General features: G+C 39.8%; 3 protein-coding genes across 3 annotated transcripts; 2 read left to right on the plus strand and 1 right to left on the minus strand.

The window, feature by feature from the left end:
* Positions 1 to 30558: 30558 nt before the first annotated feature.
* srpk2 (SRSF protein kinase 2) lies at positions 30559 to 66424 on the plus strand. The gene is made up of 16 exons (XM_053319888.1): positions 30559 to 30638; positions 43818 to 43969; positions 47658 to 47766; positions 49338 to 49425; positions 49929 to 50016; positions 50214 to 50320; positions 51521 to 51686; positions 53357 to 53382; positions 53976 to 54291; positions 57195 to 58142; positions 58706 to 58806; positions 59415 to 59522; positions 59619 to 59688; positions 62079 to 62171; positions 62515 to 62607; positions 65797 to 66424. Exons 1-16 carry the CDS (start codon positions 30559 to 30561, stop codon positions 65979 to 65981), a joined length of 2730 nt encoding a protein of 909 aa, XP_053175863.1. The 3' UTR covers positions 65982 to 66424.
* A 1884-nt stretch (positions 66425 to 68308) lies between these two features.
* adck2 (aarF domain containing kinase 2) lies at positions 68309 to 73524 on the minus strand. Its single transcript, XM_053319109.1, has 8 exons — positions 72191 to 73524; positions 71929 to 72075; positions 71575 to 71703; positions 71274 to 71369; positions 70889 to 71167; positions 70009 to 70137; positions 69615 to 69668; positions 68309 to 69226 (listed from the first exon to the last, which is right to left on the minus strand). The coding sequence occupies exons 1-8, from the start codon at positions 73073 to 73075 to the stop codon at positions 69086 to 69088; spliced, it is 1860 nt and encodes a 619-aa protein (XP_053175084.1). The 5' UTR covers positions 73076 to 73524; the 3' UTR covers positions 68309 to 69085.
* Positions 73525 to 82422: 8898 nt separating this feature from the next.
* On the plus strand, positions 82423 to 115577 carry si:dkey-82f1.1 (DENN domain-containing protein 2A). Its single transcript, XM_053318674.1, has 20 exons — positions 82423 to 82660; positions 98729 to 98815; positions 101853 to 102893; positions 104335 to 104462; positions 105705 to 105817; positions 105912 to 106109; positions 106393 to 106486; positions 107432 to 107482; positions 107757 to 107944; positions 108386 to 108495; positions 109217 to 109286; positions 109576 to 109653; positions 111016 to 111156; positions 111318 to 111466; positions 113411 to 113588; positions 113710 to 113751; positions 113928 to 114033; positions 114775 to 115059; positions 115234 to 115320; positions 115420 to 115577. Exons 2-20 carry the CDS (start codon positions 98730 to 98732, stop codon positions 115449 to 115451), a joined length of 3177 nt encoding a protein of 1058 aa, XP_053174649.1. The 5' UTR covers positions 82423 to 82660; position 98729; the 3' UTR covers positions 115452 to 115577.
* Positions 115578 to 127994: the final 12417 nt, after the last annotated feature.

Here is a 127994-nt window from a genome sequence, read left to right on the forward strand (position 1 = left end):
TCCTCACTGTTATACAGATGATACACAGTTATATATCTCCATTAAACCCTCTGAATGCAATAAGTTGGCCACATTTAGCTGATGTGGGAGACTGGATCTGACAAACTTTTTGCAGTTAAACTCTGAAAAGATGGAGGTGCTTATCATTGACCCTGAGCAACTCTGTAATCAAGTCCAGCCACTGCTTGGTTCCCTTATCCCAAATATTAAGGGCACTGCTAAGAACCTGTGGGTTATCTTCGACAGTAAGCTTTGAGCAAAATACAAAGAAACTATTTCCAAGATCAGACCAATGTTATCTTTTAGCAATACAGAGAAAATTATTCCAGCTTTTATTTTCTCATGCCTGGACTATTGTAACACTTGTTTATCTGCCTCAGTGCCCGGGCTGCAGCTTAGCTTCAGACTGTACAGAACTCTGCAGTCAGACTTTTGATGAAGACCAAACGCTCTTCTCAAATCACCCCAGTTTGAGCCTCTTTGCACTGGTTACCAGTTTCTTTTAGAATCCCATTTTAAAATCTTGCTCCTGACTTACAAGGCTTCACATGGCGAGGTGCCGGAGTACATCAGTAAAATGTTAACTCCTTACTGTCCAAAAAGGCCTCTTAGATCTGCTGGGCTCCAGAGTCAAGGTTAAGGTTAAAGAGAGATTTTAAAAAAAACATAAAACAGCCCAGTTGTGGTGCTTACACATTTATTTTAATGGTTTTCACCTGTTTACCTTTTTCCAATGATGTATTTGTAAACTTCCTTTTATATAGTCTATTAATATTATTTCTTAATTTATAGTTGATCACATGAAATGTCTTGATTTATACAACATGTATGTGTGGACAGAATCAAAATTCAGTTGACCTTTAGATATTCAACTCAAGTCAAATACATGTCATTTATATCGGCCATTATTGCAAAGTTTGAGGGATTTATAAATATGTACAATAACATCTTAAACCCTCAATTTGGAAAAGGGAAAAAAACTTTTGAAAAAGTAAAAATTGAGAAACCCATGCACAGATGAAGCAAAGTGGCAATAAAAAAATGCATGGTGATATTTCCTCAAATTATTCAAATTTGGGACAAAATCTATTTATTTTGTATTGGAGCCTGTAGCAGTGGCTTTTATATGAATTATGTCCTGTAAGTAGTCAGATCATATTTAAATCATCTTAACTAACTATTATTTACAGCCTAAACCAACCTGTGATTTGATATTTATTCCAAATATTTAAATTCAAATACATTTATAAAGTTAATACAACAGTATCTTTGGTATTTACTGTGCAAATTGTGCTGTCACCTCCCACCTGCCTCTTTCTTTTTTGGTAAGAATTGTTTAACTAATGGAAACAAAAACATGTCAGCTTTGAGAGTATTCGTAGATTAGTGACAGGACATTTGCCTCTGCACTTTCAGATTTATTTTTCTCAGTCTATCGTCTCTCTCCTGATTAAGTTTGGGCTGTCACTTAGAATAAATGGACCATCGTGCCCTTTGTTGTGCATGTTGCCATAGAAACACCTCCTGAATGACTCTAGTAAACCAGTAGCAGTAATAACAGAGCGAGCCTCAGTCACCATGATTACAGGCACAACAATGAAGCAGTAGTTTGGAGGCATTGCAGAGTAGTGTTAGCACTTATGTAAGAAGTGCAAAAAACAAAGTTACTTTTAAAATGGCTAATGATACAGATACATATAAAAAAAATGCAAGAGAAAGTAGAAGTAAATTGCAGTGATGTTTTTATTAATAGCCTTTTCATTGACCTTTGACCTTTTGTAGGTTACCTATTCGTGCGAATGGGTCTTCAAGGCTAAAGTTGACCTCATGGTGCAGCCTTAATTCAAAATCAAACGTTTGATCTGCCTAGTGGAGATGAAATGGATTATGATCATCTTATAAAAACATGCTGAGGTTGTGACATCAAGCAGCACCAGTATAATGCCATTCATTAGTCATAACTTCCCCAGACAGAAGAATGGGCAAAGCTGTGAGTCTAAATGCTAATATTGTTTTTGGAAGTATATCTGCCAGCTTGCAGTGCCTGTCGCTGCACGTTAGACCCTTCTGCATTAAATGAGCTGACTCTAACCTGACTAATGTTCCCACACATTGCAGCATAAACAGCATTGATTTTTGTCAGGGGTTTTGCCCAGACCATAGTCCTTGACTGAAGATGAGAGCAGGCAGTCAGCTGGAGCACTGTGCAGGGCAAGATGGATTTTGTTCAATGGTGCCATGCAGCAAGCTGAAGCTGGAGTCTGTCAAGACTGAAATAGCTTGTTGAACTCTTGTAAATGTATAAAATGGAGGAAAGTATATGGCTTGTCAACATACAAAGTTTTGAATTATTATTATTATTATGAAACTTTTATCTAATCAGGCAAGTAAAACTGAGATTGAGATATTTTTGAGGGAGAATTTCTTCAAAAAAATACCATCTTCCCTCTAATCTTCCGTCTAACCTTTGTATTTTTTAGATTCTGTATTACTGGATAATTGTACCCATTCAGTTCTCCTAAAAGCATTCCGATTCAGCAATCTAATTAAGGAATAAACTCTCTTTAGCTAAACTGTGATGAGAAGTTGGGGTTAAATAGACAGAGCTTGTTTTGGGGGGTCACAAGCCAAAAAGCTTTGGGACCAGTCAGAGCATTAGAATAGGCCTATAGTAAAAGTTATATGGTATAATATTTATAAAAAAAACACAATACAGAAAAGAACATGAAATAAATAATAGATAAATCATAAAAACAACGTAAAATAGACACCACTTAATTAAAACAAGCACATTTAAGAACATGTTTAATGAGACTGAAAAAAGCATGTTTCTAACCACTTAACACACGCCCCTGTTTTTTATGCTGTTAGCCTAAACGACATGCCCAAGTTGTGAGCAGCACAGATCCCACATAGTTTGAGACTCAGAGATGTGTCTGGTATCATTGGAAAGGAAACACTCTCAGGATTTTTGTAAAAGTGTCTGTGTGATTCTGTGACTTACTGACAAAGAGTGGCAGAGGTTACAATGATGGGGTTGTTTACTCGCCCATAGGTTTGCCTTTACAATGACATGTGTACAGACATTCAGGGACCTCTCAGCGGGATATAGACACAATGAGGCCACAGCCACAGGTCTTGGCTTCATGCAGTCCAAATTTGGAGTCAAAAGACCAAAAGATGAATTTTTCAGAATTATTTTTCAACAGGTATGTCCATGCGTTTTCCTCAGGTCCTTCTTGGAGACTCCAAATGGACACTTGGTTACCAAAGCTGTATAACCACAGTCAAACACCTATAACTTCACATCCCCTTTGCCTACAATCAAAATCTTGGTCTCTAATGAAAGCTGACGCCATATTATTATTATTATTATTATTAATATTATTATTATTATTATTATTATTACATATAACCATATTTTTTTGTTTGGCCATATCTATCTATCTATCTATGTGTTTATTTTGGTATAAGTCATATGTTAAGTCGAAGAAGAACCAACCGTGTACCAAAATGCCGAGTGCGTAATGATATATGGTTCAACTCTTTTACGCACAGGGCGCACGCCGGTTACGCTTGGAGTTTGTTTATGGACAGCCAAACTTAATAGTTTAGTGTCATACACCGTTGGAAACCTCTGACTATTGGCTAAAAGGTTATCACCTTCATTTCACCGAATATTTCCATAGGCTGGAACAGCTGTTAATCAAAGCCATGTCGTCATTGTTGTCGGTCACATGTCCTCATTGGTTTTGGAGACATGTACTGCCTAATCCTAAACACCGATTGGCTTGTGTGTGGTGTCGTCAGAAGCAGAAGAGGCTCACGGTCGTACACATCTAGTCACGTGTACTCTGAGATGGACGTGCAGGTCAGGAAATGACGTAAACGGACCGTATGTGGTTTGTTATTTGTGTTATTACGTTACGTGTTGGACTAAATACATGGACATAATGAGGAAAGTATTTCGGTTTTATGGAAACGGATTTCATATTTCACAAGAATGGATATTTGGCGAGCTGTACAGAAAGTGCTGAGTCATAAGATGATCGTTGTGGATAAAGGGAAGACTTTGAAGGTATGTAGGCATTATAGCTTTTCTTACTTAGCTCAGGGGCTAGCCGAGCTAATCGCTAATACTATTACGGCTGTGAGCAACCATATAAGTCGTGAGTGGTCTTGAATGAATCAGGACAATCTAAGCTTTCCAACGATGTACGGCATGAATATATATGTTTAAGGGTTGTTGTTTAAAACACCCAGAAGAACTTGTGGCTACCTCCTAACATCCGTCCCGTCCCGTAGACGGAACAGCGTGCGTTAAGTGGTTTTAAAATGTAGCAATTGATTTTTAAAGGACAAATACAACACATGGGAATGCATAATGTTTTATATTTAAATATATAGGTGCTATCTTGTGTTTGTTGATAGATTCTCCATATGCTGGTCCATCTCTAGTTTGTTGAGTCATTTTAGTTCATTGTTGTTTCATATAGTGTATTTATAAGAGATGCTTGCAAGCATGTGCCCCATTTTTATTAATTTATTTAACTATATCCTTTTGGTAAAATGTGAGATCAGTCTACCATTGTTATAAATTATCCTTTATTGATTAGCAAGAGGTAAGTGAAAGGTCTAAACCGGCTGTTAATGAATTGAATTGATTCCTAGGGGAATTGCAGGAGACCAGCAGGGATGAGCACCAGCGGCCTTGTCTTAGAGCCCTAGTTTATGGAGTAAGGCATGGTTCATTGATGGCGAGTGTAATCTATTCCATAGATGTGAGGAAGGGCTGGGAGATACGATCTTTGGCAAGCAGTTTTGTATAGCTCATCCAATAATGCTTCCTTCATCAATACTGCAGCCCGGCTGGAGGCACTGAGAGCTGAGCATGTGAGCTGCATGTAGAGAGAAAAATCAGTGAGAGGCATACTGAAAACTGGGGAGGTAAAGAGGTGGAGCGAAAAGATAAAGAGAGAGAGAGAATAAGTGGGAGGGAGGAGGAGAGAACGAGACTGAGAGGTTGGAAAGGAGAGTTTGCATATGTGTGAGAGTGTGTGTCTGGAACAGGAAAGCCATCGATGGAGAGAGTGAGTAAGGAAAGTGGAGAAAGGGAATTAGAGGATGCCACAGGGCAGCTGAAGGCAGGAAATGAGGGTTAGCAAAAACTGCTGCGTTGGACACATGGGGGGAAAGCACATAGGTCGCTGAATGGCAAGCAGCTGATTGTGGAGGCATAGTGAGAGCTCAAACTTCTCATTTACATACAGACTTCTGCATGCCTGTATTTGGTCAGTGTATGTTATTTATTCTCAGCTAGAGTCACAACCATTGAAATGTGCTATTACAGGTCAGACCTGCAGGACAACAATTCATACAGTTTCCTCTCAAGCAGTTTGGCATAGAGCACAGACCCAAGAAAGAGTCACGTTTGTGTTTTTTGAGTCTGTTGCCAAGGCCACAGAGATGTCCACACCTACCGTCTGTCATGTCAGGATTCTGAGGTGAAGCTAATTTAATGTCAGCAAGTAGTGCTTGGTTTTATGGTGACCAGAATTAATCATCCGCTACCCACCAAAGCCCATGTGAATTTCAGATAAATGAAAATTTGGGAGGACTGCAGAAAACCCAGGGTCGATTACACAAGTTGTCACATATTTATACTATGTGTGTGCATTATCGACTTAATGGCAAATATTTTGATAATTAAATTGTCCTATAAATCAATGGCATTCATTCTTTGCTGTTTTTTGTTTATATCATTGTACATTTAGTACGTTTGGGTTTTGGACCGATAAAACAAGACATGTTAACAAATCAGAAGAGAGGAAGGAGATTTTTTTTTTTTTTTTTTTTTTTTTACTGTTTTCTGGCTTTTTTGTTTGATTAAATTAATTTAGAATAATCCAGATAAAATTAAATTAATTGTTAATTGCATAGTGTCCACATAATAATTTTTAAAAATGTTTATTATTTGTCTGTATCCTGAAATGTTATCAATAATAAAGTACATGGTAATTCAATGGGTACTTGGATGGATACTGTCTGCTACACTGTAAGAAGGATAGACTGTCCGTTACAGATAGTTCATTGCTAAACACTGAATTGTAATTTGATATTAGCTGTTTCCTCTGTGGTGTCTGAGTGGGAATGATTTTCTCCCTCATGGCCACAGTGCCAGTATTATTGCTGGCGGTCTGGCTGAGGACTAATTGAATATACAGTAGAAGTAGGCCACTTTAGTAGGTGTTAGCAGGGACTCCTGGAGAGGAGCTCCCAATTTAATTTTCAACGGCCATATTCATTCAACAGCAGGTGTGCAGGTTTTGTGAACTACCAAGTTGCTTCTGGACTTAGCGGGTAAAAGTGAGTGGCTGTTCCTTTTTAGTTCTGACAGCAACACTTATGAAGTCTGCCAGTAATAAACTACTGCTTAAATCTTCTTGTGTAGTGGTTTGTTGTGGGGGTGCACATTGGTGGATTTTTCTGTGGGATTTCAAAGTAGATGTGGTGGAGGTTGAGCTCATTAAGGATTTTCCTTCTGCTTTCCCAGAACGAAAGCCAGGAGTGCACAAGATCTTAGCAAATCTACCAAGTCGAGCAAACTGAATGAGACAGAGCAAGAGTGAATTACAAAGAGGGATTCTCATGTTTAGTATGCATGGTACAAATAAGATTTGCTCAGCAAGGGACAAGAAACAAGGAATTCTTCCTCTGGTGTAAGGCCACTGAAGTGTGGTCCAGTTGTACAGTTACAGGCCAGTGGGTCATCACAGAAGGAGGAAGGGAAGACATTAATAGGGCATGTAATTCTGTGAGGGCAGGAGCTTATCACAGTGGGTTTAGGTTTAACATGGCACAGTCAACCTCCGCTGCCACCTTCTGGACAAACAGGGAGCAACAGTGTTCATGAATGCTCACTTACAGTATAATAGATTATACAGGACATATTTTCAAATTATTTCTGCATTTCCTGTCCTCAAAACATTTTACTTCAACTTTTCTTGGTTTTAAACCTGGCTTCATTTTATACATGCTGCTGATAGAAGTGGTAATGGTAGTGGTTTAGTTGATAGGAGCTGCAGATCATCGGTGTAATCAAGCTATTAATAACCCTAAATCCTTTAATATAAACGTCCATTCAGCCTGTTTGATATTAACTGAGACCAGGCTGGACATGAATGCACAGGCAGCACTAACAGAGGCCTCACCACTTCATTTGAATTTTTCACACTGTGAATAAGATAGCAAAGGATGTGTTGCTGCCAGCATTATTTCCTCTTTAACTGAGCATAAAGAGCTGCCTTTTGGGTGTTTCTCCTCCTCCTTATAAATGCAGTTTTATTTGAAATGCAAAGCCAGTATACCCACGTATTTTATTCCCAAAGCACAGTCCTTTATTTTTTGATGTCTTCTGTGAGCTCTTCATCAGCAGTTCACTGTACATAAGACCCAGTTATAATGGTGGGTAGTTTTAACATCTTTTCTTCTTCTTTTCATTTCATTTAGCTTATGAGGACCACTCAAAAACACAAAACTCATGATCTTGTTTTGTTTCCATTACTGCTTAAAATAGTGAAAGATGTTGCTGTCTCTCACCAGTTTTGCATTTTCTTGTTTGTAATGACACTGTTTAGTTTACAGTTTCAATGATTAGTAGCCTAATCTGTCCAATCAACAGAAAATCAAACAACAAAGCAACTATTTTGATAATTATTGTTTAGAGTTGGTTTTAAGAACATTTTCACAATTCTCTAATTCTAACCTCTCAAATATAGCAGCTAGTTAATTACTATATGATAATACACTAATTATCTCTGGGTTGTGGACTGTTAGGACACAATAAAACATTTTAGTACGTAAATTGCATCCCTAACTTCATTAAACTGTGCTACTGTAGAAAGTGTTATTGTAACTCTAATGTTGCAGATTACGCTCATCTATCTATCTATCCATCTATCCATCTATCTATCTATCTATCTATCTATCTATCTGTCTGTCTATCTGTCTATCTGTCTGTCTGTCTGTCTGTCTATCTATCTATCTATCTATCTATCTATCTATCTACAGTATCTATACCAAACAAACATTTGATTGATAATAATTGGAGGAGGCCTAATTAATAATGAATTAAGTGTCGGCTGGAGTTTAAAATTGTATTATATCCAGCTCCTTGCCTGATGTCCTGAAAGAAGGTTAAAACAGTTGGATTAATAGCCTTTGCACAATGTTAACAACCCTCCTGTAGGATAGGAAAAGTTAAACATGAACCAAAAACCTCATGGAAGGTGCAGATACAGCTTCTCTTAAAATAAACTGTATCAAGTCCACGATGATGAGATGTCAAGATGCTGCTCATGTCATCATGTGGTTTAGTGCATCAGAGCGAAATACACTTAAACATTTCCCCTTTCACTCACCAGTAGTTACTGATAATACAATGAACACAGACGCAGGTACAACAGGCCAGAATCAATACTTATTCCTATCGTGCTGAATTGCTTGTGCTGGCTCTGTAATCACCGCTGCTCACGTCTGCAATCTAGCCACAAGGTATTTGTTTGTCTCGCTATCTGTGCAGCACACTAACCCAGATCTCCTGAGAGTGTGTATGTACTCTGTGTTTAAATGTGTGTCCTTCACAGCTCATGCATCAGCTCCTTTCTATCAAGGCTGCTGCTGCTGTAAACATTGAGTAATTGGTAACACTGAGCAGTCTGGTGTCCTCATTTAGCAGCGTCTCCAAAAATCTGCCTTAGGTATATTCCTGTTACATCTAGAAATATCTGATGTGTGCGCCGCTCACATATTTCAAATGTGGTCTGAATTAAAATAACTTAAACTAGAAACCAATCACTGAATATATAATGTATGTATGTGCAGTAAAATTATTATTCATTAGTGCTCCCAATATCAGGTACACATCAGACCTTTGTAAACCAGCATTAAGCTCCAGTTCAATTCATTTCTGTTAGTATATTAGTGTATGTATGGTCTAGTATTTTTCCAGTTTGCATTTTGTTGTTTGTGCGGCCTTTTTGGTATGAATCTTGTGAAAATCCATTTAGCTTGAACTTGAAGTCTGTAAGTACCAGTCTCAGCTATTTCAGTCATATTACAGCAGTCGGCCTGCTAAGTGAATTATCACATTCATTGTGTTGACATAACTCTCACTGGTGACCGCAGGCCTGCCTCTTCTCTCTCATGCTGCAGGGTTGTTATCACAGTAGCGTGAAGCTGGAAACACAGGGAGCTCATTGTTGCGTGCCCCCTCAGCTTGCGGCCAATACTATTTTCTCTGCTTCTCATGCTTTATGACAGGAGGACAAAAAATAACACCATATTATTTTGTTGTTTATCCATGTTTTTCCTCTATCAATGCTGCTTTTACTTCTCCCCAGCGCCCTATATCCCATTTTGAATGCCCTGTATTTAGAGAAAATTGGCTTGTGTGCATGTTTGAGTTTCATGAATGTAATTCTCAGTGTGTCCAATAGAGGGTAACCATGTTGTAGTTATTAGTCTTGAGGTGAAAGGATTCTTTGTAGGTAGTTCTCTCCCACCTTTTTTCATGATTGAAATGACCAAATGCTTAAGGTCTGACATTATGTTGTGTTTTCCAGGGTGAATACAAGGTGTACTATTTTATGAGAGTCAGTCTAAGTAGAAACAAATGTTTTTGTGTATGCGTGAAAATAGATACTTGGAGGAGAACCATCTGACTTGATGCTTTGTGGTTAGGGTTAGACCTCCTCATAACCAGAGGTCTAAAGATCTCTTGAGTGATGACTGTAGAAGCCAATGAAATATGAGCATCCATGTGAAAAAAATCAAAACAAAGTTGCCTGTTGCACTACTCCTGAAATTTAAGTATTAATATAAGTATTAATATTCACCAAATTACAATATGATGAATAATGACACTTGAGAACCACTTCGCTGCTCACTGTCAATAATACATTGATTTAGATGCTACTGTGTATTTAAATAACAGTTACTGATAAGAGACAGTTTTACAAACAAATCTAAGTGTTCCTAGAAAGGGGGTTACCTCGACAGGACCTTGCAGGTCTTATATTAGAGTTAAATTGTGTAATTTTTGTGAGTAAGAAAATAAGGAACACATTGTAGAATCACTTCTGCAAAATGACAAGCAGACATTAAAATTCCTTGAAAATTTCACCAAATCAGTTTATTTGATTTGTCTCACCTGTTTTATTCTCAGTTCACATACGGTACATTGATCCCACAAACAGCTCAGTTAAGTGTTGGACTTGTCTTGTCCTTCATTAGTCAGGTGAAAGGGTGTTAACAAACATGGAGCCGGACATTTTGCTAGAGAGCTTGGTGTTAAGTGGTGTCCGACCCCTTGTGTGATAGAATCCATTTAAACATGTCCGCCTGGTGAAGCAGCTGCCTCGCACCAGGTCAGAGTGCAGGAAGAGAGGTCAGAGGTCACTCATCCATCAATTAAACACACACCACTTAGCTAATGAGCTCTCACTTGTGTTCACACACACTCACAGAGGACCAGGTGGAGCTATCAGTAAGTCATAATCTCAGTGGTTTTTGGTTCATGTGCTTTGGGTAAAACTGTATACCGCCCCCCCAACCACCCCACACCTCCACTGCAGCCTCACTCTCCTCACCCACTTACTGCACATACTGTACAGACCTACTTTAACTTGCAAAGTGCACACATTCAAACATATTGCTGTTACCCAGGATAATGAGGCACAGAAAGTGCAAGCTGCTTACCTGTGTACGTCTAGATGAATTACGAGCACTCAACGCCCAACAGAAACCGTGCTGTTTATGTGTGTGTGTGTGTGTGTGTGTGTGTTTGTGCCTGTAATTAATAACATTATTAATGGCTGCATTGTGTTTAGGTATGCCACTTTCAGGGCCCACTATTGTGCATGCTGTCTTGTCTTTACCAGGAAACTTAAATAGATTATTGTTCATCTTGTACATCAATAACATATGTGTGTTAATCTGTTGTGGGGATGATTTGGAGCAACTCCTGGATACAGTAGGGAATTCATTAAAAAAGTGATGGTTTGATTCAAATAAATTGACACTAAATTTAAGCAAAACTAAATTCATAATATTTGGTAATCGGGCAATTTACACATGCAAGAAACTGACAATAAATGACATAGAAATAGAAAGAGTATCTGAAATCATATTCCTTGGTGTGATGATTGACAGTAAACTATGTTGGAAACCACACATAAATCACGTTAAAGCAAAAATGTCAAAGTCAATTGCAATATTACGCAAGGTCAAATATCTTTTTAAATCAGATATCACTTTACACTCTGTACTGTTCCTTCATACTCCCGTACATAAGCTACTGTATGGAAGTATGGGGGAACACATACAAAACAAACACAGATCCAGTATTCATCCTGCAAAAAAGAGCCATAAGAATCATAAAGAAAACTTCTTACAGAGAACCAACAAACCCAGTCTTCATTAAACTGAAAGCACTAAAGTTTAAGGATCTGGTTGACTTCAAAACTATTCAAATCATGTATAGAATTAAAATTCAACAACTACCAGACTATATTCAGGGGCTGTTACAATTGAAGGAAGGTAAATACAACCTAAGAGGAATATCTATGTTCAAAAAATAATGAATGAGGACAAATGCTAAATATGATTGCATCACAGCAAAAGGAGTTAATCTGTGGAACAACTGTACTGAAGAAATGAAAACATGCAGAACATTATACAAGTTTAAACAGATATTTAAAAATAACACTTTTGACCAATATAGATAGGATGAACAAAGAGGTGGACTGGGATAATGTGACTTGTGCTATTTGTTTGTTTGTCTGTTTGTTTGTTTTGTTAGTATGTTCTGTATTTTCTTTGTTTTAGCTTGGAAGTGACTGATAGAGTCTAAAAATTAAAAAAATAAATAAATATATGTATATGTATGTATGTATGTATGTATGTGTGTGTGTATATGTCGCCGTAAACCACTGCCTATTTGTCTTGTTTCGCTATTTTAACATGTTCGAAATAATTACAGGGTTGAAAAAATATGTGTGTAGTATCACCAAGGAAACTAGTGTGAGCAGTTAAAGGGGCACTCTAGTATTTTAATTATTGTATTGTATTGTATTGTATTGTATTTTGCCTTTTAGAATATTGAACGCCTTAAGATTAGTTAAGATACCGATGTCACTTGAGTGGCTTTCTCAGACTTTAGAAAGCTCCTCTTTGGCCTCACGGGACATTATGCAACTGTTTTCACAGGCTGAGTGGTCCTCCATGTGACTTCTGAATTTACCATGACATGTCAAAGGTGTAGTCTTAAAAGAGCAGCCTTTAAAGTCCCAATGATGGCAAATTACATATATTCAGTTCAGTTATATCACTTCTGCAGATGTGGAGGAAAAAAACATTTTTTTTGCCAAAACCCAAAATAGAAATGCTTGGACCGGTTCTGAAAATGTTATGATGCAAAGAAGATTTAAATTTTCTTTAGTCTGTGGGTTTTAAGAGCTGGAATGTGCCTTTTGTGTTGTGTCTTTAGTTTTGCTGCCTGTGTGTGTTTGTGTGTGTGTGTCTGTGCGCGCGCGAGTGTGTCTGTGTTTCCAGATTTACATACAGTGTCCGTGGGCGATGTCCTGCAGTTGAATTGTAGAGTCCCTATAGGCTGGTATACTCCATATGGAAGTCTGTAGCAGAGAAAATGAGTTGCCCTAAGGCAGACCTGAGGTTATCAGTATGTCAGTCAATCTGGTGATTGACCACTCATCACAAACACATTGTGTGTCACACAAGCCACTTTGTGTGTGTGTGTGTGTGTGTGTGTGTGTGTGTGTGTGTGTGTGTGTGTGTGTGTATTTCCACATGGGGGCAGTCTTTTCTCTGCAGACAGTGACAACAAGGCTGCTGACACAAAGAGCACAGTCACCGTAGCAACATCTTACTCGACTGCCTTAGTCTAGCACGCGTGCCCACACACACACACACACACACACTATGTGTTGTGTATGCATTTCTCTACTTGTCTGTGTGATCCTGCTTTGCTGTAACTCTTGTCTGTGTCTTAATCTGTGTGTTTGAGTGCACTGTACAGTGTCCAGTCCAGGAGCAGTTTGCAATGGGACGTGTGTGTGTGTGTGTGTGTGTGTGTGTGTGTGTGTTTGCATGCATAAACCCCGTCTTTCTCCCCACCCCAGCATCCACCAGGCATTATGGAGAAGTAGGCCGCTTAAAGATAGCTCCCGGCAGCCTCAATACTGGCTCCCAAAATATATCTGCTCATGAGAGTCATCATCTCTCCCCCTCCCCCCTCTTTCTTATTCTTCTTTTGCTCCTTCTCCTTTTGGAAATAGAGCAAGAATCAGCCTTTGGATTTGCAAATTGATAGTCTGAGTGAATATCCTGAGGTGTGTGTGTTTATGCGTGTGCATTTGTAAGCATGTGTGCATGTTTCCTTCATGTGAATGAGCTATTCCATTTTTTGTGGGTGGGTGGGTGTCAGGCCTTAAGTCCCATTCGGATGGATCTCTCCATTGAAAGGTGACATCAGGACCATACCATTGCAAACATCAAAATTAGGGGGATTCACTGAGCACCTCTGTCACCTACGGCTTCCCCTGTGTGCTGACCTCACTCGAGAAATGCTTACATAAATGTTTCTCAGAAGGACAAGCAAGGAAAATGAATGATGAGGTGCAAAGTACCACATCAAGAGTAGCATGGGAGCTCATTGGTCAGCACTGTTGCCTCATGGCAATTAAGTCTTGGCTTTGAAAACAGAACTGAACTGAACATGATTCTCTTTATCGAATTATCTATGGATTAATATTTATTAGATTCATCTATTAATCATTTAGTCTACAAAATATAAAACAGTGGGGCTGCCACTTACAATCTTTTTCATTGTGGATCAAACGATTTATTGAATTTAGAAAAAATGTGGGGAAAATGCCTCTGAAAATGTCCCAGTACTTGAGTTGATGTCTTTAGATTACTTGGTTCGTTTGATCGTGAGTCGAAAACCCAAAGAGTCTGGTTAACGTTCACATAAGAAAAACAGCAAACACTCATATTTGAGCTACTTGAAGCGGATCATTTTTGGCAGTTTTGTTGATGTATGACTTAAATTAGACTTACACACATGCCTCTCACATGTCCCAGAGCCTGAGGTGTGGGCCTGGAGAGCATATTTTGTCTCAATAACAGTCACAAAGCTGTTGGAGCATACAAATGTTTTGGCACTTCTGTTATATCTATAACTCTGTTAAAAATATAATTAAAAGATTCATTAATAAGTATGATTGTTGACAAGTGATTTTCTCTGTTAATTGTTACATTTTAGCCCCAATGCTTTCTGTGCTTTGCTAAATACACACTATTTTTCCGTTTCTGCTGCTAGGTGTCTGTCAATCAAAACAATGGTGAATAGATTGAGTTTGATGATGTTGTGAAGTAGTGTGTGATCATTGTTAAACAACCAGCTTCTCCTGGTTAGCATTCCTTGAGTGTTCATTAGGGATGCTCCAATCAGCATTTTTGGGGGCCGATCCGATCACAGGAATCATAAATCTGCCGATACCGATCACCGATCACCGATCACAGAATGGATGGGAGAATAATATCGATAATAATCCTCAATGTCCTGTATTTAAAATCTAGCCTTGTGCACCACCTTTTACTGTCCCTGCTGTAAGGCTCCAGATGTCTAAATGTTTTACTTACGGTGAGCTGAGTGACGGGTGTCTTTGGGATTTTTTTTGCCCGGGCTTGTTTCTCATACTCACTGTATTCTGTTGTGTGGCACGTTCTCAAATGTCGGATGAGGTTATTTGTATTAAATTGTCGTTGTTGGTTACCACCTCTTGGAATTTCGGCGTTGCATGTTTTGCAAACAGCGAGTTTCGGAAACTGTGAAAAAATTCCAGACCGGAGAATTCATACTGCCAGCCTCATTCATGAGAGCGGAAAAACAGTCTCATATAGTTTACGTCACGCACAGAAAAACAGTCTCGGGTAAAAAAAAATAAATAAATAAATAAATGTATATGTATGTATATATTTATATGCGATGGGCTTTTCTGATCTACACTTTGTGAGCCCACCGATCAACCTGTTTAGGGTCAACCTGTTTAGGGTCGATATCGGCCGATAACGATCGGCAGCCGATCGATTGGAGCATCCCTAGTGTTCATCATTCAGGAGGTTTTTACTGGGAGCTGAATTATCCTCCTCTCCACAAAAAACAGATCTGGTAATTAAAACCAGTAGAAACAGTGAATAAAGTGGTTTTACGTTAACAATCAGTGTTTGCCTGATACTGTTTGGTGGACACAGGACATCCAGAGGGGCTGTGACATGAGGGGTATAACACCATTGACAGTGACCAAATTAAATTGACTGTTACTTGGATTAAAATTATGCATTTATTTGGATTTGAAAATTGTTTGAAATTTTTAAGATAATCCAAGTACACAAATATATAGCATAGGTCTAGTCGTTGTTAGACATTTAATGCGGCAAAGTTAGATATTTAGATATCTTAATGTGGACATTAGATATTAAAGTGTTTCTTTACAGAAGCCACCACACAAAGGTTGAGCAAATTAACGCCCTGTATGTAAATGTGTCACTGATTGTGTGATGTGATTCGCTGGGGTTTTTTCTTACATTGGTTCCAGTGTTATGCTGCAGTATGTTTCAGCCCCCCTCCCCCACCTTCTGTGACCCCAAATAGTGGGAATGGAAAATGAAAGAATACAAATGCGCCCTCTCATATTGGCTTCCTCTTGCTGTCTGTCGCTGAGATCCAGTGTGTTCTTTACTCCCCACTGGCCCACATCCACAGAGAATGAGGACAATAGTTTGGCTCAGAGAAATGTGTGCCTAATGTAGTCCTTTTATGTGGGAAAGTGGAACTATGGAGGTAGCAGAAAAAATGGATCATTGTGTTCCTGTTTTCTTTCGGTCTCTTTCTCTCAGGCATGTCTTGTGTCTGATAGCTCTCAGATACGGCTGCAGTGTTTATACTATTTCCATGAAAATGTATTTTTCAGAAACATCAACACAGAACCTACAGTAGCTGTTGTATAAATCAGTAGATATATTACCTGACAAGTCAATATTATTGTATATTGACTTATGGGAGATTGTATTGTAATGTATTGAAAATTAGCTGTCAACTATATTGTTGATTATTGAGTATTAATTAATCGTTTTAATCATTTTTCAAGTAATGTACCAAACAATGTTTCCAGCTCCTCAGGATTTAGGATTTGTTGATTTTCTTTGTTATCTATGATAGTAAACACATTATTACTTTAGCTTTGGGGAAATGATGTCTTTATTATTATGTATTTATAATTATGTCTTCTTTATCTAATGGGCAGGTTAATCAATAGTTAAAATAATCACTAATTGCAGCTTTATAGATCTTTTTTTATCTTTATCATGTTGTTGTTGTTAATTAACTGAAATTATTATTTGATCATCAGAATAGTTGCCAGTTCATTTTCTGTTGGTCTTGTAATCGATTAATCAACTACATTGGTGCAGCTCTAATTCCAACCAAATTGTAATTTAAAAGTACTATTGAAAATGCTCTGGAAATCAATTTAGACAGCATTTATAGATAAAATAACCGGGTGAGAATGCCTTTTTTTTTTTTTTTTTTTTTTTTAAATAAGGTGAATTAAAAAAAACGAAACATCAAGGGTCTTAATCACACTGATGCAAAATGTAGTAAAAACCCATATTGCCTTAAAGCCTTCAACCCTTACTTTTGTTACATTTTTACAAATTTTTTTGTTTAGGTTAAAATGCTATTAATAAGGTAATGGCACTCAGGCATAGAAACTCATCATTATTCCATTCTCATAATATTCTGTGAAAACTCTGACCAATCATATCATTCGGTCCGAATGATATGATTGGCCGAGCGACCTGCCTGTTTTCCCCTTCCACACTACGTAATGGCGCACACCCCCACCTGGAAGAGAGCCTGTTGTGGATCCACAGCATTATGATACATCCATGTTCCACAGAGATACCAGTAAACAGACAGTAGTGTCTGACAATGACCGACGAAAGCGGGCCACGACTTCCACCTCCAGCCGCTCCCACGGGGAAAAAGAAAACTATATCAGAAAACTATTGCAGTGCGAGTTCGCGGAGGAGGAGGGGAAGGGGGTGGGACATAGAAGGGAGGAGGGGTTGTTGCTGTTCAAGTCTTTCCAAAGTGCTGTGCGAAATGCAACAAAGGTAAGAGTTGCTTTAAAGCAGCCCTGCTAATCATTAAATTGCAACCTTGCCTGCAATGACCAAAGACACACCTTGAAAGGATAGCTACCTTGGCATCAATAGTACAGCAAGATCTCTACTGGAGAACAAATATCGTTTCACACAATATATCAACAAATCAATACACTTTTGCTGTTTTTTGCTGTCTGTCTATGGAGTTAGATTTGTTTCATAATGTGTGTGTGCAGATCGACAATCTGTGTGTAAATGTGTAATCTGTAAATATAAACACCTTCCACAAATACAAAAAAAAGATTTGTATACTCACAAAAATATTTTGCAAATATAAAACGGATCTGCAAATACACAAACAAATTCCACAAATATAAAAAATACATTAAATTAATTTTGTGAACTCAGTTTTTATTTGTGAATCGAAAAAACATTTGTGGATCTCAGTTCTACGCTTGTGGATTTGCTTTTTACACACACGGAGTTTTGAAACAAACTTTCCGCCGGTCCGAACGAAAATCCACTCGTATCACTCGGACATTTTCGGATAGCAAGTGATCGTCTACTGGTGACGTCATTTCCGCATATCAAAGTAAGAGCACGCAGTCTTTCTATGAGCTTTTTAAAATGTTTATCAGCGATGTGACGTGCATTCATGGTTTCATGTTAATGTCATACAGTGATTATTAGTGTGTGTTTATTTGTTCTATGTATATTATCTAGCACACACTTTCATATACATTTCTGTTTGAGTATGAAAGGCACCAGGATGCTTGTGGGCAACGTTCAGCTCTCTAAAGCGGTGGCTTGGCTGCTTCTTCAGTAAGCAGTTATCAGCCATCTCATCCTTTATATTTTTCATTTATTCTTTCAGATGGGTAAAAGTCACAACGCACTTCACATCTTATTAGTAGTGTACTCTTACTAATGTAGTTTTAATGCCTATGTGTAAGCATTCATGTTGCGGGCTGGGAGAACGAACAGGGTGCAGGATTTTATACATTGCAATTTACAAGATGCATTGTAAATAGACCAGAAGTCATAACAATCCAACCTGTAAAGAGGGCCCCTGTAGACTGCTGGCAGAGACATTATAATAAGATGCTTTTAAGCCTTAGAAGGACTTTGCTGCTGGTGACTGGCATCCAGACATCTCTTCACAACCTTTCAATACTAGTGTAATCAGTAGAAAATTATGGAGTTTAAGATTTAGACATTTTCAGCACAGCATTTAAAAGACTATTTTTATCGTTAAACAATAATAAAATAATAATAATAATATATTTTACATTTGTATTCATTCTGTTTTATGAATAGCTGTCTTTATTTTATATGTATCTATCTGTCTATATTTATTTTTATTATTGTTTAACGATAAAAATTGTCTGAATGTTGCCCACAAGCATCCTGGTGCCTTTCATACTCAAACAGAAATGTATATGAAAGTGTGTGCTAGATAATATACATAGAACAAATAAACACACACTAATAATCACTGTATGACATTAACATGAAACCATGAATGCACGTCACTTATCGCTGATAAACATTTTAAAAAGCTCATAGAAAGACTGCGTGCTCTTACTTTGATATGCGGAAATGACGTCACCAGTAGGCGATCACTTGCTATCCGAAAATAGCCGAGTGATACGAGTGGATTTTCGTTCGGACCGGCGGAAAGTTTGTTTCAAAACTCCGTGTGTGTAAAAAGCAAATCCACAAGCGTAGAACTGAGATCCACAAATGTTTTTTCGATTCACAAATAAAAACTGAGTTCACAAAATTAATTTAATGTATTTTTTATATTTGTGGAATTTGTTTGTGTATTTGCAGATCCGTTTTATATTTGCAAAATATTTTTGTGAGTATACAAATCTTTTTTTTGTATTTGTGGAAGGTGTTTATATTTACAGATTACACATTTACACACAGATTGTCGATCTGCACACACACAACATTATGAAACAAATCTAACTCCATATCTGTCTATCACTATTATTAAGAATTTGACAAATCAGTCATTTAAACAGTCACTGACAAACATTTTAGAGGTGGGATCTGTAGATACTGTACTGTAAACACCTATAATGGTCCTGCTGTGCGTTTCCTATATGACTAGTCAGTACCATTAACCTCAGGATGCCCCTTACAACCCCCGCTGTGCATTTTCACACACACACACACATGCACATACATGTATACACATGCACACCCACACACCAATATTGAGGTCAGATAGACAGAGAGATAGAGACAGACCCCCCATCATGGCACACCCTCTGGCTACCTCTCTATGAGCTGTTCACTCATGTAGAAGCAGACCCATCTGCCTAGAGATGGCGAGAAAACAGAGACGGATAGGGATGGAGGATGAGACACACATACACACACACACACAAAAGCATTCCAAAAAGACAGAGGTGGAAATGGGGTTTAGAGAAAAGGAGGGAGGATGCCAGATAGAACTGAGAAGAGGGGGGGGGGGGATCTGTGCGGCGTTGCCCTGAGATACAGGATGTCGTAATAAGGCAATTGGGAGAGAGAGAGAGAGAGAGAGAAAGAGAAAGAGAGAGAGGAGGGGGGGGACTAATTCACAGAGGGGAAAAAGGGGGTAGGAGAGAGAGCACTTCAAGGAGAAACACATTCATTTTCTTGTTGCTGTGACAAGCTGACACCCCTCTGCCTACGCAGAGAGTGGAACGTTCCACCTCGCTCTGGGCTCTGTTGTTGTGCAGAGCTGCAGAAGGCCTGATAGAGCCAGCTAGACAGAGAAGGAAGGGAGAGATACATAGACAGAGGCAGACACACACTGGATCGACAGGCTTGTGTATTCATTTCATCACCCAGTTCCACCAGCGACACCAGAGAGGAAGGAGACAAAGGGAAGAGGAGGACAAAAAGGAGCGTCAGTGAAGGCAGGGAAAGTGAAAGCGAGAAAGAAAGAGGCAAGGTGAAGGAGGAGAAGGAAGGAAGGAAAGGGAGGGAGGAAGGAGGCTGGGGCATGAGGAGGGGCGCCTGACTGACATTACTGGTCTCGCTATCAGCTCTCTCACACACACACACACACACACACACACACACACACACACACACACACACACACACACACACATACAGAGGCAAACACACACGCGCACATTCAGCTAGATTGTCCACTGCACAGTTGCTGCTCTTTTTATCCTTTGAGGAGCCGTGTCCTCCATCCTTTCTTCTCCTCTGAGAGAGAGGACAGGAGAGACAGAGAAAGAGGAGGAGGGACAAGGAGAAGGAGGAGGAAGAGGGGAGGCAGTAACCCTCTCCTCTCCTTTACTCAGACATACAGCAGAGAGACAGGGAGAGAAGAGTAAAAAAAGGAAAGGGAAAAAAAAGCAGCTTTCTATTTTATTTTGCCGTCTCCCGTGGTCCCTCGGCCAGCGAGCGGCTAACAGGCACCGCTCATGTCCGTGAACTCGGAGAAATCCTCGTCCCCCGAAAGGTAACACCTCCTCCTCCTTCTCTTCATCTGTCGTTTCATCCCCATATGTCTGTGTGCATGTCCTTTCTTTCTGTTTGTCTGATATTTTGCATTGCATCCCCCTGCACAAACCCCCTCCGACCACCAGCCCCCTCTGCACCTCCATGTTTTGTGTCCTCTTGCTTTCTGTTTCTGTTTCTGTCTGTGTATCCTGAGCTGGTTTCTTCTATTGTTGGGTCACAATAATCTCACTGTAGCCAGGAAAAAAAAAATGCAGTGGTTCATTGTTGCGTGGTGCTGTTAGGTTTCAGATGACTGCTGAAACAGAACATCCTTACAGTACGCACATACTGTACTTAAAATCCCATCCTAAAACACAACCTTTGTCAGGCATATACACACTCGAGCTGCTGGTGCGTTTTTTTGAGGCAGCATCTCTTATGACAACAATAACAAGAACACACCAACACACAGCTACTGGCGCTGGAGCACAGAGCTTACACAGCAAGAGTGTCAACACACGTCAACATTAGCACAGCCAGCAGCAGTAGCAGCAGCAGCAACAGCAGCAATGCATCTCGGCTGCAATGCAAGACAACAGCTCGCCACATGACGCACCTCAGTGCATAGCATTACTGCACAATGGCACCTCTGAGCACCCCAAACAACTTCTATACATCACATAGGCACTTAAATCATATTTTACCAGCTGTAAGAGTATTGCATCACACATGTACATATTGAGAAACATTAAATATTGGTATCAAGTGTGAATGGCAAAGTCACAAAGCATTATCAGTTACATGGCACACAGTGGCTGATTGAAAATACACAATCACATCATGTCAGACAAAGACATGCACACACCAACGTTAATTCAGTGACATATTCAGTTCATGACAGAATAATATGTCACAGTACATGCACATGTATGTAGAACAGTCACGGTTAGGCCTTGTCTCACCCTTATTGTGTAAAGATTAACGCCCTCGTTAATAATTTGTACCCATTTATGCCTAATTAGACCCTCCTATGTAGATCTTAAAGATCAAAGGGAACACAGTGATTTGGAGAATCTTTGTTGTTGTACTGTCGTATAGTTTTGGAAGTTCTTCAGTCAATTAAAGAAGTGGACAAAAAAAGGAAAAAAAAGGCAGAGGAAAATCTTTGAGAACAAAGGTTCTGTTGTTGGTAGTTTCCATCTCTGTTTTTAGCAGTGAATCTAAAAGCAAATGGGTCAAAGTCGTGATGTTTGTCCAAACCGCTTACTGCATGCATAAAGACCCATATCCATTCAGATCTAATCGGACCAAGCCCACATTCCTCTTTCAGTGTGGAAATGCGGAAAGAGCTCGATTTGACGGGTGCTAGAGGGTGAGGAGCGGGCAGACTGGATGACTCAGGTAGACACTGATGCTGTGCCAAGTACGATCAGGCAGAGCCGCTGCCATCCACCCAACTTAGCGCCAAGCCCCAGACTGGCACAAACACAGCACAGTATGCACACAGATAGGTAGAAGTAAATGGGCACTAAGAATATCAGGCATTATTAATGGTCATTTGGGCACAGAGGAGAGCGGCGTTACATTGGCAGTTTTGGATGGACTTTAAATGAAGTTTAATTTGGAGGAACAGGCAGTGTACATACTGTAGACATGCTGGATGCTAATGGTCATACTCATTTATATAGAAGCAGACAACATCTTGAGTATCATCTTGCAGTCCTGGTGCAGTCAGGTTTGTGGATTTCAACACTTGGATGGATTTTTCATCCCTCTATTGTTTGGGTCACAGTAGTCTGACTGTAATTAAGAATAATGCAACAGTCCATTGTTGCATGACAGGTAACACCGAGGAGCTCCACTCACACACACTGCTGGTGTTTTCAATGGCTGCACATCTCATATGACAACAACAGTCAGTGCATGCAGCTGTCTGTTTTCCTATCTCAGAACAATCTAACAGATTAGTTATAGTCATGAGGTTGTATCCCAGAATTAATTCATAGATATCAAATCACATCGTCAGCTACAAACCTCAGAATAACCCTAGCTGTTTCTGCCCCGTTGTTCAAAGCTGTGTTTGAATGCCACAGCTGAACAGTGCACCAAGGATCAGAGGGGGATCTGCAGCTTTGTGAGTCTTACACGGACAGCCGGGTTTCCTTTTTGACTGGATATACTGTATGCACAGACCAAACATGGCATTCTGGCTTTTATAAAAAGAAGTGCATGATTAAACAATTTATCTGCATAAGTTGGCAGCTGTAGAAAGAGCTTGATAAGGGGAAGGAATATGTTGGAAAGATCAGACTTGTTAGGCTGCAGGTTCATTGCTTTATGCCATTGCCAACTCGTGTTACTGCAAGATAGTAGCATACAGAATCAATGTCAATGAATGTTATTTATCAAGCTAAAAATTCAAAGTTCAAAGTTGCTGGGTCCAGTTTCTCAAATATGATGATTTGCTGCTTTTCTCAGTTTTATATAATTGTAAATTAAATGATGTATTAAAAAAAAAAAAAAAAAATCAACAAAGGATAGATTAAGTAATGATGTAAATAATCTTTAGTTGCAGCCTTAATACAAATTATTCTTAGGCATTATTTACATAAAGCAGTCTGATTTTGAAGTTGCACCTAGTCTTTAGTTTTATTAGTTTTATTTGTGGTTTATCTTTGGAGTCAAAGTCTATATTGGGCCTCTGCTTTGGGACATCTTAGCAAAATTGTTCTGTCTACAACACCATCTGGCCAGCAGGCACTACACACACACACACACACACACACACACACACACACACATACAGCTTGGGAATGCGTCATTTTTAATGTGCAGGAACATGTTTGTCAACAATGAGGCAGAACGGATTGGGTAACTCATGTGTTAAACCAAATGGATGGAGGGATGCAGTTGGGCCTGAAAAGAGCAAGAGGCGGCACTGTGACAAATTTCTCTTGGAGCATTTGCATTAGGAAGACGATCCCTGTTGTGTAAGTTGGCACTTGAGGCATGCTGGAGATGGGGATGGAGGACAAGGAGTGTGTGTGTGTGTGTGTGTGTGTGTCCATGCGTGCGTGGTGTGTTAGGATATGAGTGTTTTGACATCCTAGTTGCGTGTGAGCCGCTTAAAGCTTCTTTCTATGGGGTGACAGCGCGTCGTTTTAGGTCATAACTGACGCTGCTTGATGGAGGGCTTATGTCCTTTGAGTAGACTTTCTTTGAGGATTAAATGAAGGTTGAATAAATAAACACCCAAAAGTCAAGAGTTTACCGGCTTTGTTGTGAAGCTGTCTTGTAGCTCTTGTCCGTCTTGAGAGGCAGCGGGTAAACCTCGCCGTCTTTGATGTGGATTGTCTCACCATCAGTCAATGTGTGTTCTGTCAAGTAAAGAGTCTGGGTGTGTTTAAATGGGTGTAGTGCTCAGGTGAGCTGCAGAAAATGCCTCATTCACTGCAAACTGTGTGTGTAGTAGATAAGAAACATTAAATGGTTATCTTAACAAAATACGAGGACTGTTCAATGTCTTAAATTAGTATGTAATCCATATATATTTGAATGTATTTGAGCCTCTTTGCAGGTGGGTGTTTCTGCATCAGTACCTTGCGATTATGATTGATTGATTCATGAGTTTTTACTGCTCTCACTGGAACCACTGTTCCTCTCAGGCAGAGGAGGGGAAAAAAGGGACAAAATGGAAGAGAAGAATATACACAGGGGGAAATAAAACTACAGGACAAGTGAGAGGGAAAATGGGAGATAAAATTATAAAATTAGGTATAGTCAAAAAACGAGTGAGAGAGACAGACAGACAGCAAGAGAAATATTAAAGGTAAGAAAGCAAGCTTTCTGGAATTTAAGTATTGTCACCCATGAACTGACTGATCTTTCAGGTTACAGGATAAATCAAAATGTTCATATACAGCCACCTTCTTGCCTCACTTTTTGTCTAGCCAACTCTTCTATGAAAGGAAAACAAATCACCATATAATAGATATAAGTAGGGCTGCAACTACAATCAATTACATTTTTGATTAATCTACTGATTATTGTCTTGATTAAGTGATTAATCATTTGGTCTGTGAAATGTGAAATGACCCCGAGATGACATTTTCTTAGTGTTTTTTCACATGGACTACACAGAGAAAGGCAGGATATCCTCACATTGGAGTAGCTGCAACCAGAGAATTGGCATGTTGCTTGATAAATAACAAGAATGATAAATCGGTTATCAAAATTTCTGAAAACAAGCCTCAACAAAGCTGAAAGAATAAATGAACGGGAAAAATAAAATGCATGAGAGAGGAACAGGGCAGAAAGAACATTGGAGGAGTCTGTGTGAAGTGTTGGAACATGTCCAGTCGGTCGGGCAGATGCAGCCGGCAACATCACATCCAGCTCTGCATGGATGGGGTGGCAGCCATCACATTCGCACTCTATAGAGTTTAGACTGGCCTATATGGCCTCCACCATTTTCTCTGATCTGACCCACATCGTTATAGGCATACACAGGCCACAAAAACTCACACACAGAGGCATGAGCAGTCCCAGCCATGCCGCGACATGACAATAGCTAATGAAGCGTGACAGGGAGCTAGCTAGCAAACTAGCTGGCCTGCCCTGCCTGTCTGGCTTCCTGGCCTCCATTATACCCTACCATCCCACCAGCCCCCCGTTTATGTCTGGAAAAAACAGACATAAACAGGCCTCTATGTTCTCTCCTGCCATCTCTTTTTTTGCTTTTATTTGTCTCCAATATCCATTTGGGGGAGATGGAGAAGGAGACATCATGATGCATATGCCATCATTTCTGTCCCTCAGAGGTCTCTCCCTGATGTAGCAATGGTAAATAAAAAACGTGTGTGTGTGGGGGAATGCGTAGTCGAAACTGGCTTGAAAATTTCAGGCTTTGCAAACAAGTCTAACCTGACTGCATAGCACGACTTTCTGTCTGTCACCACAGAAAAGGACTGTGAATTTCCACTCTCCTCAGTGAAATCCTATGTGGTTAATCAGTAATAGGAATCACTGAGTCAAACATCTAGCCGCCAGGAACAAGACACCTCACGAGTAGGGTGTTGAAGGCGATCGCCATAGCAATACCCCCAAGGAGTGGTCATGTGATCCAGACTCAGGCACCTGATCTGCGGAGAGGTCCTCAGCAGGGTTGTGGTTTCACCACATGTAATATGGGGGGTTAAAGGTCATGTAATGGTGTTGGCGATGGAGACGGATGAAGAATCCATAAATAGTAGGATGGCGTTGTTAATGTGGTGGGATGGAAGTGAAATCACTGTCTAATGACAAAAGAATATCCTCTTTTCAAATAACAAAACGGTCCATATCAATGAAAATTTAATAAAAAAAAGATAATAGTTTTGCATCTGCAGAGCTTCTTCTTTGCAAAACACTCCATTTGCAAAGTTACCTCTCCTTCCTCCTCATGATGACATCAGATTGTTCATGCATTACCTTTGTTGCCTTTGTTGGTGAGGTTGTTCATTTTGTCCACTCTCATATATCAGATCAGATTCAGGCTCGAACATACCAATATATTTGAGAAGTTTCCATTTCGAGTAAAGAACGTGAAAAGGAAGTGAAATCCTTCAACTACTGTTTGTTTATATAGCCCTCTGATCTAGCGAAAGTCTGTCGTTAGGTAGCTTTCAAAAACTGGCCAATCAGAACAGAGTGGGTTCATCAGGAGGGATGCCTTAAAGTGACAGGAGCTAAACGGCCAGTTTCAGACAGAGGCTGAACTGAAGGGCTGCATGAACGGTCAGTATAAGATAAATAAGGAATTTTCTGAACTGTTAATCAGTTGTACCAGAGCAAAAAAAAAAAGCGCCTGGATTTGAGGTCACAAGTCCTTTTCACATTTGTTTGTCTTGAGCAGTCATATAACAGCTCATTCTCCCATTCTCACCTCTACTGCACTCCACTTTGAGTAAATTACCACAAAAAAAAGATGGGAATTTTAAATTAGAGCCACATGACAAGCAGCAAGAATGCCTAACTGTTTTAATGTTTCTCAAATTGCACATTGAGTTGCCATTGTGTATGAAATGCGCTATATAAATAAAACTGCCTGCCTTGCCTTGCCTTGCCTTATCATTTTAACAGGTTTGGTTTACTATTGCTGTCTGTGTGTTTTTGTCCAGTACTGCCTGTCCCTGTTGACTCAGTGTGTTTATGTATACAACATTCCAGGCTTTCCTGTGGTATTCTGGTGACGTCAAATCACTTACTCTCCCTCAATCTTTTCATCTCTTCACTATCTCCTCTCTCTGCCTGTGTTCTCTTTTTATCCACCGTTCTTTTTACGTCTTCCTATCTCTCTCTGTCATCTGGTGTTCCTTTCATTCGGGAGGTTTTCTGTTTCTCTTTTGGGACCGCATCTCATGCATTACTTGTCTTATAGTCGCAACGTTTGTCAGATTCATTGTTGTTGTGCCTGCTGCTGTGAAGTCACAAAAGGTTATAAAGAAATCTTGATGGAGATTATTTGTGCAACACTGACACTGAAACTAACAAACTGAGGAATGGTAGCAATTTATTTTAATCCAACTTAAGTTGTTAAATTGTTTTGTTTTTTTGTTTTGGCTGTGCTCATTTTCCTTTCCCACACACTTTTCTGAATATGGAAGAAGTTTTTCTATTTTCCACTGGCCTTCCTAATATCCATAAAACAGCATTTGTAGTATATTGGTTGTTGCCAGCTGTGCACCTCTGGGTATTAATTGGTTTTAATAAGCAATTCTGCTAATCGCTTATTGAAGAAAATGTCTTTGGAGAAAGATTTAGTTACCCTAAATGTGTCATATTTGTATCTTACTATGTGACGCCTTTAGCTAAAGTTTGGATAGTTAGCATGCAGCTAGAGTAACAACCTTTCTCTCTCATTATTTCACAGCTATCTGCCATCAGCGTATTAGTCTTTCTGGAGTCGACTTTACTGCTATGACACTGTGTCAGTTATACTCAGCAGGAACAGTGAGATGGAGGGAGAGTTGTGGGGGGGGGGGTAGGGGGTAGACAGACAGAGGGAGGAAAATGAGAGATTTTAGGTAGAGAGGAGCGGAGGAGCATGGTGCAAAGATAGCCCTGGGAGAGAGATGGATTCACACAGAGGAATTGAAAAAGATACGATAAAGCCAAAGAAAGAATGTTGGAAAGAGAAAGACCAAGATAGAGACATAGAGAGCAAAGAACAGGAAAGGACAGCAGAAACCTCACGAGACAACAGATGGAGACGGCTGGGGAGCCTCAGACAGACGAAGATAAAAAGCAGAAGGGGCAAGGAGAGAGGATGAGGAGAGGAGAGGAGGGAAAGTGAGGGAAGATGGAAGGAGAAGATAGATTGCTCTCTGCAGACTTGCGCAGTGTGTTGGGTAATGCTAGGTCACTGGGGGACTAATCTCTACTGATGCTGCAGCATTGAAGCAGTGGAATGATAATGACCTGCCCGTGTTTGTGTGTGTGGGGGGAAGCATGTGTTTGTTTGTGCAGCTTTGCATATGGATGTGTGTGAAAAGATAACATGGTTATGTTTGAAGGTACCACTTTTTGTCTCCTTTTGTTCCTTGCTATTGTGACACACATACACACACACACACACACACACACACACACACACACACCAACACACAAACATGTACATACTCACGCACATAACCCCTCTTCAGTGCCTTATGCCCTTTAGGACTGAGTCACCCATCTGCTGCCTAACTGAGAACAGTATTCATCTGTTGTGTCTGAGAACACTGTTCAACTGTTGTGACTCCTTCTGCAACATGGTCATTTTTATCTCTCTTTTTTTTTCTTTCTTTCTTCATCAGTCTGAATCTGTGTGGTTTATTAAGTTCTGGACCCATGAAAGATTTCCAAACGATTTCCAGCATCCCAACTGGCACACTCAGTTTACTCCCTAGGCCTCCAGTTTAACTGCAGAAAACTGGCAGTAGTGGTCGATTACACCACAGTGGTGTTTTCCTGTTGGTGTTGGTGTTGGCACTTGCTTGGTGTTGGGTGTGGCCTATTCCTGAGTCAAATGTGTTATTTTCTAGAAAGCATCTGGATAGGATGCATAGAAGTTTGTTGCTTCATGGTAAAGTCTTCTGACATTTTGTAGACCAAGTAATAACTTAATAGCGAAATATTCAGCAGATAACTCAAGAATAAACAGAACTGTTACTGTCAGTCTTACTGATGATGTCGAAATATCATAGGAATATTTTACAATTACAACAACAGTAGAAATGAGGATATATAGATACAAATATGATAAAATAATAATAATAAAAAACCCTGCCATGTTGGAATATTGTAGTGCATCCATCTGCATAATGATTGAATCTTTCATGCAGTTCTGCTGCCTTTGTGAAATACGTCAGGCATGATCAATAACATGATTGAGTTTTCATTTTTAAGCAAACATAATTGGCATTGGTCAAATACTATAGTTACCATAAAATTAGACATTAAGTTGGCATGTGTATTGATAAAGAAGATAATGGAATGATTGTTTCTCCTCAGACGTTCTAGACAAATATTTGTTTGACTGAAAGCTGAAGATTTTTTTTTTTTCTGGTTTGGTTTGGTTATTGACAATGTCTTAATTTGTAAAACAAAACTAAGAGTCTACAGTCATACTAGTGGCTCTGTGGAGTAGTCACAGAAGGAATGGGAATGCCATTAGTTTTGCAAGTATTTAGATGCATTAAATTATAAGATACATTGTCTTAGAACCAAGAATGACTCAACCAGTTGATTTGATAGATATTTGACACATTTCACAGGATAGGTGAAAATTTAATCAAAGTGTTTGACTGGCAGATAACACCAACTCTGGTGCCATGCTGCTAACATGCCTAAAAGTCTCAGCATGCCAGACTTTGTCAGGGATAGACCTTTAATTAAGTCAGATTAAGTAACACAGTCTACCAACTTTTATCAAGAAAGGGACCAGCATTTAATGTCTTCCAGTAAGAAATATTAGAACAACGATTAGAAAATGGGACACCCGTAGGGCAATGTTCTCATTTCGTGTACGGTCAGCGTTCCTTATTGCATGTCCCACCCCATCTTTCTCTCCCCTCATCATTTCTTGTCATTTCTTTACTATTGGCGATCTAATAAAGGCCTTAAATGTCCCTCAAAAGAGCTATATAAAAAAGACCTATTAGAAAATGTTACAGGTTAAGTTTTGTTAAACTTAGTGTAGCAGAGATTGCCGGTAGAGGGACAATCCATGCACGTCATTATTTTTAATTAGCTCTACCTTTTTCACTTTTCACTTGACATCGCTGATCTTTCTGCCAGCCCATACTGCTGACCCACACCATGAAACTACAGGCCCCAGCTTTACTCTAGACACAGTGGTATGCTAATGACCTGACATTCAGATCGTATTATGTCAGTACTGTTTTGGGAACAGTGATGTCTGGAAGCTTTACTGACACTGAAAGTCTTCATAGAGTATTCAGAGTGTATTTTAGGAGACTAGTGAATGGTCAGGCAGATGGAGAGGTGCTGATGTTGTCTGATCTGTATGTAAGATGTTGTGTGTTTGTGCTCTTTATGCATATGTGTATACTGTAGATATGTCCTTATTTTATACTATGTGTACAGATATGTGTGTGTATTGCGTTAGTGCTTATATGTTTCCATACTTCAAACTCAAGTGGGCATTGAGAAGGATGTTTAGCAGGTGGGTGTCACAGTCCCACGTGACTTCTGCTGGAATTTCAAGGCTGGGTTCGCGTTGTCCCAACACTGCTGTGTCCGTGAGTATACAGTGGAGATCGGGAGCTACTGTATTCTCTTGTTCATCTATCCATCCTTCTTTCCTGCCCGATGGAGTATGTGGCCACTAAGAAGAGATGGGGTCTGGCCTTGTGTGCGCTCCGTCTGCGGCACAGGGCTCTTCGAAACAGGTAGAAGTGGGAAAAGTTAAGAAAGAATGAGGAAAATGCAGTTGTGAAAGGGTGTTTGATTGACAAGACTAATGAGCAATGTTCAGGAGGGTGTGTGTACGTTTTCAGTTTTCAACAGGTGAGGCTAAATATGAAGAAAAACGTGTATCTGTTTGGTCTGAATGTTTTATTTAATGAGGAATGGGTGTGAGATGGTGGCAAAGAAGGACTGGATTGATAAGACTAATGGGATAGATACTGATTTTATCTGTATACTGGCCAATATCCAGGGCTATGGTAATCTTGTTTAAACTTTTTTTTTTCTTACCAGGAAGAAAAGAATATGCAAAATGTTTTAACCGAAACACACAGAAGGGAGAAGATGAGAGAAAAGAAAAGAAGTGAAGTTGTGCAATGAAGTGTAGCTCATTCATATGCTTGTATGCATTGTTATCAGTCAATGAAATTGTACTTTCTATCAAATTTCTTTATTTTATTTAAGTGTAAGGGTACTTTCGCTGCACTTGATATCTTTTATTATCTGGTCAAGAAGAAACAACAGAAAAAGTCGAGATTTCAAAGGTTTAGCTCCAGCAGTGTCCAGATTGTTTAAGTTAAAATTGTAGATGTTTTTCATTACTGTTTACACGTATGACTATGACGGCATCATGATATTATTATTACCTACTTTCATCCGGGCCACAGACATGCTCAGCTCTGTCTTTTGAGTAGACCAAACTCACTTTGTAACTGTGGTTTCAATACAGTCAAGTAATGTTTTTCATTTACATTCCTGCAGCTTTCATTTTATGAGCTGAAGACGGTAATCTGTCATGCCAGAGGACGTGTAATATTGTTGCTATTTCGGAGACGTAGTCTTGATGATGTAGTGATGTGAAACTCACTGAGATAAAACACCTACAGTATATCCCTCCCTCTATCAAGTGGAGACTTTTGCAGTTCAACTGGTCTGTGGGAATGATTTGGGACAATAAAACTCTGGTTCTTGATAAGACCAGGGAAAGATGTCTGTCCACATTAAACCATGTAAAATATGACAAAAGATAAACAAGCTCTCTACTTAGGCTCTTGTTTGGATTAATAAGCCTGTATTGCACATTACTGTTGTATAGGCTTCTCATTAATGATGACATCCACTTTGATTGGCAGTAATTCATAGAAACATTTTGGAGCCTGCTTTCGAAAGCTCATAACGTTATGTTAATTTCCAGGAGGATCATAGTTACCGAGCTGGAGATGAGACATTTGTGGGCTATAGCCGCAGTGCTAATAATGAACTGTTAACAATTACATCATTTCTCGATCTTGCTTGTAATGGACTTTCTACTTTTTTATGCTATAATGCAAGTTAAGCTTTCTATGGCATCTGTATCCTATCTTTAATCATGAGCATGGTCTACTATTATTTCACATTGAGTGTTTTAATGATCCTTCTTAAAACTTTGCTTTTACTCCAACATACCCTCCTCACCCTAGACGAAATAGATCAAATACAAATCTGCAAGAGATAACCAGAATGTTTTCACCATTTTCATCACAAAAGTATAATGAGGTTACAGCATTTTATCTTTGTGTCTTCCAATATTAGTCTTTTTTTTTAACTTGACATAGATTTTGACAGAAACTACAAGGTAACATTATAAGTGATATTGGCACGTATCTGACTGGGTCACTGCACTCTAACATGGAACTTGAACTTTAAAAATGATGTGAAGCATTCTCAGGTATGGTTAATAACATTAATAATGGCTCCTCTCTGCTTGAGTGTCAGTAGTTTTTCCTGCAGTGATGTCTGTCTGGGTTTCATTATTTTGTTGACATTGTTCTCATTTATTTTGAATATCTCTTGGTTTCTCTTGTTTATGAACAACTGTAATGGAGAAATTTTCTTTCAGATTCATAACTTGCCACATTTACTTTGGAAATGATACACATCTAGGTGTGATACTTTCTTCTCATTTTGGTTTGCTCACATCTGATTTGTGTGTCCTAATTAAATTACCTTATGACCAGTTCAAAGTTTGTATTTTTTGGACTGTAATGTGCGGGCTGATTAGTTGGTTGAATTTATGCTTGGAGTCACTAGTTGTTGTAGCTGTTGAATGAGACGATGTATCCATTGAAATTACATTATCATTAATGCAGGTTGATTCACAGTATTACAACCTCGCTTCCTGTTGAGAAACTCCTGATCTGGTCTGTGTGTAGCACCACAGGTGATGAACACGCTCATATCACAAGGTGTATTAAATATCGTTTAACCTTTGATAGGAGCACAGCATGCTTTCACTGTGCTTGCATGTGTATTTATGTGTGTCTACGTTTGAAGTAGCATAATACATACATGCACATGGCTTCTTGTGACATTCTCGCTTCTTGTAAGTCAGTGTGGGCGGATGTAACCTCCACAATACCGGGCTTTGTGGCTGACTGACGTCATTGGAATGTGTAAATACAGAATGCAGTGAATGAGTGCACTATAGAAGAGTGTAAAGTGCACGGCACAATGAAAAATGCAGCAGATGGCCATACCCAGCGGCTCTGTGTGCAAGATATGTGGTTGAATGTTGCCATACTGGACAGAGTAAACCATGAGTGCCAGACTAATGGCTTTTTGTACAAACAGGGCATAAAGGACACACACACAAATACACACACACATATAAGCACAAAAAAACAGAAATACAAACATTAACCTTATGTTTTTGTGTGTAAATGTGTGTTTAGAGATCTGGATATTGTGTTTCCAACATAGAGACATTGTGCTTGTCCTACTGGGTCTGCAGCCATGTCACTTGGTCTCCACTGCCTCAAGGCGTCTGTATGTGTGTATGTGTGTGTGCGTGTGTGTGTGTGTGTATGTACACATGCGCACATATGCCACCCTACCAGCTATGTAGAGCAGTGTTCCTGTTTTCCATTGCAAATTTTATTCGAAGTCAACTGGCTTTATCACACGGGTTTTCCATTAATTCACAGATGGGTGTGTGACGGCTTTACATGCACAGAAGACATATAGATCTTGTTCGTTAGCTTTTGTTGTTTATCCTTTTTGGAGTGTGTTTGCATTTCCATGTGTTTGCGCACCATGCATCATACTGTACATCCACTTCAGAGTTCAGTTGATGCAGCATAGCGTGTGGTCTTGTATCCATGAGATGCCTGTGGGGAATTTCAGTAACAGTCAATTCAGCCTCTATATACTGGTGTGGCCTAAACCCTGCGGCACAAAGCAGAATCTGAGTATTTATGTTGTCAGTGTTTATTTATAGGAAGCCGTTTTGCTTAAATATTGAGAGCTACACAAAACACTGCAACCCCATTTGACGAAATTATAGTTTACATTTTACACATTCATTATCTGAATCTCTTGCTCTGATCTGGCCAAGACATTGGGGGGGGGGGGTGAGGGGGTAGAAGACAGGATGCATAGCTGTTGGTAAAATACTATAGCTTATTGCTATACAATGCATAGATTCATTAAGCTGCACAGTGTACATTTTGTATTTCATCAGAGCTAGTTGTAGCACGGTGGTTATGATGCCACTTTATTGATCTATGTGAAGGAAATTCAATTGTTACAGCAGCTTAGGGAACAGGCCAAGGAAGAGGTGGATGCAGGCAATACAAATCTCAACATGTAGAAGTACTAGAAAATAATAATTAAACTAGCATGCAGGAAAAATAAATAAATATAATTGAGTGCAATTGCAGCTGCCAAAGAGCTGTATAATGCATAAATAAGCTGTATTTTTAGTTAATCTAATAATGATAATACTTTTCTATTGATTTGTGCTCTGAGGAGAGTCCACCATCTCTCTCTCTCGTAGCCCTTTTGATCATAACGTGTAGAATAATCCCACTTCACAAAATGAACTTGGAGCTTCTTAGTCTTTGCTGGAGTTGCAAGTGCGTCTTATCACTCCGTTCGATTCATCTTTTACATTGTTCTTTATCGATGCATCTGTCAGAAGAGTTATTAGAGGACACTTGGTGGTGGCAGTATGGTGACGGCATGATTTCACAGCAGAGACGGATCCTCAACACATTCCAAACATACAGCACATAATATTCCAATAGATTGCTATACAGAGATTGCAGTTCCCACCTAATCATTTACAAATGTAATAGTTTTTTTCTATAAAGGAGTACTAGCGCAGCACAACTAAAACATTATTAAAACATCCTCTTTTTTTTTAGGCCTATACACCTAGACACTTAAATACTTGCTTTTATGTTCATGACATAGACATTTATGTATCATAAACAAATACAAATTTAAATGAATCCAATTAATTCAGTATATTGCCAAGCCTCACTTAGAGTGCTGGGTAATGTATAAAGGGTGTGGGAACGTTCCTGCAAACCTACTTTCACAGTGTTTAAAGCTACAGTGTACAAGCTCTTGAAATTAAGCTAGTGCTAACATGAGACTCAAAAGCATATCCCTCTGCTCCTCTCTGTTGCACTCCACCCAGACTCTCACCTACATCCTCACGAGCACATGCACCCAAAATAACAGATTGGACATGTGTATCAGGTGCGTGCTATGCTTTTGGAGTAAGCTATAGTAACATCTTCCAGTAGCGAGAGTAATGCCATGTTGGGGCCAGGGTACAAGAGGAGTTGTAGACGTATATATGTTCATGTATTGATTTACAAATGTGAGCTCCCACCCATGACTTTGGCTCAGAAGGGTGAGGCTCACTTAAAAGCTTTAGAAGGGAATATCTCTGTACTGCTGCCTGGCTGCTGTGTCAGAGAAGCCTTTGTCAATACTTCTCCAAATTAAGATACGCTTTGGAGCATATTTCAATTAAAAATTAAGGTATTAAGTTAATTTGTTCATCTGCACCTTCATACCCTGTTGGACTTGCCCCATTTTGAGCAATTATTTGGTGACCACACTGTTATCATAGCCATAAAGTGTAGTTTTGCTTCACGTGCTCTGTGGCTGATGTTGTCTCGTCAAATACAATTGTTGATTCACACAGCATACCCTGTTTCAACAAAACTTGGTCTACATTTATTCAAAAATCCACCTCTACAAATGCCTGATCTCAATTCCACAGAATCTTGCAACACACCTTCTTTAACAACACCTGGTGTATTACTATGTAAATATTGACTTTCTGTTTGATTACTTACCTTACTAAGTCTAAGATTATGGCTGCACCCACTTGCACTTTCATAGTGGTATTCGTATGTATGGCAGTTTAGCCTTGTGCCTTATGAAAATGTATTGAACTGACAGCTGGTGGTATGATTCCGGATCCCGGAGAGCCATAATGGCAACAAGAGGTCATGTGGGGGCAGCGCAGCCAGTGACGTCAGGCTGCATCCTGAAAATAGTGGTGAGATTTCAGTTCTCCGCACAGACAGATACTCTGGAGGAGAGGCGAGAATGAGTCAGCTGTCCTGCCAACACGGGCCAAGATGCAGAGACGGAGAGAATGAGAGTCTGACGATGAATCAATCAGAGGTAGAGACACTTGCACTGGAATGGCTAAGCATAGCTGAAGGACACCCGCGGTCTGAAACCCACGCCTTAACACTGAGAGAGGAGGATAATGCTCTTGTTGCTAAGGAATACCTGTTACCTTGGTGATAACAAGACATGTTTAAAGATGAGTCATCAAATTTGAACACGAGAGCGGTCAACTGTTCTATATGGCTTCTCACTGGTCCGTGATGTCTTAGCAACGCTCTGTGATTTTCTCTGTCATTAATAGCAGCATAGGTCACTGATATCAAGTCTATAAAGAAATGCGAATGAAAATATTAGACCTAATCAATCAAAAGCCAGGGAACAATGTAGGCAACTGCAGCTGATAATTTCCATGTCTCAATTGTAGGACTCAAGGAGCAGAAAACATCATTCTTGGAGCACTGGGTGAAAGACTTTCCATAATAATGTATATTTGTGATTTGCATTGCATTTTGATCTAACTCTGTACACATTTCAAACAAAGGGTTAAAAAATGTACGTACTCATAGTTGTTAAAATGTTTGTATTGCTATTTCAGTCAGATATCTTTCCACGGATCTTTCACTTCCCCTTCAAGCTCAGTAGATAGAGTATGTGTCATTAAATGGGGCAAACACAGTGTGTAATTTTTTTTTTTTTTTTCATTGATGCTGTTTTCTGATAGCTTCGCACCTACGTGATGCATGTATAAATATTCTCCTTCAACTCGCAAACACACTGAGACCCATATTCCTCACAAGCAGAGCAGGAATAAACAAGCAGTTGTGGAGTTCTCCTTTTCTAACTGATTCAGTTTCCAATTTGTTGTGGATGGAGCAACTGTCACACTAATTGTAAAAAACCCCCAAAACAACTCAAATAAAAATGTGAATTTACTAAAAAATCTTTAGAACAACAAGTAAAAAAGCAGAAACAGAATTTGTGTGTCCATCCGTGACTCTTGGCAGAAGACTTCAGAAACATAGAAGTCATTGTGCAACCAGAGAGCCTCCACTAAAATACAAAAGATGTTCCGGCCTTGGAGAAGGATTCGCAAACATCTTCACACAACTCTCTTTTAACACACATCCTTTATCCTGAATTGCGTGCATAGTACCAGCGCTTTGATGTATTCAGCTGTCTCATTGTGTTTGCTGCCTTGCTGTAAAAAGATCTCAGCTGAACTGAGTTTTGAAACTTCATGTCCGAGTGAACTAAATCGTGTCTTCACCAACTTCATCTTATTTTGAAATGATTCATGTCTTGAGAAATATTTGAACATAGATGCTGCTACCTTGAAAGCAAAACAGGAAATGCTGTGTATCTGCGAATCCTTGCTCCTGATTTTTTTATTGCATTGGTATGCTCAGTTTACTACTTACGAAAAATACATGAACTGTGTCGATTTAGGCTGATTTTGATGTTGTCCACAGACCTCTATGACCAGAGTTCAGCTGATGAAACTTAAAAAAGAGTGTAAGATACTGTATAAATGACATGTCTATTAATTGTCACGATGGCAGTGAATTCTTGTAATTGTGGACACAGGGCAGCATTTATCTCATATTCGATACTTGTTTTGAGGGTAAATCTTGAAGTCGATTCATCTCTACACTGTTGACATATATACAGTGTTGCCCTGTCGAGTCAGCAGTCAGGAACAAAACTGTTCAAACATGATTACACAGTGTGGTATGACGAGGAATGTGCTGGTAGGGAAAATTGCTTTATGACAGGTTAAGAATCCAATGTTCAGTGATGTTTCCTCCCTGTGGATTTTGATCAAATCGTATCATTTTACAGCTTTTTTTCTTGTTCAGTATTTTCCACATCCTTCAACACAACTTGTCATGATGAACTTCTGTAGAGTAAAATGGTTTTTTAGGTGTGAATCACAGATATTGGACATTGCTCTAGCAACAAGACAAGCCTTTCAAATAGTGCAACAAAAGGTTTAACTATCATATCATACTGTATGAAGTATGAAATATGTCTTCATTAGGAGTTCTTTTGTATGCTAATGCTAGCATGCTGGGCTGGTGAAAATGTAACACTGAGGCTGCACATGCCATTGCGGGGTGTGAGAGTGGAAAGGACAGCTTGTGTGTGTGTGTGTGTGTGTGTGTGTGTGTGTGTGTGTGTGTGTGTGTGTGTGTGTGTGTGTGTGTGTGTGTGTGTGTGTGTGTGTGTGTGTGTGTGTGTGTGTGTTCAGATCTGTGCACACACACTCCAAAGTGCAAGCAAAAAGCAGTTTGGGCATGTCCACACTCATAACATAATGTTAAATGATGGGAGGCACATTCTGCAATTATTTACCTTCACTGTACAAGGTGTACAAGGTTATAGGCTGCAAGACTCCTGTCTCAACCTGTACTACAGTCACACATAAACAAACATAACTACCATCTCCCAAATACTTTATTACCAACATTTTTAGTGCGTGCTAAAAGTCCTTCAAACAAATGTCCAAAAATCACTTGTAGAGGTACCGTCACTACAGCAGGAGAGGACGATAACTTTTTATAAGCTTCACAACACAAACACTCACAGCACCTTTTTATGTATTAACATCAAAATACTTACACTGAATACGTTGACACGGTACATTCCACATGGTTCATATTTGCTTCTCTTCTGCTGCCCTGAGGCAAGATGAACACATGCACACACACACGCACACACACACACACACACACACACACACACACACACACACACACACACACACACACACACACCACACACACGTTATGCTTGCAATGATGAAAATGAAAATGACACCTGCTGGATTCATGGTCGTTAACCTTTGTTATACAACCTTCGAAGCAAAGTGATGCACAGAAATGAAAAGGCATCATTGATAAGTGATTGAAGGTCCAGTTGACATTCAGTATATCCTTATTTCTCCTCAGATTTCTTTCAGGAGCTGTGGGTTAATATGTGATTGTCTGGAGGCTGTTGGCAGTTTCTCAAATGACATTTGTGAAACTTGTGATGAGATCAGTGCAACCGTCACTTTAGCTGCTGCTGCACCCTTTCAGACTTAGCTATGACCTTTTGTTTCAATCATTATTGTATTATTAGCAGGACAAAGAATGACAAGTTTTGTTCATTTGTCACTTGTGCATCATCAGCACTTTTCATACATTTAATTTGTTTTCATTTCCATGTCATGTCAAACATTTAATAATAACTTTATTTGTATAGCACCTTTTCATGCAAAAACACAGCCCAAAAAATGAAAATAAATGATAAAAAAGTAAAGTAAAAAGATTTAAGCACATTTTGATAAAATTAAAAATGGATTAAAAATGTTATCAATAAAGTTACCCCAATTAAAAGCCTAATTTGTTTAAACACATGTCTATCACTAATACATATACAAAGCAGAAGACAAATAATCAGTTACAACACTATATATACTTCTGTGTCCTTTCAAATAACATATTCATGTGAAATATGAAATCAATAAATTGTAAACTGAGTAGCAGGACAAAAAAATCCTGATTCTTTCTCTTATGTTCCGCTTTCTTTAAGCTAATTTAAATGGTTTCTATGGGAACAGCCGCCAAAGTCTTCATGCATCATCCATACGAACAAAACAATTTTGGTTCTAAACAAAGTATTACACACGTGTGCAGAAATATAATCATTATATTCCTAGACTATAAAAAATCAGAATAAAACCATATTGTAGCTTAAATTAAGAGTCATCATTAAAAAACAAAATGACAACGGTGAAGGATACAGCAGCAACATAGGCGACGTTCACACACCCTCCTGTTGAGGAGCAAATTGGTGCTTCTAGTGTGGAAATTAGTACCAATTAGTGGAGGAAATTGATTAGTACACCTTCAACCTGAGGGGGGGAACTAATCACAGCTGATTGGTTCACTAGAAACCCTGCTTACTGTTAGACTTCAGACTGACAATTGCTCATTTTGAAGAATCATTGAGGTGTTATAGTTTACAATAGTTACAAACATAAAGGGACAATAGAAGATATTTAAACCGGTATGAAGCAGTTGTAAAAGACACCAGCACTTGTTCAGCACCCTAACCCTCCACCTCTGCATGTTTTTCAGTGTATGTTTAGGTAGAATGGGGTGCAGTATTGAACTCAACATTCACCTACATACAGTCTTTGTGTGAGACTATATGACATATATATATGTCTCGTGTGTCAAATGTATACAGCTTCAAAGCCAGTTAAATCTTGCATGAGCGCTCTTCTGTCCATTCTTATATTTTTCTGCATGTCTCTCTCTTTAGGCAGCCTCTTTCTCTGTTTCTGTGGGGGGTTTTCTGTCTGCTGCCTCTGTTTTTCTTTTCTTGCGTCTCTGTTTTGTTCTGACTGGTCTCTCCGCTTGTCAGCCTACTACTCTCTTTCTGCCTTCCCACCTCTCTATTTTTCTCTGTCTCTGCTCCTGTTTGTCTGCTTCTTCACCCCCCCCTCTCTCTCTTTCTCTCTGTATATATATACTGTATCTGTCTCTCTATCTTGTTCTTTCTGTCCTCTGAGTTACTTCTTATTCATATGTCTCTTACTCGTCTCTCTATATCAGTCTCTCTTGCTTGCTTTTTTTTTTTTTGCCTTCCTGCATATTTTTCTCTGTCGGGCTGTCTGTTACATTCTGTTTATGCCTGTCTCTTTGTCTGATTCTGACTTCCTATTTCTTTCAGTTTCTTTCCTTCATCATCTTCCTCTGCCTCTCCATGTCCCTTCCTCTCATCCAGCCTGTCTTTTGGACTGTGGTGTCATTGCATTCTTAACACTTTTGCTGCTTGGCTCGGTCCAGAAAGTTATGAGGGGCTAATTGTGGGTGCAGCCAATGTAAGATGAGCCTTTATAAAAGCACTGAGCTTATGGACATGATGTATGACACTGTACGTGACTGCTTTGGTAAAGAAGCAGCATCCTACTGCAAGGACACAGCCATCTACTGCGTGTGTGTGCGTGTGCGTGTGTGCGTGTGTGTCAGTTGTAAAATAGCATTGAAATCTCAATGCCAAGCTATCTTCTGCTTTCCGCTGCAGCATTGGAAGAACCACTGCCATTATATGTGAGCGTGTGTGTTTGTGTGTTGGCGTCACCACCACGTTAACACCTTGTGTCCTGGATTTTTTCCCCCCCTTGCACTGCAGTTGCCATGGCAACGCACCAAGAGGCTCTATCATGTGTCTGTGCCTGTGACCGCAATTTATAACAGCTCACAAGCACTGGCTTTGTGTGTTTATATGTTTTTTTCTGTCTTAATTTAGCGTTTGATGATGTTGCCTGTACTGTGAGGTGACCCTGAATAGAAAGTGTTTGTCGGGCTTCCTCATGCTCTGTTTTTTTTGGGAGTTGCTGAATTTAGTCACACACAAAGAGCCAGTTATCTTAAGGTGAAGATTAAATTGAGTCACAATCAGGCAATTTTAGACTGATGGAAATTGATGGAAGTTTTTCCCAGTGCTGATGAATGCGAGGGCCATAGCCTCACCTCGGGGCATGTTCGATGTTGTGCAGCTTCTTGTTGCTCTGCATGATATTTTGCACTGTCATTTCTTTTTTTTTGTCATTTTTAGTGTTGGTCTTTTGTTTGTCTTTCTCGACTGGTCACTTCACTGGTTTAAGATCCTTTCCAAATGACTGCAGTTTATAAAATGATCCTGCTGACTGATAAATGCACATTGTTTTTATGAATAGCCAAGTCAGGTCAGGTATCTGTATAGCCCAATATCACAAATCACATGGCTATACAATGTATAGCAATACAGCATCTTCTGTCTTTATATCCTCAATTCGAATAATCCAGTAATCCAGTATGGAAAAACATAAATAAATGAAATCAAGTCCAATAAAAGTTTACAGAATACTAAGTTCATATATTACCAGCTTGTAATAGGAGAGCTCAGCTAACAGAAACAAAATTAAATAACTGTTGAGTTGACCTTAATTCAAAGTAGGTAAGTTGTATTCTCCAGGCACAATAAATGTGGGCAAATTTATCAGATGGCATTACATCTGCACTGTATGTGCTGAAGGTATACAATACAGTAGTAGAGTTGAAGTATTTTTGCTTATAAACCAGTAAAATTAAACAATATCTACTCGTGACCCATCACAGGTCGCACATGTGATCAGTTCAAATAAACAGTGCGTTGTTTTATTCGAGTAAGAAGCTTGAAGCCTGAAGAGGTAAATGATCTAAGATAAAGAATTATAAGGAACATCTAAAAATCATTTGGATTTTCTTTTTGACTTTTGTGGAATTTGGTTAGAGTATCTGGGAATATTAACAAAAGTCTGTGCCACATAGAAGTCTGCAGTGACTTGAAACATGTAGCCCAGTGCAGTTTTGGTGGGAATGCTCCAAAATGTTACAGGCATGTTCCCAAAACTCTCCACAAATAGCTGTGTGTGCCATGGCAGCATCCTAAAGCGAGACACTGAACCCCCTGCCTGATCAATCATTGTGAGTCGCCCTGGATACGAGTGCCAGGTTTAAATGCCCAAAAAGTAGCCAGTCCTGGAGAAAAGAGGTAGGCTGTACTCTGCAACCTATTTTATGTTTGCTCTCTCATGGGCTCAGCTCCACTTTAGACAAGTGAAAGGAAGTGGAACAAGGCCGTTGACTGAAAGGACTGACCAGGGACATGACCCTCAAAAAAATTAGTAGTCCGATATTGTCTCCCTATCTATATCCATCTGTCTCCCCATCATTTTTTTATATTCTACCTGTCTTCATTTTATGTATTGAATCTATTTGAATATTTCAAACAACTGAATAAACGCTATTGTTTTTACATAGCACATGTGGTTTAAAGTGGCTGTTTTTTTCCATCTGATGTTGGGTGGTATTGTAGCTATTCTGCTGATTCATGTCTGAGATATCAAGTAGGTGGCTGTTGAGTGACTATTACTGTAAAATAAATAAATATATAATGAACAGAACACAGTATCAGAAACAGGGTTCTTTCAGATCTTAACTCAGAGAAACTTTTCACACTTTCAGCAAATACATTTTGAAACCAGCCATCTGCACACACAGTGAGTGTGTCATTCTTCACAGTGAAAGTCAAACATCTAAGTGAGGCTACAATAAGCAAAATCCATATTGTGTAAATAGGCTCACTCTTCCTCTTGCAGAACATGCTTAAACACTATATTGCTCTGCAGAGAACTTGTGGGACCTTAATTGTGTTGTAATCAAAAAATATTTCTGATGATGTATTTGGAAATTCTGTTCGTATGCGTCTCTGTAGATGGCACTTCATACTTTATTTGTTCAGCAACTCTTTAATTGCTTTTGATGGTCATGCAAACTGTAGTTCCTCTTTTATTTCTTCCAGACAGGCTTTACATCACTTTTTTTTTCTTCTGCAGGAAAGACCTGTCTGACACAGTGTATTCAGAACAGCAAATGTAAAAGCTTTCATGAAAAGCACTGGATGAATCACTGCTGAATGATGCAAGTCATCAATGCAGAATTCTAGAACTGACATTTATATACTGTATATATGAAAATGTCATGTCATTGAAGTTATTATTTTGATATTACTCATCTATACTTAAAGCTCGGCCTAAAGTTGCACTTGCTGTGAGTCACGGCTAGAAATATAAAAGAATGTGAAAGGAAATGTTCTGACTGGGAGGCGGACTCTCAGTGAAAAGTTACCAGCTACAGTAGGTTACTTAACTCTGATCTCCACTGTTGTGTTCGCAGGCCTGAGACGCAGCAGAAAGCCCCGGTGAGCGCCCCTCCTCCCCCGCCGCCCCCACCACCTCCCCCTGAGCCGGCAGGGCCCCCAGAGCCGGAGGAGGAGATCCTGGGCTCCGACGATGAGGAGCAAGAGGACCCCGCAGACTACTGCAAAGGTCAGAACAACAGACACACAGACAGACTCTCACGTATTGAAGTCATCTGTCCCAATCCATTATTTCCACTCTCTACATCTGTCATACAGAGATCAACAATGGCTGATGTGTCTCCTCGCTGCTTCTGTTTATATTTGCTCTTCTGCCGCTCTCATTTCTCCCTCCATCCTGATGGGATTTGTAGCCGTGTCATCCTAGATGTCAGTGTGACATGCTCAGTAGTTGTGACACCAGCGTTTCAAGGTTGTTTGATTGTTGCAGGATGCCAAAGGCTGTGCTGTCTGACGAGAGGTTCATTTTCATTATACCGCTTAGTTTTAAAATGCTACACACCCGATATCATTTGATATCTGTATGAAAAAGTAGCGCAGTGTGTTTTGAAGTTTATTTCATTTTATATCTCTCTTTCTTTTTTCAGTGAAATTCTATATGCCCCCTTATGTTTTGAAGAAGCGTATCATAAAAATGAGGGGGTAAAAATCACATCACTGTCCTCATTGTTGCTTTCTTTATTGGCTCTTGTTAAAAAATCTGCAGTGATTTTCAGATTTTTCATAGATTCCTGAACATTTTACTTACTTAAAAGTGAGTATTGGTACAGTAGTAGTAGTCTTTGTAGTGCTCAGTGTACATACAGTGTGTGTTAGCCTGACCTTTTCTATGTGTCTGCGCTATTTTACTTGTAAGCACACTTTTCTCACTTTTCTCAAGTTTGTGTTCAATAATCTACACCTACTACGAATATAAACCTGGCAAGCCTGACTTTTCTCTCTGCCAGCTGCTGGTCATGTCATTGTACTGAGAATAAAGAGGATTTTGGTGTCTCGTTTTAGCTAGTCATATTCAGTTCTAGGTGCAGCATAACAAACAATTATTGAATTATTTATTTGAGAACAGTGAGTGTACAGTTGCTGCACTATTTGATCAGAGTGATGACCCACAATAGCTTAGCATCTTCAATATATTGGTGTTGTGTACTGAATAATGATGTAGTAGTTGATAAAAACATTAGAATAGAACTGCAGTGATTTGTCAATTAATAGATGGAAATTAATCTGCAACCATTTTGATATTCGAATAATTCAGTTTTAAGTAAAAATGTCAAACTTTTTAAATGTGAATATTTGAGACTTTTTTGTGTCATACAGTACGTGATGGTAAACTGAGTTTCTTTGGATTTTAGACTGTTGAATGGACAAAATAAAAATATATGTTACTTAAATTTTCTGACATTTTATCAGCAAAACGATTTATCAGGAGATGTAAGGAAATCAGCAGATGTCAACATGTACTGTTTACAGCATGATCAATACACACACAAGGAAACATACACTACACATTCCCATACTGTATACCAGAGGTGTCAAACTCATTTTCATTTCAAGGGCCACATACAGTCCAATTTGATCTGATGTGGGCCGGATCATTAAAAAGAAGGAAGGAAGGAAGGAAAAGGAGGAGGAGAAGGAAAGATGGAAGGAAGACAGGACAGGTGGAAGGAAGGAAGGAAGGAAGGAAGGAAGGAAGGAAGGAAGGAAGGAAGGAAGGAAGGAAGGAAGGAAGGAAGGAAGGAAGGAAGGAAGGAAGGAAGGAAGGAAGGAAAAGAAGACAGAAAGGAAAGATGGAAGGAAAAGAAGACAGAAAGGAAAGATGGAAGGAAGAAAGGAAGGAAAGAGAAGAAGGAAGAAAAGATGGAGGGAAGACAGGACAGGTGGAAGGAAAAGAAGACAAAGGAAAGATGGATGGAAGGAAGGAAGGGAGGAAGGAAGAAAGAAAGAAAGAAAAGAAGACAGGAAGTGGGCCGGGGCGGACCGGTTCTGGCCCACGGGCCGCATGTTTGACACCCCTGCTGTATACAGTATGTATATGGCATTATATTTATGTGACATTAGTAACCCTGCCTGTGCCTGTCATGATCAGGCTCAGACTAAGTGGACTCAAATGCAGAGACAGGACACAGGGATGAAGAGTTCTCAAGTCAGTTAATTCAGTCCAAAAGTCAGAAAGCAGGCAGTCCAAAATCACTAGGCAGAAATTCGGAATCCAAAAGGCAAAAACTGGTCAATAACACTAATAATCTAAAGTGAGATAACGCTGGAACTCTGACAGGGAACTGACAAGACGATCTGGCACAGAAGGAAAAGAGCACACCACATATACACACTGGATAACGAGGCACAGGTGAAACACATTAGGGGAAGGGAGGCTAACAGGAGGGCAGGAAGCTAGACAAGACATACCAAAATAAAACAGGAAGTAGACAAGACAAAAAACTAACTCAACCAAAATACATCACAAAACTACCGGGCCCTGACAGTCACCGCACAGAGCAGAGACAGAGTTGAGCGCGCACGGGACACATTTTTGTTTACTCAGATTCATATTTTGTGTTCAAAATATAAAGTGCGTGCTCAGATAAGTCTCACTGCGCGCTCACTAATGTGACACAAATATAACGCCATAGTTTCTTGCCTTTTTTCTGTGTGTTGTGTTTCTTGTGTGCACTACTGTTGCTAAATAAGCAGTGGGGTTGGTATCTGTAAATGGTTTACAAAACTATGAAGCTCTGCGCTTTTGAACAATGTTTAAAAAATATGTTAACAATTTTTCAGTTCTGTCTTAAAACAATAGTTTCTCATATGAACATAGAAAAAGGTTTTACTCTCTTTAATCATTCCTCCTGCTCTGACTATTTGATGATCCCCTGCAAATGATTAACAACATATGATGGTGGACAACATTTCTTTAAGTTTATTTGAAGATAATGAGTCTTCAGTGTCTTGACAGTGTTTTTCTGTGAAGCTGCAATGGAAGGATAGTAAGGATAGTAACAAAGAGTGGATTTGGCACTAAAATGACTGTGAATGTGAAATGTTGAGATGTTGAATTGATTTGATTAATTCAGACGACTCAAGCTTCATATTACTGTAGCTACAAATAAACTCTCAAATACATCTTTGCACAGGAGGACTGCAGATTTGTTCCCCATCACTTCTATTTAAAGGGATCTTCTAATTACCAGTATGAACAGGAGGAATGATTACAGCAAAAAAAAAAACATGTGTAAATATTCATTTGGGCAACTGACTGCTGTTTTAGGACGGATTTGAAAAATTAATTTATCACGCTTGAGTAATGTGCCTAATGAGTTAAGACAAGTTGTCGACCTTCATCTCATCAATATACTATATTTATGTTTTTGACACTCAAGGACACATGGCACTACACTGCACAGATAAATAATGGCAGCATGCAAAACATACGTACACTGGAGCAGCAGCGTTATTTCTTATGAGACCACAAATATGTAATGCTGTATTATTAAAATGTACAAAACACCACTTACACTGTATTCACACAATTCTAAATGATACACTTTATTACTACTGTTTTTTTGGTCTAAAATGGAGCATTTAGGTAACTTTTTCATTTGTCTCTTCACTGTAATATTCTTTAGGGCTTCACCTGTTTATCCCTTTTTTTATTAATCTGAAACACCTCTCCCGTTTCATTTTCTGTCTTGTTTCACCTCCCTCCTTCTCTGATGCCTTCCTTGTACTCCTTACTCACTAATGGGTTTTGTGTCATTGCTTGGTTATCACTTACAGTAGCCTGTAACCTTCATCTCTCTCTCTCTCTCTCTCTCTCTCTCTCTCTCTCTCTCTCTCTGTCTCTTTATCTCTCTCAGGAGGGTACCATCCGGTGAAGATCGGGGATTTGTTCAACGGGAGGTACCATGTGATCAGGAAGTTGGGGTGGGGCCACTTCTCCACCGTATGGCTATGCTGGGACATACAGTGAGTCTCACACACACACACACACACAAAGGCACAGTACAGTATTGGCTTTTAAAGTTACACACATATACGTCATGACCCAGAAAAGGCACTCATCACACACTGAGACAAATGCACACACACGTGCACAGACAAAGGCTCTTCTTGCAGTCCTTCACCTCACCTTGCTCTCACACACACACTCACACACACACACACACACACACACACACACACACACACACACACACACACACATACACACACACACACACACACACACATCACATCACCTCACATAAACCAGACACACACCTGTTGACCTGCAGAATCTGGCACATCACCATGACAACAGTTGCAACCAACACCACCCTGCGTTTGCACCAAAGCCATCCATTTGCACTATAATGTTTCTGTGTTCACGTTGTAACCAGGGTGGTTGTCATCAATCCAGTGTCACCTTTCACTGACACACACACACACATGCACATAACTCATTTACTCATGTCACTGGTGTTAATTACACTAATGGTGGTCATGAACTAGTGAGCTTGAGATGGAGGTTACTTGACACAAGCTGCATAGTCACTAACAATGCCCTTGGTTATACTCATTGTGTCACTATGATGTCTTCTTTTATAACATGTATGATTTAAGTATAATTAATGTCAGTTTCTGTTTCTGTCCTTTTCTCATGTGCCTCTTGTTTGGTTGTCTTTATTTTATTTCAGACTTCTCATAAAAATGTTCACTTTTGATGAATCCTCTTTTACTTTATCTTTAAATTTTTTTTACCAATCTACCATACATTTTCATTTGCATTACTTTATACTTTGATGGATTGATGTTGAATTGTCTCATGTTGCTGTATACCTGCTGTTTTTGTTTTGCATGTTGTTGCCAGATTATAAATGTTTTTGATGGTTAAGAAACATGTATTATAATATTATTATTATTATTATTATTATTATTATTGTTATTGTTATTGTTATTGTTATTGTTATTATTTTTATTTTATTTTATTTTTATTTTTATTTTTATGTTATTATTATTATTATTATTATTATTATTATTATTATTATTATTATTATTATTATTATTATTATCTGTCTGAAAACTGTCCAAAACCTAAAGATATCCAATGAAACAATTATATACATTTTAGCATTTTAGAATCTGGAACCAGTTCATGTTTGGTAGTTTTTGCTTGATAATTGATTTAATTATTATTAATTATTATTGAACTTGAAAACATAAAAAAGTATTTTGCAACATAAAAGGAATTGTACGAAAAAAGTTGGACTATCAGGAGACGAAAAAATGTGTTTTAGCTGAATCACTAGTGTTAACATTTGTTCTGGAGATAAAATGCCACAGCCTGTATATTTGCATCCCCAGTGGCAGTGTGGGCAGTGTGAACGCCAGCCTAGCAAAGCATAGGTGTAATAAAGACATGATGATGAGGGACATTTTATAATACTAGCTCATGTAGTTAATTCCTACTTTGTCTGACGTGGAACGCATTAATAACAACAACCTACATGTGTGTGATTCAGTGTTAAATGAAATGATGTATCTGTGCGTCATTACAGAGTGAAGAACTTTGTGGCGATGAAGGTGGTGAAGAGTGCCCAGCATTACACAGAAACGGCCCTGGATGAGATCAAACTGCTGCGATGTGTGAGTAGTATATGATGTCTTCCCTTTTGTTTTCTCATCTCCTACCTCCTTTCCCCTCCACTTTGCACCTTGCATCTCATCCTCTCTTTTTTCTGTTTGGGAAAGAGGACTAAAGATAAACTGGCCATTTATCTTGCATGGTGGGTGCAGAGGACAGTCATCTTAGGATCAATTTTTCAGCATCTTCATCTCCTACGTCCACATCCACCTCCCTCGTCCTTTGTTTTCTCATTCCTGCTCTCTTTACCCCATACTTCTACCATCTTCTCCTCTCCTTCCTTTAGCTTTGTTCTATCTTCCTCATATTTAGTCATTCTCTTTCAGTCATCCCGTTTCCTCTTTCTTGCTTTTTTCATCTATTCTATTTTGTCTTTAACCATCTTTCTGTCTTCTGTCCTTTTCACATCAATATTCTTTATTTTTACCTCTTCTTGTCTGTCCTTCATATTCTGTCCTTCCTTCTTGTCATGTTTGTTTCACATCATTGTCTTCTTGCCCTCCAGGTGAGAGAGAGCGACCCCATCGACCCCAACAAGGACATGGTGGTTCAGCTGATAGACGATTTCAAGATCTCTGGAGTCAACGGCATTCGTATCCTGAGCAGAATTGTGTGTGTGTGTGTGTGTGTGTGTGTGTGTGTGTGTGTGTGTGTGTGTGTGTGTGTGTGTGTGTGTGTGTGTGTGTGTGTGTGTGTGTGTGTGTGTGTGTGTGTGTGTGTGTGTGTGTGTGTGTGTGTTTCTTTGAGTGACAGCGATGTGGTAATGTGAGTCCTTGACTCTTCATCCCAGATGTGTGTATGGTGTTTGAGGTGCTGGGTCACCACCTACTGAAGTGGATTATTAAATCCAACTATCAAGGCCTGCCGCTGCCATGTGTCAAGAGCATTATAAAACAGGTAAGGACACACACACACACACACACACACACACACACACACACACACACACACACGCATAAAGTGAATTATGCATAAAGTACTATCTTTGCATATTATCTAAATGATCTAAAAACAGAAATACACAACACAAAGTTGTTGGTTGTTTTTTTTTCATTTATTTACAGATTGCTGAACATCTTTCAATCCACAAGTGCATGTTGTATTTTTGATTGCTTGTGATGTGATCGCTGAAACAGTCTGATGATATACAGTAAATGTCAGTATGTTTTACATGGAAAACAAAAGTCTAGTGATATATTTTGGCTTCAACTTAACTCACACTGTTTTTTGATTGTATCTCTCCTAATCTAATGATCTAACATCAAGTAAACAATCTGAGAGCTCTTTTGTTATTACAATAATTAGAAGAGTTTGCTTAGTGTGATCCTCTCATTTTGACAGGACTTATTTAGAAGAACAAGCTAATTATAGTTAGCTGGCAATATTCTTCTACCTCTTTGAAGAAGTGGTACTTTATTTCTTAACCACCGCCTGAGAATTAGGCCAAAAGTAGGTTTGTGTATCATAAAACATTTATTAAGACTTTATTAAGAGGGTTAGGGTTGTTAAAAGTGTCCATAATTCAATTTGTGGGAAGACTGAAAAAAACTGTTGCTGATTCAGTCTGCTTGCCCAAATTATTCCTTTGGCTTTCATTGACTCTGAGAAAGTGGATGAAAGGAAAGAAAGAAAGAACAAAAGGGGATAATAGATATATGGAAAGACCAAGCCGCAGTCTCAGACAGTAAGAAACACTTTGAACACTTAGGCCTATGAATAAAGTGCATGCTTTGTGCACTTCACACCATACTAAGACTCAGGACTTTCAGGCATTTTCCCCTCAGCTACCTGATATGCATGTGAAGTTACTGTGCCATTTCAGCCGCTGCAAGCCCCCTGCCTCTCAGAAACCAAGCTGAAGATGAGTGGAAATTAAATGAGACTGTTCTCCGCTTCAAACCAGAAGCCTCTGGACAGAAACAAATGAGACAAACACAGAAACAAAAACATCAGCAGCCTCTCTTCTCTGGCCTCAGAGAAAGAGATGAGAACTGAACAAAGAGGCTGTGTCGGCATTTTTGATTGTATATACGCCTAAGTGTGAGCGTGTTTTTTCACTATTAAAATCTGTGTCTGTTCATCTGAATGTGTTTTTAGGTCCTGCAGGGTCTGGACTACCTCCACACTAAATGTAAAATCATCCACACGGACATCAAGCCAGAAAACATCTTGATGTGTGTAGATGATGCGTTTGTTAGGCGCATGGCCATGGAGGCGACCGAATGGCAGAAAGCTGGAGCGCCCCCACCGTCTGGATCAGCAGGTAGGGGCTCACACTTTAAATATTTCAGAGGATTATTTTGAGGGTTTGTGAAATGCGAGTAACTTCAGAAGATCGGCTCTCTAACATCTGTACGGTGAATATGAAGCAACAGAGAGCAGGTTAGCTTAGCCTAGCAGGAGAGGTATCATTCTTCTCATCTAACTCTTGGTGAATAAACAAAAGCATATATTTCAAAAAGCTGAACTATGTCTTTAGGTTGCATTTTTCTTGTAGGGGTTTTTCCCACCTTATCACCAATGTTAACTTTTATTTTACTGTCACATAATTAAAGTGAAAGAAGAAAATCAGCAAATTTAATTTTTTTTGCTCCCCAAGAATCCAGCATGGAGTGGTTTTGTGTTATTTATGCAAGCTGTGTGGTTCTTTCATGTGAATTCTGATATGTGAAAGATAACGTCTTGATTTATGTAGTAGGATATATCTCATGCCTTCATCTGAAATATATAATTATTTACAATAAATGCAACAATTCATAAATCATAAACAATACAATAAATCTTTTTTTGGTCAAAATGATCATTTATTAAGGAGGAATGCTCAATAAAGAAAAAAGCCTGTTGTGCCTCCTAGCTTACTTTCCTTGCTTTGTATCACACAGGAGTATGTTTTGCTTTTTCATCTTCTGTCTCCAAGTTCTTCCACCGACAAAAATAAAGTTTTTTACAAAAACAGACTTGACGAACTCAACATGAACTCTGTCCTCTTGGTGAACCCCCCATGAGCTGTCAATTGCTTGCATCAGCCAATGGAGTCTCTTTGAGCCTTAGGGTAACCAATTATACTGCTTACATTTCTCCACAATTTAAGGCAGGCACAAGACCATCAAGTGTCAAAACAGAAGAGTGTGGTGGTGACAGAGGCTGTCTGTGATTGGAAAGATGAAATACAACATTTTACTGTCATTAACATAACATAACATTTTCTTTCACGATCTTAGCTTGATTCAGTTGAGAAGAAAATATAACACCTTGGTATTTCAGGAAGCACTGAAGCTTGTCAATCTTGTCATACATGTCATATACTGTTATATATAATGTTTTAACAAACTTATTGAGGAACATTTTTGGTGTATAGAAAACACTGTTTGATATTTTATTGTACTTGCTGAGCTTGTGACTTGGAAACTTAAAGTAGGTGACCTGAAAATCTATCAGTCAATCCTGTAATTAGTATGTTTGTGTAGCAGTGTGTCTATTGAGTGTGACTATATATGGAAAGTATGAAAAAACTGAGCAGAATTAGTTTGCAAATATGTTGAAATGGAAAAGACTGTTCACTTACATTTCACCCTAACCCAAATGTAACCCACATGTAATTTCATGTTTTGAAAATCAAAGTGCTTTTATTATATATATACTGTATATTTCTGAATTGTATCAGATGATTCAGTTGTGAATAAAGCATTGTTAGTATGGATCTAGGACAAGAGTGTAAGGGTGTGAGTGTGAAATATCGTTGTCTTCATGTTTGGAGTTTTCCCATTTCATCTACAAATTCTTATTACGTATAAAGACTTTAAAAAAGAGTATATTAAGTACATAATCAAAGTATCTCTTTTCCAGGTGAGCAGAACACTGAGCGTAGAGTAAACTCGGTTACATATATCAAGTTTAAAGCTTCTGATTGTTGTTTTCCTTTCTGTCTGTCAGTTAGCACAGCCCCCCAGCTCAAACCGGTGAGTACAACAGATGTGAGTATGAAATGAAAGGAGTGCACACACACACAAACATATACACACACAGACACAGACACAGACACACACACACACACACACACAGAAACATACATATGACAGTGCTACATTTCACACTATTTGGTGTGATTTTCACAATAGCTAGAAACACAGGAAGGAGCTGAATGCAGCAAATTATTTATATTCAATGCTCAAAATATATTACTGCCATTAAACTGCTTTAATCAGTTTTCCTACCCGTATTCCCATGACTCTACATTGGATGAATGCTCAGTTTGTTTAATGATCAATTAATAAGGCTGCCACAATTTCACCAGAATTTCAAGAATACTACATTACCTGCAGGGAAATTAATTTGTTTCTTTGCATCAGAGAAGCCAAATGGAAATGAAATATTACATAAGATAGGTTATTTATGAAATTAATATTTATTATTAGCATGGACTGGAAGTGTAGGTGGAGATAAACATACCATCCAAAAAAGCATCAAAATGTTTAATTCCTTTAATATCATGCTTGTGATTTGCCTCCTTTGACACTCCCTCCTCCTCTCCTTTCCTTTTTCCCCCTTTCAGGTGGGGAAGATCTCCAAGAATAAGAAAAAGAAGTTGAAGAAGAAACAGAAGCGGCAGGCTGAGCTGCTGGAGAGGCGGATGCTGGAGATCGAGGCTCTGGAGCGAGAAGCTGAGAAGAAGGAGGAGAGAGCCAAAGAAGGGGGAGAGAAAGGGGCACATGAACACAACCTGCCTTCACCACTGCAGCCACCGCCACCAGGCCCCATCATGGCCTTGGGAGAGAGCGATGATGATGATGAGGATGAGGAGGATGGGGAAGATGAGGAGGAGGAGGGAGGAGAGAGGGAGAGGCCCATCCGGTTGACCAATCATACATGTGAGTCATGTGATCCTCGCAGTGCAGTGGTTAGACTGATATCACTTTATTATTTCAAATTAGACAGTTGTCTACCTCCTATTAAGGACAGCATGATGCAGGCAATTCATTTTCTTCTAAATATATATTTTTATGAATGATCAATACTACTTTGGTTGTCTGTAAGAATCCCTCAACATGAGATAATGGAAGCGACATGATTCACTTAAACGTTTCTATAAGAACTTTTTTAACCATGCTGGCTGCTTTATGGGATATTCTTGTTATCCCATTAAAACAGTCACTTCGGTTTTTGCCATGAAATTTGCTATAGATATTCATGTTTCAGGCTTTCTGCAATGTTTGCCTGTGCAAAATGCATTTGAATGATGACCCACCAATAGACTTTGTACTTTTAGGGTTGAAGATTCTAATGCTATGTTTTCATCAGTACAAGTTTTATAATTATCATGCTACATTAACTTTGTCCTTTGGACTAAATCTTGGTTCAAAAGGTTCCTCCAAAAATACAGTTGTGTTTTTGAAATGTTAGCGTGTTTTCAGTTAATTATCTGTTACTGACATTTGTAGTCGGTGTGCCATGTTGCCTTAATAGCCTGGTTTCATACCTCTGAATCACTCCCTCCATCTCCAGTTCACTTCAGCAGGGTAGAGCTGAATTGCCATTTTGTTTCACTGTTAGACTAAATAGCCTTTTCAATCTGACTTTCAGGCTGCCTGGAACGCTTTAACCCTTATGCCTCCTTAAGGACATTTTTGGCTTTTCAGGGACATTCTTTTTTATAATTTTTTTTTATTTTAATCATTCACTTATAACAGGTCTATAATACAGTGTGTAGATACAATTGTTCCTCTGAGATCCATTGAAACCCATTTTAACTACATTTATTGACCCTCCAGCCAAAAAAATACTCTTTCATACATTCCTGTGTTATGGGCTGTCATTTTAGAGCCAGGGCATCAAAATATTAGGGTTTTTTTGTTAACATCATTTCTCTGTATTTTACCTATACAATGCAGTGTTCCCGAGTCCTGTCCGTCCTGTATTATGAAACACAGCACCAGTGAAAAATGTGGTTAGGGTTAGGGTGTCAGAGTGTGGTGTGTATGTGTGTATTGAAAAATTAATGTGTGTGTGTGTATGTAAATTTGTGTATGTGCAGATACAAATAGAGAATTTATATGGTCTTACAGGTCTGCATTATAGCATTACATCTAAATATCTCTCTCTCTCTCTCTCTCTCTCTCTCTCTCTCTCTCTCTCTCTCTCTCTCTCTCTCTCTCTCTCTCTCTCTCACAACCACTTTCACTCATGCATCCACTCACGCACACATGCACCCACATGCATGTACAGGTCGTCAAACTCAATAGAATATAAAATATAACACTTCAAGTGTGCTGTACATTTATTTTATTTTAGCTTTGAATGTGTGTGTGTGTGTGTCAGTGTGTCAGTGTGTGCCTGTATGCGCATGTGTGTGTGTGTTTGTGGGTGTGTAAGAGCGAGAGAGAGAAATAAAGAGAGTGAGAAATTTAGACAAAATGCTATAAATGGAGACCTGCAAGTCAATATAAAGTCTACATTTGTATCTGCACATACACCCATACCTACACATCCAGGTCATTTTGGATGCAACCACATTTTCCATTGGTCTGCTGTGCTTCATAATACAGGACGAGCAGGACTGGTTAATTTATGTTATCTGGTGAAAAAACAAAACAAACTAAAATTTTGAAGCCATCTCCCAAAAAGCCATCTCCCAAATGCCCAGAACACAGGAATGCATGAAAGAGTCATTTTTTGGCTGGAGTGTCAAAAAATATAGTTATAATGGGTTTCAATGGGGACATTTTTGTCCTTAAGGATCTCTTTTTTTAAATCTGACACTGCACAAAAAATAATAATGCATGCTGTTGCTCATTGACTGTGATAATTCCCCCCAAAATAATTAACTTTGCATTTAGTATATAGAATTTTTTTTTGTGTGTGTGTTTTTCTCATTTAAAAAAACAGGCGTTATACCTAAACAAACTGGCATTTAAAGAGTTAAAATCCTGAAAAGGAATGAACATTTGATATTTATTATATTTTTTATGGCAGTCCTTTTACATGGACATTTTGTCCCTAATAAACTCAAAGGAACATTTTTAAAAGGACGCATAAGGGTTAAACATTATAAAATGTTGTCCTTTGGAAGCTTAAGGTTAGAATTGCTGGTAAGAAACGGCGTATTGGTTGAATCCCATTTTTGACTCTTGTGTCCTCATAGAAATTTGAACGAATTCTACTCTTTCATTCATTAGGAATTACCAGTTTGTTGTTTTTAATGTATTTAACATATACTGTAAGGTGTCAATACAGTCATTTATAATAAATCTGTGACGGGTACAATCTGTTACATGCTTACAGTTTATTTTAAGATAACCTTGGCTCAACTTGAATGGCTGAATGATGTATCCTCATAGCATGGTGGTTGCAGCTTTTAAATCAAAGTGAAATGATCAGTTTTACTGTATCTAGGTTCTAAGCAACTAGAATAGTGATTCATCTGTGCTTTGACAGATCTGCAGGAGTGATTGTGTGAATGCAGGTATGTGCAGAGCGCAGCCTGCCTGTGAATGAATAGGAAGTGGATTGGCTCCAACCACTTCACCCACACTGGTCCTACTGTGTAAGAGAGGCTAGGCTGATTCACAAGGAAAAAAAAAAACACCATCTTTCTCTGTCTCCCTCCTCCATCCTCTGTCTCTCCGCCTTCTGTCTCTTTCATTCTCATATTCCCACTTTTGCCATTTTTTTAATGCCGTTTTCCACTCTGCCTACACTGTCTTTGATCATGCTTGTATCTCCTTCCCACCCACTCCCTCTCTTAACTGTTTTCCCTCCAATTTCTCCATATTAGGCGCAGCGCATCCCGAGGAGCAGAGCGAGGCACCCCACACTGATGATGACCCTGATGACGAGGTGGAGGATGAGGATGAGGATCGCACGCCCATCGCTGAAAATAATGACCCCATTTTCCCCACAACTGAAGAAGGTAATGCAGATCCAACACAGCCAGAGGTCGTGGAAGGAGAGGAGGGGGAGGAGGGATTGAAAGATGCAGATGATGACAATGAGGAAGAGGAGACTGAAACAGAGACTGAGGAGAAATTAGAGGAAGAGGAGGAGGAGGAGGAGGAGGAGGAGGAGGAGGAGGAAGAAGAAGAAGAGGAGGAGGATAAAGAGACTGAAAAGGGGGAAAATGAGACAGAGGAGCCAAAGAGTGAGAGCAAAACACAGAAGGAGGCAGTGGTGGAGGAAGATGAGTCGAAGGAGGAAGAGGGGGAGGACGAGGAAGAAGAAGAGGAGGAAGATGAGGGGGAGGACGAGGATGATGAAGAGGAAGACGACGACCCGGACACAACGACTGAAGTCCTCACGGAGGCCAACTCCCCCATAAAATCCCACATCAACAAAACCAATTTGGCCAAAACGAACGGCCACGTTTTGTTGGGGTCTGAGGGACTGAAACCCAATCCTGGCATGCCTCCGCCCCCCTCACCCACCCCTGAGCCTCTCCTCTGCCCCCTGGTGGAGTCTGAGCTCAGCTACACGGACAGGGACAACTCTCTCAGCTCTGGTTATGAGATGTATAATGGCGAGGTGAATGAGCGGGGGCTGACCAATGGCTCCAGCGAGCGCCATCGGGCCATGCTGCCTATCTTCCCTGATTTACCCCTGGATCCTGAGCCAGGAAACCCCATACCGGTCGGGACAGCAGACATCGGAGCAGGACCATCACCCAACAACCCCACAGCTGACCGAAGTCGCACTGTCTCATCCTCAAGCACGGGAGATACACCCAAAGGTACAATAAGTTAAAAATACAGAATGGTGCTTGTCGCTTATTTTTATCTTTATGTTAACTGTTTCATAAAAGAGAATTTTATTTTATACATTATAGCTGTCTGATAAAGGAATTCAGCTGCTTATTATTCCATTTAAATGTCCAAATATCTCCTCTTGGTAATATTACTGACTCACCAACACCATTATTCATCAATCGACATTATCATTAACTTGGACTCTAACATCCTCTTATTTCTCAAGTCACTTCTTGCATCACATCCTTGAAGCTTAGGAAGGATTTTACATATCTACTTCAAGTATATTTTCCACCATAGTGACACTCTAAATGGGGCACTATGTTTGTGATAGGTGCTCATGTGATCCAATGAATTACCGGTATATGTTGTTATCTAATGTGCATATAGGGCCCACCACAAAGTTTAGCATATTTGGATTCCTTGTTGAAAAAGCTGAGGAGTTCCTGCTCTAGAATTATATACATGCCTATCATCACATTAGAGTGTGTAAACTCTACTTAATGTATGTATTAAACCGGTGCTTCACCACTCTGTCTCCTCCCAGTCCGGGCCAGAGCTGCAGACCTCCTGATCAATCCATTAGACCCGCGCAACGCTGAATCTATTCGAGTCAAAATCGCTGATCTTGGAAATGCCTGCTGGGTGGTAAGACACAGTATCATTAATTAATGTAATTTATTGTGTGTGTGTTTCTATGCAAACATGTGAACGGTTGCAGGATGTGACAGGTAATGAATGCTTAAATCAAAACTTACTATATTTTTTAAATACACAGGGATTGTGATTTAACTCCAAAAAAATCTATTTTGAGTTAGTGTGGGTTTTGGGTTTTTGTTTTGTGTATGTTGCATGAATGTGTGAAGCCTAATTTGTCTATTTGAACATATATCTGAAACAAAGATTATGGTCATAAACTCCTCCTGAACACAGAGTGATATTTCAGACCCAGTATAAAATTCGGTTGCTATGGGTTCTGAGGTCCAGATATTTTAAGGGGGGGTTAAGGATGATCAAGAGGAGAAAAGAGAGGGAAAAGCCCCCTAGCATAACTAGTGCATCCCAGCACAGTATTTTGTGTTTGGGCCCCCCTTTCAGTGTCAGGTTGCAGAGCATTATAACACTACAACAACTCGAATATCATTTTTCTTGTCTCAAACAGCTTGCACAATGTTACATTTGAAAAGAACTGGACCTAAATTGATGATTGCCAGGTTATATGTAGAAAATATTAACAGATCTTCTCTCTTTCACAGCACAAGCACTTTACAGAGGACATCCAGACAAGACAGTATCGTTCCATTGAAGTCCTGATTGGAGCTGGTTACAGCACTCCTGCTGACATCTGGAGTACTGCCTGCATGGTAAGGAGAATACAGTACATTACATACATACATGCTTATTTTTAAATTATACATACTTACAGTGCACACTCAAGTACTCTAATGTTCCTCTTGTAGGCGTTTGAGCTGGCCACTGGAGATTACCTGTTTGAGCCCCATTCTGGAGAGGACTACTCCCGTGATGAGGGTGAGTATTGCAATTGTACATACATAAAATTCCAATTATATAAATGTGGACAAGTTCTCATTTAAAAGTATTCCATAGGGGAGTCATAGCTAAATTATGTATTTCATCTTGATGTATGTTCTGGATGTTGACTACAAAATTTGTTGTGAGGGAAAGTGTTTGAAGTAAAGAAGCAAAGTGTCTTAAATTATTGATTAACTGTTATAATTAAAATTTTGAATAGATAATGTGTATGAAAATTTGTTTGTGAGCCAATTAGCCTTGATTGGCTGTATAGTTTTTCTCCATTGCTCAGATTAAGGACTGTAAATGCAGTGATGGTGGGATCACAACTTCAAATGTTTCACATAATTTGAATTCCTGCATCGTTTACCACCACTCATTGCAGGTGTGGCAGCATTGATTCTGTTGATTTTATGAAGAGTTTTGACAACACAACACATTTTTAAAGGGGGCGTATTATATTATATTTTGTGATTTTATTTTTATACTGTAGAGGCCTAACTCAGGGGTTGCATAAAGGGCCAGTATAAGAATTTTAAAACTGTAAATGATGCAAAAATATCCCAGCCCCAGAATATAAATATAGACCTGGAAATGGCCATGATACAGGTCAACTTTGCTGCTTTTTAATTGTCACTTAGTGTCAAAACCTGATCCTTTTGCATTTATTAATGTGTTTGAACAATGGAGAAACACTAATAAAAGACTGTACAAGATTGTATTTGAAATGGATAGAAATCCCCCAAATAAGCTTAGTTTAAAGTAGCCATCCCTCTCCCCAAATCCCCCTATCCACTGTCAACTGTAAATCCTGTCCTTTAATTCTGCTGCTATGCCTCCACTCATCTCCACTCTGCTGTATACCTAGACCAGAACTTTTCAGATGTTTTAGATACACACAGAGCTCACAAAACTCCTATTACTCTGGTAGACATCTAGACTTAATTAAGTGTAAGTGATAACTCTTAATACATTTCCCAGTTTAAGTTAGCATGTTTTTATGGTCTAAAAGCACCTAATTACCACATTAAAATCATGGATGCAGCCCCTCGGTCTCACTCAGTCTGAAACAGGCTGTTTTTGTGTCTGCACAATGCCCCTCTCTTTTGATTGGCTGACATTTTTTTGAGTGACACATGCTCAGGCCAATCAAAGTTAACAGATTGTAGCCTATGGTAGTTGGGAAAAATGACAAATTTGCTTTTTGACATCCACTGACTGCAGGATTTCCTCCACTCTCTGTGTCTCATTCAGAGAAGAGTGTGGCCATAAGAAACTAGTGCGGCCATAAATAACAGCAAAATGTAGCAGAGACTCTCACACTTAGCTGAAATGAAGCAAGCACATATAAATTAGGTAAATAACAAACTTTTTTTCAGGAGGGACAGAGGATCCCCTGCCCCTCCAAGGCAATAGTAGGGGAAACGCTGAGCTTATAGTTGTGACAACCTTACAGAAGTCCAAACAGCTCACTTAAAGGCACAGTTTCTGAATATAGGCTGTGTGCACTTCTTCATGGGCTGACAGTATTTATATAGCACCTAGACCTACTTTATAGTCGAAAAAGAAATGGAAATCTCCCTTTTTTACAATGACTCTTTAAGCCTAAGAGCAACACTAGCGAGTTAGCTCATCCTGTGAGTATATGTGTATCTATTTTCTGGTCACATGTTACTGTATCCGGCCTCACAATCACCATATCTGCATGAGACTCCAGTCAGTAACTCAACTCATTCTCCCTACTCTGTGTCTTGCAAAATACAACACATTTCAAAACTCTGCACCCTCATCTTCACTTCAATCATTGATCTCTTCATCTCCACTGATCTTTGATCTCACCAGCTTATTGTGTTGTTCTTCTTATAACATGTGACAGACAGTTAACCTCATTTTGCATGTTTTGCACAGGCAATAAGCTAGTGTCAGTTTTTTATTCTTCATAACATCCTGATTTACACAGAGATACTGTACCTTTGATCTCCCACTATTGAAGCCAAATTGAAAATCTAGCTTTTGGTTTCAGTTCATTCTCAATCTGAATGCATGTCGCTTTTTTATTCTAAGGCTGAACATTTCATTTCATCACGTCTGCTGTGGAGGCACAGCTCACTAACACAGATTTTTCTCCTGTACTGTCTGTGACTTTCTCTTTTTTCCTTCCTTTCCCTTCTCTTCTCTACCCGTCACCTCCCTTCCCTGTTTCTATTTTCCTACCCACAATCTACCCTCTTTAAAATGTCCTTATATTTTACTTTCATCTCTCTTTCAATTAATTTCCTCTTCCTTGTCTTTTTTCCTTCTGTGTCTGCATCTCTTTTCTTTTTGGGTACTCTTCCTCTTCTTTCCTACCCGCTCTCCTCCCTCCCACCTCCCTTTCTCCTCCTTAGACCACATAGCCCACATCATAGAGCTGCTGGGCTGTATTCCAAGGCACTTTGCGCTCTCCGGAAAATATTCCCGGGAGTTCTTCAACAGAAGAGGTAGCGCTGGGCAGAGAGCTGTTGGGACTGGGACACACAGGTGTCTAAGATGGACAAAAATGGATACTAACAGACAGTCGGACACAATATAAATTTAAAGTTGTATGAAAATATAACTTGAAAACACTGAGAACTATTTAATATCACATGAAACACAGTTATAAAACTGTCTACTTCAAGGTGTTTCACCAGTTTTCTGTCTGTGAGTGTGTCCATGCAGTATCACAAGGCAGCAGTGTGTGTCAGTCCCCTACAGCCAGTGTACGTGCGTGTTGATGTGTGTGTGCATGCTGTAATGCTGAATCGTGCCTGTTCCCTCTGTGATGTATGTGGTGGTGGGCAGACCACATCGCTCTGATCATGGAGCTCCTTGGGAAGGTCCCACGCAAAGTGGTCGCTGCCGGGAAGTACAGCCGAGAGTTTTTCTCCAAGAAAGGTAAACGACGCCGTGGTAGTGGCTGGGCTAGGTGTAGGCAAGGCCTTATCTAGAGGGATAGCTGTAGTATTAGAGGAACTTTACAGTAGTAATGACAACTGGATCTAGAAGTATTTGTTGTGTGGTAATGTAGTAAGTCATATAGTATCGTAAGTCAGGTAAGTCGTCAACTACAGCAAATAAATAATAAATTGTAGGGCTGGGCAATAATGCATTCTGTTTATTGACTTTCAAAACTTTGTCTTGAGTTAAAGGTAATATTGCATAAAATGTTTAAGTAAAGACATACAGGTAGATAAAAATGCACTGGCCCTAAAGTCAAACTTCACTGATTTTACACATCAAAGTCTTTTTACAGGTCTTGAAGAGTACTACCACATAAGTGAAAAAAATTGTATAAAGACAGTTGTATGTCCAGGAGCTGCACACAGTCTGATAAATGGCCTCTAGTGAAGGTCGAGGTTGAAGACTACAAGTGTGAAAAAGCTTGTGAGATGTGGAGTTAGAAAGAAGTGAGGTTACCAGTCCTATGTAGCCTTCTCCTCCTCTCTGCTTGGGGGTAGTGACTCTAGGCTACGACTAGCATAACACACCCTAATCTCCGACTGAACTGTCTGCAGTTGAGTTGCATTGTGGGTAATGTAGGCACCAGGTTTTAACCAGGAAAAAGAAAACAAATTACAATACAAACCTTTCTTTGTGAACTGCCCATACTAAGTCGGTGGAGTTTTCTTTTAACTCAAGTAAACAAATGCAATGTTCACAAAAATTATAAAACATACATCTTTAAGTCATTTAGATGATTGAACACAAGCAAATTGTGATTTTAATATATCGTGTCAATATCTGAAAATTATACTTACTACACTATTATAATTGTTTAACTGGAATATGCAAAATGTTAACTTTACTTCACTACAGTCAGAGGCAGAGGAAATTATTTTCTCTAAAAGTCTTGACAAAGTCAGCAGAATCAATTGTAGGTAGTCAGATATTTTTTCCATATGTTTAACAGCAATTAAATCTTGTGACTTGGCAGCAAAAAGGACCAATCAAGCAGCACTAGTATTACAGTTCACTATAAAGAACAAGCTAATCTACTCTGGCAGGAACAAAAGCAATATTACCATCAACAATTATAGCATAGTTATATTCCCAGCCTGTACACAGAGCAGTATGGCTTTACCTCACTGCTTCTAAGGTCTTAACTGTGTCATTCACCTCAATGATTCTGCTCATCTTTGAGCCTGGTAAGTGTATGGATCTGTGTTTGGTACAGTTGATAACCCTTGCACTCTCTCATTTATTCTCTTTTTTCTTTCTCTCAATCTCCTTCCCTTTCTGCTCATATATTCTTCATAATGTGTCATGAGACCTGAATATTCCGCCTTTGATGTTGTCTCTATCTGAGGTCTGAGGCTGCACTTGATGTCTCAATGTTCTCCCTTTTATCTCTTGGCGCTCTGTTAATCTGGTCTGACTTTCTCGCTCTGTCTCTCTGGGCTTCTTCTGTCTGCCATGCTACCTTCAGTCATACAGTGCAACTGAGTGCTCTTGTTACCTTGTTTGCTTTATACACAATGATTTTTATTGAACTTGGGGGAAAGTAGATATACTGATTTGAGACAGACATTGGAAACATGCTGTATACTAAACTTCTATGAGAGTGCAGAACTGAAGACAGCTAAATGTGTAGCTGTTGTAAACTAAATTAGTCACTATTAATGGAAAAAAAAACAGCTGTAATGTTTTTTTATTGCTGTTAAGAATCAATTTCTTGTACAATATAAGGAAAGTCTTCACAGATGGTTTCCTTTCTCTGCATCTTGTGCTCTCCAGTCAGTGCAGAGGAAGGAGAGGTTACCATGGTAGCCATGGTTTCAGCTGGACCTTCAGTCTTGATCAACCCCATCATTAATCATTCCCTCATACCATTTTTTCTGTCAGTCTTGTACTTCCAGCCAATCATTTTCTTTCGTCTTTTAAATAATGAACACCTTCCTCTCCTAGTCTATTTTCATTACCTCTCCATTTCTCTGTCTCCTTGCCTCTGTTTTCATGGTTTTCCACCAAGACACTGCAGGTTTTTCGCTCCAGTCATTATGGCACTGATTTAGCACAACTTCGAACACAAAGGGGTGAACTAATAAGTGAAATCAGCTGCTGTAATGGTTGGATGCGATCTGCAGAATTATGGCCTGTCACTGAGTTTGATTAAAGAGTCAATTCACCCAAAAAGCAAATATTTTCTTAATCGCCATGCAAATACTTTTTGACATCTTGAATTTCTGCCTCCACTGCAATACAATGGAGGTGAACAGACTCCTTTCTACCATAACAGTGGGTTATCCATTCTAAAAGAGACACTGTTTTAGAATCTAATTTCCCAATGCTATAAGCACCACAAATTCCATTAGCCTCCATTGTATTGGGGTACATCTAGAAATCTGAGATGTAAAAATAAACAATAAACCTAGTGTCATTGTGTTTTTCTTACTGTCAACAAACCACAACCAACAATGCGTGAGTCTTTTCTCACTACCTTTTTGACTTCTTTGCTCTGCCTTTAGCACTGAGGCAATATGTTTCTACTAAAGACATACATTTGTAAAAACGACACAAATATATCAGTATTTTTTTAATTTGGACTGAGTAATTTCCTCAAACAGCAGGACATTGTGGATTTTAACAAATGCTACTAAGACATGATCAAAATAGCATTTGTTGAGGACTATTTTCAGCCATGGATTGATTCACATTTGGTGCACTGCTGAGTATTTATGGCAAAAAGACGGTGCATGTGTTTCTGTATGACACTGTAGTTCATGACTCAAAATAAACTACAGTGGCCGCGTTTGTGTAATCAAACAACACATCACCCAGTGCAACATGGTATGTTTTCCATATTTTCTGGACAACAATAGAGGTGTATTGCTCAGAGTAATAATCTCTGTATCAGGCTTTGGCTGCACAGGCAATACTTCAATACTTATTAGGATCAACTCATTGTTGGTTTTAGTCTTTTCAAAGAATTCAGTAAAAAAAAAAGGAAAAAGCTGAATATCACCAAGCTTAAAGAGTATATTTTTTTTTGGTAATATGGGTGAACTGACTCTTTAAACCCCTGCTCACTTTTCTCCCCAATCCTCTTTTACTGTGGTTGACTGTGCTCCTTATTGCCTCCTGCAGGTGAGCTGCGGCACATCACTAAGCTGAAGCCATGGTCCCTGTTTGATGTGCTGGTGGAGAAATATGGCTGGTCGCATGAGGACGCCGGCCATTTCACTCACTTCCTTCTGCCCATGCTGGAGATGGTGCCTGAGAAGAGGGCCTCGGCCGGCGATTGCCTCAACCACCCTTGGCTCAACTCGTAGCCACAAACTCTGATCAGACGCCCTCCTCCCCTTGTCCCCAAACAGTTAGCCCAAACATCACCCCTGGTGGCAGCCTGTGGAACAGCGTGGAGTCAGAGTAGATAAGAAAGACTTCCTGCCCTATCTCGCACCCTCACATGCTAATCTGAGTAGGCTTAACACCCACACAAGCCCCTCCATCTTTTCCAAAAAGGAATGTAAAGAAAGGTGTGTGGAGATATGACATAGTTGCTGTGTCTTCCAAAACATCTCCCAAGAAGAATCTGATAATTTGAGGATGTATGCTGCTTGAACCATAAAATGGAGAAGTCACAATCTGTCTCCAGTCTGAAGAGAGATGTGATTTTTCTTCTCTTCTGCCATCAAGATGTTAGCCTGTCCCTTCTATCATCAATCTACCTATCTCCTCTTAAGTCTCACCTTTACATTATTTGGATCCAGTCATGAGCACTGACAGCTGCTGATCTTTTCATAGATGAAGAAGAAAAGACAACGAAAAGATGTTGCAGCTGACTGCCCAGAGCTCCATCCGCCATGACCTTTACTTCGCCAGGGCCTCTTAGACAGACAAGTGTGTGTATCATTATGTGTGAGAATGAGCGTATGTGCCTGTCAGGAGATCTACTCAAGATCTGTCTACATGGACTCTTCTCCTCCCTTTCCAGTCTAGTAGCTTCCCTCCCTCACCCTGCCGTGGAAGAAGCACCCACATTGGACTAAAGTTTACACCCTGATTTCTTCCAAATATCCTTCCCATAAGCCCCCTCTTTACCTGTTTGGTTCCCTACCACCACCTTCCTAAATAAGCTGCGTGATCCTGCCCGGGTCTGCCACAGAGAACTGGAGGGCAGCCAGTCCTCCAGGGGGCACCACACAGACAGTTGCCACTCTGACAGAGACAGATAGAAAAAAGCACGGGATGAGCAAAAAAACAAAAATACAATCAATTTAAGATGGAGGAGGACTGCTCGGTCTTTAAAGACTATTTTTAAAATGCATGGAGAGACTGATGGATCAGCATGAACGGATATAACAAAAGGACGATGGATGCATTATTTTAGTTGTGTTTTGCTGGTTTATTTCCTGTTTAGTCATCCCTCTTGGACATTCTGTTAGAAAGAATTATGTTAGGATATTTCTGGTGCCCCCTTTGAGGAAGGTCACTATGTTACAACCCTCTTTCCTTCAGCTTTTGACATTCCTATATCGTGTTCCTCTGCCATCATTCCTGATTTTAGTCCCTTGCTCTAAACCAAGAACAATTATGTTGAGTCCTGCCGTGGCACGTTTACCAGATCTGATTGGTACTATTACCCCTTTTTCTTTTCCTTTAGAGGAACCCTTTGATCCCTGAGCTTCTCGAGAAAGGGGATGGTCACATGGAGGTTGCACTTGTCTTTGTAGATGTCCTTCAGGGATTTGAAACCTTTGTACATATAACTAAGATCTGGCAACGCCGATAAGCGACCGTGGACAAAGTTTCAACACACAAGCATCATTCCAAAAAAAACAGAGGCTGTTGTTGGCAGAACTTGACTTCCTCTGATACAGGTGGGGGGTTGGTGTCAAAGATCCAGCCCTGGAGGAATGTTCTAACTGAACTGTGCCACCTGGTGGCTGAATGAGAGTACTGCATCGCCACACACTGCTGCTGCTCTCAGTGCCAACGCTCCAAGACGTTCCACTATATCTCTTCACTTAATCTCTATTTCTCTGTCACACACACACACACACACACACACATACACAAACTTGCATTATCACAATTAGTCCAGTTGCCTATTTTTCGCAATAAATGAAAAAAGATGAGTATAAGTAAATGGTGAGATATTTTTAAAAACTATTTAATTCAGTAAAAAAAAAGAGGAAAAAAAAAAAAGAAAACATCTTTTCTCTGGTTGTCGTGACCGTGACAGAATCTCGTCTTATACTGAGGTGATTGTGTTTGTCTATTAGAGATGTTTTTATTTCTTTTGTCATTATTATTTATTATAATTATTACTATTGAAAGATTTTTTTTACACAGTTGTCACCTCTCCCCTCCCTCCTTACTTGAACAGTGCTGCTCTATCTGGGCTCTTGATGGTGATGAAAAAAAAATCAACAGTTTTTGCAATAAAGGGTATGTATTTTTTTTGTTTTGTTTTTTGCACCGAAACCTCCTGATCTCACTCTTTCAGCCATGCTGACTGTTCTTCCTGATGACATTGACAAAATCGCGTCTCTTGTCTGTGTTTTTCATTGACAGATTTAATAAAATTGTAAATTAATGGACTCTGTGCCCTCAATATAGTGAATTTTCTGATTTGAAGCTACATCATCAAAACCTTACAAGTCACTAGTAGCAACAAAAGAAAGAAAAAGATAAATTAGCATGGATTACTTTTTTTATTTATATGTATAATTCATACAAATGTGCCCACTAACTTAATGGAAAGTTTAAACAACCAAGATGTCAGTATGAGTACAATTAGCCAAAGGCTTCACATTGGTAATGTAATTTGTAAGAACAAATGTTACAGTACGTTGTCATTCACACTAATGCAAATGTGGCCCATTAAAAAAAACATTACGTAAGATGCTATTGAAGATGGAGTGATAAGACACCCTGAGATCAATATTACCCATTAAAAAGTTAAAATATGCTTTAAAACATCAAATAGGGATGTTGGCAGTATGTTTTATATCTCGCCTTACTATAAATGGTCTCTGATGCCATCTGTGTTTGCTGACTCATCCATTAGCACCCAAATGGTGCCTCATGTGAAGTGGATCTGCTCTCGTTCATTAGGCTCAGCTAGAGGTGCCACGTAGTTGATGTAAGTGGGTGAAATATTCGTATTCTGACCAGACTGTAAATTATAAGAGTAACAGTGATGAAAGTACCCACCAATGTAAAACTCAATGGAGGTATTTATGGCATCAACACTGTTGAAATGTAGTGAGCATTACAAGCTTGAAGACACACCATCACCATGATATTGGGAGGATATACACATATACTGTATGTAACGTGTGTGTATGTATACAGTATGCAGGGCTTTGTACCTGTGTGTTTGATCTATTGTGCTTCAGCTGTGTGTATGTGTACATGCATGTGTGTATCAGAGCAGTGAGGCACAGTTTTTGAGCAGCATGGGTTTGGCCAGCTCCAGGATGTCCAAGTTGGGATCCAAAGACCTGCCCAGGCCTTCCAGCACCATGATGGCAAAAACTATGGATGCAAAATTACTCTCCAGCTTCACCTAAGGCAGCAAGTAGAAAAAACAGCAGGTTTTCATTTAAGAGAATGGACATCTTAAGATACAGTTTCATGTCCTGATTTAAAGACATTTCAAATACTTCCATACAATCCTATAGTCATATGGAAAGACAATTTTAGTTTCTTGTGGTTCCCCTTGAATAATTGCTGTTATTACAGCATTAATCAGCAACTTAAACAAAGCAGCAGGCTAGAAAGCCATATTTTAGTAACAGCAACACAAAACAAAGATGAGCATAGTGGTTTCATATTTCATTGAATGGAAATAGCAGTGACTCAGTCAGTATTATTACCTGTTGTAATAAACTTTTAGAATACAAAGAGAAGTTTTGTTTATTTGCCACAATGACTGTCACCTCCTAATATTTTACCTTGTGTTTGATGAGTAGACTAAAAACTCTGGAGAGCAAGTCAGCTACTTGGATCTATAAATAAACAAAAACTCAAATCAAACATAGTAATCAACAACACACATTTCATTGAGTCTGACCACAGTCACTGGGTAATAAGACAAGTCTCCACTCTTTACAGGGGAAATGACAATTAGAAAGCACACAGACAATAAAATAACAGCATTTATCAATAAACTACACAACAAGCACAATACAAGGCAGAAATAGAAGTGCATATCAGTGTGTTGTGTATTATTGTATTCTGTACTTGTCGTATAATCAGGGTCATCCTATAGTGAGGCCAATACAGTAATCATGAACATCTTCATTATCAGGAGGCCCTGCATCATAAAGCACAAATCTAGATTACTACCTTTCCCAGAGAGAGGGTGTTGCTGAGGGCATTGTCCACCAGCTGGGACATCTCCTTCTTGAACTGTGGCACGTCCTGGCACTCGTTGGCCCGAGCATGATGCAGGATCAACTCTGCCACCTTCTCACCCTGAAGAGCGCAAGTCAAAACCACAGTAACAGTTAATCCAGTGAGGAGCTTCTCATTGAGCTCTCTTGTGTGTTAATGTTTACTATCTCAGAAATATATTTCAGGGTGTAATGGCTTGTTTTGCTGCAAATTTACCTTGTAAAAGTGGACAGGGTGGTGCAGTAGTTAGCACTATCGCTTCACAGCAAAAAGGTTCTGGGCTTGAACCTACTGGCCAGCTAAGGCCTTTCTGTGTGGAGGGTTAGGGTACTCCGACTTCCTCCCACATACCAAAGGCATGCAGCTTAAGTTAATTTGTAACTCTAATTTAACCATAGGTGTGAATGTGAATGGTTGTTTGTCTCTATTATGTTAGCCCTGTAATGGACTGGCCACCTGTCCAGGGTGTACCCTGACTCTCGCCCCAAATGTCAGCCGAGATTGGCTCCAGCTCCCCCGTGACCCTCTAGAGGATAAGCCGTAAAGGAAATGGATGAATAAAATAATTCATAAACCATGTTCACAACATTGATATAGGTGAATAATTTCAAAAGTTCAACACATGTATCCCTGATATTCCAGATCTGGAAAATAATTATGTGTGAGTCCACCCTCAACTCAATACTTTGAATGAAACTGTTAGAAATTAGTTCAAACATATGTTGAAGGACAGCTAACCCTTCATTCAGTGTGAACCCAAAAAAAAAAAAAAGCTCATGTATTATTTTTAATTAAGCATGGACACTTCATCTACGCACCCTTCCTTTATTACCTGACGAAGAACCACAGCTGTAAAGACAGCCTTGAAGTTTGCGAGGTCGTGGTTGCTGAGTTGGGCTACGATGCCAGCATCCAGCAACACCAGCTGTAGAGGATATGGGTCTGGTCTGACACTGACCACAACAGTGTCCCACAGGTCAGTGAGGGTCGTTTTGCCCTGGGCCTCCCCTGTGATACCAGCACTGTCACTGGAACCAGCAAGAGGCCCTCGATACTGGACCAAGATGTTACCAGGATGGAGGTCCCCATGGACAAAGTTATCCACAAAAACCTAAAACACAAATGGATAGGAGACATTAAGTGAACAAAATCCATCTAATTGTATGACAAGCTTCAGTCAAAAAGACCACTTATTGCCAGCAGAAGATGTATATCACCATTTTCAGCAGGGTGTCTACTCCCATCCTGGCTATTCTCTGCTTCACCTCCTGAGGAATCTCAGAGCTCAGGTAGTTGGAAATGGGCTCACTCTCCTGAAATGAAAAGTCTAATGTAATCCAAAGAATGTTGGCCTCATTTATGAAGAATAAAGATATTAATTTAACCAGACTTAAATGTTTAAAAATCACAGATAAAATATCCTGAAGATTTACTTCACTTCAGTAGTTTTTGAATCATTTATTGACTATCACAATCACCACACTGTTTCCCAATCATTATAAATTCTTCGGTACTCACTTCAAATGTTTCCACTAATATAGTCCTGGTGACAAATGGTCGTAATGGAGTTGGGAATTTGACATATTCCACATCACGGAAATTATCCCGAAAACGCTCAATGTTCTTGGCCTCAAAACGGAGATCAATCTGAAACAAATGTTCAGTCCCATCAATTATACGACACAACTTGGGTTCTCAGTTCTCACTTCCAGTTCCTATTCTGTTAGGATGTTTCTCCTCATGCTGTGAATGTAATATGATAGGCTTTACATATGGGCATCTTTTCAGCTTTACATGTAAGGCTGAAAATGTATACATCAGGAAAAATGAAAAGTTGAAAAAACAAACAAATTTAATTTCAGAATGGTTTACCTGTTTAGTCATGAGCTTCTCAAACTCCTCTACTATCTCACATAGGCTGAGCCATTTGAGTCCAGGCAGGCAGTGCAGGAGCCAACTGCCTGTTTTCATCAGCAGCAGGTCTATTTCCACCTGCCTCCTGACACCTGGATGGACCACCTTCAACACAAGAAGCAATTTATGTTTAAAAACATACATGGTTTGCTCTGGTTAACATACAGCAACATGAACATACTATAGAGTAGTGAGGCTATTTTGTGACAGTCCCTCTCACCTTGATAGCGACAGGTATAAGACGGTCCTTTTCTGTGCTGCTCTCCTCATGCTGCCCCACTGGGTCACCCGTCTCCTCATAGCCCTCCCCCTCCTTACTCCCCCTCAAGAACTTCCACAGAGATCTTGCCACTCCTCCTAGACCAGGTATCTCCCACGCTTCCAGCAGGTCTTCTCTCTCCATCTCCTCCATCAGCGACTGGAAGGCTGGATCCTCCACCCGGTCTGCCTTGGCCCAGCCACGGTACACCTGGGCCACACATCCTGACCCCACTGGCTCTTTGCTTTCAAACACAAACACCCTCCTCCAGCCGTCCCCGAAGGCCCTCCTGAGACAATGCTTGGTGTGAGCCCAAGAGTGAGGGCGCACCTTAATGTGGAGCCTGGAGAAGCGGTCACAAAACTCCTGAGGGAAGATATCCCGCCTGGTGCTGGCCCACTGACCCAGCTTAATATAAGTGGGACCAGAAGATTCAATCACCCATAGCAGAGCGTCCAGCCAGCAGGAGGCCCAGCGAGTGGACACCAGAGTTAAGGGGAAGAGGAGAAGAAGGGGGCCAAATTTGAGGAGCAGCACCAAGGCACGGAGGCTGAGGCGGAGGAAAAACACAAGTTTGTGCACTTGGACCTTTGCTAAAGCCTTCCTCTGAGTGGTTTGGGATGGAAGAGTGGCTTCCTGGCATCTGGCTGCAGAGGATGATACACTGACTGCACCCCAACATAGCAGTGTAACCTTGGGTACCTTTGATAAAATCTGGCCTCTCTTTACTAGACACGTCCTTGAGTTCTGGATGAGTCTGATCCTGGGAAGTGAGCCTGCTCTCTGTAAAGTGGACCTCAGGTTTAGAAGGACTGCTCTTGCTCCAAATACTGCCATAGTAGTCATGCCAGATGTGGTACTTAGCTCAATCCAGGTCAAGAAGGCGAACTGGTCCACATCTGCCTGTCTTGAGTTTTGTAAAATTAACAGCTACGGGTGACTCCAAACTCGCGGTAATCTGTGATATTCATGTTAAACATTAACATACGGTACCGTGTCACCTTCAACGCGAGAGTGAACCTGGATTGAAGCTGCACCGAACTTGATAAAAGAATATTTACCTATTTTGTACACATCCTTGTCTTAACTCTAATTTACGGTCAGCGGTAGTCACCTGTACATGACAGCAACATGAGAAGCGTCTTCTCCCACTGTGCACAAGTGAGACATTTCATAGTACAGCGGACGTATGATCAGTATTCAATGAAAACACATCCATGGACTGCAATGATCGTAGTTTGTCTACTTCCGGGTGTGACGTCGAAACGCTGAGATCACGTGATTTCGTTTCAAAGGCGGAAAAAAAGAACCCAAACAAAAAATGTTTTGCTATTAAGACCAAGATAAAAGGTGGGTTTGTGTGCTCGTGTTGTGTTTTTTAACTTTAGTTTTTACGTGTGGTTGTCTGTCAGTTTTGTGACAGCATTTATGTTCAAATTTTCAACCAACTCACGGTGGACACAGACTCCTTTGCTTATTAACTTTACTACAAGTTTGTTCAAAGCTTTTCTTTTCGATATTGAAGTGCTAAAACTCTAACAATGTGATAATTAGCAAACCACTCATCAGCAAAGCATCTTCAAGTCACTGCATAGACCTTGATTGTTCTACAGATGGAGACATATCCCACGTTTTCAGGCCAGGGTTATGAAGTAGTGAACTAAAACTAGCAGTGAAAAAATAAAAACTAACTTAAAATGAATAATGTAAAAACTCAAATGAAACAGAATAGCAGATTTAAAAAAACAAACAAACAAACTATATAAACATCTGTTTAAAGTGTTGCTTTGATTGAGCTCCCAGGGTTGATTATTGTTTGTTAATGAAATGCTTTGCACAATATGGTCCCTTATAATGACTTTGTAAACCATATTTGGTGTAGGCCTAATTATTTAATCCTTTTCAGCATCTACAAATCAAGTCAGTTACCCAAAATTAAACTACTTAATCACTTACAAGTGAAATAATGAATTGAAAACTGTAATAACCCTGGTAGGGACATTCAGAAAGGAATGACAGATGCATGAGACCAGGGGCAGATCTAGGAGTTGACTAAATCTGGGGCTTAGCCAAGGGCACCCAGAGCCAGGGCCAGTTTTTTTTTTTTTTTTTCCAGAAGTCAGAATTTAATTTTATTGCATTGTGTGACTAGAGCAAACATGAACAGTGATTTAGTTTGGTCATTAACAATTTTCCAAAAAGAATGCACATAGAAAGCAAAGGAGGAACAAATTACAAATACTCACATTATTGTAATTGAGTATAACTATTTTGTTTACAGTTCATCAGGCAGAAGATCAGAACCAGATGCACCCATGATGAGGTGACTAAGGATGAGTCTGTGATGTTGAGTCCCCACAGGAGCAGTGGCAGGGACAGGCAGACAGGCAGGAAGAAGAGCAGAGGCTGAACCCATGGTCAGGGACAGAAGGCTGAGCAGAGTCAGAACCAGGAAGTCAAACCAATGGTGAGTGCTGGAGAGTCTTGCATAAAGCAGGAGGAACATTATGGCAGTGAGTGAGCAGGACAGGCTTAAATAGTGGCTTAATTACTTATGGGGAACACCTAAATGCTCAGGTGAACAGAGTTGGCTAATGAGGTGGGTTTGGCCTATGGTTAGAGTGGAGCAGAGGTGGGGACCATGGGGTGAATGGAAAATTACCAGAACAGCAGGTAAGAAGGAGAGCAGACTGTGACAGGTTTAAATTGTTCAAATTAAGACTATGTTTACACGTGCCCGGCTATTTTCATAAACGGACATTTCACCCTCTCCGTTTACAAATAAAACTGTGTGCACACTAGTCCGTTTTCAGAAAAGTTTCCGTTTACACTAACCCGTGTATATATGTCGTCAAGAGCAGCTTAAACCCATGTTAGCCAATCAGAATCCCGCATAGCAACAACAACAACGTCACTTCATTCCTCCACATAGTACAACACTTGTATTTGCAAATGCAAACTAATACAAAGGGATTGCACCAGCATAAATGCTATTCTGCATGCATCCATGATCACCATAGATTGTAAACATAGGCTGTGTCCCAATTTGGTCCAAATTGCGAGGCTGCATCCTCGAAGTGCGCATTTCGAGGCCGATTACGTCACAACGCCGCGCGAAGGCTGTCCCAATTCGAAGAGTCCTTCAAATGCAGCCTTGAAATGCGGCCTTCTTTTCCCTCTTTTTCGAGGATGCATCGCTACTATCCTTCGCGGCCTCCCAAATCCCAAGATCCTTTGCGCGGCGCTGTTCAGTGCCGCGAAAACACAACAATGGCGACACCAACAGGTGAAGACTTTTCATTCAAGTGCATGTATTGGTTTGTTTTATTTAATTATTTGTACTTATTACTACTAATACTTTTATACTTTTACTAATTACTTATATTTTATTACTTGACTTATATCTTTATATATATATATATATATATATATATATATATATATATATATATATATAAATGGACTAAGATGAACAAATTTAGATTTTAATAAAGAGCTACGTTTGGGATTATCACTATTATATGTTATACTTCATTATTATCATTATTATGATAATTTTTTGCTATATTAGAACCCTTTTGTCTGTTGACATAGTAAAAAAAAAACATGTTTTACATTACATTTTGTTTTATTTTTGTTTTAGGGAAACCGATTTTTGTTTTAGGGAAACCGAGCTCCTGATTAAACAAAGAGGGGAAAATGACCATCTATTCACGGGGGCCAAAAACTCCACCACGGCGGGATGGAGGTAAGGCTGATGTCCATTTTTGTACATCTTTGCATCCCTGTGTTGATGTGATCTTGTGTTTACCTTTTCTCTTGCTTCCCTCCGTGTTTAGAGCAATACTGGAAAAGATTGGGCTGGAGGGGAAGGTCCAGCCCTACCAGGCCAAAAAAAAATGGGACAATTTAAAAAAATAAAAATAAAGTAGGTAGCCTATGGTTTGGATTAGTTTTACTGTTACTAAATACTTTTGCTGAAAATTGCTGACATGATTGATTTCCGCTTTCTTAGGATTGCAAATATCCAGGGACAGGGGAGGGGGCCAGCGGCAAGCCCACTGCTGGCACTTGGCCGTGGTTTGTCCTCATGGATGAGGTACTGGGGCAGAGGCCATCTATTGCCCCCCCTGTCCTCATTGCCTCCATCCGTGAGGACACACCAGGGCCAAGTGCCGCAGTGGGTGAGCAGGAGAGTGAAGAGGACGAGGAGGAGGAGGAGGAGGAGGACCAGCCAGGGCCCAGGAGGAAGAGGAGGAGGGAGGATGACCTCCTTGACCTCATAAAGGAGGACATGAGAAGGCAAAATGAGGCAGAGGAGAGGAGGGAGCAGGAGGGGAAAGACAGGATGGAGAGGCTCTTCTCTCTCCTGGAAAAAGTAATAGAAAAATAAATATACATCTATATAGATGTGTTTAATTTGATTTTATTTATGAACTGTGTTTATTTATGATTTTTCTTTATTTTTTATTTGATTGTGAAGATTTTGATGTTTTATGTTGTTATTAAATAAAAAATATTGTTCATTGTTACACATTGTCTATTCCATTTAGTATTTACAACTTCAGTACAATTTATAACAGGGTTAACAAACGGCATAAAGTGCTACTGTTCAGGAAGAACAAGGGATTAAATATTTTCTTTTATTATCAAGTGATGAAACATTTCACTATTTACAAAAATTACATCAGAAATAACTATTTACAGATTATTATTATTTTATTATTCTTTCTCTTGTGTGTTTTCCTTCTTTCTTTCTTTCTTGTGTGTTTTCTTTCTTTCTTCTCCTTTCCTTTATTCTTCTCCTTTCTTCTCTCTTATAATTTTGTCTGCTTTTTCACCGTCTTTTCGGTCGTGGCGTCTTTCTCGTCTTATGGGCGGGAACAGCTGGTGACGCAACCAGGAAATGCCTCGAAGGCTAGACCGTCTCATTTCACAACGGTTGATGCAGCCTTCGGAGGTTCCTCAAGGCTGCATCCTTCGAAGGCCGCAAAGGCCGCGTCCTTCGAGGATGCAGCCTCGCAGTTGGGTCCAAATTGAGACACAGCCATAGACTGTAGATTATAAATAATGTCGCATTTAACCCAGGAGCAGTTTCCGCCTCACAATCTGCCATCGACTCCCCAAATCTCTGTTTTTCTCTGTTTACATGCAAACGTGCAAACGGAGTTTTCAAAAATCTCCACTCTGGCCGGAGTTTTTAAAAAGCATCATTTTCAGGGGCAATTCTCTGTTTGCAAACGATGGTTAATGTCTCTGTTTTAAAAAAATAACCGGGTACGTATAAACGGGGCCTAAGTAAAGTAGTCAGTTCTATTTTGTACATTCATCCCTTACTGAGTCAATTATTTAGTCGGCCTTTAAAATGATCAAGGGATACTGTGAGCTAGAAAAAAACCCAGTCTAGGATCAGACAACAAATCAGACCAATCAGATCAAAATGTCATTACCAAACAAAGCTGCCAACACAAGTCAGCTGTTTGAAGTCACTGTTTAGAAAAAGTGATTTCAACCAGAATTTCCTTTTTTTAAAAATAGATTTTGAGAAAACATTTGGGGCTACATCCCCAGAAGCTGCCCCATAGCTCCGCCACTGTAGGAGACAGCTGTTAATGTCGTCATACAATTAGTTGGTATTACTTTACTTGTGTGTGTGCATTTTATGCTACTTTAAACTCATGTTTTAAGTTATTAGCTGTGTCTCAAAAGGGCAATGTTATGCTAAAAGTTTAAATTATGAATTTATGCCAAACCGGCTACAGTACAGCAGTTTCCAACGGCCGTCCCTTGTTGGGCTTTTAAAATACAAATGACTTATCAAAACATGAATGTATATTTAAGCACAAATCATAAAACTCAAAAAACAAAGAAAAAGTAAAGCAGTACAAAACATGACTCAGAAACAGACATACCACAAAGAAAAATCCATCACCCATGACTACATGACTGACCCGTCTTTAAAAACTGTTTCAGTTTAAAATGATCCCAGTCATGATCCATTTTGAGTTCTATGATCCCCCAAATAGAAAAGACTGTCTGTCCAAGTGAGGATTTAAGAAGGTGCACCTTACAAGCCCTTCTAACACACCTATCTTTACATTTAAGAATATAGTTAGTTAGAAGATCACACTTTTACTAAACAGACATTTGGTCAGCTCATGGTACAGATAAAAGGATAGGTTCACAATTATTCAGGTCTGTGTTAAAACAGTTAATAAATAACAGTAGTAAGACAGGTGCCCAAACTGTAATCATTCCTCCTGTTCATACTGGCTATGGAAATATCTCCTTAAAATGTGCTTTAAGTGCAAGTGATGGGGGAACAGAAGTCCATGAATTCATTTTGTGCAAAAAATGATTTAAAAACTTTATCCGAAGCTTATATGAGACTTGAGCAGTCTGAGTTAGTCATATTAAGTGACCCTCCCCCGCCCTCACCCCAAATGAAGCCTGGCACATCCCTTTCCTCAAATGTATACTGCAGGATGTTATTGATTGCACTGCCCATGGTATCCACAAATAGTTCTTGAGGACAGCTTTGATGTTGGGATCCTGATCACTTACCACATAACTTTTGAGAGGCCTTCAGCTGATATGCCAACTTCTAAAAGTTCCCATCTGATTTATTTCTATATGTTCACAGTTCTTTATTGTTGCATCAAACTCTAAAGTGGAAATAACTCGACTTAACAGTTTCCAGTCTTCTGATCTCATTGTGAAACTGTCTGTCCACATATTGGTTGTGATGCCAATTCCATAACCCAGTGTTTTGTTGATAGACTGACAAAGACTAGCCTTTTCTTTTTTTTGCCTGCTCTTTCCGGATATACTGCCCTGTAATATTTTTTTATTAGCCCTTGTGCCCTATGAGTAACCTCTTACTGGTTATGACATTGAATGAGCACAGTTTAGAGCAATAAAACTCCACAAACATGCCCACAAGTTTAGATTTCTTGTTCTTCATGAAAGCTGACACCAAGGGCTGATTTGATACAGCTTGTTGAGTAGGCATGCTAGGCTGTGGGGCAGCGTGCCCACAACTTGAATGCTGATTCGGGTTTGATGTAACTTCTTATTAAAAAAGTTTGTGGTGGATGCGCACATCCAGAAGACGAATAAAGCAGGTGCAGGACCAAACAACAAATGAAAAACAAGTATGTAACTTCTTATTGCCATCATATTTGTACAATGCCTCACAACTCTGGCAGATAACATAGTCTGTAATGGTGTCATTGAACCAGAACAAACCTTTAAAAATTTGGGGAAGTAATTGGGCACAGTTTATAAATCCAAGAGCATGGTCATAAACTATACCAAGAGATACAGATTTACACATGGATTTTTTTCATTAATATTTTTGGTAAGTATTGGGCAAAATGAAATTTTAATCTGATGGTGGTGCTAAATGAAAAGTCACCAAAATTATTACAGTTCATCCTTAGGGGAACATGAATGTGTGTACCAGATTCGATGGCAATCCATTTCACTCAAAACCAACCGCCAGTCTCTTATTGGCACTAACGGAAAGAAATCAGGGCATTATTCATTAGAATTAAGTTATTAGGTCTCTAGAATCAATCATCTCAGAACCATGAACATTTCATTTCGGTCCAAAAATCGACAAATAAATATGAGGCAGGCATATGAGCATAAAGACCATTTGTTTTTCCAGCCTTTTTTATGTGTTGTGAAAATTCATACAACTAACATTTTGTAGCTAGCTGTGGGCCAGTTGCTAGTGGTGATGCAATTTGAACAGAACAGAGCAGTGCAGGAAGTTGCTTTAAAAAGAACTTCCTGATAGGATACTTTGCGTTTTCCTGAACATAGTTCCTATGAAATGACTTAAGCAGTGTTGGTATGGCTGGCACAATCTAGGTGTGGGTCATAAAGGAAAGGAAACGAGGAGGCAGGGAACAAAACACACCCTGGGGTTGATTTATTGTTGTTTCCACTGCTTTAACCAGAGGTCCTGCATGCAAACTACTATCCACAATCAAGGACTGAGAATTTGTCCCAAACATGTTCCCAGTCACGGGTTGTGTCCCCTGGACAGTGGGCTCTGTACGCTCCCAGGATCCCAGCTGTAGGCCTGATAGAGGACTCAACAACACAATAAGGTGGGATAAACGCCAAACAGATGTTGCTAGCACCCACCTCCCACCCCTTCCTCCCTCCCACAGCTATTGATAGACAAGCCAGGCTTTTCAGATCTCTCTTGCATTTCAAAGGCGAGGTCAGGGTTTGGGCTCAGAGGTCAGCAGGATAGTTGCTCTGCTGAGGTGATGCTGTTAGACACTTTATGAAGGCTGCTCAGTGATATGACTGTAGGAATGCAGCTGAGGCCCAACCACATGCTTTTGTACGGATTAGCGTATTACACCTCTGTAAGGTTGAATGAAATCACAATGCAACCCAGATTTTGAGTCATATGTACAGTTTGTGTGTATGTGTGTCTGTAGTGTCAGCTTGAGCACATATTGTATGAGTGCAACTGTTTCCAATACCTCCTTGAATCCCTTGAACCCCTTGAGCTTTAAAATAAGGTAATGTTAATGTTTTTCAACTCTGCTGGACAGCGCACACTATCATAATTTAAAATCACACCGCAGTATCAATGCAATCCAATGCAACTGACCTACAAGAAACAGGTTGTAAAGCTTGTAAAACCTACCTATAGTATGTTCTGCATGAACTATGGGTTTAAAACTACCCCAGAATTAAACAGAATATGATGTACTAGGTGAAAGTTGTATTGAAATGCATTAGACTTTATTATGAACAACAATTATTTTCATCAATGAATCTGGTGATCACTTTCTCAGTTAATCATTTGGTGTGAAAAGTGTAAAACAAATGGAAAATGCCCATCACAGTTTACTTACACCTAAAGTAACATCTTCAAATTGCTTGTTTTGTAGGACTAACACTCCAAAATTCAGAGGTATCCAGTTTACAATAATAAATTGCAGCTAAAAGAAGAAACATATCCTCATAAGTGACAAACCAAGGAGGTGTTTAGCATTTTTGTAAGAAAACTGACTTAAATGACTTAAATCTTTAAAGAATGATTGCAAAATTGCTGATAAACTTCTGTTGATTGACTAATCCATCAACAGACTAACTGATTCATCTCTAACCCTGTTCTACCCTCCCTGAGGCTACTATTACATTCAATAGAAATGTCATGTTTGGTGCATCATATATATATATATATTTTTATCTTATCTCTACATTTATAAATAAAGATTGAACATAATTTCTTTGTCAGTACAACAATGTTTGTTGAGCTTGAAGAGGGCCTGGTTTTAACAGGGTAATTATTAATGACACTGGTCATCAGTATGCATGTCCATTCTTGTTTCCTGCTCTCCCTTTCTTTTTCCACTGTTTCCGCAGGACCATTGAATTATAAAGCAGCTCTGTGCCTGGTGGTGACTCCCCAGTTTGCATTCCCAGAGGTCAGCTGTAATCAACCCAAATACTGACAAACCATTTTCTGTCTGAAAACACTTAAGGCTCATCACACACAACATTCAGCACATATCACTTACTGCTCCTTCATCACATTTAGTTGTTGTTGTTGCTGCTGCTGATTGGCACATGTGAACCAGTAAACAAAATATTGTAGAGATAAAATAGATGAACATGTTGTCCCCTCATTGAGAGAGGAAGAGGGACCCTTGGGCTTCTTTAATTGGCTCCCAGAGGAGGCTGTTATTTATGTATTCAGTTGTGCTTGCCCCTTCCTGCTCCATTCCTCTTTTTTCTTTTTTTGAGCAGGACACTTCGTTTCCTCGGCAACTAGGGCTCCAATCGCCCGGCCAGCTGCAGATTAGTTCAGCAGTGGGGGGTTTAGGTGGGTGGGAGGAGTTGTGGAGGGGGGGTGATGATGGAAAATAGAGTGGAGAGGGAGGAGAGAGAGAGAGAAGGAGAAAGAGGTAGGAAGGGAGAAGGGGAGGGGGTAGCATGAGGGAAGGAGGGGTGGGAAAAGTTTGAGAAGGGGAGAGAGAGACAGCGAAGTAGCCAGCGTCATTGAGAGATAGGAGTAAGAGTGAGTGAGTGTGTGTTTCAGAGCTGAGAGTGGAGAAAGAGCTGTAAACATTTAAGCTCGGTGGCTGGACCGGAGGTGGGATTTCCCTGACTTTGTACCTTTTTCAAAATTTTTGTATGCTTGGAGCTGTACTCTGTGACTTTCTCTCTGTGTGCGTGTGGGAGGTGCAGGCAGGGGCTATGCAAAGTGAGAGAAGTCGGAGGCAGGGGTAAGGGGTGTGCAAACTGAGGAAAAGAGAAAGGGGAAGAGGAAAAAAGGAAAAACTACTCTGAAGGAAAGGAACCATGCAAGTGGATGCTGTCTTCTGTGGAGTCAGATTACACAAAATGAGAGACTACTCCAAGAGCACTACATCAGGGCTCACTAAGCTCAGAAAGGTAAGGTAATGTGTAACAGTGTATGAGATTGTGTGGTTTTCTATCACACTTTTTGGATTTGTCTCGAAAACAAAGTCAGTTAAGTTGTTAAAGTTGTAATTTGTATGCAGCACATTGGATATGGTCATTGAGTTGATATTCTTTATAAACATTAATAGACATTAAAAAACTGAACCAAAGTTCAGTCTGAAAATCATTTAAATTGATTCGTGATCCATTTTCATAGATGTGATTTTCATGATCTCCTTAGCTCCCTCACATATTCTCTGTGTGACCTTGAATGGGTGAGCATGCACGTGAGTGTCCATGCACAGACTCTTTGCTTGTCTAAAGCAGTATGGATATTAGATGTGAGGATGTGTTTTTCTTCTGTGTTTATATGAGCTGTATTTCATTCGGGACTGTTTTGGCTCCAGTTTAAGTACGCCTGAGTGTTGCTCAAGTAGCAAGTCTCAAATTTGTCTGCACCAAGTCCATTACTGCTACCCACAAGAGACTCATCTGTACCTCAATGAAGTATCCGTGCACATGTGAGCACCCACGCACGCACACATACACACTCTCAGTGGTTTTCAGCTCGCTTCTGCCTATTACTGTAAATGAAAACAAAGAGCAGATAGATGGTGTGGTGACTATTTGGATAACAGAGTGCACGCTAAAACCATCACATTCCAAACCGGCTTGTTGAGGGGGAGAGAGAAAAGAGGAGAGGATAAGTGAGATGAGCATTCTTTTCTGTGAACAAAGGCACCTCTTCATGCAGAGCCCCAGCACCGGTATTGTTGTGAGGAGGCAGGCAAGGGTGGAAATCTCCCCAGGAAGCACAGAGGAGTTTAGCTTCAGGTGGCCCCTAACAACATAACCCTTATGATTAGGGATAACATTTTGCTTGCAGATTCATGAGCAGGCATTACGGAGAAAGCAGATGGGTTTGAATAGTTTACTTGGTAACTGTGGTCATACAAGTCATTTAAGTTTTTTTTAAAAATGACAAATATGGTGAAAATCATGTCAATAGTTTAATGAAAGACATATGTTTTACATGTTCTCTTACAACCACCCACTGCCTTTAGGTCTCTGATGCACAGGAAGTGATGCATTTTGAATTTTTGGCAGCAGCAACAGCTGTTTATTTGGACTGTGTAGACAAAAAGGTTCATTTGTGCTAACACAACATATAATAGCTGAATGGACACAGATAGGTAATAAAAACAGATAAATGAATAAAAAACACACCACAGCTGTGGCCCCACTGTTTGACTTGAGATCAACAGATCAACAGGAAATGCAGTGAAAACCGATGACTTGTCACACATTACCATAATACCAAAAATGTTGACCTAAGTCATAAGTTACTGTTATTGTATGGGGGAAATGGTCAAGGAGGACAAAAAAAATCTCTTTTTTTTCTCATTCATTCAATAGTCTTACTGTTAAAGGTGCTGTGTGGATTTTTCACTGTAAACAAATATAATTTTGTTTATGTTTAACATTTCTCAGCAGAATGCACCCCTGAGGTCTAATACACATCTTGGCTGTATTTGAAACCTCATCAAATATTTGTATATTGTGAAACTTGCACAACCCTTTTATTGACGTACTCCTACCAATTGATAATGTGTGGAAATATGGGAATCCAAGGGACATGTTTTACAGTAACTGTAAGCTGTAGCCCCTTTCATTTAACACAGCAGGTTTTTGAAGTAAACTGACCAGTTTTGTTGACCAACATACTGGGTGAGTTATTGTACAGACCTAGTTAGCAACTTCAGAGATGTTTCCAGCCAAGGAAAGAATGTTCACTTTACCTCCCTCTGCAATCAGAATAAATATGTTTTCATGTCATGCCTGTGCGCATGCTGTCTGTGCCCTCTTTTGGATGTTGTGGTGAAACTTGAGGTTAAAACATGCTTAGAAAATTTCTCTACAGCACTACTAGTGGTCAGAACCTCTCAAACTGCACATGATTATGATAATATTCATGCATCTGTGGATGTGTGATTCGTAAATCAAAAATGCATCTTTTCTTGGGAGATAACAGACACTCCGTTGGAAGTCATACCATAGAGCAACAGGAATGCCTGCTATGTCCTATAAGCAATGACCCTTAAGAGATGGTTATCAATCAGCCAACATATTCCATCTCACTGGTTTCTTCAGGCCTTTCAGTCCAGCCTGTTTTTGGGTAATAGTTAACTCCAAGTACAAGATCCATGGATAAAGCAACACTGGAACATTTGATTTAATATACTTGATTGTGTAAGCAGCTGAGGTGTCCTTTCATTTTGGGACATATTTCTCTGCTCCCTCTAAAATTCAGTGTTGTTTTTATATCAGCATTAAATGAACAGCTTCAACAGGTCTATAGACGTTATAAGGAGCACAAATCAACATTCCTGGGCTCTGTCTCCTGTTTCTGTCTGTCCTGGCGTTGTATTTACTTAACTGGGTAAGGTTGAGAGTTTATTGAATTGAGACTGTCTGACTCTCTGGCGCTGTAGAGAGAAGGTTTATAGAGTTGGAGATAAAGAGACAGGGACTGTCTCTCTGCCAGTCAGCAAGATTGCAATAAATGGGCTGCAATCTTGTAAAGGGGCTCTGGTGTGGAGCCATTGCACGCTTGTGTGTGTGTGTGTGTGTGTGTGTGTGTGTGTGTGTGTGTGTGTGTCTGTTACTGGTGTTACTATCACATACATAGTGGTCTGTCAGATTGGGTCAGTTGTTTACGCTGTGAGTCAGGAGCAGAGGTTAACTGTCTGCATGACTGCTGTGCAAGACAATGTGCAGTGTGGTGGAAAAGTGGGTATTTGTGATTTTGTATTCATCACTCAGAATACTCAAATTCTCTGTGCCTCAGTCCTCTTATTTCAGTGACTCATATTACTCTATCACACAACACACACACACTCAATCAGTCATTATCAGGGCATTTTCGCTAATTGCCTGTTTTCTCTTGTCAGTCACTGAGTCAGTTTCTGTTGTTCCTTTCTGTTCTTCACACAAATTTATCAACACCATTTAGTGTTCTCACTCAATACCCGCCTCTGTTTTCACTCTCGGGCACCCATGATTTCTAACACTGATATTAACACAACCTGACTTATCAATACATACAACACACAAGGTCTCAAATGTACCCAGTGAATGTTAAGGGAATGTTGCATTGGTATGCATGCTTTGTTAGTGTGGAAAAAGGAAAACTGCTGGCAACTGAAACACCAGATGTTTAGCATCGTGACAAGTATGTCATCTCTCAAAACTGAATTAGTTATTTTTTTCTTGGAAGCATGTTGAAATGGAGAAATGTGTCTTGATGATTAATGAGTCACTAGAGCCCAAACGCATCCAGGGAAACAGTGTTTAGGTTCACAATGACAGTATGGTTTCAATTGAAAGTAACTATTACTTGCCTGCTGCACATGCAGACACATTTTGCATACACTTTTTACATACTTACACAGAAGTGTGCATACATATTACTGTAGTCATGTGAAAACTCAGTGGCCTTGTGATTGTCATGGTTTGACTTCAGTTAATTACATTTTCCTCTGTCAACGAATCATCTGTGCATTCTTACATGATGTGTGTGTGTGTGTGTGTGTGTGTGTTTGTGTGTTTGTGTGTTTGTGTTTGTGTGTGTGTGTGTGTACTGGTGGATGCAGCCAGTGATGCAGGATGCCAGCCAGTGACATCTGTCTTCTCTATTCTTTTCTGCTCAAAAAAGTGACAGCAGGGCTTTAGGAGGTTACAGCCCATTCACCCCTCCTATTACAGGAATTGGCTTTTGACAGGGACTCAACAGGGCGGCCTGCAACTTAAAGACCCCACTGGGCCAATCTCCTGCCATCCCCAAGCTGCTGTTGTTACCCTGGTGACATATTGAGGAAAGAATGTGTCCTGTGGGGATGGTGAAAGAATTCTTCTTGTTTTGAAGATATGGTGGGGGTATTGTCGGTGATGTTGGTGGATGGCCATGGTTCATGATCAAAAACACTCCGAACCCCCTCCTCACAAACACACTCACATGCACACACACGCATGGATAATGCTTACCATCTTAGACATCTGCAACCATGTCCTTGTGATGGTCAAACCAATACACACATGCACACATATATATACATGAATGCATGGATAATGCATCACATCACATTAGATACTGGAGACATTTATCCAGACCAAGGATTTTTCATTGGATGCACCCTTAACCGCAACATACACACACATACATGCAAAAACACACACTCTGTCTCTCACAGTCTGTCGCTAGCAAGCTGTCCCTCTGCTTGGTGTCTGAGATGTATTAAAAGAAATCTGACCATGGCTTGGGGGGGGGAATGGTTGCTGCGACTCTAATTGGGACATTTAACAACACATGGTAGACTCCCTGCCCTGCTGCGTTGTTTACATGGACTACAGTAGAGAATGTGAATCTCTAGCAGGGTTGAGGGGCAAAGGCAGAGTCAGCTACAGATTTATGGCAGGGTGTTAGATGTGGACTGGGAGAATAATCACAGCAAACCAATGCTAGTGAGGACCATCCAAAACCCTAGTGTGACCTCAGTGTTGCCAGCTTAGTGTGGCTTTGCAGCTTGTGCCCGCTGGCAGCCCGTGGTAGTGGCAAAAATCCACACACGCATATACTCCAGAACACACGAACACATGTGGGAAAAAGGCACAGACATGGACCTAAACACATACACACAGACACACAGATACAAACACATACAAACATATACTTGAACATGCACAAACATATTGTACTTGCATTTGAACACGCATTTACCATTTGCTTGCCTACCATCCCCAGCTTGGCCAAAGCTTATATGAGACGAAGGCTGCCGTCTGGAAAGGAATGTGTCCATCTGGGTTCAAAGTGTAACTCTAATGTGGCTGTACAGCTCGTTGATTTAGGCTCGGGTTGCCATGTTATGAAGAGCATTCCAAGCAAAATGGGAAAAGGTTACCGCATGCTTTGTTAGTTGGGTTATGTGCAGCGTGTGTGTGTAATATCTGAGATGGAAAAACTGTAAGAGCAATGACCTTCAAACCATTTAAGTAGTTCCAGTCATCTCCTCTCCTGTCCTCTCCTTTCCTCTCCTCTCCTCTCCTCTCCTCTCCTCTCCTCTCCTCTCCTCTACAGAATATCTAGCTCTCACAGCCATGGCTGGGAATGAGAAGAATGTTGTTTACCTGTCAATTAGGGATCTACTCTATAATGAGAATTAAAACAATGTCTGGAGGTTCATCCAAGTGTAACAACTTAATGAGTAGATGCTACAGACGCAGTGCAGACACAGAGGAGCTTTGATCATACTAAATCATAGCTAAACACCTGTTAAGTTCTAGAGCTGGGAAAGTAGCAATTTTATTTTTGTCTGTCTCCAGTGTAATGTTGGTTACATGGTGATCTCATCCTTTGTTATACAGTAATATGGTGTCAAGCTGTCTTTGCTGATCCTAGCGGTATTACATCAGTCTTATTAAACTCTGTAAATGTCTAGTTTGGATGGGGATAGGCTCAGTTTCATTCCAAGTTTATATTGCACTTAATAGTCAATAGACATAAAATAGTAGTGCTATTAAAGAATTTTTAAAAAATCTAACCTGGTCACGTTCTGTTTTGAAGCTATCTTTATTTGATTCAATCCCCAATAACTACCTAAAATGCAAACTTCACAGCCTATTTGCCATGTGCTGAGTACAATTTGTCCTGAGGTTCTTGAGGACATGATGATGGAAACGCACATCTTTAGATCTTTAGTTTTGTTTGGCTTGCTTCAGCAGTGTTAAACACCCCTCTTCATTTCACTCATTTTTTTGTCCACTGGCGGTCTTGGCCCAGGCTCACAGTTGTCGGTCACGGGGTGTGTGGAGGTCAAAAAAGTCGGCTCTGACTTTGACTTTCGAGTTTACACTCCGGAAGAGCACTTTCCCAAGCTCTCGCCTTGTTCGGCTCCCCCGGGACTGGTGGGTGAATTATAAAAATCTGTTTCTGCGCAGGCATGCAGGGGAGAAGGGACGGGACGGGGGAACTCAGATGGGAATTCTCATGCAGAACCTTCAAAAAGTGAAGTAGTGAAAGAAACAGGAAGGAGAAGGAGAGGCGATGATCTTGGCATTGCAGCTAAGCTGAGAGACTGTGGCTTGGAGGAGAAATTTGATCTAGGGCCTAGAGAATAATGTTAGTGTGCTGGAGAGGCCAGGTTATTGTTGAAAGGATCTGTAAGTCCTCTCACTTCTGCACGTTCACTGTTGCTGAGCCTGTTTAAGAGAAAGAAGGTTTTACCATTAGCCTCAAAAATCCCACATTGTGTGTCAGCACAATGTAATATCAGATTGCTGGAACCACTGCTCACTGTAGGGCGTCTCTTTTTCCCTGTGAATGGTGCTGTATTCAATGACATTTCCTCACGTGTCTGTAAAAATCATGCCCTCTGGGTGTTGTTTACAGCAGGCAGGTATTGTCTGAGGTGTATAACATGCCATACCTGTCTCCTGCATTTTAAGGGCATGGTGAAACAAAATACAGCTGTGGTTGCCAATGACAAAAGGTGTGTGGATCAGTCTATCACCTGGCATATTACCTGAGGCTGTTTATAAGTGACCTCACCCATTGAAATTTATCATTGCCTGACAAATCCAAGGCCCATTGCCAGGAAGAGCTCCATGGCCTCTTTTGTTTGCCGAGGTTTCCTGTCAATGGCCTTACTTACTCTGTCAGTGATGATTTATGCTTGCTGCAACCACAGTGCTTCAACCACAGGTGCATCTACATCAAGGTCTTGCTTCTCACTGCCGGATGAGTCTGTGGTGTGCACTGATTTGTCCTTGGAAGGAAAGGAGTTGAATGCTTAAAACTTTAAAGGGATATCGGCCAATTATGTTGCCTAAGGTTTTAATGTCCATTACAAAGGAATGGAAATGTATCTTTGATGTGGCTCAGAAATAAGTCAAGATTAGAATACACATAATAGATCAAAAAATCTATTAATGAGTTAATATAAGAACAGGTCCTCTTCCAGTTCTCTTCTATTTCCATCTTATTTCTGGCTTTAGCTCAAATTAAAAGTTCTTCAGAGTCCTGGTCGATTTGGTGATATCTGTGGCGACTGGTGGCAACTACAATTGGGGTTTGATACTAGAGAAAACATTCGCTGGGCAGCTACTTTGTCGGAAATACAAGCAACTGGTGTATCTGTGAACGGTGCAGCCAAACAAACTCACATTGTCTTAACAAAGAACTTTAAACTTATCTGCTGTTAAAAAATTCCAACTGTTGATTGTTGTTTTGTAGATGTTTTTTGATTAACACCATCTGTGATACAAATACATTGCGTTCCCTGTGGCTGCTCACAACAAAAGCCATGCAGTGTTTTGCCATTTGAAGGCTGGTAATGTGAACTAGCAGCAGTACAAAATTTGGCATTAGCAATAACTTAATACAGCTCTTTAATACTGTTCAGTGTTAGGATAGTGATATGTTTACCTGTGAATCATTTGTGCGTGGGTAAGCAATTTGAATCCATATGGGTATTTACAGAATGTAATACATTTAATGACTATTGCTGAAAAATGCCATTAAAGGATCACAGGATTTGCTTTCATGAAAATCTTAAGGATAATAACTTCTCAATAAGCTTCAAACAAACTAGCTTGAATGACGTGTCAACCACATCTAAAGACAAATAGTGTTTATACTGGTCACTCTCAAAGGCAAAAAAGACAGAGAGGAATGAGAAGTAATTACTTGTACAAGTTGGAATAGTCCGTCTTTCTCAGTCTGTCTCTCCTCACGTGGCATTCAAATAGTTGCACTCAATTCTACAAGTCAATGTAATGAGGTAGTTTTTTGAAGAATGGAAAAAAGATAACTTGAGAGGACAGCTCAGACTGGCAATGTGGCAATGATTGTTGGACTGTCAGTCTCCAAACAGTTAAAAAAAATGGTCCCTGTTAGAAATGGGTTTTCAGATGCTGTTAGACAATCCGATCAGTATTTTCATTTGAAGCATACTGAGGTTTGTAGAAACACAGAATCCTTCGAGGTTAGCTGAGGCTGAAGTGTTTCAGCTGCAGATGTACTGAACGTGGAGTTTTTTGATTCGACAGAGGCATTGTTGGATGGCGTTAAGTAGGCCAAAGTGAGAACTGTGTAAAAGCGGGCCCTGTGATTTGTTGGCATGGCCCCTATAGTTTGTGGAGCCAATGGGGTAATTGGGAGCAGACCGAGGATGAGTCAGGAGCTCTGCTGATGGGAGCTTTCTGTCAGTGGGGAGGAGGGGTTGACATGTCTTCGGGAGGGAGCTGAAGGACAGATGCTCCACCTCTGCAAAGAGATGTAACATGACACCCTTTCCTAGTTGGGGGGATAGAGAGAGATTTGTTTGCTCTGCCTCCAGGATAGATTCATCCTCTTCCATGTCTTTCTCTCGTCACCGGGATGATCCTGTCTTTATCTCTGTTAGAGAGACTTCTTTTCTCTCCATTGAGCCAGTTAAGGCCTCTTTGTAGTTATGGCAATAGTGAAAAACTAGAGAAAGAATAACACATTCATTATCCAATTTTCCACTATGTTAGTCCAGAACCTCCTGCCCACTTTAAAGGCATAAATATTTTTCAGTTATCAACTTTATTTTCATTTTTTAAATTATTTAATGTCAAGAGCCTTTCCTCTAAACTTCGATTTCTAGAAGGGCTTATCAGGTAGAAGTCTTTACTGCATCATTAGCCTGCGAGCCACACCATTTGCAGTCACTGGAATGTGCAATGGAAGCATCAAACTCAAAAGGGAAGGGAGACCTTCCCCACTAAAAGCCTCTGGTTAAACTGTTACTGGATGGTCATTTGTAAACTCTGACAGGTGGAACAAGTGAGAAGGACTTCTAGGAGGATTTTGCTGAGTTTCTCTGGTGTTTTCCTTCCGTTTTCTGCTTTTTTGACCTTGTGGTAGTCAGAGCTGTCCCATTTATCAACTACAGACTCCAAGTTTTTACTGTAACAAGTGAATTTGTCAGCAAAAATACTTGCTCATTTCAAAAGACACAAGAGGTTGATTTTACTTCTACTTCCTGCATGTCACACTACATTTCCTGTCTGTTTTCTGGCGTAAACAAAAACAAGAAAAAAAAAATCTGTGCCATGAATATAAGAAGCCTTCTAAATGGTGAAGCACTTGTTCCCTTAGTTGTGCCAGTGTACTATAATTACATCCACAGTGGCTTCCTCAGTGGTGCAAATTATAATTAAATGATTGTTTATACATTTTCTGAGGTAATATTTTGGCCCATTCTTACAGTACATCTCCCAGTGGGATAGGCTGTAGACACCCAAGCCGTCAAGAGTCTCGGTTTTAAGCGACAGCCACAATAACAAGAAATGCTATGTGTGTGGCCTGAGCAACATAACAATGGATATTTGTGTTATATTTAGAGTGGATTGATAAGCAAAAAATATGCAGGGAGAAATTAATTGTTTGTGGTATCCCCCTACAGTTCCTGTCTGGTTCTGTGGCTAACCCAGTTTCAGTACTGTCTCACGTCCATCCTTTCCCAACAATGGAGGGCGATGGGGGGAGAGGTGGAGGGGCGAGAGGACACAGCACAGCGTGACAGGAGCACTATCAATGAGTTAGTGGGCAGCAGGATGGCTTATATATGCACTGTGTGTATGTGTTTGCTCCTACAGCAAAGGCCAGCTGATAGGGATCTTTACTACTGAACATCTTACAGGGCAGATCCCTGCGGTCTGTGCTGGATATAGAATAAAAAGATAAGGATAGCCAGCTAAACATTGCATACAGGAAAAATTGATCAATTAAATTAGTTTGCAGCTTCTAGAGTTTTAACATACACTTTCTGGCTGTCAATTACATGCACACACACACAGATACGGGCACACACAGTCATAGAGCTGGCCTGTTTGGCCCGTGTCCAAGGCTTTGCTATGAAATCAGCTTGGGAAAGCAGTGGGGGCCCTGAAAGGACAGACATAGAAACAGAGAGAGAGAAAGAGAGAGGGAGACTGCAGAGCCCTTATAAAATTCCATTGTTTATTTGCCTGACCCCCTCCTTCCCTCCTCCTCACCATACATCTCTTCCTTTACCATCAACCCTTCCTTTTCTCTTTCTTTAGTAACCAGGCAAAAACCCTGTCAAAGCCTACCAGGTCAAAGCAGTATTCATTGTAAAATCCCCATGTCGCTTGAACCAAATGCTGCATGTCAGATCTGGCAACCCTGCAGTGCTGGAAACAAATTGGCTGTGCAAGAATAATCTTTGCTTTAGTTTCTCAGAATTGAAGACATTGTACAGTTCAGTATGAAAGCGAAAGAGAGGTTAAGGATTAAAAACTGAATCCCCCTCCTTCCGTCCGTCCTATCCCTCTTTCCCACTCTCCATCATACATCTCTCCCCACAAGTCCAAGACTTTGTGGGAATGAAAGTGAGAGAATAAAAATGAGACAGAAAGAAAGAAAGGATGAAGGACAGAGGGGGAAAAAACAGAGAAGGTTGCCATTCCAAAAAGAGTTGGCTAAATGTGCAGTGGTGCATTAAATTGATTGCAGGCAAGGCTTTGGCACACGCTAAAGTGCCCCACATCTTGTAGGGGATTGGGTCCTCAACTCAGCATGGGTGCAGAAAGAAAGTAGAGAAAATAATATTTTTTCTTTGCAGCATACTATTCACATTTTGAGCTATCATGTTCTCTCCTCGCTCCACATTTATGTAAAACCTCACTTACAAGGACAACAAGTGATTTAGAAGCAGCCACTTGGTGATTGTCTTCCTGTGTTTGGTGAAACTCCATGTCCTGATAGCTGTGAAATGCAGCGTGGGCTGTGAGTGACTTTGCCCTTTTTAGGTATTTGGAAATGACAGAGAAAAAAAAAGAGTGCAGTTGGGAGAAGAACAAGCAAGGGATGATGATGTCATTGTGTTAGCTGTTCATGCAGGGCTGGACAGAGGGATGGAGGGACAGCGAGATGGAGGGGAGGATGAAATCTTTATGAGAAGCAGCTGTTGGGGAGAGGCAGGCAAGCAAGCTTCCAAAGCACTATAGCTGCAGCCCGCCAACAGCTTTCTGACAACAACCCAGAAGCCTGATAAAACTCCTTATGAAACACCAACAGAACCACCTGCACAGTGTTATAAAACTAATTTAACTTAAACAGCAAAACTCTATGTGGTTATCAGCAAACGTTAACACTTACAGATAATATTCAGAGTTAAATCATCACAAAGAGCTCAGCAACAAAGGTACAAACCAAATCAGCCACTGCCGTCTGAGCTGGTATTTTCTACACCTATATTGCAATGCAAAAGATTCACACAAGTTCTGATACATTGGGAAGCAGAGCTGTTATAAGCAAAATCACGATTTCAGGAACAAGCACATTGTGGAAAATATGTGTGGAAGTGTGTGTGTCACCACATTGCCATTGATTGAGTCCAGACTGATTTTTTGGCCCACCTCTGTGAATCCCACATTGTGTAATTTCAGGATACGAGAGCTTGCTTTCTAACATACAGTGCGGTACATAAGCTTGCCAGATCTTTGTGTGAATCAGGGATTTATTTACAACTCTCAGCCTAGAACAAGATCAAATGGTATTTAGTATACGCAAGGTGCCAAATTTATGCGGTTTGACTCAAATTACATAACCAACAGATATTTTAAAGTCAATGCAATCACATTTTCTGTGACTGATGACTTTTTTGGCACACATTTATCAATTGCTTTGATTCAGAGTGAATTGATAGTCAGGAAATTTAACAATATAAACATATAAACAATCATGTTACCCTGAGGATGATTCCTAATGATGGCGATTTCCTGAGCTGTTGCCCAAAGTTAGAGTTCTCACTTCACACTGCTTCATTGATGATTTTGGTGTTTTCATTGGATTTATTGACTCTTGATACTGTATCTTGTTTGTGTGTTTTAATGGTGTTTCTAAGTGCATGTGTCATTAAAATTTCATATACTTTTTAAATTCTACACAAAATGCCTTTACAAGACATTCACATATTGAGATAGACAAGTGTCAATGTCAGTATATCCATTAAAACTGCTCTCACTCTCTTCTCCAATACACCTCACTGTATTGAGGTTTTCAGCCATCTTGCCACCATCAGGGTTACTTTTGATTTGCATGTTAACATCCAGTGGTTGTTTACATCAACACATCAACATTATTGTTAACATTACTAATAATTACCATTCAGCTCTAAGTACAGCTGAAGTGGATGAAGTAGCTACACCACTAAATCCAAAGGTCTGACATCATACAGCTGAGCCTGGCAAGCTGAATCTGAGATGTCCAGAAATGTCCACTGTACAAAAGGTCAAAAGGTTGCTATGGTTATCATTAGGCTAAACTTTACATTGTTTTCTCCCCTCATGGTAAGGACCTAAGAATAGCATCTTTGTTTTGTTTCGCCATTTTTCATCCAACCATCAACTTGGTTTTCTGGTGTGTAATGAGCTGCTGGTGTAGTTATAGTTTTGTTTAAAACCTCCTAAATATACATTTCACATGAACCGATAACTATATGTAAATACATTTCAGATTAGCAGATAACTCCGGCTATTTCTTACAGAAACACATCATGCTACAGTCATTAAGTCACATTGGACAACAACAACATCTCTGTGGTTTACAGTATTTGAGTGCGTGTTTATAGTAGTCTCTCCAAAGGCAGATACAAAGTGACCATCCGCTGATAGAAATCTCCTTCAGGGTTTGTTATTCAACTGATGCTTAGCTCTGATGCCCTGCCTCTGACCCGGCTGCTGCTATCTCTGTCTGGTGAAGGCTTTAAGGCATTTAGGATTGTGTGCTTTTTGCCGGGTGTCAGTGCTGTTTGTTCTAAGGCCAAGAGTGGAGGTTGTCCCTTATGAAATACACTATATTTGTATAATGGGTTTTATCTAAAGGCCATTGGAGGCCTTGAGCCTGTTATCACATGATGCCACAAAACTGAAAAAAAAACCCAACCGTTGATGTTTATGACTTCGTGTACTTTAAGTCTTTGAAAATCAAACATACAAATCCGAAATATTGTAAGTAAGATTTCCATTCTAACACACTTTCCGCTGCCATCTTCTCCACCCAGCTGCTGGTGAACAATACCACTTCCATTTCCTCTGCAACGGCGTGTATGGCCTGTCACACCTCACAGGGCTAAGGCTGAATGGGGCGGGGCAGGTAGGGGTCTTTCGGGTCGTGTGATGTTTTTATTGGCCTCAGCAGATGGCTTCCCTCAGCCTGTGCATTGTTATGGTGGCCATCTTGCTCTGGGGGTCAGGGTTAACAATAGTTGCCAATAGCTGTAGGAGACAAAGGCTTTGCTGCTCCCAAAAAGAGTTTGCCCAGTAACCGAATGCTGTAAAACTGGCAATCCTGTCAAATCGTCTAGAATGGATGAGTCAAGCTAGAAACATGTAGGCAGCTGTGACTCATGAGGTAGAGTGAATCAGAAGAACAGCAGTACGATCCATGACTCCTCCTGTTCGCGTGTCGAAGTTACCTTGGGCAAGAAATTGAACAGATGGTTGTGCCAGCACCTTGAATGGTAGCTTGCCACCATTGTTATGTGAGTGTGTGTGTAAGTGTGTTTGAATGGTTGAGTGAGCAGTAGAAAAAACATTGTAGAGTGCTGTAGAGCTATTTAAAAATAAATGCAGCCATCTACATGTTCAAGTCCAGTAATGCATGTCAGGATGTTTTAGTCAGCATTGTGTGACAAATACCAAATTACCTTTTAAGGCACTAGAATCTCCACTGAACAGCACTTTTTGTTTTGGCCTTGGGGCTCAAAACAATGAGGCAGGACAGCCTAAAAGCTTGCAGTGTTTTCACAGTGCAACAGTATACTTGTATTATTCTCTGCAATATCCACTTTCCTCTTTAGTTTTGACAACCCCTGTCTCCCCAACCCTCCTCTCCTCTTCGATGTGCTCCCTCTCTTCACATCTTCCATATTCCCTCTCCCCCTGTGACATGCAATACCCTTCACAACTCAGAAAAAAATTAAAATGTAAAACTAGGAGGCTCCATACATTCTTTATAGTCCGCCAGTCCATTTCCCTCTCCATGCAGGGTTTCTGTTCTTCATTTCATTTAGTAAAAAGAAAAGAAGATGGAGGGGGAGGAAGGAAAAAAATTGGTTGATGTTTCCCCTAAAACATGTGACCTCTGCTTGGCTCACAGCTGAAAATAATTTGGGCCTACAGGCCAGTGGATGGCTGACGCAAACCCTCCTCCTCTTTCTCTCTTCTCTTACCGGGGGGCTAGGCTTTGGACTGATGGGGATTGGGGAGATAAAGTCAAAGCAATGGAGGGCTGTAAGTTGAGCTGTGTGCAAAGCTGGAAGCTAAAAGATGACATATAGTCATGCTAGACTATTTCTTGTCAGCAGACCACAACCTTTCTGTAGTGTCCATTTTTTCTTTCATTCTGGAGGAAAAAAATACAAGCCCAGAATCATTTCAAAACACTCGACCCAGAGGGCCAATTATGTTGTTAGCTCAGGGAAGAGTTCAGCTATTTGGCTCCAGGTTTTACGTAATCTACCAAAATTGTGGCTTTTCTTCTGTCTTGCCTCACTGCCAGTTGGGACAACAATCTGTGGAATTTGGCTGAATTGGGCTCACATTCCCTACATAGTCGGGGGGCAGGGGGGAAGTGTCAGTGTCAGGTTTATGGGCAGAGGGATGGAGTAGGGTTTGAGCCACGCAGAACTCAGGAAATGTTTAATGGCCTATGAATACCCTGAAGTTTCCCAGAACATCTGGTTGAAGTCACTCATATACACACATCCATATGTTGGTCTAGAGACTGTACTGTTTGGCAGGATGCATGCACCTTATACAAGGTTTTGTGTGTGAGTATACAGCTGGGTTGCAAAGCATTACTGTGAATTTTCTTGAGAACAAATGTATGGATACCATACCCACCGACAGGAGTTAGCCTTGAGCTATTCTCCTTTTCTATGTTAACTAAATCTGTGCCAGGCAGAGGCCTGGCCCTTCTGCTCCATGCCAACGTTTACAGGCCAAATCACTGAGAGCTGTGCTCCAGGGGCTCTAATTTGATGTTACATACGGTTGGTTTTGCTACGCTCGAAGAGTGTCTGGTTTCATAATACTCTGAGAAATGGACCAAGTAATAATTTGAAACCGGCTAAGCATGTCCCCTCGCACTCGCCTTGGCACTCTTCAGCCATAATAAAAAACAGAGGAAAATCTGTAGTTCTGGAAAACACACAAAGCATTAAGAGAGTTATTTTGTGGAATCGAAGGAGAGGATCTGAAATGCAAAAAGAAAATATGTGTGCAATACTTGTCTTGAAAATACTCTAGAAATCTGTTCTGGCAGTTGCTAAAAGACAAGACACAGGGATAACCTAAAAAACTTGAACTGAGTGCCCTTCTCTGGCTTCCAGCTGTGACTGACGTTTTCCTAATGGACCTTAATTATAATACTGTGTTGAGTTTTATTATTTTCCATAAGTTTTCCACTGAGCCACATGAGTACTGGAACCTAATGTGTGTGTATGCCTGTTGGCTAGCTTTGATTTCAGCTGTATCCTCCAATAACTCATCAAGTGCGGACTGGCACTTTGGTGGGGGGGCGGGCGTGCAACCCGTGAGGTCTCCCTCACGACAGTTTAGAAATGGGTTTCCTTGGCCACAGAAATAAGAGGTTGGAGCTATTTGTAAGTTTATATTCACACACTAGAGTTAGAACATTTTCCCCAAGGGAGTCCTAGGGAAACAGCTCTTCTCTTGACCAAACTCTCATTTGTCAGTCTGTATGTCTACCTACATTTGTGTAGCATCTTCATATATTTAGTTAATAAATAAAAAAACAAGATCTGTAACAGTTTGACTTCCAGATGTTTTTTTCTTTTGCAACTTCATGACCTATACAGGATGATATTTGTGTGGTGCACTTGCATTAATGTGTATTTAACACATTTTTACCATCTGCACAACATGCTCACCCTATTGTACAAATGTATTATACTAAGTGTCTGTTTCTGTCTTTGTCTGACTGTGCAGGATGCCAGCTGCTAGCACCATGACAGGTGGGAGGGCCCTGCTGCTCTGTGCAAACACTGACAACTGTATCTACCAATCAGTCAACGGGTAAGTACCTCAAAAGCCAATCAAACAGTCCACTTTTTTGGATTCTGTCTTTTAGCAATGACTCATTTCTTGATGCCAGCACAAATGCTTTTGTAACACATATTTTTGTACATGCTACTGTCAAAGTCTGACAAGCCCCTTATTGTGCCCATCTAATGTATTGTATATTTAAATCATTAATTATTAAATGACTTGTGATTGTTCCATGTACAAATGAGACTGGTTTGTTTGTGGTAGTGTTTTCTAGTTCTCATGTAGAACACAGTATAAACGTCAGTAGAGGCTGCCAATGTTTGTTTATGGGATTGCATTGGGTGGCCATATCCAAATAAGTCCTGTTCATTTTGCACATACACCAGCTATTTAGCATTTGCAAACTTTGGATGGAATCTTCACACAAAATGTAGTCCTCAGCTCCTCCTGTCCACATGTTAAAGTGTTCCTTGAGTAAGATACTGAGGCACAAATTTGTCTTGATGGGCAGGCAAGCACCAACAAAAAAGAATTAGCAGTAAAATAAGCATCCAAAACCGCATTGCAGTGATAAACATCTCAAATGTTTAACACTCTTTTCCATTGTCTGGCAACAATTTGTTGGAAAAAACAGCAGTTAGAAACAACAGATTTTCAGATTTTGGATCGATGTAACTTGATAATAACAATAGTAATGTTGTCAAATGCAGAGATTAAGAATCTAAAGTAGGCTAGAAATCTGATTTCATGGGTCTGGTTGGCATCTTCTACGTAGTAACAGTTGATGGGGTTCTTGGTACTGTAGTAGTGAGTGCTTGTTTTGACCTGCCAAGCTGATCAAAAATAAAGCTAGTCAGACATGAAGTTGAAACACCGATAACTATGGCAAAACTTTACAGTTGCATTTCATTTTGATGATCCTAGAAATTTAAATCAGGAGTTTTGAAAGGGGGTGATATTGAAACTAGTGGATTGTTTAACTGCTACAATATGACACAATAACAATGAGCCTGTAGTTCACTTCTTATATTAAATGCCTCATATTCTCCCTGACATGTTTTCTTGTTCCTTAACTGCACTTTTCCCATAAGCATCAATGTTCTGTACTACACCCCTTTCCATAAGGGTCAGCATCAGAACAATAGCAGGGCTAGAGAGCAGGGCAGGGCAGAGTTGGCCATCTGGCATCTGGATACTGTTACTGACCCCCTGCTGCCACTGTCTAATGCCTCTATGACCACTGTCTATAGTCCCTTCTGTCAGTTTTGAAATATTCATTAGTGCTATTTAGATTATAATGAAGGGATTTTGGTTTGTGCTGAGAGGGATTGTCTAGTAGGAGATTTAAATGTCTGTTTTTTTAGGGTCTACCAAAGCTGCATTGGGGGTTTATCCAAGCTTAATATGCAGGAAAAAGAAGAAGTTGGTTTTGTCTCTCCACTCTTTCTCTCCTCGCCCTTTTCAATACCGCCACTTATCCACTGATTCATGTTAGCTCAGCTGGTTAGAGATGCTTTTGTGCCCTTGTAGCCCCTTCCCTCCTTCCGGCCTCAATGACCCTCAACTCCATCCTCCACCCATCCATGACCGTGAGTGATAGACTTCCTCGTCTTCCATAGCATCCATTTTTTATATATCTACCTCATAATCTCTCTCTTAATCATTAACAAGTGGGTTTTTTTACTTGGGGGTGAAAAACACTCTTAATTTCCTCCTCCATCTGCTCCACTTTTTCGCCTTCACTCAACCCCCCCTTTCTACTCCTGTTCTCCTTTACTTGGCTTTTCTATTTGACCTAGTTTTTCCCCTCTGTTGCTTCATGCTTAATGAAAACTGCTGTTTTAACTGAGGGACATGGAGGGATAAAGAAAGAGGGAAATGAGAGAGGGGGGAGAGGACCAGTCTAATAAAACCAACTGCAGTTTGGAAGAGTACTATTTGGTTGCATTTCCTTGTATTTACAACACATATCTCCCCCTCTTTCTTTAAAGGTCGCTAAGGAAACTTGAATCAGTGATTTCCCTTAGAGATTTCCTCTAGATTGCATGACTTTTTCACATCTAGCGATGTCATTAGAAGTCATCCAGCAAGGCCACATTTCCTCTGTTTGTTGGAAATTCAATCATTTGATTGAATGGGCTCTGGGCCAAAACAGAGCTTTGTGGGTCAGGAGTAGAAAAGAAAAGATGCACGTCTACATTTCGGCCTCTCCCCTCTTCTGTGTATACTTTCATCTGTTCCCCAGAAATAGCTGTGTGTGTGTAGCTTGTAAACTTTGACCTCCTTACCAAGAGTTCAAACAGTCATGACCCAGTAATCTTCCAGGAGTGACTCAAAGCTAAAAACAGAGGCACCAAACAAATGTCTGAGCTTTTTTAACAAGAATTCCTGTTTACCCCATAAAAAATGATCTATTTGGACATAATTGTGAGTGCATGGCCAATTGTAAGAGCTATGGGGAGCATGATGCCTCGCTTTGTACACTAAAGGCAGCAACTGACATTTCTATGAAAATAATTGCAGTATAAATTATTAGAGTTGACAACAGTGCAATGTACTTTCTCCCTCTGTTATTCTATCTGGAATAAATTAAGTACATATTTGTTGGAGCAGTCAGTGGTTAGCTGTATCCCCTTACCAAGAGAAGACTGTCTTGGTAAGGGGACAGTGTGAGGACTGTGTGATGTTTGCATGTTTTGCCTGTTTGTGTGGGGTTAATTTTGTTGCCTCCTCAACTCTATGGTCATCTTGTGATTGACAGATTACCTCCACCATGTTTATCCTGAAATATGCCTCATCGCCCCAGTGTAAAAAGGGGCAGGTCAAGAAAGTCATAAAGTAATTTTAGGATAATTCTCAACTTCATCGTGAATCATTTTTATAAATTCGTCATTTTAATTTGATTTTTACTCATCTAGGTACCATGACTTGTTTTTACATGTAAAATGTTCATGTAAAATAATCTAATTTTCAGCAGTACTTTCCAATGAGCCAGCAAGTAGAAAAATGAAATTAATCAGTCAAGTGCGTGTGTTCACATTTATGTTTTGTGTCTCCCCACTAGGCTCCAGTGCTGTGGCTTGAAGGTTGGGGAGGCTCCGTCGTCTGTGGTGCCCCAGCGCCAAGAGGTGTGTGGGTCCCCAGGGGACAAAGACAGGAGGGACACCGCTGTGCCCACCAAACATCCCCTCCCTCCTTTACTTAGCTTGAGTGACAGCCCGGGTCCTCCTGACACCATGCTGGCTCAGAGAAGATCCACCACCACCGATCCGCGGACTCCCAACATGGAGAACGGGTTATGTGGCAAGCTGAACCACAGCAAGAGCCAAGCAGGAGTCAAGACTGCCAGCATCCGCGATAAGATCTCACAATGGGAGGGCAAAAAGGAGCCCGCCCAACTAACTTCTACAGGGACATGTCCACTAAGCATGACACAGAAGGAGGTTGAAACAGTAAGAAAAAAGGAATTCAAAGTTTCAGAGGTCCAAAGGACAGACAGCAAGAGGTTTGTCAGCTGGGACAGACAAGACTCAGGGAAGGAGAATGTGGGAAAGCTTGGGGATTCAAGACCTAAATCTCCAGAAGTCCCAGCAAACAAAGACAAAGAAGTGATCCTAGAGAGAGGAGTTCGGCCTTCTAAACCAACAGAACAGCCCCAAGACAAGAAAACAGTTTTAACTCATGTTAAGAAACTGGAGATGGCAACAAAGGAAGTTCCAAACAGACCTTCACTGGCATTTCCAGGGAATTACTTCTGCCCTCCTTCCAAGGAGGAGCAGGAGGAAATAGAAAAGAGGGCCAACGAGCCAATTTTTGGGACGTTTGACGTGGCTCGTCCTGGTGGCTCACGGAGGAGGAGGGAGGGTGATCCAGAGAACGTATACAGTGAGCCAGGTGCTCCGTCTATAAACCCTTTACCAAAACCTCAGAGAACCTTCCAGCACCACACACCACCTCCTACCCCAGTTTCAGGGCCTGGCTCTGGGAAGGGGAAAAGGAACTTGCCCCCTTTGCCCTCCATTCCTCCTCCACCTTTACCCACATGCCCACCACCTGGAGTTTGCAGGAGACCCTGGGCTGACAAACCCCGGGACAGCAGTAACAGGTGAGACAATGAGAGGATGACAAATATTGGCAGCCATGATCAGTTTTTTTGACAATTACCCAACAGTATAGCACCCAACTGCTGACCTGAAACCCCATTAAGCTTGATACTGTACAGTATGTGCCAAAAACACAATGTCTTATCTCAACCACAAAGCTAAATTTACAAGAAGAAATAGTTTAAAGCACACTTATTAAAACAAAATCAACCAGTGAAAACCCTGTGTAACCCCTCCCCCAACCCCCATGTGAACAACATTTCCCACATCTGCTGTAAATCAGGTCCAACGCTGACATCATCCTGTTTTTAAATATCCCACAGAATTAGCTCATTGGTTAGATTTGAGGAATGTACACATCAACTCAAGTCATTCCTCCTTGCAAAACTCTGCTGGAAGGGGAGATCAACATGAGTCGTGTCAGAGAGGCCCCTTGCTTTTTCAAAAATGTGAAGCCTTGACAGTAAAAATGATTGTGCAATTTATGATTGCCATTTGCCAGAGCTATAATTACTTGTAAAGTGTGCAGTGCAGATTATGAAAGACTTGATCTGCCAATTAACATCTTGGAATTTTAGAGACTCTTGAAGTAGTACTCGAAGTGTTCTGCAAGGAAACCGAAAATGTGAACTCAGTAGTATTGGAGTACATCTATTGTTCACTTTCTCCAGTTGTCTGAATTCTTGTTTGGAGCTTGGCTTGGATTTGTTACATTCCATACCATATGTGGAGGCTTCACTCAGCTCAAGAGTGCTGTGTCAAGCCCTTTGTTTGGTCAGGCTGTCTCTCGCTGAGTGTCTATTGCAGTGAGAATTTTTTCGTGTGTGTACAAATCAAATGGCTATTTTTCATATGCAGTCTCTGAACAGGTTGTTGTTAAGAGTCAAAAACAAGCAGACGAAAAAAGACAAGCTGCAGACAACAATAGAAAATTATAGAACATAAACAAAAAGACTGTAGTTTGTGGTAGTGGTGGGTTTGTATTGTGACGCATACTGTTAAATTGCATGAAAACATTTAACAATTACATGCAGTCCCGTACAGCAACACCAGAGAGGAACATAATTAGCTACATGAATTAACATTGGTTCTAGTCATGTGTTGTATTGATTGAATCAAACTGTAGCCCATAAAGTGACAACGTAGTTTAATTGCAAGTATAGTATATGCATGTGTGTGCGAATGCATGCATCCATGATGTTTGAATGCACTTACAAGGCTTTAATCTTTGGCAGTGATAAAAGACAGATGTGGTCATTCAGATGTGGCAGCTAACAAATGGGAACATCCCAGTGCCTTCTTGGCATATCAAGTTTTTTTTTTAAAAAAAGGCATTAACATGCACATACACATTCACCCAGAAAAATCAGTCAAAAATCCTTCCTTCCTCTTTTGTATTTAGCGTGCCACACTCCTAAATCTTTGTTTTGCTTTGTCCTTCAGGAAATCCTATGAATTTGAGGATCTACTCCAGTCGTCTGCAGAAAGCTGCAGGGTGGACTGGTATGCTCAGTCTCGACTGGGCCTTACACGCACTTTATCAGAGGAGAATGTCTACGAGGACATAATAGGTAAACAGTGTATTAAATCCATTTATTTTCTTAAAGAGATTTATATTTTCTCCTATGCCCTTCATACATTACATGACCCTTTAGTTTCATTGTCATATTGGTGTGTGTGTGTAACAGTGTTCAGTAACACGGGTGATGAGGAGGCCAAGCTGTCTTTACTCTGCTCTGTTTTTCCTGCTCCAGTTTTAATTTAGGGGCTCGATGCTCCACTTTTATTAAACCTTATAAGCAGAAACCCGACCTACGTTCCTACCTTATTGTTTTCAGTGTTATGCCAACCACACCTAGAGCCTGTGTAATTTTCATAACGTATAATAGTGGTGTTTTGAAGCCATAGCTGAGGTTCACTACTGTGATTGTCCATACAGCAGGGGGCATGTGAATGGCTTACAGCCACCGCACATTACTGACAATGGCTTCAGTGTGTCTTTGGTTTTCATCCTGGAGAATGTATAATGAGTCCCTCTTGGTTGCAACAATCAAATTAGTTTAATTATATTTAGGTGATTCCACAGCTAATTTGGGATCTCTTTATAGTTTCCTACTTTCATACAGTGTTCTTTAAAATGCTCAGACATTGTTCAGCAAACACTTTGTAAATACACAATCCACACATCTGTCAGTGCTTCAGATTGAGAAGAAAGCAAATGTCACCATTACATGTATCGAGACGCATGCCTTGATGACGGATACTAACTCACATGTGCACAGCTGACAGTACACTCAAACACACCATAGAGATTAGTGTGCCGTTCTCATCAGTCAGCAATGTGAAAAACAGTACGCTGATCCCTTGTTTTCCTCCGAGGAAGACAGAGCAGGGAACTGAACGTCCCTCTTTATCCTCCTACTCCTACAGGTCACATCTGGTGGATGGATTGATAGAGCAGAGGAGAGATACAGAGAGACAGAAACAAAGAGAGAAAGAGGCACAGGTTTTGGAAAGTGTTCCTATCTCACTCCTTATCTGCAGGGGAGGACTAGTGGCTAAAATTACATTTAGCATTAGCCGTGCTAGGAGTTGTGCATCTTATCACAATGAAATATGAGCTTGGTAAGCACACTGCTGCCTCTGGTAGCTCTCTGCACATCTGGAGTAGAAATAGTCTGGTAAAACAAACATGACTGATATGGAAAGAGTATTTTATCCACTCTTTTTGTGAGCTTGTGTAAGGCTATTTTGTAATCCAGGTGCCACTTGATTTCTCAGTTTTGAAAAAAAACAACTTTTTTCCATTGAAGATCCTCCATCCAAGGAGAACCCCTATGAAGACATAGAGCTGGAGAAAAGTTACCTTGGAAGCAAATGTGTTTCACCAGCCTCCTCATCTCCTGTCCCTGACACTCCAACTAAGGTACTAGAATGGCAATACAGTACTATAAACAAAGTAGATTTAATAGACGTTATTTTATACTAAAATCACCTTCTAATGTGTCTCTCTGCAGCAGCTCTCTTCCAAGCCTGGATTCTTTAGACAGAACTCAGAACGGCGAAGCTTCAAACTCCTAGAACTACGCAAGACCAGCAGGGACACTGGCATATCCTCACCCTCCCGCATCAGCCCTCCCTCCACACCCAGCAGTCCAGACGATACCCCATGTCTCTCTGGAGACCCTTACAACCGCAGACGGAGGAAAATCCCCAAGGTATGGGAATCTGAGAGGCCTCAAACAAAGCTCATGCTGCTTTCTGTTTGATTTATGATCCAGCGTACTGCTCAGGGAGGTTCGGAGCTGGTCCACTCATGCTGCTGTCTGGGGATGAGTAAAGGCAGGGGAAAAATTTCTGATGGATATTTCCTGTGAGAAGTGTGCCTAGTAGAAGGCCTCCCAGAAGCTGAATTGAAATGATCTTGGTTGGAGACTGACATATTTTGTTTATTAGTTCAAGGAGATAAAGATAGACTTTCTCTCTCTTTACCTCCTTCAGATGGTGTTGAAAATCAACGGCATCTTCGAGGCACGAAGAGGGAAAAAACGCATGAAGAAGGTGTCTCAGTCTACTGAGTCCAGCTCAGGTAGAGGTGAGGGTACAATTGTGAAAATTAGCTGCATATAAAAACACATTATATAGTTTTTATTTTTATTTTACCTAACATCAAATAGGAATTTAAGTCAATGTACTCATAACTTCTAACTTCATCATGTCCACCATTTCACTTCTCCATGAAGGTTGTTTGTCTGTATCTTAAACACATTTTGTGGAAAGTGATTAGTTTCTGGTACAAAAATGCATCCAGGTGTTGATCCAAGAATTCTTTTAAAGGCTTTCTTAACATTGCAAGAAAGACATTGTTTCTCAAAATTTCTCTCATGTGCTCCTTCACTTACTGAAATAAAAATATCTGGCACATGAATTCAATAGTTGTCTGTCACTTTGCGTTTATTGATGCAGATTTTAAATTTATACAAGTACTGAAGATATTGCAGCCATGGGGGCTCCCTATTTATCATCTTTCCATATACTTTTTATATCATGTTTATATCAAACATGTTTTAAATAACTAAACGTGTACACCACAGCTTTTTTCATTATATTTTTTACTTAAAATTTAGTTTAATGTTTTAAATATTTACTTGCTTTGAAACCCATATGAAATTTTCTTTTTCATACTGTGACAGAACTAAATTAATAGTTAATTACTCTTTTTATATGCAGCAGTACTATGAACTCTCTACCCAGACACTTTTTTATTAATCTTCTTTCCCTATTACACTCTTTACAGTTTGATCATATTGGCTTTACAAGTCTCTCTCTATAAAAGAAACAATACCTCATAATATCTATTCACAATGCAGTTTTATGGGCAAGGTTATGTTTTTGGGTCAGTTGAGTTTGACCCAGGTTTCAGAGGACTGAGTGGTGTTGTGTGGTTAAGGCTGAAATGAAAGCAACTGGAGCATATAACATGAGCTCTGAGTTTCCTGTGATTGTTATTTTCAGTCTCATTTATTTCTCTTTATTGCAGTGACAGATGAGAACAGTGAGTCGGAAAGTGACACTGAGGAGAAACTAAAAGGTGAGAACAGAAAATGAATATCTACACTCTACACACTAAGCAAAAACAGACAGGCAATTTATGTGAATGTAATTTAATTTGTTAGAAATAATCACAGGACAAGCCTGTCTGCTGATTTTGATCAGTTTTCTTTGTCATTGTTCCACTGTGTAGCTAACCTCAAAAATACACACTAGCCCACACATTGTGGACTCACAGTGACCCTCTATGCATATACATGTGTTCATGCAGGAAATGGATGTATTTGCATGAAATATGTTTCTCTGTTCCTCAGCTCACAGCCAGCGGCTGGTGTCAGTCCAGTCCATGCTGAGGCAGACGGGGCGGTACCGGACATTGGAGAGGGATCTGATGGAGTTGCAGGAGAGAAAACTCTTTGAATATTTCATAGTTGTGGCGCTGCACAAGACCAAGGCCGGTGTCCCATACCTGCCAGAGGTCACACAGCAGTTCCCTCTCAAGGTAAACGGGAAAGGGTTTTCTTACTTGACCACTGGTATTTCAACATATATTGTGTATGCCAGTGTATGAGCACCTGGGAGGTCTTTTCTGGGGGAAAAACACAGGAAATTGCACATTTTACATTTACGGGCAAAGCAGCAGCAGGTTTCTTGTAATAAAAAAGGAATAGCTTAGTTATTTGCATGAGCAGTGCTACCACTTCACTCCATACAAAAAAGATAACATTTCCTTAACTGGAAAAGGGGAAGGAAAAAGACACTGGTTATATTTACAGTGATGCAACTTGGTAGGTGTAAAATTCTTCAACAGTGCAGTGTAAAGAGTTAGTTTTTATGGCAGTTTAATCTGAGACCATAGAAAGGTCTCTGTGTGAAACATGACTTAATGGCATGATCCTACAGGCAGCATTTGTTTTCTTGTGTTGTTTTATTTTTTATCTAGCTTGAGAGGAGCTTCAAGTTCATGCGTGAGGCTGAGGACCAGCTGAAGGTCATCCCTCAGTTCTGCTTCCCTGATGCCAAAGACTGGGCGCCTGTTGACAACTTCCCCAGGTCAGTCTAAGTCATCTGAACATAAGAAAGTAAAACTAATCAGGGTCACGGGAATTTCCCAGATGAATAGTAATAGCTCAGCTGCTTTCCGTGCTAATAGCTACTTGTTAGTCCAGAAACTAAGAAAACCCAAAATGGAAATGACCTTGTGCTTTGTAAAGGTGACTATTCTCTCCTTAACTATAAGGCACTGACACAGTAACAAATGATTACAGGGAAGGATGGTGGATTTATCACCTTACACCTGGTTTGCTATTACAAAATCACCTCTCTTTGTATGCTGTTTAAAATTGTCTGTATTACGCAACATTACCTAACTTCACCTAGCCTCTCAACAGATTGTTGATGGTAATGGGTAATAATTACCTGCTGGCAAATGTTAGATGGGCAAGGGGCCACCCAACACACCTGCAGACTCATTGAACTGGCTGACACACACTCTTGTCAAAGAGAAAGAAGGTCGTCAACGGTCAATGAATACCTGTCAGGTAGAGCTTAGGAGTTTTGGTGTTAAAATTTGCAGAGTAAGCTTGTCTTGAGTGTCTTCCCTCTCAAGTACAAAGTAAAGCCTTTGTTAGCAAAAACACAAAGTTGGGAAGCAATGTTCAATCAAGAACTGAGTTTTTTGTTTCCTGAACAGCCTGCTCTGTGTGTATTTTGCAGCTTCAAACATTTTCCAGCTTGTCTGAAATGTCTTTTTCTCCCTCTTTCATTTCTTCAGTGAGACATTCTCATTTGTTCTGACTGGTGAGGATGGAAGCAGGCGGTTTGGCTACTGTCGGCGATTACTGGTATGCTCTAAAATGCTTTTGACTGTGATCATTAGTTTCTTCTAATTTGATGTAAATAACAATATTCCCTTTTTATAATCTAATTCAATTGCTCCATTAACAAATATTTCTTGAATTTTGCTGACAATATTATGCATTTTTACTTCATGAATATACCTTTAAAGTCTTTGTGAAACAAAGGCGTTGCTTTGCTCTGCTGCTCTAATCCTGTGGTTGCAGTTGGGTGAGCAGTCTTGTGACACACCAGTGTTTTGAAGCTGTCTGTCCTTTTCTTGCTGGTTGTTCACAGCCCAGTGGTAAAGGCCGAAGGCTCCCTGAGGTCTACTGCATTGTCAGCCGCTTGGGTTGTTTTGACCTCTTCTCCAAGGTAGATGCAGTGAACAAAGCATAAACACAAATGCACAAAATACAATAAATGCATTACTTTCATCAAATTAAATCACATGTGTTACACACACATACAACTGACACCACCAAAGGAGTACAGAGCAGTACCACCCACTGTGCCCGCAGAGCCCCACCCACCCTCCGCCTGGTCTACTTTCCCAGAGAGTCTTGTAGTCCTGGCTCCATTACAGAGACACATGTGAACTGCAGCTGATGTGGTTACTGCAGTGGAAAAGGTTCCCTGTAATGAGCCTTAGATTTATATGCATGTCAACCTGTGTACGTAAAAGTCTGCGCTGTTTACATATGCCATTACTTAAGCTGGGTTTGTATTTATATAGTCAGGGACATAAATGAGTAAATATATCCTCTATTAAAGAAGAAGGAACATAGATTGATAGCTGCCTCTCCTGTGGAAGAGCTCAGTGCTAATGGTATTCTGAATATGCTGCATCTGAATAAGATCAACTGCACAAACTAAAATGAATATAGTGTACACAGTCCTGTACAGATAATGAAAAGAGCACAGATTATGAATTATGTCTCATTAACAGTGAGCTATTAGACATTTATTGTATTGAATTTCAATTTTTTTTCCACTTGAGAAGTCCACTGGTAAACCGATGCATGATGATTAATTGTCAGTTTACACAGAGATGGAAAATAAAATGGTTTGTAAGAATGGATAACACATCCATATTCATATATTCATGCACACAAATAGACAAACTCTATGATGACACGTGTATAAGATGTTAAAAAATAAGAATTAGAAACTGTAAATAAACACTTTACATTGACATAGAAAACAATAGAGGACAGTATGAATGAAATAATCTATCACAGAGTAATTTTATATTGGGATATTGATGTGTGATTGTAATATTGTAAATGTAATAAATATACATTTCTATGGATAAAATAACCAGACATGAATGTTTTTGCTTCAGGCTAATTAAAAACATGACAGGTTAAGATATTTCATCACATTTATTCATGCTATAATGATATAAAAATCTAAATGTAGACATAAAGCAGTCTCGCTTTTTGATTTGCAACACTGTCAACACTGGCCTAATACACACAGAGATATAAAAAGATTAGCTCTGTATAATCTAATAATCTCATGGAATATATCATCATTTCATTTAACCCAAGACAGAAATATTTGTATTTAACAAAACGTCTAGACAACAAAACATTACGGTAGGGATGGGAATCTTAGTTGTGGGGTAGAAACATCTGATGCTTCACACATACCAAACATGTCTATAGTAAAACCATATAAATACATTTGGGAGTGCCGGTATGCAAATTACAGTTCTTCTGTTTTTTATTCCAGATCCTGGATGAAGTGGAAAAGAGGCGGGCTATCTCCCCTGCACTGGTGCAGCCCTTCATGAGAGGCATCATGGAAGCTCCCTTCCCTGCGCCAGGAAGGACCATCACTGTCAAAAACTTTCTACCTGGCTCTGGGACAGAGGTGAGAGGGTAAATGAAGGAATGCAAGAGATCTCAGCAAAAGCCCTTTCCTTATTAAAATATGATAATGATGTATTCCCTTTCAGTGTATGCATACAGTATGTGCACCAATATTTTTTTTGGTTTTGTCTCTCTTTGACTTCCTCTTTCTATTTCCTACAGGTGATAGAGCTGTGTCGGCCGTCTGACTCCCGCCTGGAACATGTTGACTTTGAATGTCTCTTCTCCTCCTTAAGTCTACGTCTCCTGCTCCGAGTTTTTGCCTCTCTGCTGTTAGAGCGCAGGGTCATCTTCACTGCCGACAAACTCAGGTTGGCAGATCCTTGTTGTCACATAATCATTGCAACAAGCATCAGTCCTGGTTGGGACAGGTGGTTTCACTGCAGTATTTTAATTACTGCGATCCGATCACATCAATGAAGGCAAGGTTATGATGCAAAGAACGAGAGTAGAGGGTTGGAAGGATATGACAGAAAGACCACAAGTCGACGGACAGTCTGAGGAAAAGAAGCATCTGACCAAGTGTGAGAGGAAGGAATGCTGTTGTGTTAATACAGTCGCCTGGGGAACAATCACTTCTCCTCTGGAAAACTGTCATGGATGCCAGATAGAAAGCATTAGGCTTTAGAGTACGACTCCAGAGCTAACACGTGTGCACCCTGACGTCATTACGCCCACACAACTCACTAAAACCTTAAACTCTTAAGCTATTATCTCTGCGGTCAGGGTCAAAGGGTTTTTTTAACTGTTGTGGTACACCTGGTTCATCTTGTGAGCTCAGCGGAAACAGTCATTGTATCTTTATTTAGTTCAAAAGACACCTACCTTTTGGTTCACACTTTATGATAACACTGTTTCCTTACTGTTCATAAATAGAAGCTGACTTATCTGAGTTGTAATTCAACTTTCACTTTGTTTGTTTATCCTCCCTTGTTGCTTGTGTACTGTTGTTTAAAAGGTAGCACGAGAAGCATTTCACACCAGGGCTCATATGCAGATCACGAGTCGCTGCAAAGTTCTTTGCTGTAGAGTGGAAACTTGGCCTTGTCAATCAAAATTTTAATGAATTAACTGTGACCAGATGCACACACTGGAGAGATTAAGTGAGCAGTGTGGGGTGAGTGTGTTTGCTGCCGCTGTATAGATTTTATAAGCGTTACATCACATTCCCCTAAAAAATGCTTAATGACATTCCTCTCAAGTAACAGTGGGTTTGTTGGAGCAACACAAACTAACTTTTCACATTATGTTCCAAATTAAGAAATTGGTGGAAGGAGAGGTTATTTTTTAAATTCTATAGCTCCACCTTGTGGTAGAGATGTGTGTTGTTGTGAGCAGATTCCAATAACCTGTTATTGGTTTGTTTATTAGAAGTTTATTGTATCATATTTCCCAATTTCTTTGTATAACTTTGTGATTGAATGAATTTGTCAAATTATAACAAACTGTAACTTAATTATACCCAATGAAACTTGAAACAAAGAAAGCCAGGTTGAATTAAACTAACATTAACATAAACTGCACATTTCTTCTCATGCTATGCTAAGTTATTCAATTATTTCTGTTGGGCAAATGGAAAAAGTTAAACAAGTTAAACTGAAACACATGACATAAAGCCTTCCCTATGTATCAGCAGTGAACTTGAGTGCAACATAAGCTTCTAATATTTAGAATTTAACTGAAATGTTATGCTTGATGTGAATTATCAATTTTTATTTTCCTCCCTGTGAAAAGTCTGTGAATCGTGCACTTAAGTTAAAGCACTCTTGTTTCTTTATCATTCTCAGAGGAGTCTGATTCAGACTGTTTCCACTTTTGAATTATAGTGCACAGGAAAAGCACAGGTGGAACTGACAACATTAATAAAGGCTTTGTTCCTGCAGTTATTGCAATTCAGTACAAGAGCTAGTATTGTTATTTGTGACACCATTTGCAGTAGAAAGGGTCTATTCACTCTATTGACCTGCAACTATGTCTAACCCATAGCTGCATCAAGTTCATTTTCATTGGAGGTTACTGTAGACATGTTACAGAGGCAAAAGTAGTTAGATCATAAACAGAAATACTAACTAATAATAAACATGTTGCATCAAAATGAATTCAGCAAACACCATAAATTGAAATTATCTAATATTATGCAAATATTTAAAGGTGAAAGGCCATCCTTTTGTTCTATATGAAACATTGTTTTTCTGCCATACTGTAAAAAAAATAGTTCTCATGTTCTGCACCTCTGTCTTTCTTTCTTTCCACAGCACATTGTCTCAGTGTTGTCATGCAGTTGTGGCCCTACTCTACCCCTTCACCTGGCAGCATACGTACATTCCTGTGCTCCCACCATCCATGTTAGATATAGTCTGCACCCCTACCCCTTTTATAGTTGGCCTCCTCTCCAGCTCTCTGCCTCGACTTAAAGAGCTGCCCATAGAAGAGGTAAGTCAAAGAGGGGTTTTGTTTGTGATATATGAACTGTGGTGTCCTTGACTCTGGGCTTTTCCTCAGCTGAACAATAGCTCCAGGAAATGACATCACTCTCCCTCTGCTCTTCCCTCAGGTCCTGGTCGTTGACCTTGGGAACAGCCGCTTCCTACGACAGGTAGAGACCATAGAAACATAAGGAAAATCATTCAAATCTGCCTGTACCTACAGGAGTTGGCGCATCCTTTAACTCCATTACGCTTGTAGTGACTCTACCAGATGTTATGAGAATAAAATATGTTAATTCACTGCAGAATTTTGACAGTATTTACATCTGTGGTCTTCCCTCCACAGCTGGATGATGAGGACTCTATTCTTCCCCACAAGCTGCAGGCAGCTCTTGAACATGTGCTGGATAAGAGGAGGGAGCTGGCCTGTGAGAAAGGAGATCTACCCAACGGTGACTAAGCACACTTATTATTGCATCTGTTTACATGTATTCATACAGCGTATATATTTTAATTATAAATAACAAACAACAAATAATAACACAGCTAATGGCAAACCAGCGCTACTGTTGATGTTCTAAATGTTAGTTAACAACATGATGTTGACGGAACGAAAAAGGCAAAATCTAATGTGAGGGCAGTGCGGCATCTGGACAATCTACAGCACACACACGCTAGAGTTGTGACTGTTCCAGAGCTTTGCATTGTGGGACACGGTAGATGAGGTAAATGAGAAAGGTCTATCTGCAGTCTTTGTAGGCAAAACACAGTAACAGCATGTTACATGATGCACCCCACTGACCTTTAACCCTAACCATCTCACTGCTTATGCCTAAACCTATCCAAGTGGGTTTGTCATGTAATAAAGTGGATGTGCTGCGTAGATACTGGAGTCTGAAGATGCATAATGGTGATCAAAACAACATATGGGTCTTTTTGACGTACTATATTTTGTTTTTGTTTACATACTTGATACTGCATGCTACATTTTGACCAAATCAGCACATATTGTTGGTATTGTAGGTGGTTTCAAGTGAAGCCCTGTACTGTCATTCAGTTATGGAGGATGTGTTGTGATAATTCTGTAGAATACAGTATGACATCAAAAACCCTGTGATTAAATCATCTCTCTTTCATTTCCTTTCACTCCTCTTTGTCCCTGGTTCTCTCTCCTTTCTGCTTTGTCCTCTCAGACTCCAGCTCCCTCAGCACGGTGGTGTCAGAGGCCTTTGTGCGTTTCTTTGTGGAAATGGTCGGCCACTACTCCGTTTTCATGGGTGGAGCCGAGCGGGAGGATGAATCATCCATGTCCTCTCCCACCTTGCACAGCCCTTCATCCTCCTCCTCCTTTCAGCGTGAACCGTTTCGTAAGGCGGTGACCTCAAAAAGCTTGAGAAGGTTCCTGGAAGTGTTCATGGAGACACAGATGTTCACCGGGTTCATCCAGGAGAGGGAGCTGCGCAGACAAGGCCTCAGAGGTACTGAATCAATATCATTGAGACTTGACTGGCTACATAAGTGAAGCTTCAAGGTTATATATGCTCTTTTTAATCAATATATTTGAGTAAGTTTAACATTTATTTATCCAGGTTAATCCATCATAGGTCAGGGGGTTCTTTTGACTTTAAATATTTCACTTGTTTTGTCTTCAGGTCTGTTTGAGGTGAGAGCACAAGAGTATCTGGACTCACTTCCTGGGAGTGAACAACGAGGAGTCAACAAGTTCCTTAAGGGCCTAGGTGAGATTTACTTTAAACTGATCAGTCATTCAGTCAATTAACTGCCAGTGGTCCATTATATGTGTTAAACTTTCATCTGTCCCTGTTGCTTATTTTCAGGAAACAAAATGAAATTCCTTTCCAAGAAATGATGTTTGCAGTCATGATCGTCATCTGTAAAAGTAGGAAAAACAAGCATGAGAAGGTGCGCAGACAAGACTAGAGGAAGACGCGCTCTTGGGATGTGGATATCTCCAACAGTTTCCAGAATGTACAGATGGAAGGGAGGGTGGGGGTCATATGGAAGGGAGACCTTTGAGGCGAACAGGACTCATATTGTGGTTTGTGAACATGTGGGAATCTGGTGAACGTTAGGTTTTAACTCCCAGCTTCATCAGTGTTGTGAAGGGTTTACTCATCTTGGACCAAAAACTCTCCTCCAACATGATGATATAATGTTTAACAGCGTCCTGTTTCACTATTTCCAAGGTCTTAATGTTTTACAGTCAATATTTACAGTGTGTTACTGTATAGCAAAGCTCAGTGTAAAAGCTCTTGGAACAGTGTTCTCCATTTTTCAGTCACTTGACTTTACCTTTAAACCTGTTAGCAGGAGCGTCACTGAAAACTTAATTTTGTACAATACTTTCTTATACATTCCAAGTATTTTCTATTGTAGCTTTTATAAATGCAATAGTACAACTTCTTCTTCAACAGGAGGCTTTTAAGTTAATTTATATTCTTTTTAGACAAACTTAATCTCTCTCTTTTTTCTTTTTTTTTTTTTAAATTTCCATCAAGTGAATTTGAAGAAATCTCCTGTAGTTTGTAATAGGCTTTATTTAACAGAGTCTCATGCAGACTGTTTGTAGACCACTGTGGGTTGTTGGGTATATGTACCACTGTTTTAAGTCAATGAACTTTTTTCAGAATAGGAAGGAGAACCAAAAGGAAGACTGTGGAAAATGTAAAGATGAGAAAAAAATGAATGTGAACGCATCTCTGCCACTTGGGTTTCAGTATTGGAGTTGGATAGATTTGATGTTGAAGAAATCATGTGTATCTAAGGTCAATCAGTATCAATGTGTTTCTAAAGAGCAACTAGGTTTGCCTTCAACTCAATTGAGAATGCAATGAAGCTTTATAAATAAAGTGATTCAAATTAGACAAATTACTTATTATTTTTTCACACAATATTGTATATTCCTGTGTTTTTGTCTACAACAATAATTTAAAGTGACACTTGCTGATGAGCTACAGTGTGTCTGGTTCTTGTTTTACTTTTGTGATGATAGGAACAAGTAGATTTCATTGAACTGACTCAGTATCTCATATTTGTTACCAATACTGTACTTACTGTAACACTACTACCATAAGTTACCAGTCCTACTAAACTGTAGCATCAAAACCTCTCAGTGTATTGAATTCAAAAGGATGCATTAGATTGTTTATGAATTCAACTTTTCATTTGTCATAGGACAAATGTTTTCTCTCAGTTTTCAAAAGTCGCACAGCTTCGCCTTAATGACTAGTTTGGAGTATATATAACGTCATGACACATTAAGCTAACATCCTGTATGGGGTGTAATTGTGGCTTTTGATTATAGAAACAGGATGACCAGGATTTAAACCTCCAAGTTGGCAACGACTCGACAAGCAGAGAGAACCACAACAAGTACAAACAAGAAAACAAGTAGTTTTTAAGTGTTGAAGTTATGGTCTGCAGCTCGATGATACTCTTATGCTTAAAGAGGCACTCTAGCAATTTAAAATTGTACTTTTAAAATGTAAAGGGACTTGTGCCAGACTAGAAAAGAAGACTGGTTATACTGATGCAGCAGAAGATAAGCTATACACAAATTCTTGTCAAGCTCCAAAAACACTGGTTCCTACACTTCCCATGGTGCAACTCAAAAAGCATCTCAATTGGATCTTTTATAAGACCCTTAAAATTCATAGTATGTAAACCCAAAACAAGAACACTTAACTTTATTTAACCATATAGCTGATTCCATACAAGACAGCTCGAAGTGCTCTACAACAAAGGAAATTACATACACCAAGTGCTTCACATCAAAAAAGACTAGATAAGATAGATAGATAAGATAGATAAGATGGAAACTAAAACCCACTTAATAATGTTACAAAAAATAGATAAAATAAAGTGAAAATACAATACATAGAATGTGTACTTTAGTGGGGGTAATTTGAGAATTAATAAGAGTTAGGGTTAGGGTTGAAGAATGTATTTTGTCATGTGTGTATAATCTGTAAATTGTTGCTTTGGTCTCTGAAGTCATGAATATAACAGAACCTCCCGTTTCCGAATGGACACAGACCAGACACTTATATGATTGACACTTTTATTATTTTACTTGAATAGTTTTCTAAGAATTGAGCCACAGAGGACATTATACAACTGCTCCGCAGGCTATATAGTACTTTCCGTGGACAGTAAATTGATATAGATGTTTAAAATCAGGAGGGTGTCCCATTAAGTGTCCCTTGAACAAGACACCTGAGTCTCTCCACAAGCTGCAGGAAGCAATGTCCCCACACCGTGTTCCCTCTGTTGGGGGAACGTTTCCTTACAAAGACTTTTAAAAATAAACAAAATAGGAAGAGAACTGAGAGTTGTTACATGCTGTAAAATGCTGTTTACATACATTCTCTTTTCCTTTCTTCTGTATGTGTTTATCATTATGCAGAACAGTGATTGTGCAGGAGAGTAGAGAGTAAGAAGGGTATTTGGTGTGAAATGATGTGATTTCAGCCTTGAAGTGACTCACGTCTGCGTTATTTTATATCCCAACTATTACCAAACCGAACAGCATCTCCAGCTGAGCAATTTCGACAGCTGGTGAGTGAAATGATCAAGGTTTAGTGAGATAAATGCGGTATATTGACTTTCTAATAAACCTGCAATGTTGTAATACCCATGACAACCACTGGATGGCTCTGTTACCCAGTTCATGTTTCCTGCACATGTTGCCTCACAGAGTCCAAAGTTCAGAATCACATCTCACACAATTAGGCCTCTAGGCCCATAATGACTTGCACAACATGCCCAAGTCCAACATATTATCGCTTTCATCTGCTTATGTGAAAGTAAGGAGAGAGATTGTTGCAGGTGAATTCCCTCCAAAAATGAAAATCTTTTATTGTATTTAACTTATTCTTAGCACTTTAAAAATGTTTAATATATTCTCGTTAACTTCTAAAACAACTGACAAGAGGCAACATAGGTGCACTTTAAATATCTTCAAATGTAATCAGTGCAGAATCCAAAAAATATACAGGACTGCAGACAGGAAGAACAGTCAGAAATTTTACTGGTGATGATCAGGAGGCCTCCCAGTTTAAAAGCATATGTTTTGAGTGTTTATGATCTGATGAGGACCAAAAATAGCCTCACAAGGAGGGAAACTAGTTCAAATCTAGCATATTTAATATCATGTGGTATAGGGTAATACAGAAATATGTTTCAGTCTTACTAAAAGCATGACCTGCTGTGGTAAAGTGTTGATCTATTCCAATATGTATGTTTGATCACACAAATTTTGTGCCAAAGTTCTTAATTTAAACCTAAAAGTTGTTCCTCAGTAAAAAACAACAGTAACATCCTCGCCATAAACTAAGCAGTCCTCATAAGTACAGTGATTTATATATATGTTTTTATAATCTTGTTGTCATGTGTTGTCTGTCCCTCCCTCTTAAGGGCAGTGACAGTTTCCCCAGGCTTGTATTTTTTGATGAGATTTCCTTTGCACCCCACCACCTCCCTCCACTCAACACCCTTTCCTTTTCAGAGCCCTCTCCTCCTCCTCCTCCTCCTCCTCCTCCCCACCCTTTCGGCATTACGTGTTGACCGGTCAGACCTGCCTCCCTCAACCTCTCCCCTCCCCTCCCTCTCTCCCTTGGTCTTTTTCTCTGGCTTTTTCCAGGCTTCATGTCATACCACAGCTAATTCCTGAAATTCCTGCCCTCCTCTCGCTTCAAACAAACGGCTTCAGGAAGGAGACGAGGCAGCAGAAAACAAACAAAGAAAAGAGGGAGAGAGAGAGAGGGAGAGAGAGAGAGAGAGAGAGAGAGAGAGAGAGAGAGAGAGAAAGAAAAACCTTATAGAGTCACTCTTCACAAATATTCAAATACTGCTCTACCTGCCTGCCTGCCCACAATCCTATTAGAGTCTCTTCAGGTAAGCAACAAGTGTTTGATTATTGCTCTTATGTTCAGATTTTAACTGCGTCTCCTTTCGGTCTATAAACTTTGAGTTTGTTGAATATTGTGGATGTGGAGTCAGTCTTTCACCGCTTCTCTCTTTGAATCATTCTCACTCACTGTCGGGAGATAACATTCCTCAAATATCTCGCATTTCTTCGCTCAAATTCCTACATTTTTTTCTCTCTTCTGTGGTCCCAGTAGTGGTGCGTGTGTGGTTTGACTTCCTGTGCTTCAGCCGGAACTTTTACTGGTTTTTGTGGGAATAACGTCATGCACCCGTGCAGTCAAACATTAGCGGCTGTCAGGGTAAAGTTTTACGCCGGGAAACTGAGAAACTATTGTATTTATTAACTCGCCTGTTTAATTCAGAGGGTTCCCCCCCCTTACTCCTTTGACAGGTTGGTGTATATTGGAGGTGTCTGACAGTTATTCCCGCCTTCATGTTTCTCAGTTATTTGAATTGTCTTTTAGAAGAATGAAACACCTGTTTTAAAGCTGCATGGTACCATCAGTGGTGCAAGAAGGAATACTGACATCCTATAGTCAAACAAGTACAAGTAAACAGGTAAAAGCAAATGCATTAAAAAATGTACTCAAGTGTGTAAAAATAGCAGTGCCACAATTTAAAACCCTTTTCCCAGAGGTGAAAGTATTGTCAGAATAATATAAGTATATAACATGCAAAAGGTCTCAGAGTTACATCATTAAGTAATCTGCTATTTAATAATAATTTTAATGCATCAACATTCAAGCAGCATTGTTAAATGTGTAGCTGAAGCCAATGCTTACTGTTTCATACAATGTATTGTGTAAAACGTATTTAATACTCTTGTGTTTTTAAAACCCTCTAAGTAAACAGTAACTGCAGTTTTCAGATGAAGAGCAGTGAAAGGTGCATTTCCTTCTGAAATAAGGTAGAGTGGAAGTAAAATATAAAATAAAATGAAAATACAAGTATCTCAGAAATATGCTTAAGTACATGTAGGCTACTTAGTTATTTTCCACCTCTGAGTAGAAAACATATCATTAGCAAAATATACAAAATATAAGTATAAAAGGTTGAAATACTCCATAAGCAGAATGCTTCCCTATTGTTATTATTGTTCTTAATATGTCATTTTATTGGATTAAACTTCCTGCATTATGGTGTCAACAGCATTTAACAGTTGTAGCTGGTTGAGGTGGAATTATAAACTTGATTTGATTCAGCCTCTTTATCTGCAAAGTGACAAATTGTCAAATTAAAAAAAAGTTCAATATTTCCCTCCTAAATGTAAATAAATAAAGTACCATAAAATTTGAATTCCAAAGTAAAGTACATGTGCTATACCTCAAAATGATACCTCCAGTACTTGAGTAAATACACAACCGTGTATCATATAGCGCTCAGTGAATATGTACATTATTATTGTACATGGACAATACGTTTGTGTGTGTGTGTGTGTGTGTGTGTGTGCGTGTGTGTGTGTCCATATAGTTTTTTATTTGTATAATTGGTGGTTATGACGATGGTAACAATGGTGATGATGATTCTTATTATTAGTTGTAGTAGTATGCCTGGTATTGCTATTGAATTGATTTGTGGTCTGTTAGTTTTCACTTCAATTGTTCTGTTAATTATTTTTGTGCTGAATGTAATCCCGGAGAAGCCACATCCTCTGATTATGTGTGTCTTCTTTTACTAAAATACTCCACATTAGTTTACATTGTTTACATAGTGTCCAAAGTGACTGACAATAAGTGCATTCACACCTTACAGTTACAAAAGGTAGATATCAGCAAACGTCGGAAACATTTTCTTTCTTTCTTTTTCTTTTTTTTTTAAATGAGCAGTGCTGTAAACTAAAAACAAATACTGCAATACAGTACATTTGAGGTAATTGTACTTTACTTGCTTACTTACAACTCCATCTTATCCTACTTTATACTTCTACTCCACTACATTTCAGAAATATATACATATATTATACATCTGTACTTAACGTGCAGATTAAGATTTTATACACAAAAGTTATGATCAGTTTATGCACTAAACTGTAAATAGTATATAAAAATTTGCTTGAATTTTTCCAACAATACACTGCTTAAACTACAATACATCAGTAAAAATAATCAATCAATCAATATAATATACAGCAGTGACGTGCGGTCAGGGGAGGCAGGTGAGGCCGTGCCTCACCTGTTATCATGGAAAAAGACTTAAAAATGAAAAAAATAATAAATGGTTATATTTGTCCAGTGATTTGCACTATAACGTTATTTTCTATCTAACTTTACCAGTTTCGGATTATTTTTAATTCAAAATCGCTGAATTTTCACATGTACTGATCAAACACTGAAAAGAGACGCGCAGTGAGGCAGCAGCGAGGCGAGCCTCACCATGGATTGCGCAATGACTCGGTTTACTGCGCCGGCATGCTATGCAGTGAGACAGTACAGCTGTACAGCTGTCTCTCTGTATGTCGCTATTAACATGTTCAAACACTTTTACTATATGAACTAAATTTCCATAGTTTAGATGATGATATAATGTACAGTGTTTGTAGCGTGTTTCGTGTGCTGCGCAGCATAAAACGGCTGCAAAAAGTCACTAAGTGAGGCACGCAGTTCTCCGGCCTCATGGCAGGGGGCGCTCCTGATCCCAGTGATTCTTATTACGACTCATTAGCTGCAGAATAAGTGACAGTAAACTACAACTCATACAGTCTATGCTACAACTACAGTGAGCTAGTCGGCAAGTAAAGTAAGTAAGATAAGTAAGTAAAGGTAAGACCATAATAACGTTTTTTAAATTAAATGTGTTTTTTTGTGTGCTACAGTTTGTATGTGTAAAGAAAGCTGATATGAGATTTTAAACATAACCTGTTAACTGCTGCCAATCAAATGGTGAATAAGCTACTCTGTAGGGTTCATATGTTTGTAAATCTGATTGTGATGAAGTCAGTGCCTCACCAGACATGAACCTCACCGCACGTCACTGATATACAGTATAGTAAGGCTGAGTGGTATGTGGATTTTGCCAATGATACATCTGTACTCTTAAAGTCTGTGTAAAGTAAGAATAAATATATGTTCTGAGTTTGACATACCACATAAAAGTGTGTTGTTAACCACCCTGCCAAATTTGAATGATTACGCTTCTAAGTTGTGTAAAAATCAGACTCTTTCTCTGCTCCCAAACGCTGTGGGAGTGCCCGTTGAGTTCGCTGAAACCCCGCCCCCTACCAAGTGTCACCTGTCAATCAAAGTCACTACCTCTACCAGAAACATGGATGCTACGTCTGAGAGCTTTCTGCTGCTAACTCAGCTGCTAGCTCGGCTAACTGGCTAACTGTAGACTGTAGTAGTAGTGTGCGCTGAATGTAGGGTTACCCTACCCTAACCGTTACAGCAGCAGGGGCGGGTTTACGCGGCAGTGATTTTCAGACCCGCCCACTAAATCCTGAACACAGACATCTTGAAACGCAGTGTGTGAAGCCTAGCTCCACAATTCAAATCTAAATGGTTGAAATGCTTTTTACACATTTTTTGGAAATACATTTATGACCTATTTAATGTGTTTAGAAGAAAATGTCTGAATTGAAGTCTTTAAGTAAATATCTGGATTTGCAGCTAGTATTTTTTTTTAACATTGTGTTGTTTTAATGCTACTTTTACTTAAGTTAAAGCCCTGGAAATGAGACATAATTATTAGCATGGGAGTGTCTGGGGAGTCTGGGTCTATTAATTTAGTTCATGCATCTCTTTGAGCAAGATAAGAAATTTGTGTTACTGTATGTATGTTATGATCATGCTTCTTTGAATGTACAGTAATAAACAACTCAGATATGCTGGAGAACACAGTAACAGAAAGTAACTTACAGATCAGACTGCAACATATGATTATTTTTTATTATTGATCAATCTGCTGATCATTTTCTTGAGTAACTATTTAATCAGTTTAGTCTACGGATTGTCAAGAAATAGTGAAAAATGCCTATCACATTTTTCAGTTCTGATCAGATCATAGAAGACTAAATAAATCAGCAAATATATTTATATTTCAGCAATACTGACAATATATTTAAAAAATGCGTCAACTTTACCCAATGTGCCTGTTCACAAAACATGAGGCTTAAACACATGATTGACAGCATTTGCACAATCCTACAGTATCTTGTGTGTGATTGCTTATGTATAATGTATATGTGTGTAATAGACAGTACATTGTACTGTGCTGCTTATTTTAATGCCGATCCGCCGGCCCCCTCTGTAGTCCTGCAGAGCTGAAAGGCAGCATGTGAGTGAATATTTTCAGAAGGGGTTCAGCTAACAGTTTCTGAGCTGCGTGTGTGTTGGAGTTTGTGCGTGTGTGTGATGGTGTCCAACAGGGCAGCTGAGATAAGTGTGTTTTCCAGAGGGGCAACAGGTGGAATGGGGCAGGGTAACAGTGTGACATGGCGGTAAAAACACACCTGTCATGGCCTCCTCTGTTTGTGTTTTTTCCAGGTACTTTTGTTTACCATTGTTCAAATAAATTATGTTCTTATATGAATTCAGGTTTTAGTGCTCGCACTGCCATAGTATTTGTGTTTGTGCATCTGTGTGTGAGGGTTGATGGTGTATTTGTGGGTTGCTGAATGAGTGTAACAAGTAAAAAGGGAGGTAAAAAGTATGAAAGGTGTGTGAGCAAGCAGGGAAATGTGTGTGTCTCAACCTTGCATGATAGTCAGAGTGCTTGTGTGTTGAGTTGCCCTGAGACAGGTCCTCTCCACAGCGGAGGAGTTGTTTTTTGTTTTATTTTTTTGCTGTGCTCATCCCACATAGCGATCATTCCTCCTCCGCTCGCACGAGAGAAACGAATAATGCCTCAGATATGAGCCTTGTAGAACAAAGACTTTGTGCCCCCCTCCTCCCCTTCTACCAACAGCGCTCTGCACCCACAGCTCTGAGCAGTGTGTGTGACTGTGTTGTCCATTGATTCGAGCCAGTCTGATGGATCTTTCTGTTTGGATTATCTGGGACTGATCTGATAGCGACCAGGCAAGTCTTGACCCTCTGTACTCCTCAGGTTGTCATTAGATAAGGATTTGGAGGCATGGGATTTTGTATATTGGCATAAATATGGGTGACCCAGGGTAGGGAGAAGTCCAGAGTCTTGAATACCCAACTTAATGTTCATGCAGTTACACACATTGGCACCTGGAAGCTGCTTCCACACTCCAAGCTGCTGGCTGCTGAGTGGTTGCCTGAGAGTTTAAAGCCTTGCAAGAGCTTAACACACTGAAGGAGACTGTTATTAGTTCATTTTCACTACCTACATTTTCTAGCTTATATGGGGAGTTGGACTGAACACCTTCTCTAAACCTTTCGGCAGCTGGTGCTGTCAGTAACAGAAATTGCAGCTTCTACAATGTTAAGAAGCCGCATTTATTGAATTATGATCCCTAATTTTCTGAATTTTAATGTTTTACTGACCTTTTTGGTCACTTGGGGGCAGCAGAAACAAGCTGTAAACACATTACTGACATATTAACACCCTTTAAGCAATATTAGCATTAATTTTGAGTCGCTTCTCTTGTGACCTAATGAATTTAAGTCCAATATTTGCTCTATTTAAACTTTGTCGGTCTGCTGTTTGGTGCTGAGTAGATAGTGTACAGTGATTTATCAGAGCTTTTATGCTGAAATCAGGTGCCTGTGTAGAAACAGTTCTGAAAAGAGTTGCGAGCTGCAGAACCAAAACTATGAGCTGAAAGACACTAAAATGCTTATTTCCATAATAATTTCTTTTTATTAATGGTGAATTTGTTAATTTTAAAAATGGATTATGGCAGCTTAAAGTTAAAAATATGTTTTAAAAAAAATTCTTGCCATAATTTAATTTTTGAAAATTTTAAATGATTTATTTCTACTATTAATGTAATTTTTGATTACGTCTATTGCATCTAATGTAAAATATGTACTTCAGTTCTTGTCCATTTCTTATCCAATTTTAAGCAGTCATTCCCCCAAAAGTTTGTTTATGTGTAGCGTTTGTCTAAAAATAGGAAATTCAGTCACCTTGTACCTTGTGTTTGGCAGTTCTTATTATTTACTGAAATATTGTAAGACAAAACAATTGGTCAAATAATTGCCAACATAATGTGCAAATTAATCAGAAATGAAACAATCATTAGTTGCAGTGTGTGTGTGTGTGTGTGTGTGTGTGTCTGGTTTGATATCAGTGAGTGTATGAAAAAGGAGGTGTTTGCTCTCTGCATGTTCATATGAACACAAATCTCTAATATCTAAGATGCAGAACCCACTGTTTGTGGGTGTGTGTGTGTGTCTGTGTGAGTGTGAGTGTGAGTGTGAGTGTGTGTGTGGAGCTTGGAGTCTCCCGCTAGTGTAGCCCAGTGGGACTCGGTGCCAGAGAACATGTGCTCTCAGCAAAAACCCGACAAAACAAACCCATTCGACTCCCCCCAGCTCTCACTGTGACTTTCCATCGCATAGCCTGATCCCATACTGTTGCCTTATTTTCAGACTGTGTTTCCTGCCTTTACATTCCCGGCCTGATTAGTGGAGATTGTGACCAGTTGAGTACACACACACGCTCGCACATCCACATTCATCAAACACACACACACATGCACACTCAGACATACATGCACTTGATGAGAGGGAGCCTCTTATCAAGTGCATGTATGTCTGAGTGTGCACTACAAAACAGATACAGTTGATTTGTGGACCTTCTGAGGAAAAGGTTTTAGTTTGTTTTTTTGTAGTTTTGACTTAGACTCATACATTTTCATTGTACTATTGTTCACAGGAATATTGACCCGTACAACAGGACACTGACTTTTGCACTCCTTCCTATTGATTGCTATGGTATTGATGATGGTCAGCTTGGAATTTAGTCGCATGATTCATTGTCCTACTTGGTAAAAGTGTCAAAGAAATACCACAAAAATAAATTCATGCACTCACTGTATTTCCAGTGTGTACCCTCATGTATTATCATAACATTCAAGTCACAGTCAAATGCTAAAAAATATTTTTACCTTTTTATCACAAAGAGAACAAAAGTAAAGACCTTAAAAATGATTGTTATGAATGAATGTTTCTTTCCCATATTTCATATTTTCCTATGTATAAGTATTGTGCTGATATTTCACTTGTGTTTTACAAACAGAGTGAAGACATTCTGTATGTCATTTCTGACTACCTGGATTAATAAATACAGTCGCAACTTGGGAAGGAAGATGAAAGTCTTTTTTTATTGTGTATCAAACAACATTTTTTGCCTCCAGATGGTGAGAAGAGTCTGTGAGTGTTCTGGAAATACTTTCAGAACCACATACATTTTATTAAACGATCTTCTGGGTTTCCAAAATCTGTGTTACCTGGCTACTCTCCCACCTGGCAGGTACTTATTCATGGCAAAGGTGACCAGAGGCTACCTGTTGCTTCTTACTGTGGTTGTCTCCAATGTGTATGTGCATGTGTTTATGTGTTGCTTGTGGCTGTGAGTGTGTTAAAGCATCTGTGGCTCGTGTTTTTTCTTTTTGTTCAAGTGTGTTTCTTTCCTCATTATTTGTTGCCATGAGTGTGTTTGTCTTCGTTGGTCTGTGTGTGTGTGTGTATGCGTGTGTGTGTGTATGTGTGTGTGTGTATGCAGTTGTGTTAAGGGGTGTGGGGCAGTTAGGGGTTACGTGGCCCCCTGTCCGCAGCACCAGCTGGGGGATTATCCCGTTGAGCGGATCCAGGGAAGAGGGGCCTCACTGGGGGTGAATGAGGGTCTGGACTGGCTGGGTGAGGGAGGGAGTGAGGGGATGTTGATGGGGGACTGGAGGGGGGGCTGTTTAAAGGCATGGCTTTAGGTTAATTAACCTCCTGGACACTTTGACTGAGGGACAGAGCAGCACACTAATGGTTTATGGCCTCCACAAATCTCACAGTGACAGTGGCTCTGAGCTGGAGTTGCAGTTAGTTTAAAATCAGTTGCAAACAATGAAATTTGAGTTATGTATTATTTATTTAAGAAAGTTTTATCTTTTAAGTGTAGTGGCTCTCTGAGTAATCATGATTAGAGAATGTTGTATTGTGCACAATAAATAATTTCTTAATATAGTGAGTTGTTATGTGTTTGAGTTAATTCAAAAATGAATACATTTTTTGAATTAGCTCTTATTTAATTGTTTAAAGATAATGGTGTCAGCATTGAAGAATTGAAGTTGAATAGCTCTTACTGCAATATTAGTGTCTCCTGTTGAAAATGTGACTGCATATTGTAATATACTGCATATATCTATAATTATGTAATGACATATCACGATTGCTTAAGTGGTTTATTTTGTTTGTTATGCTTCGTCTTCTTTAAAAAAAATAGCAGATTGCTAGAACAAAACTCTTCTAATATTCTTCTAAGACATGCAATGATTTTTACACTTTTGTTGGAAGAATAAAGTCTCTTTTTTGTTACTTTTTTTGGTGTTCATATTCAGTTT

The sequence above is a fragment of the Scomber japonicus genome, chromosome 5 (genome assembly GCF_027409825.1).
Source record: "Scomber japonicus isolate fScoJap1 chromosome 5, fScoJap1.pri, whole genome shotgun sequence".
Lineage (NCBI taxonomy): Eukaryota > Metazoa > Chordata > Actinopteri > Scombriformes > Scombridae > Scomber > Scomber japonicus.

What these genes read in the sequence shown, in the direction of transcription:
- srpk2 (XM_053319888.1), top strand. Translation starts at nt 30,559, where the DNA reads ATGGAGTATGTGGCCACTAAGAAGAGATGGGGTCTGGCCTTGTGTGCG. An exon ending in TCAAGAGCATTATAAAACAG is followed by an intron (nt 50,321 to 51,520) that starts GTAAGGACACAC and finishes ATGTGTTTTTAG; the next exon opens with GTCCTGCAGGGTCTGGACTA. An exon ending in CCGGTTGACCAATCATACAT is followed by an intron (nt 54,292 to 57,194) that starts GTGAGTCATGTG and finishes TCTCCATATTAG; the next exon opens with GCGCAGCGCATCCCGAGGAG.
- adck2 (XM_053319109.1), bottom strand. Translation starts at nt 73,075, where the DNA reads ATGACTACTATGGCAGTATTTGGAGCAAGAGCAGTCCTTCTAAACCTG. An exon ending in TTATACCTGTCGCTATCAAG is followed by an intron (nt 72,076 to 72,190) that starts GTGAGAGGGACT and finishes CTTGTGTTGAAG; the next exon opens with GTGGTCCATCCAGGTGTCAG. An exon ending in ACACCCTCTCTCTGGGAAAG is followed by an intron (nt 69,669 to 70,008) that starts GTAGTAATCTAG and finishes GTTTATTTATAG; the next exon opens with ATCCAAGTAGCTGACTTGCT.
- si:dkey-82f1.1 (XM_053318674.1), top strand. Translation starts at nt 98,730, where the DNA reads ATGCCAGCTGCTAGCACCATGACAGGTGGGAGGGCCCTGCTGCTCTGT. An exon ending in TCCCTGACACTCCAACTAAG is followed by an intron (nt 105,818 to 105,911) that starts GTACTAGAATGG and finishes TCTCTGCAGCAG; the next exon opens with CTCTCTTCCAAGCCTGGATT. An exon ending in AAGAGCTGCCCATAGAAGAG is followed by an intron (nt 113,589 to 113,709) that starts GTAAGTCAAAGA and finishes CTCTTCCCTCAG; the next exon opens with GTCCTGGTCGTTGACCTTGG.